The 136960-nt window shown below is 40.8% G+C and overlaps 4 protein-coding genes across 10 annotated transcripts; 1 reads left to right on the top strand and 3 right to left on the bottom strand.

Moving 5' to 3' along the window:
- Nucleotides 1–2081: 2081 nt before the first annotated feature.
- On the bottom strand, nt 2082–43511 carry sin3aa (SIN3 transcription regulator family member Aa). Of its 5 annotated transcripts, XM_034236134.1 has the most exons (22): nt 40848–41087; nt 38947–39163; nt 36946–37143; nt 36398–36504; nt 34832–35141; nt 33920–34168; nt 32207–32359; nt 31878–32033; nt 31671–31760; nt 28274–28392; nt 27974–28184; nt 27615–27731; nt 25199–25437; nt 23298–23481; nt 20935–21517; nt 19039–19208; nt 18334–18504; nt 15878–15970; nt 14381–14475; nt 14272–14293; nt 13897–14089; nt 2082–3930 (listed from the first exon to the last, which is right to left on the bottom strand). In XM_034236134.1, exons 2-21 carry the CDS (start codon nt 39130–39132, stop codon nt 13946–13948), a joined length of 3597 nt encoding a protein of 1198 aa, XP_034092025.1. In that variant the 5' UTR covers nt 39133–39163; nt 40848–41087; the 3' UTR covers nt 2082–3930; nt 13897–13945. The 5 variants fall into 5 exon arrangements, with proteins under 5 accessions (XP_034092025.1, XP_034092023.1, XP_034092022.1 ...); XM_034236132.1 differs by lacking the exons at nt 14272–14293; nt 40848–41087 and adding an exon at nt 43468–43511; XM_034236131.1 differs by lacking the exon at nt 14272–14293.
- Nucleotides 43512–46149: 2638 nt separating this feature from the next.
- On the bottom strand, nt 46150–69916 carry ptpn9a (protein tyrosine phosphatase non-receptor type 9a). The gene is made up of 13 exons (XM_034236153.1): nt 69393–69916; nt 62341–62484; nt 57962–58051; nt 56200–56324; nt 55609–55714; nt 54580–54690; nt 52981–53297; nt 51779–51866; nt 51364–51433; nt 50007–50085; nt 49702–49852; nt 48968–49175; nt 46150–48396 (listed from the first exon to the last, which is right to left on the bottom strand). Exons 1-13 carry the CDS (start codon nt 69423–69425, stop codon nt 48206–48208), a joined length of 1713 nt encoding a protein of 570 aa, XP_034092044.1. The 5' UTR covers nt 69426–69916; the 3' UTR covers nt 46150–48205.
- A 5277-nt stretch (nt 69917–75193) lies between these two features.
- snupn (snurportin 1) lies at nt 75194–86786 on the bottom strand. Of its 2 annotated transcripts, none has more exons than XM_034236068.1 (9): nt 86730–86786; nt 84976–85140; nt 83369–83546; nt 82894–82998; nt 79087–79183; nt 77344–77441; nt 77110–77187; nt 76562–76642; nt 75194–76179 (listed from the first exon to the last, which is right to left on the bottom strand). In XM_034236068.1, the coding sequence occupies exons 2-9, from the start codon at nt 85131–85133 to the stop codon at nt 75859–75861; spliced, it is 1116 nt and encodes a 371-aa protein (XP_034091959.1). In that variant the 5' UTR covers nt 85134–85140; nt 86730–86786; the 3' UTR covers nt 75194–75858. The 2 variants fall into 2 exon arrangements, with proteins under 2 accessions (XP_034091959.1, XP_034091958.1); XM_034236067.1 differs by lacking the exon at nt 86730–86786 and adding an exon at nt 86478–86724.
- An 840-nt stretch (nt 86787–87626) lies between these two features.
- Nucleotides 87627–107945, top strand: snx33 (sorting nexin 33). 2 transcript variants are annotated; one of them, XM_034236151.1, is made up of 2 exons: nt 87627–89947; nt 104532–107945. In XM_034236151.1, the coding sequence occupies exons 1-2, from the start codon at nt 88507–88509 to the stop codon at nt 104783–104785; spliced, it is 1695 nt and encodes a 564-aa protein (XP_034092042.1). In that variant the 5' UTR covers nt 87627–88506; the 3' UTR covers nt 104786–107945. The 2 variants fall into 2 exon arrangements, with proteins under 2 accessions (XP_034092042.1, XP_034092040.1); XM_034236149.1 differs by lacking the exon at nt 104532–107945 and adding an exon at nt 94687–97163.
- Nucleotides 107946–136960: the final 29015 nt, after the last annotated feature.

Below are 136960 nucleotides of genomic sequence, written 5' to 3' on the forward strand. Positions count from 1 at the left end.
ATATTCCATTATACTTTTTGAATTTGCTGAGGGCCGATTCAAAATGGTCCGGAGTTTGGACACCCTGGGGTAAAGAGTGTGTGTCTTTGAGAGTTTGGATAAGGGGCTGAAAGCTGCAGGTACTGGAAGGGGGAGTGTATGAGAGGGAGGTGAAGTTTGGGTGAGGGGACATGTCCAGCCTCTCTCTGTACAGTATGCTGGACCACCCGTGGAGCTCCCTTTGGACCCGGGCCAGATTCCCATCACAGAGCGGATTGTCCCACACAAAGAGAGATCTGCCTCTTCCATCTGCGGCAAATCATTTTCAGAGCTTTAGCACACACGTATTGTTAACAGAGGAGTGGTGAGTTAACGTGATGACAACAATGTGGTTCCAAATTCAAATACTACCCAATGTGCTTTTGCCATATTCTTATGACTAAATCACATTTTGGGTAACGCTGTTAGTCACATATTGCATAGAAAACCTTTCCAAATGCTAGCATTATATTACAAATCGAATCAGAAAATCTTAAATATGTTTTGATGAAACTCTTTGATTATCAAGCCAAAATGTAAAAAAAACTGAACTTGTTGATACTCTGCTTTTTCTCAGGTTAATTTAATTCATTTGGTCGTCCATAGATTTCTGGATATCACGATGGACTGTAACTTTTAATGTTCATATTTTACAGACTACCTAATAAAGTAGTGTCCAGGGTATTATAAGAGTATAGCGCTCTACATGCCTAAAAGTGAAAAATGTGTTGTTTTTACACCTCGTGATTTGAATCCTCCCGAAAATGATGGTATGTTTGTGTTTGTATCATGTTGCTTTTACCGCTTAGAATAGTTAACAAATTGTACGGTGTCCTTGGGTGTCATGAAAGGCGCCTTACATAAAATGTATTATTAATCAAATGTAACAGGTCCTTCCTTGGGTCATGTTGCACCCTTCGACCACCTTTCAGTAATCCTGCTGACAAACAAACCAAACTAAAAAACACAACCTCTTTGGCAGAGGGAATACATCCATTTAGACTCATGTAAAGAAAACTGAAATTAGTATAATTGCGGATGCCATTTTCCCACTTCTGCCTGGAGTGTACTGCTTCTGGTGTGATGAGACACTGATCCAATAATCATGGAGGGAAGAGACCAGAGAATCAGAAATGATGAAAGTCGAAATATTACACATAAACATTATCAGCCCATAACCTGTGTAAATACAGACCATACAGCTGCCATGGATTTAAGTCAACAAGTGTTTTCAATTCATGTTCAAATAAACTTAAAATTCAGCATAACAAAAACACAGTATGTGGAAGGTGCTCTTTGTGTTGGTGGACAGTTCAATGACTCCCTCTACAGGGCTTAAAGGGAATCGATCATTTCATTGCAGGGTTCACCAAGTTACATTTAAGACTTTTTTTAAAACCACATCTCAAAATTCATTTAAATACCTATTGTATGCTCAACCAAAAGCATCATGGAAAACCACAAGGTAAACTAAAGCTAAGAATTGCTCATTATTAGATTACATGTCACTTGTTAGACGCTTTTATCCAAAGTGACTTGCATACTCAATACTGTGGGCAATCCCCACAGGAGCAACTTGGGGAGAAGTGTCTTGCCCAGGGACACAACGACATGCTGACTGCAGTGGGGTTTGAACCTGTGACCCCCTGATCCCAACACCAACTCACAACCCACTGCACCACACGCCTCCGTATTATTAATCGTTTCACTACTTCCGGCAGTGGCTCAGTCAGTAGGGGCTTGGACTGGGAGCTGTAGGGTCGCCGGTTCAAGTCCCCGACCAGACCTAAAACATGGAGTGTGGACTGCTACTTGGAGAGGTCCCAGTTCACCTCCTGCCGTGGTGCCCTTGAGCAAGGCACCGGACATCCCCCTCACTCCCATTGCTCCCCGGGCGCTGTACACTAGCTGCCCACTGCTCCTAGTACTAGACTCCTGGTACTAGGATGGGTTAAAAGCAGAGAACATGTGCGACCATTAAAGAGGGTTTCATCCCTCCCAATATTATATTACATGAATAACTATGAACAAATAAATCACTCAACAACTCCACCAAGGCTCCGTAGGCTACAAATGTCGTTTTTATTATTACTTTAAATAATGTCTAAATAAAGGGACTAAAGACATGCTCGTGAGACTTCTTCCATTATCAAAAATATGGTGTGGGGTGAAGTTTGCAGCAGAAATCTATCCAGGAGGGAAGCGTGCGTCACAAGGTGAGACCGTTGTGGAGTCCACTCATCCGGAGGAAAGTAAAGAGTCCCACCATCACCACGGACGGTGTCGGTTGTCAGAAATGGAGGCAGTGATTTTTTTTTTAAACCAACCAGTTGTCACATTCAGCAGAAACAGAAAAGTTATTTCTCATATATAAAAAAACCAAAAGACCTGGATACACTTCTACTTTTCCACATGTTTTTACTACAGAAATTAAAAAGAAAAGACATAAATGGAACACACAAAGGGGGGAAAACAGCTATTTTTATAATCAACTCCCTTTGGTAAAAACTGTAATAAATGGTCTTGCATTTGTCTTTTTCATATACATACTAACTTTAGCCATTTATCACTAAAGTCCACAGTAAGCTTGGAAAGTATTACTAGCACAACACAGATCTGTCATAAAAAGTCTGAGACTATATACAGTGTATTTACAACGTGAGCGGCATGTGGACAGTCCTCGCAGAATGAGACAAGTGTGTGTGAGTGTGTGTGTAGCTGGTGTATTGGCAGAGGGCGTTTTTAAAAAAGGTTGACTCCCAGGGCGGCGAGGATTATTTGTGTTAATAGAACTATATATAATATATATACACAACACATACACTGGAATACATGTCAGTATCTGACATTCACAAGCTATACCATTTTACAGTCTGAGAGCAAACAGTGTTGTGAGGCAAATTTTTCTTTTTTCATTTTCTTTTTTTGTATAAACGCAACAGTGCTTTTTGAAGTCAACCCGACAATACTGTTTGGGGCTCAGGCACAGTTTCCAATAATGCTGCCGTGTGTTTAGGAAAGTAACCCTCTTTCCGTCTAGTGATACGTACATAATTGTGATTTGGCCGTAACGCAGGAATGTCAGAAATATCTCGTCGTGCTCCCTCCAGACCTTCAATCTGGGAAACAAAACTTTCTGAAACATATTCTTCTTTCTAAATAAGTGCACTTGTCTACCGTTTATTATTCCGTGGATACTGTGGAATAACACTATCGTAAAGAAATCCCTGTATGATTGATGGACTTCGATGCTTTTACTCTGATGGCCTCAGTGGAAAATCTGTGGAAAATCGAAACTGAAGCTCAGTTATGATAAAGTACAAAAAGCACCACTCTATCTCTCCCAGGCTCACCGTTAACGTCTCTAAGCCCCGTGGGAAAAGGCTCAGGGAAGTTTGAGAAGTGGCTCCGAGTGCTGGTAAGAGCTCAGGTCTGGACCGGATCGTGACGATTCCTAAGTTTTGAAACCAAAGGCCCTGCGAAAAAATGGGCCCAGCTAAAAACGCTGGTAAAATCAGTAATCCTGCCGCCCCGGGTGCAACACACGGTCGCTAGCTTAATAGTGCTCCCATGTCGGCCTTAAAAACACATTAAGAAGCCCTCGACCCTACCTCTACTCCTGACCTGTTTGACTTGAGACCCAACACCCCCAGAAATCAGTGTCTCTTAGTTTCCCCGCGGCTAAGGCGACTTGCTGCGAGGGCCGTATTTGACGCGGTACTTGTTGATGTTCACATAGTGCAGGATCTCCGGCTGGCGGCTGGTGGTGCAGGGTAAGAGGCCCTCGCGAGCTTCGCCCATCAGCCACTTACTGGTCTCGGCACCCATGTCGCGGGTCACGTGTTCTTTGGCCCACACATCCACCCAGTCCTGGAAGCGCTGGTGCAGCCGAGTGCTCACCCGCTCGTGGGACTGCGGAGAGACCAGAGGATGTTAAACACTCAGAGGGTAGACAACTGGACTGCGCTGCTATGGACAGTCTTGCACTAATGCACATTTCTACAAGTTATTGAAGTGACTGTTATTTTGTATGTATTGATTGTTGTGCTTTTATTTATGTCTTAATGTGTGCATATGTATACATCAGGGTTTCCGTTTAGCTGGTAAAATGTATTAAAAAAACCGGTAAATTCAAAACCCGCCAGTCAAAAATGTCCGGTAATAATTACGGATGCTCCGATCGATTGCCACCGATCATTAACGGGCGATATTCACTCTTAATAGTTTGATCGGGGCTCTCTATAAACAGGATTCATACACTTTTTCATCAATGATTTTCAATGACTTTTCCATGAACTTTACCTAATTGTCCATGACCAAAAACATTACTCTCTCTTAGTGGTACCACTGAAAATGGTTTATTTTAACATGGAACAGGAAAATAAGGTCTGCATATGAAACATGTCGTGCCTATCTAAAACAAATAGTACGCTTACTAGCTTCTACACGCTAAAGCAACTCAAATCTCTCACCAGCAAAATATCTCGCAAGTTAAATGCCATTTTACGTTTCATTACTATACAGTATGTATTATCATTATAGTATTACTATTTCGGCGATTAGATAAAATATAAATTATATTTGATGCAACTTTAGTTATATTTCCATGACTTTTCCAAAACTTTGGGAAAAATATTGTTTTCCATAACTTTTCCAGGGCCTGGAATTAGCATTTTGAATTTCCATGACTTTTCCAGGTTTTTAATGACTGTAAGAACCCTCTATAAAGGCCGATCAGGAGAGCTGGATCTGATCGATATGGACATAAACGCGGGTGAAGTATAACCGGACACGAGAGAGAGATCAGAGATCAGCTGCTGAGTCTGACGGAGACACGCAGCTCTGCATGATCACCTGAAGCGAGCTTTAGCGAGCAGCATGAGAAACTGATGGGCTGTCAGGAGAGAGGGAGGGGGGGGGGGGGAGAGAGAGAGAGAGAGAGAGAGAGAGAGAGAGAGAGAGAGAGAGAGAGAGAGAGAGAGAGAATCCGTTTCTCCCGTGTTGTTATCCAAAGTTAATGTAAACTTTTGAATAATGTACTTCATCGACTACAAGTAGTTTGTTTGAATGTAATATTGATGTTGTTTGTGGAATCATTTATTGAAAAATGAATCTGATCTTTTCGATCTGTTACGATTATAAACTGAAGCGATATAAAAATGACTCCCATTAACTGAGTTTTAAACATCAGCATATCCGGTCATAGTCCGGGAATTACCTGCTAACGGAAACTCTGCTACACAATTATTATTATTATTGAAACATGACGAATTTGTCCGGTAAAATAAATTATTTCCGGACACTTGACCGGCAAGAAAGAAATCCTAGCGGAAACCCTGGTATACATGCGTCTGTTGATTGTGTATATTTATATATATATATATATATATATATATATATATATATATATATATATATATATATAGGATATACATATTTGTATATATTTCTGTATTCGGGATTGTAGGAAGCGGTATTTGTGTTCTCCTGCTGTATATCTCTCAGGTAGTCCACCAGCAGAGCGGAGCAAGGCAACGAAACTTAAAATAAGAAGCAGCATTTTATGGCACGCTATGCATGGGGCCACCTTGAGGGGGTTTCCCGACATGTTGTTTCAGTAAATTAAAGCGTGTTTCATGTTGTCGTTGCTGTGGACCTTCTTAATACCTTGGAAAATGCCGTTTAATACTTTTTAATAGCCTTCATTTTCGCTAAATTGATTTATCAACTTTTAATCCTTTTTAAGACCCTGCGGACACCCTGTAAATGCACTATAACACAGGGGTATCTCCTCTTGCACGTTATGTATCTCTTGTATCCAGTACTCGAGTTGAGGGGGGATGGCATCCCCCCTGAAATAAAAACGGTCAAAATCATCCCCCTTCTAAAACTGCCATTCCCCCTTTCTATCCCTTATGTCATGTTATCAATGAACGTGGCACTGGTATTACTGCTATTTCAACATTAATTTTGCGCATTTTGAGTAAAATACTGTGGGCGAGGGAGCACGCACACATGCAATGACATTTTTACCAAGTCACTGATGCTATACTATGCGAGTGCCCTAGAGGGCGCCAGAGCGCCGTGATGCGCCTGTTTGATCGATGCCAGAAGCGCAGGTAAAGGTCATCACAATGGCCAAGCAACCAGGAGGACAACGCGATCTGAGGGACTTCATATTTAAAAATACTAAAAATAACATTTCAGGTAAGTCAAGAGTCAGTAATCTTAGTCATTACGCACTACTTTAGTCACCAAAGGTGGAATCTATGGACATAAGCAGCAATAACAACTTAGTTTGGAGTTTAGCTACGTTTTTCTCTCGTGTTAGCTAGCTGGTAAGACTCAAAACTGTTGATGAAATGATACCACCAGCACCAGAAGAGCTGAAACCCCTCCTTCAAGCAGTGAACACTCTGGTCATATCCACAGCTGAGTGTGAACGTGGGTTTAGTCAGATGAACATTTTAACCACAACTAGAAGCTCCCTAGTGGTAAAAAGCATGTCAGCCTTGCTTTTCATCAAGTGTGTTGGCCCTCCACTGAACAAGTTGAGACCAGAGGTATATGTCAAGACTTGGCTTCAAAGCCATTGCTTAGCTAACAATCCGAAAGCAAGAGCCAGAAAAATTGAGACCAAAAAACATCCATCCATCCATCCATCCATCCATCCATCCATCCATCCATCCATCCATCCATCCATCCATCCATCTTCTCCCGCTTATCCGTGGTCGGGTCGCGGGGGTAGCAGTTCCAGCAGAGAGCCCCAAACTTTCTTTTCCCTGGCGACATCAACCAGCTCTGACTGGGGGATCCCAAGGCACTCCCAGGCCAGCGAAGAGATATAATCCCTCCACCTGGTCCTAGGTCTACCCCTTGGTCTCTTCCCAGCTGGACGTGCCTGGAACACCTCCCTAGGGAGGCGCCCAGGTGGCATCCTAACTAGGTGCCCGAACCACCTCAACTGGCTCCTTTCGACGCGAAGGAGGAGCGGCTCAAATCCGAGTCCCACCCTGATGACCGAACTTCTCACCTTATCCCTAAGGGAGACACCAGCCACCCTGCGGAGAAAACCCATCTCGGCCGCTTGTATCCGCGATCTCGTTCTTTCGGTCATGACCCATCCTTCATGACCATAGGTGAGGGTAGGAACGAAAATGGCCCGGTAGACAGAGAGCTTTGCCTTCTGGCTCAGCTCCCTTTTCGTCACAACGGTGCGGTAAAGCGACTGCAGTACCGCTCCCGCTGCTCTGATTCTCCGGCCCATCTCACGCTCCATTGTTCCCTCACTCGAGAACAAGACCCCGAGATACTTGAACTCCTTCACTTGGGGTAAGGACTCATTCCCTACTTGGAGTGGACAGTCCATCGGTTTCCTGCTGAGAACCATGGCCTCAGATTTGGAGGTGCTGATCCTCATCCCAGCCGCTTCACACTCGGTTGCGAACCAATCCAGTGAGTGCTGAAGGTCGCAGACCGATGAAGCCATTAGAACCACATCATCTGCAAAAAGCAGTGGTGCAATCCTTAGTCCACCGAACTGCAGACCCCCTCCCCCATGACTACGCCTCGAAATCCGATCCATGTATATTACAAACAGGATTGGTGACAAAGCGCAGCCCTGGCGGAGGCCAACCCTCACCGGAAATGGGTCCGACTTACTGCAGAGGACCCGGACACAGCTCTCGCGAGAGTAAAAAGCTGATCCGTCGTTCCACGACCAGGACGGAATCCGCATTGTTCCTCCTCAATCTGAGGTTCGACAATCGGCCTGACCCTCCTTTCGAGTACCTTAGAGTAAACTTTCCCGGGGAGGCTGAGTAGTGTGATGCCTCTGTAATTGGCACACACCCTCTGATTCCCCTTTTTAAAAAGGGGAACCACCACGCCGGTCTGCCACTCCTTCGGTACTGTTTCCGACTTCCACGCAACGTTGATGAGACGTGTCAAACATGACAGTCCCTCAACACCCAGAGCCTTCAGCATTTCCAGGCGGATCTCAGTGTGCAACTCGATTTTGACAGGAAAGCAACTGGAGACTTCTAGAATTGTGTGAGTAACATTCTGTTTTTAGACTTCTCTGTTTCAGTGTGTGTACTCTGTATCAATGCTCTGTAGTTGATCTGACTGAAATTGTGATTTTAAATCTCAAAACCGCTACAGTATCTGTCAGGCAGAAACTTGGGACAAGTAATTTGACTGAAACCTTAAAACTGAACTAACTGACTGCTAGGGTTAACTTTGATTGAAACATTTGTAGAATACTAAGAGCTTTATTGAGTAGGTGTAACTGTATTAAGGGTTAAACTCATAACTTTATAACTTAGGGTTTAATGTAATTGTAAAACCATTGGGCCACTTAAAAGACAATAACAAATCAGGAGGAAGCCAGTCTCGATTTCCTTTTGAGGGTCACCAGCTGTGAGAACTCAGCAATCAGGTGTCCATTTTAGGTAGCACTTTCCTGGAGCGTCAGCTTCAGCGTCAGACAGGCTAAGACTGACAAAGTCCTGCGGGAGTCACGAGGGAGGCAAAGAGGAGGCAAATCCTACTCTGATTGAGCTAAGTATCGCTGGTGTTTTATTTTTCTTTGGTTGTTTAGCCCCTCATGCTATAATCATGTGTATTTTCTCCATTCCTGTTTATGTGTCTTCTCGCAATTATCACTGGCCCCGTGTATCTCGTAATCGATATAACCGGCCTGCTCTCGTCTATCCCACATGCTCCACTGAGATCCAACATCTAGTTTCAGGCGGCCTGTGGAACTGCCAGTCAGCTGTTCCTAAGACTGACTTAATCTCTGGCTACGCCTCCCTGCAGTCTCTGGATTTCCTTGCTCTCACTGAGACGTGGATTACTCCATCCAACACATCCACCCCAGCAGCTCTCTCCACTACATATTCCTTCTCCCATACACCCAGACCCACTGGCAGAGGAGGTGGCACTGGTCTCCTGCTCTCTCCCAAATGGAGCTTTTCCCTCTTCAAGCTACCTAACTTCACTCCTTCCACCTTTGAATTCCATGCCGTCACAGTAACCCATCCTATACAATTAGCCATTGTTGTTCTCTACCGTCCACCAGGCGCCTTGGGGGACTTCTTGGAGGAATTAGATCATCTCCTCTCACACATCCCTGAAACTGGCCCTCCTGCTGTACTTCTCGGAGACTTCAACCTCCAGACAGGGAAGATAGACAAACCAACATCTCTGTTAACCGCCTTTGCTTTCTCACTGTCTCCGTCCCCACCAACTCATAAAGCTGGCAATGTCCTTGATCTCATATTCTCAAGGAACTGCACTACTTCTAACCTCTCTGTAAACCCGCTCCACACATCCGATCACTTCTTCATTTCATTCTCTCTACCCCTTTCCAAACATAACCAACTAATCTCTTCTCATCCTGCACCTGTCCGCCGTAACCTTCGTTCCCTCTCCCCCTCTACCTTTGCCTCATCGGTGCTCTCAGCCCTCTCTTCCTCTGACTCGTTCCAACTCCTACCTCCAAACTCTGCTGCAGAAACTCTCCTCTCTACTCCTCTCTGGACTCTCTCTGTCCTCTCACATCTCGGCAGGCTCGTCAGTCCCCTCCTGCTCCCTGGCTAAATGATGCACTGCGTGCTAATAGAACCGTCCTTCGGGCAGCAGAGCGGAAATGGTGGAAATCCAAACACCGTGACGACCTCCTAACCTATCAGGCTCTACTCTCCTCTTTCTCTGCTTCGATCTCTCAGGCAAAAAGCACTTTCTTTCAAGATAAGATCCAATCTTCCTATTCCAATCCCAAAAAACTATTTTCCATCTTCTCCTCCCTCCTGGACCCTCCCAAAGCCCCTCCCCCCTCCTCACTTCTGTCAAGCGACTTTGTTAACCACTTTGAAAAAAGGTTGATGATATTCGCTCTTCTTTTTCTGACTCCCCTTTACTCACCGCTGGGTCACCAGACCCTCCTTTCACCCACACACTGACCTCCTTTTCCCCTCTCTCTCCAAGTGAGGTTCTTACCCTCATTACCTCTGCCCGTCCTACCACCTGTCCTCTGGACCCTATCCCTTCAAACCTCCTTCAGACTATCGCTCCTGATATTCTACCGTTTCTCACCCATTTCATCAACACTTCTCTAACTTCTGGTCACTTTCCAAACAGTCTCAAGGAGGCAAGAGTAAACCCTCTCCTAAAGAAACCCACTCTCAACCCGTCAGATGTTATAAACTACAGGCCTGTCTCTCTCCTCCCGTTCCTGTCTAAAATACTTGAACGCGCTGTCTTTAGACAACTCTCCTGCTATCTCCATCAGAACAACCTTCTGGATCCGCACCAGTCTGGTTTCAAGGCAGGTCACTCCACAGAAACTGCCCTCCTTGCTGTCACTGAGGAACTGCACACTGCCAAAGCAGCCTCCCTCTCCTCTGTCATCATCCTGTTGGACCTGTCTGCTGCATTCGACACGGTGAATCATCAGATCCTCCTTCGCACTCTCCAAGCACTTGGAGTTTCAGGCTCTGCACTTTCCCTCCTCACCTCATACCTCAAAGACCGCACCTACAGGGTTACTTGGAGAGGGTCCGAGTCCGACCCTTGTCAATTAACTACAGGGGTCCCTCAGGGCTCTGTTCTTGGTCCCCTCCTCTTCACCTTGTACACAAACTCGCTCGGATCAGTCATTAGCCCGCATGGTTTTTCATACCACTGCTACGCTGACGACACCCAATTAATTCTGTCCTTTCCCCGCTCAGAGACCCAGGTCGTCGCACGCATCTCTGCTTGTCTAGCTGACATCTCTCAGTGGATGTCTGATCATCACCTCAAGCCAACCTTGACAAGACTGAACTGCTTTTCCTTCCGGGAAAAGATTGTCCCACTCTTGACCTAACAATCAACATTGGCACCTCTGTTGTTTCCCCGACTCAGACTGCAAGGAATCTGGATGTGACCCTAGATAACAATCTGTCCTTCACTGCAAACATCGCTGCTACAACCCGTTGCTGCAGATACACGCTTTACAACATCAGGAGGATGCGTCCCCAGCTGACCCAGAAAGCGACGCAGGTTCTGGTCCAGGCTCTCGTCATCTCACGCCTAGACTACTGCAACTCCCTCCTGGCTGGTCTACCTGCATGTGCCATCCGACCTCTGCAGCTCATCCAGAATGCAGCGGCTCGTCTGGTCTTCAACCTTCCTAAATTCTCCCACACCACGCCGCTCCTCCGCTGCCTTCACTGGCTTCCGATAACGGCTAGAATCCACTTCAAGACAATGGTACTTGCGTACCATGCTGCGAATGGATCTGGCCCTTCCTACATCCAGGACATGGTTAAACCGTACACCCCAGCACGTGCACTCCGCTCTGCATCAACCAAACGGCTCGCTGCACCCTCGCTGCGAAGGGGACTCAAGTTCCCATCAGCAAAAACACGTGGGTTTGCTATCCTGGCTCCTAAATGGTGGAATGAGCTCCCCATTGACATCAGGACAGCAGATAGCTTACACACCTTCCGGCGCAGACTGAAAACTCATCTCTTTCGACTCCACTTCGAGCGATAGAACTATTAACAAAGCACTTATATACTAATAAAGGGCTGGCTTATCTAAAGCCAGTTGAGTAGCACTTGAAATGTTTTTGCTCTATGAAGCCTGATGTACTTATATGATTCTGTTTTCTTCAAGTTTGTATTTTGTTGGTCGAACGCACTTATTGTAAGTCGCTTTGGATAAAAGCGTCAGCTAAATGCAATGTAATGTAATCTCATCCACCCCCGGGGCTTTGCCACTGTGGAGTTGTTTGACGACCTCAGTGACCTCCCCCCGGGAGATTGGTGTTGATCCCCCGTCATACTCCAGCTCTGCCTCTAACATAGAGGGCGGAGTTGTCGGGTTCAGGAGTTCCTCAAAGTGTTCCTTCCAATGCCCTAACACTCCATCAGTTGAGGTCAACAACGTCCCATTCTTACTGTACACAGCTTGGATGGTTCCCTGCTTCCCCCTCCTGAGGTGTCGGACAGTTTTCCAGAACAACTTTGGTGCCGTGAAAAAAACATGATTATGACAACATTGGTCCTATTTTGTATTATCTGTATAATCTTTTAATATATTTTCATATTCTGTAAACAATTTCAATTTGCACTTAATGCCCTGTTAAAAAAAGTAACATTGGGAATGTTAACATAAAATATTTATATTTGAACTGCAAGAAAAAGGTTACCAATCAATATTTTTCTAATTTTTTCCCTCAAATTTTTCATGAAGAATTTACATAATGATTTAATTAATTACCATACAAATGTAACCCTTTAGATACCAGTTTTGATCTTATACCAGTAACTGCTTTTTTGAAAAAATACACTATAATTCAATATTCTAAAAACTATTTTGACTTTATTATTAGTATAATCAGTTGATCCATCTGAATAATAAATGAGGGACTGTTAACCTACAAGATTTGTACCATAGACTTCCATTATAACCACATTTTTGTATCCCCCCCCCCCCCCCCCTTTAAATTAAAGTGAAAAAAAGATTTTGCACTAATTGTCCTCTGCATTTGACCCTAAATGTTAGTGGTGCCATGGCAGCCCGGGGACCCACTCTAATTCTGAGGTGCCTTGGTCAAGAGCAATGAAAGGAGTATCTGAACATCCATAACATGCATGTTGTTTTAGGAGTATAATAATTATCTTTATGCTGGTTGGTCTCCCACCCTCTGCGGGTTATCAGCACAAATTATGTCCCCATAGGATAAAATCCACCATCCCCCCTTTTTTTTTTTTTACAACTTGAGTACTGCTTGTATCTCCTTGTAACGGAGGTGATCTCTGGGCCCATAGATCACGGCCTCCGTTACGGGTAATATAGCACTAAAAACATTGCACAGGAAGCATGGGAATATATGTAATTTATGTAAGTTTGTCTGTCTCTGTTTCCTGGTTTCATGTTAAAAGTGTTCCCCTTCCCCCATGTCTGTGGCTGTTGATTGTGTGCACCTGGTGCCCTGTGTTGTCTCCTCCCCCCCACCTGTGTCGAATTGCTGATTAGTGTGTGTATTTAGGGTCTGTTGCCCTGTCTGTTTGGAGGCTGGTAGTGTGTGTGAGATCCTGGTGGCTGCAGGCTGTGCCCACGTGAACAGCAGCAGCAGGATTGAGGCTGTGTGTATTGTGTTCATGCTGTAATAAATGCCCACACCGGGTTATATTTGGGACGTGCTGCCTCTGCCTCCTTGCTTGGTCTGGGCCGCTCAATTGTCAGCTTCACACTCCTCTTGCACTTTATATATCGTAGCTCCTACATTGTACTGCGTGCCATGTGCTTGTATGCTGCTCATGCTCTTTCTGCATATCATGTATTTATTTTGGCCATGTATATAAATGTCATGTTCATAAATGTTGTATGTGACAGGACTACGGATGGAAATTAAAAAACCTAAACCTAAAATCTGGCTCATTTACATTTGAAAGCATTATTTTGTTTAAAATGTTCATCAATGTGCATTGTCCCAGTTCAAATAAACGATTAAATGAAATGAAAGTGTCAAACTATTACTTGAACTTATCAGTTTAAATAGGCAACAGCTAGATTTACCTTAAAACACCGTAAACAGCTAATAAGGAACGTTGGGGAAATGCTAAATGTTACGTTCAAATACTCTTCGATTGTTATATTTCAAAAATATAAAAAAACGTTTGACTATCTTATTATCTGATGGGTTCATAATCATAACTTTGTTGCAAAAATCTCCATTATTATGCACTTTTTCCTATTGTTTCATCAATCGTTATCAATTAACACAAACTCAAAGACACTGCTTCCCTTACAACTTATAAACAGAGTCAGGGAGTAAAGCAGAAATCCATTTAGCAGAGTAACTGAGTCGTTGAAAGGTAGTACCTGGTGAGCTCTCAGCAGCGCAGTGCGTCGGTACATATAATCCTCCGACTTAAAGACGTACACCATCTTGTAGGAGTTGAGCTTGAACATGCACTCCATCTTCTCCTTCTCCATGGACTTCTTGCCTCCCTCGCAGGCCTCCTTGTCCAGCTGCTCCCGGCCCTTCTGGTACTTCCTGATCCGCCTCAGATTCCTGATCACGAGCGCAAAACACAGATGTGATGAGAGTGACTAATGAGAGCCAGCGGAGAGTCAGAACAAATCCATTTGAGGTCATTTTATCAAAAGGACAAGTGTTTTGCATTTGACTTTCATTAGGGCTGTGTTCAGATTTCTGAGCAAGATGTTATGGAGTAAAAAAGAAAGGTTCCTTACCATTAACATCACCCTATTTGTTCTGAGTCAAAAGAAATAAAACTGCATTCACAATTCAAACAGTTATTTGCAATTTGGACAAATCACATGTTGTAAAGTGAAAACTCACCTGGTGAGAAACACGGGCTTCTGAGCGAGGTGCTCCCTCAGCTCAGGGGTGGTGGAGTCTGGGTTTAAGTAGCGGCCGACATAATCAGACCAACGCTGCGAACAGAGGACATTCAAAACTAAATTTACAGTACAGATCAGATTTAAAAACACTTACACCAGTATTACCAAAAGGTTGGCAATAGGCGCTTTCACACCAAGTACTTTGCCGTACTTAGTTAATCAGAACTTAGTTCATCAGAACTCTTTAGTTCTGATGAACTAAAGAGCAGATCGCGTTCACACCGGAGTCCCCGAGGGAGGATTAGGCAAATGAAGCCGCTGACGTCTCTTCTTCTGCTTTGGGTTTACTGTCAGGCCGCAAACCACTTCACGGCGTGTACTGCCACCCGAAGTCCCCGGCCGGAAGTCCCCGGAGTTGGGGACTGGCTTCAGCAGAAGCTGCTGGGACTCCCAGCAGCTTCTGCTGAAGCCTTCCGAGTAAATCGCCAGAACGCCGACACCTCCTCATCTCCACCACTCCCATGTTTTCTTTTGTGTTGCCATAAGTTATTCTCTCTGCATTTGTGCGCTGGGCTAATGCTAATGCTAATAATGTTAATGCGAGCAAATAAAATGGCGGCTTCACAATCTTTTTTGGAGTTTTACGGGGCGTGGTTTGTAATCCGCCCAACCAATCAGAAATGGGAACCTTTTTCTCCCATGAAAGTCCCTGCTCTCTAGCAGGGACTGAAAAGGTTCTCATTAACTAATTTCTAGTTCCGGATTTTTTTGGTGTGAACACAACATTTTCTGAACTATACTGGGAAAAGTACTCCGGTGTGAAAGCGCCTAATAGGTGGTAATATTTTTCCAAATGGCTTCCAATGGAGCTTTCCTAGATGGTTTGGTGAAACAAACCATCTGAGTCAGGTTAGTAATGCTCCATCACATGTTTCTATTACAGGGTGAATCTTAAACTGAAGCTTGACTTTAAAGCAACCCAACAGAAGTTTCATGTAAGTTTAGTTCTTTCACTCGTAGCTCGGGCTGCGGGGCTGCTAGAGACGGGAGCATGTTGATGCGACCTTCCTAGCCGGAGATATGGCCGCATTTTACAATAAACTTCCGCTGGGTCGCTTAAAAACAAATATCGCAAATCGAATCGCAATATCTGTCAGAAAAATCGCAATTAGATTATTTCCCAAAATTGTGCGGCCCTAGTTAAAAGATATGACTGATTTTGATATTGAGAGCCAAATAAGAATCACTCACTCACTAAATATCAGTTTTAATGTAAAACCAAATTAAAAGGAAAAAAAAAGATTCTAAGTTTTCCTTATTCGGCAGATCACTGACCAGCCGTCAGATTTGTAAATAAAATAAAATAAATATGTAAAAACATAAATGGTGTGTGGGTGGAGAGTAAAGGAGTCATTTCTTTTTATTCAAACATTTTGCTCACAAGCCAAGCCCTTGAACTGAAAGTCTCCTAGCGGGATTAAAACGTTTTTGTTACCTCAGCCTCCATGGGCTCGTCTGAGTTGTCCTCCTCCGTGTCGAGCAGCTCCACCATCAGCTGCACCTGCCCTCTATTCTTCAAAAACATCACCTGAGAGAGGGACGGAGAACAAGACAGTGTAAGACAACATGTAAGGGATAATGTGCAGCGAGGCAGTCATTATCCCGCTTATTACATGGCCACATTCTCAACAAAGTAACGATATGACTCCCAATATTAATTGAAATGCTTTTTATAGATTTAGAAAATGTTTTTATTGATTAAAAAAATAGTAGGCTATTATTTATTTAAAATGACATGCATCCGCTAAGATTAATTGTCCGTTGTTACCGTTTGAATTACGTAGCAACGGCAGGAACTGCTTCGATAGCGTTTTTTGAGGACCTTTTTGATTACAGATTTGAGAACATTGTTGCTTGCTTTAAAAGTAGCACAATTTATTATTATTGATTGTATTATTGTACTCTTAACTGTTTATTGTACCCTAACTGTATTTGTGTCATTGTGTTATGTTCCTTTTTCACATTGATCTTGTAAGATACGTTTGTTGTTTTTACATTGTTTTACATATTGCCAATTGTGTTGACTTGTGAAGCCCTCTGAGACAAATATGATTTGTGATTTTGGGCTATATAAATAAACTTGAATTGAATTGAATGATGTCAAACCTTGGAAAGTATCTAGATATCCCTGCCCTAATGCCAAAGTAACTGGCAACTGAATATGTGTCGCCGTTTGATGCCTATGTCTGGGCCGTTGCGTAAAAAGGAGGGTTTCTGCCCCGTTACTTCTCCGCTGTTTTCTTGTCCCTCTTGTCTTGTCGGTTTGAAAAGCATTTCCGGCCAAACTGTATACAGTTAAATCGACCGAACTTCTTTGTGCAGATGTGAGCGTCCTTAACGGTCAATAAATCCTTGACAGCGGTCTGTCTGTTCTGGATTAACAACGTGTCGCGTGTTCTGAATTGACCAATCAGAATCGAGTATTCAATTAGACATTTCTCCAGTTAATTACTTACAATAAGGCAATTGTTTTTTGTATTACAAGTTTTCTGAAATAGCATGTTTAAATATGCAAATTACCCATTATTTCATTAAATATGCACATATTTTAACACATTTCAGGAATCGAAATCTGAACTTTGGATAAAGCCAGGTTCAAAATTCTCGTTTCATTTTGTAGTCATATTAGTATCTAAGGCTTTTACAGAAGGGATTTTGGATATCTCTTTTTATCACTCCATAAATCAGAAAATACTGTCAACAGCCCTAAAATATCCATGTTCGCCATGTTTTTAGGTATACAACGTTGTATAATTCAGGCTATGAATTATATATGAACAAACCCTTCTGTAAAAGCCTTCATAATATTGATAGGAATATAACTGGAAGGTTTGGTGTATGTACGTGCTACTGAAGTTGAAATTTCGAACTCAGAGTAGGAGAAAAAACTCATTTTGAGAAAACGACCTTTAAAGATTGCAGTGAGGCGCTAGCTAAACCCTCCTGTTCTTTGGATGACAGCTTGCGCATCGACGCACTCCGTGAAGGTATTTCATATTCGGGGTCATTTGTTTTTTGTATAATCTTGCTTCGTGCAAGTGACAATTGTTGTCGTCTTCTCTGTGAACGTTTTTTTCGCAGTTCTTTTGCCATTTTGAGATTTCAATTTCTAGCGGAAAGCTAACCAGGAAGTGTTTTAGCACATCACATGACGCATCTGAACGAATCACGTTGTCAGAAATTGACACCAGCCAATGAGATTTCGTTTCTTGGTTTAACACCCCTTTGTGCTTTCACGATTGGTTGCTGATACAAAGGAAATGACCATATTTGGACCCGATGAGATTGTGCAGGAGAGACACAGCTTTCCAGCGATACCTCTGTTGACATGGTGCACACAGCGGTCGCGGTACTTTATGTTACGTTAGAATGCTAACTTTTGGTGAATTTAGGAAAAATCTACAGACGCAAATAGACAAACTATAGTAAAATAAACACTTAAATGTGTATTTTGTACGTTTTCCTTCCAAAAGCCTGAAAGAAAACATGTTATAGAATCAAAATAGCACAAAATCTCAAAATTGACCAGTACTTGAAAAACGATGTTTTTGCCTTCCGTGTCTCGCCTTAAGCCATGTAATAAGTATGTATTTAACGTTCAACATCATTGGTGTTTTTATATATTTTGTATTGACATTTGGCAGCAGACAATTACACAGTGTTTTTTTTCAAGACATAGTAATTGTACATCTTAAGTTTGTCTGTCCGAAATGCCTTTTTATTTTTTCACCCAAAGATAAAAGAAAAACAGTAAACAATACGAACATTAGGGAGCGATCAGGACTTCACAGTAAAGACATAATCTGACCTATGAGGTTTCAAAAGTCGTTTTTCAAATCATTCTTCAAGTGGAAACATGCAATCTCCCCAGTTTAAAAAACGGTAGTTCACCTTGAAGCAGTTCTCGTCGGACATCTGCTCGGCTCTCCGCTGGTACAGGGTCTCTGCAGAGCTCCTTGAAGCCTGAGTGGAGACCGTTCCTCCGTTGGCGCTGTTAGTGCTCTCTGAGAGGTAGAGGTCCGTTACTTGGACACAGATCTCATCACTGACGATGTGCTGGAGCTGGATGGAGAGAGGGAATTGTTTTAAAAAGTGCCAGAATAATCTTACTGTACTAACGGAGGCTTAATGTGACCTAGAAATGACACACAAAAGGCGCTTTCACACCAAGTACTTTTCCCAGGAATAGTTCCCCAGAACTTTTATTTCCCCGGAACTTTCTAGTAAATCGCGTTCACACCGGAATAAATCGGCAGAAGCGCCGACACCTCCTCATCACTCCACCGATCACACGTTTTATTTTGTGTTGCCATAAGTTAATCTTTCTCCGTTGGTGCGCGGGTCTAATGCTAATAATGCTAATGCGAGGAAATAAAATGGGGGCTTCACAAAACCTTTTCAGAGTTTTACTGGGCGTGGTTTGCAATTCGCCCAGACAATCAGAAATTGGAACCTTTTTCTCCCCTTTTTAGTCCCTGCTCTCTAGCAGGGAGAAAAGGTTCCCGAAAAATCTTTTTGGTGTGAACGTAACATCCCAGGAACTATGGGATGGGAAAAGTACTCCGGTGTGAAAGCGCCTAAAGGCTGAAAACTCACCTGCCGGACGATGCTTTGGATGAGCTTATCCATAGTGAAGGCGATGTAAGCGTGAATGGTGAACATTTCCCTCAGAGAGTCCTCGTACTGAGAAGCCTCCATGTTTCCATCCAGCAAATTCTTCACCATCTCCAGGAAGGCCGAGTAGTAATCTTCCACCTCAATGTCCACTGCAGAGAAGAAACAATATTTAAAGGTCACCTATCATGCTATTTTTAGGCAATAGCATAGGTCTCAGATATATAAAAAACACGTCTATGAAGTGTTTTGCTCATAGATCACCCATTCTAGCCATGCCTCATATCCCTCTATTTCACTTCCTGTTTGAAAAGTGCTGATTTGGGGTATAAAGCTTTAAAAAAAAAGAAAAGAAGAGAACATTTTTTAAAAGGAGGGGGCTGAGCTCATGCGGGAGATTCTACCGGCAGATGCTGCGGTGATGAAACGCCATATCATGCATTATCAAGGATTCTTTCTGAAACAGTACGGAGCTCAAAGGCTTTCTCTCTTGCCGGTTATACCACAAGGTGAGTTCCTTTTTATTTCCTGCTTCTTCACACACATGCTCTCCAGTACAGGTTAGCTCTGAGTGTTAGCGATGCTAATGTGAACACCGACCATATTACGTCCAAAATAGTCGGGCATTGTTTCTGATAGCAACGTTTCTGATTGGGCCGTGGGTGTAAAGCCAGCCTACATTTCCGATATTACGTCATATCGGACGCAAATCTGGATCAGCTCCGTTGTAGCCCCGTTTTTAGAGATTTGGGTACGGAGGAAAAGAGAGAGGGTTTTATTTTCTGACGCTGCGTGAGTTCCCCGACGCACCGGAGACACATTTATGTATAAAAGACATCAAAAAGTGCATTTTGCATGATAGGTCCCCTTTAAAAAAAGTCAAAAATCTGGGTGAATCTATCTGGAAATGAAAAAGACTAATGGCAATTGACATCAATTATCTACATTTAACTTAATTTTTTATCTGGATTAATACAAAGTACATTCTTGAATATTCGTCCCGCGCGGGCGGGGGGGGGGTGCGTAGTAATCAGCAGCGAACCGCTTAGACACGTGTATTTCGGTTTTTTCTAGGGTTGCCAGAAACTGACCATGATCAAAATCGATTATTCGGCAGCACTGGCGAATAATAATCGATTATTCGACCGACCCCCCCCCCAAGTTTATTTATAATAATAAAAAAATATATAAATAAAATCGATTAAAAAAAAAAAATATTCGATTATGGAGACTGTAACGATTATTCGAATAATCGAATAATCACTGGCATCCCTAGTTTATTCGCGGCATTCTTTTTCTTATTCTACAGCATTGTTGTTTTATAGTTATTTGTTAATGTATCGCATTGTGTGTGTTACTTTCGTTGCAGTTGTATATATGTCTTAAGTGTAATTTGGCTTGGCTTCCTATTTTGTATGGACATGTTTTTATTTTGAAGGAGAGTTAGCGCTGTTGACAGGAAGTTGTTGTTGCTATGGAAACAACGTGACGGAGATTAATGGAGAAAAAGTAATATCTACATATAAAGACGGAGAAAGTAAACGATAACGTTTATGGTTAAGTGTTAGCACCCCCCGAAGAGGCACAAGCTCTTACGTTGATATTGGAGATTTCAATAAATAACCATTTTTTTAAAAGCAAAAAATGAATAACGAAATTGAAACATGAATAGTACTCCAACAAACAAATATTCGGGTACAGCCCTAATAGCCTGCACACATTTTATTCATCCAGGGTAAAAGGGATAGGAATGATGTGATGGAGAGAAAAAATGCAGGCCAAATGTAAAACAAACAAATGCTTTTCTCCTGAATTAAACCATACAGTATTGTGTTTATTTCCTTCCCTATGAAGAACTGTGTGTGTGTTGTGACTCACTGGGCTCCTTCAGTCTGAGCTGGATGGCAGGGTTGTCGTTCTTCTCCTTCTTCAGTCCCAGCACCTCCTTCTCCCAGTCTCGTTCTCGCAGCTCGTCCTCGATCTGCCGCTCCGCCTGTCCGTAGAGTTTGAGGAGCCGCGAGCAGAGCGTCTGGTGCAGCCGCAGGAAGATGTACCAGTTGTTGTTGACGTAGAAAAGGTTGTAGGCGTCGTCGGAGCTGCGTAGCTTCTGTGCCGCCGTGTTGCTGAACAGCAGCTTGGACTTCGACGGGCTCCGGCTGCCGGGGACGCCGTTGTGCTTTTTAGAGGCGCCTTCCTCTAGATCCATCTCCTCTTCCTCCTCCTCCTCTTCCTCCTCCACCTCGGAGAGCTCGCCCCTCTGAGAGAACACCATGTCGGGGACGAAGTGGTAGATGATCTGCTTGATCTTGTATTTGTCCTCCTTCTGGATGCCGGCCTGCCTCTTGACATGGTGGATGATGAGCGCCGCCGCGTCCTCCAGGATCTGACTGTCCTCGTAGGCCAGGGTCAGCTGAGGGCCCGTGGGGGGGGTCACGTTCTCCTCAGACGCCTGCTCCTGTCGCTGCAGAGCAACAAAAAAAAGTGAGGAAAATGTTTTGTTTACATATAGATCTTCATTTTTCATTTAATTGTTTATTTGGCAGGGACAATGCACAGTGATGAACACTTAAAACATTAAAATGTATCAAGCGTAACAGTGCCAGATTTAGCAATACAATTGTAATCGAAGATCTGATCCAGGGTATGTGCAGGAATCCTGAAGTCAGGTGTAATACCTTTTAAGACCTTTTTTAAGACCCTTTCCATACATTTTAAGACCTCATCGCCACTTCGAGTTTTAACCGGTTACCTTGGCGACACACTTTACCTCACATTTACTATATACAGTATTGATTGTCCTTCCTCCTTATCTTCCAACCATTTGGACGCAGACTTGCATTTCCCCATAACGATGTTGTTAACAACCGGCGTAAACGGAGCTTCGCGCGCTATCAAGCAGTGAGCGTGCGATGTCCTGTTCAGATGACGTCAAACCCAACGGGATGCCATAAATAAACTACACAGAATCACACTACACACCTACGCAATGATTACATTCAGGCAGACTGTAGAATGCAACCTCTTTGGACAATTTATATACTTATTGAAAACAAGCTACAAAATGTAATACCTTGGAAAATGCAGTTTAAAGGTCCCATGTCATGCTTTTCCGGTTATTACCGTGTTATGAAGGTTTTTATGCATGTAAACGGTCTGCAGAGTCAAAAACCCTCAAAGTACACCCTGTAGCGAGTAAAACTCTAATACAGTCTACCTTCCCAAAACGCCTCGTTGGAGATTTCTCGTTTTCTTCCTGAGTATCGCTACGTAGGGAAACCCAGTAGCCACGCCCAGAGCTATGGGCGCACCCTCTGCCAGCCTTTCACAAAACAAAGCTTCCCAAACCTTTCATTCATGCCGGATATGTACAGCGTAGGGCACTGAAGAACGATGCTGTTCCTACTTAGTTTGGACCAGCGGGAGATTCGGATACACAACCTGTAAGTATTCATTGTTGTTTGTGTATTTATGATGTTTAAAACAAACAAGGAATCTACCACGACTGTTTAAATGGGTAAACGTTTTTCGGGCTACTACGTTGGGATGGCGGAGAAATGCTCTCCGCAGACCCATTCTCACAGCGTTATAAACCTTCTTCTTACCCAATATCAAGCCACACTTATTGTTTTTACTTCGGCTGTGAGTGTTTGTGTGTGCTCAGGATGAGTTTAGCTTGTTCTCGCTGTATCGCCGACCCGGAAACCTGTCCGCTCCTCGCAGCAACGAGCCTCGCAACGTCCCGACCAATCAGAGCTCACTGGGCTCACAGGGAGGGAGGGGGCTGGAGCTCCAACAAGCCGTTTAGGACAGAGAGTGAATACACATACTATACAGAGATGCTGTATGAGAAACCAATGTGATTTTGGAAAATTGCACAGTATAAATCTATTTTTAGTAGACCTCAAAAATGGAATTATGATCAGTAGAAATGGCCATGACATGGGATATTTAATACTTTTTAATAGCCTTCATGTTCGCTAAATTGATTGATCAACTTTTAATACTTTTTAAGACCCCGCGGACACCCTGTGATCCTAGATAAGCCGGTTGAATCCGCACTTTAGACGCAGAGAACATATGATTTTTGGTGATGCTGAACTCTCCTGTTTATCATTATTTGAGATAGTTTGTGGAAGTTGTTTGTGTTATATAAAAACATGACATTATAAACAAAATGCTGACAAATCTGTTTCTATTTCATTTTTTTGTAATGCTCTGAGGTATAGTAGAAAGAAACGCACCTCATCATAAATGCTTTCGATTTCATTCAGCATGGACTTGGATCGAAGCACTTTGGTGTCGTTCTGTTTGAAGTTGACGCCCTGATGGTCGAGAGACTTGAGGTAATACTTCTCGTTCTGCTCCCTCCAGATCTTGTTGAAGCCTCGCTGGGCTTCCCGCCACTCCTCCTCCTTAGTCTTTAACCTGGTCAGAAGAGAAAGTGAAGTTATTAACTCACAATGTTTGAATTCATATTTTAAAGAAAACATTTAGTATGAGTGCAGCTCCTTCAGCATCCCCGCTGTCTCACGGAGAGATACCGCATGTCTTTCCTTCCTACAGCAGTCAGACGATACAACCAGCACAGCCCCTAGTTGACCCCCCCCCCCCACACACACCACAACACTCACCCCTTGCTGTTAAATACCAACCACCTATGTGCAATATGTGCTAGATGTGCAATATATATAGATTCCGTTAATAACTGTGTAATATATACCTGGCTGCTAAATCCTAAGAACTGTTACAGTATGTGTATTTTTTTAATTCCTGCTATTCATGCTATCTGCACAAACTATATCATATGAAAAGCTGAGAGTCCACAGATTCTATTGGTATAAGTTTCATCCCTGTGCGATCGAAACTCACTGTTCTGTATGATAAATAAAAGAACATTGTACCTTGAAAATCAATAGCGGGTACATTTGACCCGTCTGGTGGTTCTAGTGTTAAAGAACATTCGGTCCCACTTTACAATAAGACTACCCTTATAAAGGGTTTACGAATAGTTTGTAATTCATTTATTAATTAGGTTGTGAACACTTTACAAATCATTAATAAGCTTTAATAAGACATGAGATAAACAGGGAGACTGTGACCGGTTGCTTGCCAAATAGAGAGCCCACATTTATCTGTACTGCTAAGCCTTATTAGAAATGGTAGTAACTCATTAATGAATGGGAATGTGTTTTACACATTACAATAAGTGTGAAACAAGTTCTCACCTCTCTCACCTCCCTCACCTCTCTCCCCTCTCTCACCTCCCTCACCTCCCTCACCTCTCTCACCTCTCTCACCTCTCCACCTCTCTCCACCTCTCTCACCTCTCTCACCTCTCCACCTCTCCTCACCTCTCTCACCTCTCCACCTGTCTCACCTCTCTCACCGCTCTCACCTCTCTCCACCTCTCTCACCTCTCTCACCTCTCTCACCTCTCTCACCTCTCTCACCTCTCTCACCTCTCTCACCTCTCTCACCTCTCTCACCTCTCTCACCTCCCTCACCTCTCTCACCTCTCTCACCCCTCACCTCTCTCCACCTCTCTCACCTCTCTCACCTCTCTCACCTCTCTCACCTCTCTCACCTCTCTCACCTCTCTCACCCTCTCTCACCTCTCTCACCTCTCTCACCTCCCTCACCTTCCACTTTACAATAAGGCTCCCTTTTGGCAACTATAAATATTAGTAACTCATAAATAAATGGTCATAAAGAGATGCCAAGAAACATCAAGATGGATGGGGGGGAATCAACTCAGCGAACAACAGATACCAAGGATGCTGGCTGATGAAGAAGACGAAGTAGTAGTCAATATAAGGCTTAGTCATCTTGCCAAATAAAGTGTGTAGCGTGCTGCAGCAGCAGTCTGCTCTGCACGCAGGCTTCCTCCAAGTTTACAGTAAAACAAACTGGTGGTGTGACCAATGGCCATTTACAATTATTAATACTATTACTATTATTAGCATTAGTCTATATTTTGGTTGAAACTAAGCCAGAAAAAAAAAAAAAATACATAAATAACAATAAAAAAAGATATAAATAAAATCGATTTTTAAAAATAATATTCGATTATGGAGACTGTAACGAATATTCGAATAATCGAATCATCACTGGGATCCCTAGTCAGGATAAGGTTCCCCCCCACCTCTTTAGCACGATGGGCACAGACACAGCTGGGTTCTTCTTCAGGCCATCCAGGATGTCAGGCGCTTTGTCTCCGTATATCCTCTGGATGGCTTTACGGTGCACGACCTCCGAGGAGCCGCCCAACGTGTTGTCCAATCGGAACTTGGCCTGCTCTTCCGCCGACATGCGGGACAACTTCCTCTGCACCGCCTCCAGCACTTTGATGGTGGCCAGGTTGGTCTCCAGCACTACGTCCAACTGTGGGGGAGAAAACACAGGGGTTTTAATATCCATTGCTGTGTGTTGCAGAGTGTGTTGAAAATCTAAATCTCTTCGGTCCAAAATAATTTCCCCTTAGCACAATACCGCATCAGTTGCGCCACTTATGTGACATACAAGAATAGTATGTGACATACAAGAATAGTATGTGACAGACAAGAAGAGTATGTGACAGACAAGAAGAGTATGTGACAGACAAGAAGAGTATATGACAGACAAGAAGAGTATGTGACAGACAAGAAGAGTATATGACAGACAAGAAGAATATGTGACAGACAAGAATAGTCCATTCTAATGTCTAACACTTAATTTGGAGAAAGATATGTCCTGTATGGGTTGATTGTGCGTTGATCTGTTGGTAATGCCTCGGGGTTCCGGTGGGCATGTAAATAAATGCATAATGCTGCGCTATACTTTGCGGCCTCGCCCGGTTACATAGCGACGCTTATTGTTTAGGTGTCTTTTGATAAGCAGGTAGTCATATCATTAGCTAGAACTAGCTGGATCTGATCGATATGGACATAAACGCGAGTGAAGTCTAATCTGACGGGAGAGAGAGATCAGCTGCTGCTGACGAGTCGACACGCAGCTCTGCATGATCACATGCAGCGGTGAGCGGAACAAAACACACACTTCAGGTTAGAATATCACACGTAGCTATTTTAATGACCTCTCAAACTACCGTAACTAGTTATAGACAGGGGTGCACATAACTAGTACGCAGGTACGCATGCAGGGCAACAATCTGAAATGCGTACCGTCACTTGTGTCACAAAGCGCATTTGCGTACCGACGTACTTGTGAAGCTTTTCCAGAATGCGGTTAGATCACCGGACGACAGTCGGTCTCCGTGTGCACAGACAGGGCTGCTGTTAACGTCGGTCTGTACAACGGAATTGTGCCAAAACTACGCCAACCGGCTGCGGAGGGAGACTCCCCCCCCTTCACTGGAGAACTGCGCTAAAACAGCTGATCACAACGTTCACGCTCTGTGGTCACGAAGTACTCCACTAGCCCCTAGCCCCAAACCCCCACCCCCCGTTGACGTTCGCGATACAGAGGGCTTCATCAAATAACTTTGAGTGGAGCCAGAAGTTGGAGTACCAAACACTGACTCCAGGTACTCATCTGAGTACCTCACTGAGAAAGTTATCTCTTTATAACCTCTAGTTATAGATATGTTTAGTTTTACTGTCGGGTCACTCATTACTGGATCCGCCGTGTTATAAGTTACTGTACACTTTTGAACAATGTAGTTAATCTACTATGATTAGTTTGTTTAATATCGAATCATATCAATTTGTTTAAAGCTCAATAAATAACAAAGAAGACCTTTGACCGGCACTTTTCTAATTTTTCAACTTTAACGGACATGTTGACCGGCAAACAAAAATGTGTTGATGTGCAGTCAGGAGTTTTTGAATTCAAATGAAGTTACTAAAATGTTCCAACCATGTCTAAATTACCCTATCAAATAAAAAACAGAAACATACATTTCCCTTTCATCTCAACAACATTTAATGTCAATTTTAGAGCAGAATACTTTTTATATAGACACATAAAACTCGTATGGGTCACAAATAGATTTAAGAAACTATAATAAAAAACAATTGAATAATTGTTTTTGTTTAATATCGATTGCTATGTGTTTTGAATTGCAGTCAGGAGTTTTCCAATTCAAATCAAGTTACTTAAATGTTCCCACCATGTCTAAATGTTGTCTTATTGCCTTCCCCTATGTCTATCAAATAAAAACAGAAACATACAGTACATCTCCGTTTCATTTCAACAACATTTATAGTCCATTTTTAGAGCCGAATACTCGTATGAGTCACAAATACTAAGAGATTTAAGAAACTATAATAAATAATAGTAATAATTGAATTTTAAAATGTTGTTTTAGCTCAATGAATGAAAGTAGATAATCTTTATCTTTTAGAAAAGCTACAAACAGACCTTTTGCCAGTTAATTAGTTCTTATTCGCTTTATAATACTTTTGCAATGTTCTACTTTCTTTCCTAGAGACAGATACGTCTGTGACTGCATTGCTAGTACTGTTGTTTGAATCTTTTGATATTTGCAATGTTTTGCCATTTCCCCCCCACCTGTGGTGAGATCAACCGACAAGGTGTAAATATTTTATGTCCCAGCTCACCTCAAAGCGCTCGTCCTCACATCTGTAGATATTCTCCTCGTACTGAGTCTTCTTGGAGCTGACAAACGTGGAGTCCTCAGACCAGGAGGGGAAGGAGACCCAGGTGTCATTTAAGACCTGGACACGGCAGAAACAAACACTGTGTCATCTTAAAGGCTCTTTATCATACGTGGGATTTGTTCAATTGTTTAATCACTATGTTGGATAAGATTGATCAAGAAAAGACCATGGGAGTTTCAGTTTACCTGTCATAGAAGTAATAACAAAACGTGAGTCGTTATACAAAAATATGGCATTAATAAATGTTCCATATTTAACTCTTAACTATAAGTTTCCCTATCAACTGTTGCCGCTCTTACCTCTTTACAAAGTGGAGTTCTGCCGGTGCATTTGGGCTGCTGGTAGCTTTTGGGCAGAGCTCTGTAACTGGAGCCTAGTCTCTTACAGGAAGCATAATCGATCTCCATGGCGATGCCCTCGGTGGCCCGTTCCTTAGGGTACGCTTCGATGTGGGACATTTCCCGATATCCCAGGAAGTTTTTAAACCAGTTGAACAGCTCTGGGAATTTTCTGCACAATATAAAAAGGGAAAAAAACAATGTATGATATATACTGTTGCAAAAAATATTTTAAAGTAATTTTCCAGGACTGATAATCACCCTAAAAAAGGCAGCACCAGCTGCACCAGTTCAGCCCTGGAGATCACCTCCTGGTTGAAGATGACCAGGCACCGCAGGAAGTTGTCGTAAGCCTCTGCACTTCGCAAGGCTTTGCGCACCTGAAGAGACAATTAAATATAACAACAGCATGTAATAGAGCCGAGGGTCTATAACAAAAGCAAAATAACTTAGCAAAGCTTAACTGTTGTCATATTGAAAGGTTTTACTTAACCTGTTAAGCCCCAAGCCTGTTTTTCAGGCCTCAGGCTCGAAAATGACATTCCCAGATCAAAATGACCATAACTTCACTTCTAAAAAGGGGTAAATTAATAATCTTTTTTCTCAAAGCAATGAAAAACCTGTGAGTTGGATGTAGAAAAGTCAGAATCAATATATAATTGTTTTATTGTAAAGTAAATTCCGATTGAACACAGTAAAACAATTTAAATTACAGTGTCCGTCCAAAAAAAAACATTACTTATAGTGAAAACCACCCTTAAATGATGGGATAGTAGACTAAAAGCTTTAGGAATCCAAACTATAACATATACTAATTACCCTGTATCAAGATTGATGCAAAACAAGTGCAATTTGACCTTTTTAGAGAGATTTAGAAGAAGAAAAAACACGTCTGGGGTCATTTGGGTGGATTTCACCTATCTCTGGCCCCCCTTGGTCGATTTTGATGATTGACATCTCCTTTTAACCGTTAGAGCCAATAGAATCGAGGGGAAGTTCCACATACACACACATGTTACCAAATAAGGAGTGAGAGTGACGCGTAGCATCAACACAACTTTTGATCAGGCAAAAAGCACTTTCTTTCAAGATAAGATCCAATCTTCCTATTCCAATCCCAAAAAACTATTTTCCATCTTCTCCTCCCTCTTGGACCCTCCCAAAGCCCCCTCCTCCCTTCTGTCAAGCGACTTTGTTAACTACTTCGAAAAAAAGGTTGATGATATTCGCTCTTCTTTTTCTGACTCACCTTTACTCACCGCTGGGTCACCAGACCCTCCTCTCACCCACACACTGACCTCCTTTTCCCCTCTCTCTCCAAGTGAGGTTCTTACCCTCATTACCTCTGCCCGCCCTACCACCTGTCCTCTGGACCCCATCCCTTCAAACCTCCTTCAGACTATCGCTCCTGATATTCTACCGTTTCTCACCCATTTCATCAACACTTCTCTAACTTCTGGTCACTTTCCAAACAGTCTCAAGGAGGCAAGAGTAAACCCTCTCCTAAAGAAACCCACTCTCAACCCGTCTGATGTTATAAACTACAGGCCTGTCTCTCTCCTCCCGTTCCTGTCTAAATCACTTGAACGCGCTGTCTTTAAACAACTCTCCTGTTATCTCCATCAGAACAACCTTCTGGATCCGCACCAGTCTGGTTTCAAGGCAGGTCACTCCACAGAAACTGCTCTCATTGCTGTTACTGAGGAACTGCACACTGCCAAAACTGCATCCCTCTCCTCTGTCATCATCCTTTTGGACCTGTCTGCTGCATTCGACACGGTGAACCATCAGATCCTCCTTCGCACTCTCCAAAAACTTGGAGTTTCAAGCTCTGCTCTTTCCCTCCTCACCTCATACCTCAAAGACCGTACCTACAGGGTAACTTGGAGAGGGTCCGAGTCCGACCCTTGTCAATTAACTACAGGGGTCCCTCAGGGCTCTGTTCTTGGTCCCCTCCTCTTCTCCTTGTACACAAACTCGCTCGGATCTGTCATTAGCCCGCATGGTTTTTCATACCACTGCTACGCTGATGACACCCAATTAATTCTGTCCTTTCCCCGCTCAGAGACACAGGTCTAGCTGACATCTCTCAGTGGATGTCTGCTCATCACCTCAAGCTCAACAAGACCGAACTGCTTTTCCTTCCGGGAAAAGATTGTCCCACTCTTGACCTAACAATCAACATCGGCACCTCTGTTGTTTCCTCGACTCAGACTGCAAGGAATCTGGGTGTGATCCTAGATAACAACCTGTCCTTCACTGCAAACATCGCTGCTACAACCCGCTGCTGCAGATACACGCTTTACAACATCAGGAGGATACGTCCCCAGCTGACCCAGAAAGCAACGCAGGTTCTGGTCCAGGCTCTCGTCATCTCATGCCTAGACTACTGCAACTCCCTCCTGGCTGGTCTACCTGCATGTGCCATCTGACCTCTGCAGCTCATCCAGAATGCAGCGGCTCGTCCGGTCTTCAACCTTCCAACATTTTCCCACACCACTCCGCTCCTCCGCTCACTTCACTGGCTTCCGGTAACCGCTAGAATCCACTTCAAAACAATGGTACTTGCATACCATGCTGCGAATGATCTGGCCCTTCCTACATCCAGGACATGGTTAAACTGTACACCCCAGCGCGTGCACTTCGCTCTGCATCAGCCAAACGGCTCGCTGCACCCGCACTGCGAGGGGGACCCAAGTTCCCATCAGCAAAAACACGTGGGTTTGCTATCCTGGCTCCAAGATGGTGGAATGAGCTCCCCATTGACATCAGGACAGCAGATAGCTTGCACATCTTCCGGCGCAAACTGAAAACTCATCTCTTTCGACTCCACTTCGAGCGATAGAACTATTAACAAAGCACTTATATACTAATAAAGGACTGGCTTACCTAAAGCCAGTTGAGTAGCACTTGAAATGTTTGGCTCTATGAAACCTGATGCACGTATATGATTCTGTTTTCTTCAAGGTTGTATCTTCCTGGTCGAATGTACTTATTGTAAGTCACTTTGGATAAAAGCGTCAGCTAAATGCAATGTAATGTAATGTAATGATCAGAAGAACAGCTAAGGTGAGCATATCTCCGTGTTTTGCTACCTAAAGCTACGTTGTGTGTTGTCTGGTTTTGCTTCCCCTGTCGCGAGTTCTGATCGCTCAGTGATGTGGAATCTCTAGCAAAGCTTGTTTTTGCAGATCCGATAAGTATATCGATCGATTTATACCTAGAGTTCTGTGCTAAGTGCGTTAGCATTTTTTCGCTCAGGGCTTATTTAGACGCTTCTTGTGAGACTTGTGTTTTGATTCAGTAAAAATGGTTCATACCGTCAGTTAGCTGAGTTTCTCCCCGTTTAGTGAGTATGACACATTAATAGTTTATTACATTTTAAGAAGGCATGAGACACAGTTTCGTGAAAACAACGGGGGGAAAAGCCATTATAGGGCTTAATGGGTTAAATCTATAATAGTAAACTGTCAATTCTTGCCAATAGAAAACACCTCTCCGTCTCGCTTTTTCAAGCTTGTGCTTTATGTAAAATGCCATCTGCTCAACTTGTGATTTGCTTCCTTCCTTTACAACCTGAGTCAATATCCTATCATTTCATGACTGTTTGCTTCACATAGACAAAATGATGAAACGCAGCAAACACAAAAAAGCTCACCTTCTCAAAGAACAGAGATTCTGTCCCGACTCCATGCTTGCTGGCCTCTGCCACCGAGGAATCTTTCAAGTTCAGTAACTTGGGCTTTTTCTGTAGCGTTAGCAAAACAAAAAGCAAGAGGACATCAGTACAATCATTACAAAAACAAAAAGGAAATAAAAAAGCAATAGAAGTGCACTATAGCTTCAGCCGGAGTTGAGGATGTACCTTGATAGGGGGGGTGGCCCCTGGAGTTGGATGCCGGCGGATCGGGCAGCCGTTCTGATTGGGCCGCTGTTTGTTGTTGAGCTGCAGCTTCTTAGCAGTACCGCCATGGTCGTTCCGTACAGCCTCCGCCTTCTCAGCTGTAGTCTTACTTAACAGCTAGGGGGAATAATACACAACACTGTTAAAGACCAAGGTGCATGTACATGCTCTCTTACACTCTGAAAAATGTATCTGAGGTGGAATATGGAGAGTTCGGGTACAAAAGCTCCAAGTAGGACACCAGTGCCAGCACATCTTCAGTGAAGTAAGAGGTAAAGTTCTCCGCTCACCACTGAGCTGTTGGCGTCGGGCAGGAATTGGCCAAACTCTGAGAGCAGGTCTTCCTGGTTCTTGAAGAGCCGTGCCACCTGAGCGTACACCTCCTGCTCCGTCAGAGCCGGGGTGTAGTTCCCACCGGCCTCCTTAGCGTTACGCTGCTCCTTCTGTAGTGGAGGAAGACAGGTTTAGTGGGATTGATTTACTCTTACTTTTGTAAGAACTGTTTGTTTGTGTGAAAGGTCCTGTGTTAATAAAGTTGATCTCTAGAACTATGTGAACGTTTACAGATGACTTCTCTCTAAGTTTACAAACGCACTTCCCTATTACCTATATCAGGACTGCATCTACAGTGGGTTGAAAAAGGTAACATTTCGGAGATTTGCCATCATGTCACTGATCCAGCAAGGCCAAACAAAGCTAAAGAGGAAACTTAGGAAAAGTTGAAGTTAATTAAACAGCAACATTTTAAGTTTCACAAATAAGAGCAGTGTTGAGGGCAGCCCTTCTATATTGAGAGCTCTGCATTTCAAGCCCTGAGGAACAGAAACTATAACCATATGAAAACAACACGGTCACAGCTGACACTTCTCTACCAAGCGTGTGAGAACCTCTCTTAGTCACAACCACAAGTCTGCAGCTCTCCTAATCACTATTGCACCCTTTCATATGAGCAACAATATCATTAGCCGTGTTCACACAGAGTACTTTTCATCCGTACTTTTCGCGTTTAGTTCCGTTAGTACCCCTGATGTCGCGTTGACACCAAAAAAATAACTAAGTGCCGGGAACTTTTCACCCCATTTTTCCAGTACCACAGTTCTGATTGGCTGGGCGATTGCAAACCACGCCCCGTAAAACTCAATGTTTTGTAGAGCCGCCATTTTATTATCCTTGCATTAGCATTATTAGCATTCGCCCAGCACACAAACGCAGAGAGACTAACTTATGGCAACACAAAAGAAAACATGGGAGCGGTGGAGATGAGGAGGTGTCGGCGTTCTGGCGATTTACTCGGAAGGCTTCAGTAGAAGCTGCTGGGAGTCCCAGCAGCTTCGACTGAAGCCAGTACCCAACTCCGGGGACTTCCGACCGGAGACTTCCGACCGGGGACTTCGGGCGGCAGTATACGCCGTGAAGTTGTTTGCGGCCTGCCAGTAAACCCAAAGCAGAAGAAGACGAAGTGACGTCAGCGGCTCATTTGCGTAATCTTCCCTCAGGGAACTTATTCCGGTGTGAACGCGATCGGCTCTTAGTTCCATAGGGAAGTGCTGGGAACTAAGTACGGCAAAGTACTTGGTGTGAACTAGGGATGGGAACGATTAATCGAATATTCGAAATTATTCAGGTATTCGAATAATTATTCATGTATTCAAATATGAGTTATGAATATTTTTATAATTTTCTTTTTGGGAGTGATGCCTAAGTTGATTACATATTATCAAATTGAATAATTCAATGTATATATATACGACAGTGCCATAGCTAAATGTGTTAGGTGACGTCTAAAGGTGTGCTTTGCTCCGCTCACCGGTCCCTCACAGCGGACAGAGCTGCAGGTGCTGATCTCTCTCTCTCGTGTCAATACATTTGACAAATTCGACTTAGTTTCTACACTTATTTGAACATGTATGTATTTCTAAAAAATTCTTGAAAAAAAATTGGGTAAAGTATCTTTTAAAAAAAAGGGACAAAACACTTTATTCAGTTTCAGTTCAGCCCCTGACCTGGTACGTGTGGAGGATCTCCAGGAAGGCTTTGTAGATGTCGGGCTGGCCCTGAAAGCGGTTCTTGATCTTGTTGACGTAGTTGATGGCGTGGTTGAACTCCACGGGCTGGTTGTTCTGCATGGGGGGCCCGGTGGGGGTCCCGCTGAGTGGAGGGTGGAGCTGCATGGGCGGGGAGCGAGGAGAGGGGAAGGCCGGGATGGACGGATTGCTCTGACTGCTCGGTGTCAGCGCCTGGGGCTGAAGAGGCTGGAAGGACACAACAGTGAAGGTTAGAGTGGTGCAGGAATGAATCCTAAAACCAGGGAACAAGTTAGCATTTTAGCTATCATGAATGCTTGTCTCAAAGTCAACATATTTTTGATTGTTTTTTGGTAAGATGCCTGATATAGGGTTAACACAGGTCTATGAGTTTTCATGTTTGGTTTTACAACATGAAGTATGTCAGTAAACACCGCACTCGTGAATGTCTAACGCGTCATAAAACGGTGGTTGTTAACTTGTGAATAAATGGGACTTCTAAATGTCCTCACGCTGGCACGAGTTCGACCTTTAGCTTAGTGCTGGTGAATTGAAGTCATGGGACCTAGCTGTAGTTTGTTTATAGCGTTATACCCTCTGGCTTTTGCAGTTACGCTTTGACTTGAATGTGGAAATGATCCTGCCAAACAAAATGTGTAATTATCATAAACGTTTGTCTGTCATTGAACTCATTCCAAAAGCCAATGAAAAATTCCCATTGCTTTTTGTCAAGAGACCCTTGAGATGCTAACACGTCATGCCTGTGAACTGCAAAACATCTGATTTGTATTTGTTTTCAAACAAGATAGTGGAGAAGGGAATAACAATTGATATTTTGGGATTTTTGGCTATTGTTTGTACAAGTCTGCAGGTGTCCACTCAGTTTCTTACCTTGCTCATCTTGGCGGGGGTGGGTTGCGTCAGAAGGGGCGGAGCGGTGGTGGTGGTGGTGGTGGTGGCAGCAGCAGACGGGAGCTGGGGCGTATGGAGGGGCGCTGCTCCTGTTAGTGGGATGTTTGAGACTGAAATGCCATGCGGGGTGATGTGGTGGATCTGACCAGGCGTGGTCACGTTGACCAGGTCGTTGCTCTGGACCTCGATCTTGTAGCCCGGCGGCAGGAAGGTGTTGAAGCCCATGATGAGGTCAGGGTGACCTTTGAAGAGCTGTGACACTCTGCTGATGACCCCCGGGGTGTCAATACTGGAACAACAGCAACACAAAAGACAGAATGAATTTATATCCACCATATCTGGTATCCTGTAAATCAAGTATTTAACTGAAGCTCCTATGTTTAATTTTTAATTTTAAATACTGCGACATCTTGAATACATGAATCCTAATAACCCTGACTCAACAAAAGTAAGTTTGCAAGTTAAGTTTTGTTGGTTAAGGATCAGATTGTAACTACTAAAAAGTTGAAAGAAACCTGGCCCAATCTTACTACAGTGTAGGACAGTTTTTAATGATTTAACCAGTAGGTTGTTGGAGTGTCCATAATCTGTCATTCACTTTTTCCGTTATCAATCTTTTTAACTGATGCATGTGGGATAAAACACAAGTCATTAAAACTCAAATAAATGGTTACATTTTTCAGGAAGTGCAAGTGACAACCTAGCAGCTATGGAACCTCTGCATGTGAATGTTTGTACACACTCAAATAAGCAAAATGGTGCCTTTAGATCCTTCCATATCTTCTAGTTATCAAGCGCTCTTAGCAAAAAATGGCCCCGTATTAATGTGCATTCACAAATGGCTAAATATTGCTATTAGCTCATAAATAGCAAATTACCAAAATAACAGTTTTTGATCAATTGTTAGTTAGAGAAAATAGAGAAGTTGTTTCAAAGCGAAACCAATGCTGTCGGGGGTTCTGACTTACAAGTTGTTTTGAAAAATAATGATGTTATATTTAGTCAAAATCTCATCATAGTGTATTTTCCTAATCTGACAGATGCAGCAGCGACAGTCATCCTAATGTACTTGGGATGTGACTCGGGGTGCATTCAAAGGCTGCCAACATCGAGGGGCATTGAGAGTTTTACCAAACAAAGAGCAGAGCATACCCTTTGAACTTCAGATTGTTTTTAAACAAATGCCAGCTTTACCTACCACCTGTGACAGGGACAACAGACCGGCCGTTCTCAGCAATGAGGTCAGCGAAAACATACTAATGGTCTTTGTGGAGGCCACAAAGATGGAAAGATTGAAAGGCTAGAAATTGACGTCACGTTTTTTTGGGGGAATGGTTCTGGTAAAATTGCTATTATGCAAAAAAAAACTAGTCTATTTCAGATGTATGGCCCTTTCCTTTGGCTTCTACATTTAAAAGACCTGTTCTATTAGGTGCCATGACCCTGTAGTTAAAAAGGTAGGACAGAAAAAGTAAGGACACTTAAAATATAGATTCTGGCTTAATTCCCACTACATTTTTCTCTATATTCAAACATTGGCCTCACCTTTGAGACTTGAACTCTTTCATTATGTCCAGAAAGTCATTGTAGACCTGAGGATGGTTCCCAAACTGCAGTTTCACTTGATCCAAGTAAGACAGAGCATCTTCCACCTGAGGGAAGAGGGAAAGTCAATTTCACCAACATCTGCCAATCTGTTTCCTTCTAGATTCACTGATTGTGATATATAACCCAATATTCAAGAAGTAAAAGAGCTATTAGATCATACAACAAATCAACAGTGACAATTAACCACAGCATTGCATTTTGAAATCTTGAGTAAATAGACTAATATTATAACCCAGGTCTTAAAGTGTTCATTATTAGCTCCACTAACTATTTCAAACAGGGGTAAAGAGTAAACCAGCCTTTTTTACCAACCATAACATTGGTCCAAAGTAGTAGAATCTAACAAATCAACATTTTTTTATGGTGTATTTTTAATACACAACTTACGCTAACTTCCTTGACATGAAAACTCAGTGACATTTGCTGGGTTTTACATGGGACGTGACAAGTGTGAGAATCTGTCAAAATGAAACGGGCTGACTGACCTTGAGCCTCTGGAACTGCTGGCCCTGTGCCGAGGCCAGGGGAGCAGCTGTGTGGCTGTGCCCTGACATCACTGAGGGCCCGTGGGACTGGACTGCTGGGCTGTGGTGGTGGGACCCCCCGTGGACCACTGGGCTCGGAGCATGCCCATGCCCGCCACTGTTCTGGGGCACGGTGGGAACCTGGGAGAGCAGAGATACCTATGACAGCAATGGCAAGAAGTTAACTTCAGTATATCAGGTGGGTTAAATGATGGATAGCAATGTGACATGGTTGTAATAGGAATAATCACAACAAAAACAAGCATGTAAATCAGGGGTGTCCAAACTACGGCCCGGGGGCCAAATGCGGCCCATTATGAACCTTCCCTCAGCAAATTCAAAAGGTATAATGGAATATGGCCCACAAATGAAACTTTAGCTTTTTTTATATTGTAATTCTTAAATACAAATGTACAAATAAATTACACAGTAGTATTCATGTGTTAATAAGCCCACTTTTCAAATAAATTCAGTAAATTAAGTTAACATATCTTAGTTGATAAGAAAAAAGACAAATTACTTATTTACATAATGAAATGAAATACACCCTTCCTATTTCTCCTTATTATAATCAATCTGAGGCTTCTGTTTTTAAAAAGGTCCCATGTCATGGCCATTTCCACTGATCATAATTTCATTGTTGAGGTTTATTATTTAAAATAGATTTAAATTGTGCAATTTTCCAAACTCACATTGGTTTCTCAGACAGCATCTCTGTAAACTACGTGTATTCACTGAATTTCACTCTCTGCCTTTAACGGCTCGTTGTAGCTCCAATAGCTCCAATAGCTCCAGCCCCACCCTCCCTGCCGTGGAGGTGTGGTTTCCTTGTTTAGCGATACACATCGAAACACAGCCAAACTCATCCTGAGCACACACAAAGTCACAGCCGAAGTAAAAACAATAAGTGTGGCTTGATATTGAGTAAGAAAAGGGTTGATAAACGCTGTGAGAATGGGTCTGCAGAGAGAATGGGTCCTGCAGAGAGAATGGGTCTGCAGAGAAGATGGGTCTAGAGATGGTTCAGGAGAATGGGTGCTGTAGAAGAATGGGTCTGCAGAGAGAATGGGTCTGCAGTGAGAATGGGTCTGCAGAGAGAATGGGTCTGCAGAGAGAATGGGTCTGCAGTGAGAATGGGTCTGTAGAGAGAATGGGTCTGCAGTGAGAATGGGTCTGCAGAGAGAATTTCGCCGCGATCCCAACTGTCTGTTATCAGCCTGCAGCCAGGGAGGAGAAATCAGCAGAGCTGCCTGCACTGAGTGTGTGTGTGAGGAAGTCCGTGGATTGGTCAATTTGGACCAATCAGCGGAGGCTTAACGTAACGGCTCCGCGGACGTAACATAGCGGCTCCACGGATTGGTCCATTTGGTTCCGGGTAACGCATGACCGTATCACGTCATAGCTCTGGACGCGGCTACTGGCCATTCCTCCGTCACAATACCCAGGAAGTAAACCATGGACAATGACGTATCTTCTACGAGGCGTTTTACTCGCTACAGGGTGTACTTTGAGGGTTTTGACTCTGCACACCGTTTACATGCATACAAACCTTCATAACACACAAGGAGACGGTAATAACCGGAAAAGCATGACATGGGACCTTTAAGGGATCAGCTGCCAACACTCACAAGAATACTTTACCTACATTTGATTGATTTTGCTAACTTATAACTGAACTTATGAGGCAATATACCTCTAGTGAGTGGCCCAGCCCTTCGTATATTTTTCTGTATGTGGCCCTCGGTGAAAAAAGTTTGGACACCCCTGATGTAAATCAATAAAAAGGGAGCCATGCTGGAAGATTACAGAAAGAAACATCTGCTTTAGTCTCTAACAGGCAGCACAAACTGATCTAAACTAATCTATGAGCCAAAAAATGACTTAAAACTGCTGTTTGACCTAGTTTTGAACTCTTAAGTCAGTAAGCTTAAAACAGATCTGCAGTGGACGAGCAGAGCCAACCTGGTATCCCTGGGGGACGGAGTACTGGACGCCTGCTGTAGGCTGCATGTTGTCGGGCACGGCCTCATACACAGCCGGGGCAGGGGCAGGTGCCAGGACCCGATGCTGGAAAGCCTCCGCGTTGCCAGCGAGGCGCCGCTGCTGGGACGCAAAAACCGTTTCCTGATCCTCCAGTCGCCGCTTCATTATGAACTCATACTCGTAAGAGCTGAGAGACCTGCGGATAAAAAGCATATGGAGATCATTTAATGCGGGAATCCATTAAATCAACCACTTGATTTCATTTATTGCTTTTTTGTGGAGCATATGGCAGTTCTTTTTTTACTTCAAAAGTGAATTTATGGATACATACAGTTAGAGGCTTCTGTTGTTAAGCTTGGGAAGACAAATATTACATAGTCTATTACCATAAATCCGATGAAACACCCAATGCTTTTAGTGGCCTGAGGGTAAACAGAGGTCAACTACATGGGAGTGTATTGATTGACTAACATGTTATAGCCCATGTCGATTTTGGTGTCGTACTTTCTTTTTGAAAATAGGTGTATGTGTGTTGTCACTGATTACATTTTTGAATAAGCTAACAGACGCCACATGTTACTCAAAAAGCGTACAGAGTGCTGATCAGCTCCAGCCTTGAACTGCATTACGTAAGAAAATGATTGTGGCACAGATATAAACAGTACACTCAAATTGTTGACATTTTTTATGAGATCATCATTTTATTTTTACAAGTTGACCTACTTTGTCATCTTTTTAAGTTCCTCCTGTCAACTGCAGATATCCCTGACGTACAACTCTTGGTTATCCAAGTAATAAATAATGATACTATTCTGCATGACACACATATTAAACACCATGCAACTTCATCCCCAAGGTCTTTCATGTACTGTACAAAAAGTGAGGTGATCACCACACCGAGGGATAACGCAATGATTAAATGCCTCTAAATGTTACCATGCCTTGAATGTAAAGCTTGCAGTCTCCGTAGCCAATGAAACACAAGACAGCCTACGTCACCGATGCAACAAACAGGTGCTCGCTGTGGGAACGTGGGGGAGCCAGCCTGCCATTCACAACTTCCTCAAGACAGCAACAACTGCATAAACACGTCAATGAATTGCGTTAAAACAAAGAGAAAGCTCAGAAACCCGACGGGGAAGAAAATAAAGTACGTTTCAAACCCCCAACGTCGAGAAAAAGTGACACTGTCAAGCTAAAGTGGACTCGACAACTATAGAGTCTCGCTCTGAACAGCCGCGGCCAACGAAAACGAGGCTGTGGTGCTCGTAGATACTTCATTTTAACTTGATTTAATATCGTTAGTCACAAAAAGGCAAATGCATATATGATTGCTAGACACATGCTAACAACAGCGCTTCACCATCCCCTTTATGGCCTGGCATCACAAGCACCGACCTCGAGTTACAGCCACGACGCTTTCTTGACGCCCGCCATTTAGAGCGTGGCGCAGGACAGCAGCAAATTACACTCCATTTCAAACAGGTAAGCATGAAAAGTAGCTGAATTGCTCGCCTCCTGGCTGCCTTTCTACGTTGAAGTATACGAAAGCAGTTTTTGTATTAACTACAAGGATAACTTGTTTTGTCGACAGTGGCTGTGAGCTGCCAGTTAGCTAGCTGGCTAATGTAAACAACATGAGTACCCCAGACACCGAGCACCTAGCAGGGAAGCACATGCAGCTAACCATTAGCGGCTGGTTCGCTGTTACTGTAACATCTAAAGCCAGCATTAGTTATCGATTTATTAGAGAACTCATGTCGGGTCTAGTTTGAGGTAATAGAGATTAAAAGCAACATTGATTTCCCATGTGGGGTACTTAAAACGGCTACTAACGGTAGATATAGCTAAAGCTGTGTTAGCTTGCTGAATGAACTCACCCCTCTCCCAAATAGCGAGCTGAAGAACGCAAATGATGCTTTGATTATCCGTTCTTTTTCTGGTTACCTGCTTACTCCTCAGGCCGGGGAAGATACCACAGTGATGTATATGCTAAAAGCAACTTATCATCGGCGTGTGCTTTAAAATAAACAGTTCAAGCTGCAAAGTGAAAATCTCCCCGAGAGAGGAAAACAACCGTTCGGTTGGCTCTGGGAGGAGGCGGGGTTTCCGTGTGTAGCCCCGCCCCGACACTCGCTATTGGTCGGTTTGTTCAGAGGCTCCACGGAAGGGCGGAGTGATGTCCCCGGATTTGACAGCTTGAACTGTCAATCAAGGATTTCCTCGCACAGTATCCATGCACGCCCATTTTGACTTGAAGCGCGACAATATCAGCAGGAGTCCCGCTTGTATGGTGTGTCCACACAACTACAAGCTTGTTAATGAAAATAAGTCCTCGTATCTTACTTTTTGTGTTTTTTATGACAAGCCTGTCTCTTTGTCCTGCAGGACTTTATTATCCTGCACAATATCTGCACACCGGTATTCCTACATGACTCTTCCAAGACTGCAAGTATTCATGATGGACTTGTTGTATTTGTATAATATTGTTAATAAAAAGAATCAGAGGTTGCATTAAGCAATTGTTTTTGAAATGCACATGTTTTAATAAACTTGACTGGAAAAATGATCTTGCATTGCTTGCCCATGTATACACAAGCACACACTCAGTATCACTCTCCATAAATACAAATACTAATAGCTTAGAATTGTTGTCAAGGAGTATTTAGAACATTTATATTGTACATTTTCGGAAATTGTTTATATCCATTCGTCAGTTAATATTTATGTGTATGTATTTGTATTTTGGAGCATCTCCTTTCATAAAGTAGTCCACGATGCTTTATTTTTGCACAAAACAAGTAGTACTCCTTTACTAGGATATTATCTAGCCCCAGAGTTTCTGTGTCCGTTGGTTTGTGGTAAATTGATAAAACATGTGAGTATAATTAAACAAAATAAATAATAAAGGTCTCAATACTCCGTTTTTACACATGACCCCTCTGCAGGACAGAGACAGAACATGTTTACCTTGTGTGACCCTTGGTAACCCAGCCTTAAAGTGTATCTTACTATATGTAAATATAGATTCAACATCTTGCTTTATATCTAAAATACAAAATATCTAGTATTAAAATAACCTGGTAGGACACAAACATTTCATTTTATTATGTATTATTATATTCTGCATAGTGAGTCCTTTCTACATATCTAGCAAGCCTACTTCCTGGACTTTGGTAACACGTGACTCTGTATGAGGGAGTTTGCTTTTGCACTCGGGTCCCGCCTCTTTTAAACACTTCAGCCAATCACTGCATTCAACCGTCATTACAAATCCCAAAAAGGTGGAACTTCCAAAATAAACCATCGCCCACGACAGGCGGAGCTGCAACACCAGCCCGGGATTCCTCATTCCAGCCTGGCAGGCAGAGGAGTCAGCAGCACCATCTAGGCTACACGCACGCACGCACGCACGCACACACACACACACACACACACACACACACACACACACACACACACACACACACACACACACACACACACACACACACACACACACACACCACACACACACACACACACACACACACACACACACACTCCCGACTGGCTTTCCCCACATTACTGCTAGCCTCTTTTGCAAAACGTATGCTCCAGACCGAGAGCAGTTTTGACCACAAACATATTTTTGAAAATTTTAATTTAAATGCACTATTCGAGTATTCTTTGGCAGCTTAGCAAGTATTTTTAAGTTTTGTGCAAAAGCATGCAAGGCTGTGGAGATCCCTCTCCGAACAACACGGTGCCCACGGAGGAGGATCAGCCCCCCTGCATGCACTCCGCGTCAGTCGACGTGCGTATTTACAGTCTGCACTCTCAAAACAAAAGGCACTAATATAATGCATCATCTGGTAATTGACGCTTTTGCATGTACGCTGGTGGGCACTCACGGTGAAGTAGGGCCTATAGGCGACCCGACACTGCATATTTTCAGGGCGGCAAAGATCCGATCCAGTTGCCCTTACTAAACAATGCCAAAGTCAAACGGAACGGGAACTACGGCGTCGCTGCCTGTGTCGAAACATCGGCCATTCTCCGCAATCCCAAATAACACGCAGACACATTTCTCTGCAGAGAAATAGGGCGACCGAGCACCAAACAAATCCTATTCTTTGTTTACTTCAATAGTGGGGAGTAAAATGTCTAACCTGCCTCACCACAACAACTCCCTCCCCCCTACGGATCCATTAGCGTATGCTCACACATCGCTGCAGACAAAATGTTTCCAGACAGCGAGATGCCTCACATTTACAACACAGCCCGGAAAGAGTGTTTACAAGCCCACAAAACGACGTCCTGCAGATTTGGCCATCTATCGTGTTATGTTCCTGGCTATTTTGTTGTCGTTCACGACCGTAAAAAGCCCCCTTCAATTCATTTAAAGACACAACGAGGCGCGACTGACCCCAAGACACTTTCCGTCTCGACATAAACATCGTTCACTTGTAATAGCAGCAATAACAATGGTATTATTTAGTTTAACCAGCTGTTACATACCCAGGAAAAAGACTCCTTACTCCGGATTCGTGTTTGTAACAAAATAGTTGGAGACGCCCCCCTCCGCTTGCATTGGCGCATACTGCCATCCACGTCACTTTATTTTGAATATCACCCGCTAAAAGTGAAGCAGCAGCAGGGAAACAACAGAGTCTCCATGGCTATCATCTAACCTCACCATCTCCACAGTGAAGAGAACCCACTGGGAACTGTGGCCTTATGTTGTTAGGCTCATCTAATAAACTGATATAGGTATACTTTATTACTAGTATGCCCTCTTTATTTAGTTTTTAATACTTTACTCCACTAAAGGCTACTTCTTACTCCACTGCATTTTTGACAGAGCAAGATAGTTGACTACATATTTGGCAGATTCAGCTTTCGTTAACGTATGACTTATCTTTACAATCAAAGAAAGAAAAGAAAAGATACACAGTCATGGTTACAAGTGACAATAACGAGGGGCCTATACATTTTCAGCATTATTTTTGCCATAAATTGTCATTTCTTTCCCCAATTAAGTAACATTTCCTCTCATCATAAACCTAATTCAATGAAGCCCTAACAGAACCAGCTACACTATTAACATAGTGCTAATATGTAAATGATCCGTAATGTTAAAGCTAGATAAAATAATACAACAATTTGAAACGGCTTGTATCTGCTTTTTTTTTTTAAAGCTTTCACTTTAGATACTTCGAATTTCTGTACATTTATTGCACCAGTCAAATATTATATAAATGAAAATACACTGTCAACTTTGCTTTGAATCCTCTTTTCCCAAGGCCTCTAATAAGGTAACAATGCTGTGATTATAAAAAGTATAATGTCAATTGTTTACCTTTTTCTTCTGAAGATTGAAGTTAAGGAAACAACTCAAATTACACTATTGCCAGAAGGGAATACTATCATTTCAAACTTGCAGCAGCTCCATTCATGTATTGAAGGCTGAGTTGTATGCAACAATGTGACACTTTCTGAAAAACCCACAATATATTCACACAAAACAAGTACATTATATCTCACATGGTTTACATTTGTAGTTTGTAAGATGTACTCTGCCCTACATTGACAAATACAGAAAAAGTCATTATTTCTACATCTTAGCTTTAGGCTTTAAATGGGATGATTAGAGGTCTTTGATCTAAACGTTTATTATTTGTAGTATATCTCCAGGTGTAGGATTAAGGGCCTGTGATTCAGTGACATTGTAAATTACTGGCATACCATTTAAAAGTAACTGAAAACTGACAGTGATCTTTAAAAAGGTGTTCCATCTATACAAAAGGGTTATAGCATCTGAATGTTGTTAAGACGTGAACACGGCAACAACAAGCCAAATGAAACATCGACTCAGCTTCAGGGTAAATTAGATCAATACTAAACAAAAGGTTTCTGCTTACACTGAATACTGATCTCCGACAGCTTAACTGCTCTGTTATACTGAGCAGAGAGCGGTAATTCTGCCCAGAGGACGTCATACCACACCCAAAAATAAGCATTGTTGAGAGAGAAATACCCACACACTGCTCCCAGCATGCTTCACGGCTGCAGTGTTACACAGTACTGGGAGTAGTACACGTTATTTTGTGGGTATTCTTTTTTCAACGCTGATGCTTACACTGCTCACTTTGGTGTGGTTTGAAAGGCCCACTGTCTAGCTAAATTCACTGTATTTATTGAGTGTTTGCAGCAGTGTAGGAGTCTTACTGCAACCCCCAGCCCTATGTTTCAAAAGAAAAGAGGTGTTTGTCCTTCAGCTGTCAGCTCAAATGAATGGTAATCTTTACCTTGTAATGAAAGAAGACTTTGGTTTAGGTTTGATTCTAGGAAGTTTAGAAATCTTCAAAACCTACACCCATTACCTAATTATTTAAACCTGTAGCTATTGATTCCTTTGTTTGGGAGCAGCTATAATCTCGACATTATGACTTTATAAAGTTGTTGCTGAGGTCAGTTGCCTTTTCATTCGACAAGCAGCAACATTAGCATTCATTACGGTTTTGTTTCTAAAGGCTTGTGAAATGTATGAACTCCTTTTTTGCTGTTTTGATCTCCACTAACTCTGAAGGGAAATACGAGGCTCGCTAGTGGATATGCTTCTTCTTTCCTCGCAAACACTACGTGGTTTTCCACCGTTTATTGCCGGGCCGGTTGAGAGCAATTTTGTGAAAGGCAAAACTGAAACAACAACCAGCTGATAGACGCTAACATGCTGCGTTGAGCTGAGGGGAACTGTCGTTATTCTGCATGTTTGTCATACGAGCGGTGTCTTTCACTTTACACTGCGTCACGATTGTTGATATAAAAATATACATTTGTGCAGCATTAATGTTACTTTTCAACATTTTGTCCACTTTTGAAGTGGTTTCAATTTTTTTATTTCCTCGATATCTGTGCATGTTTTGTTTTTCTTATCTTCTTTACCAGTAAAAACTTTTTTTTTTTTACTAAATCTTAATAATTGTGACTGCCAAATTGTAAATACCTATCGCAATATAAAATAAAAATATATTTTGTGTACTCGTGATTCAGATCAGCTCTAAATTGTATGGGTTCTTCCTTGGACCTTGCTATGCTTTCCCACAGTAATCCGTCTATAATCCTGCTGACAAACAAACAAAACCTTGATGGAGTAAATAATCAACCTTGAAAACACAAAAATCACACATTTTACGAATGTTTACGTTGACATAGTTTGTATTTAATACAGTATAGCTTGATTCAATAGTCATACGAATGGTAAAGTAATAGGTTATAATAGAACAAATATAAAATTAATGTAGATAACTGTATATCCTGGGTAATCGTATGAAAACAGTTGTTGAATACAATAGAAAAATAAAATAGGGCACATTTTGCGTCCATCATTGAAAGGAAAAATAATTCTAAAACAAGAGTGCATGAGGATGGCAGACTTAAAAAGGCTTCACTACAAGCAAATTCAATATGAATTCTGTAGCAAAGAACAGTTTTTTTTTTCACCCAGCAATGACATAATGCAGCGTATGAAACAGTCAGTTTTTGTACATGTACTCTATAATAATGGCAAGATACTGGGACCAAATGAAAGCACCGATTACAACCACAGTCTGTAGAACTTAAAATAACACAAGAATAATGAAATATACTTCAGACAAAACTCAAGAAGGACTCTGTAGGGCGTAGGCACATATTAGTGCATGCTTATTCAGTTCTATCATTATTTTCTGGCTTCCCTGTAACAATTATTTTTGATTCGTCCCAATAAAGCTCTATGCAGACGATTACAGTAAGTCCAAAATGTCACTAAATGTTTTATATTTCAGCATTACTAAGATTAACTATCCCAGCATCACACGTAGAGCTACAGAACTAAGTTGTACGTGTCATCACATCCTATCTCCACGATGACTATTCTCAGAGCACATTGGGAACAGTTATTTGAAAGTGCTAAGACATGATTTGTGAGAAGAAAAAAAAAAGAAGTATTGCACTACTCATGAGGTCTTAACTGATGACTTTGATGGCATAGTCACTGCAGACTGCTCTAAATGTGTGCGTGTGCATGTGCGTGGGCACTTAGCGATACATTCCCACAGTCACTGAAGCATGATGGCACTGCTAGTGAGCGAAGGCGGCCACAGACACTGGTCTCACCTATGGAAATCTCATAGGTGAGATGGAAGGTCAGTGGATACATTTAGAAAAAAAGGCATTTAACAAGTGATCACAGGAGGGGGTGTAACGGCCATTTAGGAGTTTACAGCCCGGTCATTTTGGATGTGCTTACCCCTCTTTACTGCTGCTTTTTTCTTTACTAAGGCAAAGGAGAATGCATCATGTAACCTCAAAGGAATACAACGACTTCTTGGAAAAAGACTAAATCGTTTTTTAAGTTGAGCAGTTTCACCTCCTTGTGTTCAGTGTGACACTCCTGAGACTGGCTCGTACCGTCTATGTGACAAATACCATGTGCTGAAAATGCACTACGCAATATTTCCTGGACATAGGAGGTGTAACAGGTGGTGACAGTGGAGCTCAAGCTCCATCATTTGGAATAGAAAATGGTTTACTTAGTTAAAGAATAGTTTCACCCCAAAATGAAAATTGGACTTTCTCCATGTCAATGAGCAAAGTATTTCAGTCTCAGCTTACCTTATCACAATGATATTTTATGTATAAATTAATTATGCCGATGTAAAAAAAGGCTTTGGATCAAAATTAAATGACTCTTGGCACACAATGGCCATGTTTACTTTAAAGGTCATGTATTGTTAGCATTGTCTAACAAACTTCTGCGGAGCTTTAACTGATATGGGATGAGAGACTGAAACATTTTGGGGTGAACTACTCCTTTAAAAAAGGTCCCCTAAACCATTGGTTTTAAATGGCAGATAAATAAAAAAAAAGGGTGAATGGACATTACCTCAATTACGTCACCCACTATGCCGACCACAGACCACAAAACTGCACAAAACAGGAGCAGTTTGTTCACGCTGCCACGTATTGTCTGAGATATGTTGGGCATAAACAAAATGTCACATTGTTATCACATTGAAACATCATAATGTCAACACTCAGGACCTTCTCTTATCACCGTCTTGTCTTGGTCTGGCTTGAAGAATGACCTAGTTACAGAAGACGGATTCTGCGAGGAAGTTAACTTTCCTGGGCTCACAAATTGGTCACACAACACAGCATGGGGTTAACAGACTGACTGGCTCGTGGATTAATTTTGGGAAGTCACGGCTGAAGCTCACTGATTGGCTGGGAGCAGGCCCTGTCTTTGGGCGTGCTCCAGAATGGCATTGTAGCAGAAGTAGTACTGGTCCGGGGTTTGGATGCTGAAGGCTCTCTGTGTTCTCATGCGTCGCACCGTCTGGCAAACATTCAGCGAGCCGACGTCCTGTAACTGGGACAGACAGATGTCCAGGGCACAGAAGGTACCTGCAAACAACAGGGCAGGTTAGCAGTGACACTTTTTAGGAGTGGGGTTATTGGTGTTGAAACACAATTGTTATTAATATATATGAAAAAAAAGGAAGCAGATTTTAGTTTTTTAGATTTAGTGTTACCCTTAATGGTATTTTCCACACCTTTTACCTAGGCCTTAAAGATGGGGCCGCAAGTAATGATTAATTGTATTTTCTAGACTAATCGTTTAGTCTTAAAACACTAAGAAAAAGTTTGTACCGGTTTATTTCTGACTATCTTGTTTAGTCAGTCCATACCCCAAGACATTCAATGTAATAAGATAATCAAAGGGAAAAGCAGTACATCTGCACATTTAAGAGAATATTCTGCATTTTTGCATTAAGTATTACTTAAACATGAAACGAACATCAAAAATAAATGTGATCAATTAATCATTGCGTCTCTTTTTTAAGGCCATAATATCATTCCAAAACGTTGTGTCTTAACATTTTAAAGTCCTGGAAATGTGTTTTATTGGAAAACAGTCTGTTAAGGACAGAAAAAAATTAAATAAAATCAGGCATGACGTTTTTGAGGATCTCACCTGTTCTCCCGATGCCTGCGCTGCAGTGGACCACCATCGGGGGTCCCTGAGGGTGGCCCGCCCACTGAAGTCCCAAAGCGGTCACCATTTTCCTCTGTTGTCTCTTCACAGCTCCCAGGAAGTCAATGAGAGTCACTGCTGAGGTGGGAACGCCGTAATCAGGCCAGCTGAGGTACTGGAAGTGACTCACTTGTCTCTGTTCACACGTCTGAATGGATACAAAATGAGGAACACTTAAATATTTTGAGAAATATGCTTACTTGCCATGAGTATATCAATGCCTCACTATCTTCTGTAAGCTATATAAGAAGGTAACGTTTGGTTGCAGTTAGCTCACCAAATGTAAAGACTGGAAATAAGCTTGACTATGTACAAAGTAAAAAAAAATGTAATTGTTACTATTCAACACTGTATCTACTTTGTCTTAAAAAAGGGACATATAAGATACATTCTTTATACTATTTCCATCTGACCCTGTTGAAGAGGAGAAGACGGACCTTACTATAGAATTTTGTAGGCCATACTTTAATATCACTGACTCTACGATGCACGTTTGCTACTACTGTATAATTTGTTTATTGCTTTCCTGTTGCAATACATATTATTGATTACTGATATTTGTCTATGTTGATGGACAGTTGATGGAGCTGCTGTGATGAAAGTCAAATTTTAGACTTGATCTGACCATTAAAGTAATATTTTATTGATCGTATCGCATTAGTCCATGTCTGTACCTCAGTGTTGTGCAGTTCGAGGGTGGTGTGGTTGTAGTGGGTGTGGTTGTCCACCCTTTGGTTAACCACTGCCATGTGGCAATAGACCTCCTGCCCCCCTTCATCCAGAGGCCAATACTGTCCACACTTCCTCCGACTGCCCTCATCTGTCCTGCAGCACAGACACGACACACTCGATTAAATCTATTCTGTTGTAATCCTGACCTACTTCGAAAAAGGAGAACCTAGTACATTTTCTGACTAAACAAATGAGCATGAATTTGAATTGTCATTACAATAACTAAATAACAAACAAGTGAAATTACCTGGTAGTCATGACGATTACAAGCACGTTTTGTTCCCAGACCATTCTCCAGAAATCACTGTAGGTCTTTTCCAGCGGTCCTTCACAAGTTCAAAAGGAGATTCAAAGCAAATTAAAAAGACTTCTTTGTAATGGAGAATGTCTATTTGATTTCATGGAATGGAAGCTTAAGGAGCTTCACTCCACCCAAACACTAATGAAGACAATCATTACCCTTTTTCTACGGTAGTAAAAAAAACCTTTCCGTGCTCTAAATCGTCATTTACTGCTAATTTAAAGCTGGTAATTTCTATGCACACCCAGTACCTGTAAGTGCCATGTTATTTAGTCAGTTTGAGAAAGATCTTAGGAAAATGTGTGTTTATAACATATAAACATCCTGTCTATTTGACCTGCTAGTTAAAAAAAAAAAAAAAAATCCACTTTTTTTTTCTCCCCACGTTTAATCTTGTGCTGATAAATATTCAGTTTTCAAAGCAATGCCTCGAACATCGTAACCAGCCCCAACACTCCCATAGCAAATTACGTTTTTGAATAATTTACACTATTGTTTTCCAAATTACCGAATGTACTGTAATGCAACTAGGGTTGGGAACCGAAACTCGGTTCCAGGTGAGAACCGATAAGAAAATACCGGGTATCGGGTACCCATACAAAATACACAATTTCGGTTCTGCTTAACGGTTCCTAAACGCGGTAGACCCTGTATTCCACCGGGTCCGTCTGTGCCGCGGCGACCCGGTGGAATACAGGGAAAGGGCGGGCTGGCCATCTGTGTGTTCTGGAGAATCACAGAACGCTGACGGCCGGCTCCGTACGCTGACGGCCGGCACCGCCCTTAATTTTTTCAAACGGCATCATGTAAGTTGTGCTGACAGGCGACAGAGGTCCACAGTTGCCCCGCAGCGAGGCTCCCCCCGCCCTCCCGTAGACATTTCACGAGCTCAGTCACTTCATGACACCAAAGATGGATCGCGGTAAACGCTCTAAAGTGAGGCTCCACTACACTAAGAAAGAAAAATACAAGGCACAGTGTAAAGTGTAAATAAAGCACAGTTATTGTGCAATACATTTGTATTGCATGTATATTTTTTATTTGTACAAATGTCAGTTAAAGCTTAAAAGAATAAAGATATTTTTGTTATCTAAACGTTTGACCTCTTTCTTTGACAATTTTGGAATCGAAAGGGGGAATCGATAAGAACCGGAATCGATAAGAACCGGAATCGATACATTTCAAACGATACCCATCCCTAAATGCAACTGTGTCGCCCTTATGCAATAATGATTAGGGAATTGTATATTAAAACACTAGCCATCCAGAAAGCATTAAAAAAGATATGTAACAGTTGTTATACCTTGAGTACCAATGTATGCATTCCTCTGTTTGTAGCCGTCCATGAAGCTTGCATTGATGTAGTCTGTTCGCTGTGGGAACAGAGTTGTGTTATTAAGACAGAGATAACCCTGAAAAATCAGTTTAAGAAAACACTAAAATGTGAATAGTAGTGTTCTGACATTCATGTGACAGCAAAGCCTAGTTGTCTACATAAGGCTGAAGGAGTATTCACACAAGTAAACACAACAGAAAAAGAATACCCTGATTACACTTTCTGGATAAACACCAGAGGCAGCGTGGCAGCCTTTCAAAACGTTAAAGCTTGGCACGTTTCTTGGCAGCTGAGAGATATCATGAATGGGACTGGCAGTGTTTCTCTTTTCGCATGAATGACAACTATGATATGCATATTTGAAAAGAATAGAAGCACCAACCTCATTCCTTCTGGGTTTCAAACGAACTCTGGTTTGATCAAGGCACAGCACGTCGCCGTAGCGATTCCTCTCCTGGTTGTAGGCTGATCTGTAGACACATGATAACAAAATGTATTAACACACATCAATAATACTGGAGCAGCTCACCATCTGGGTTGCTAATTTGTATACAGCAGACTGTACAAAATCCAAATATATGTTATTTATTTATTATCATGAATGAAAAAGATTACATTCTCATATTTGAGAAGCTGAAATTATTAGCAAATGAGTTATACATTTTCTGTTAATTGAATTATGAATGAATGGTTTTAGCTCCAACAAAATGGATTATCATTGTGTGTTTAAGCTAGTTATGTGAGCTTAGGGCAACAATAATGATTCACTCAATGAACACATGTAGCCTAAACTAGGAGAATCGCAATTAATCCCAGAGATAAAGGACATTAATTATTATTTGTTTTATGTTTGTAATGAAACTCTGATGCTCCAGATATTATCACTTGAGTCTAAACAACTCTAAATGGGAACCGTATCACTATTATCTAAATAGCTTTTAAATTATAGAGTTTTAAAAAGTTCGGTTTTAGCATAAATGCAGGTGTTTTGGAAATAGTAAGTAAAACATTTAATTTGGATATGGTTTGCCACTCCTTATTTACTTCAATTCATCAAAGCTTAAATTCCTTTTATGATTCTTTGTTCACCTTTGAGGCATGCGAGAAAAACAAAGTATTCTTCACAAATTCAAGGTCACACAGGGTTGAGTAGTTCCCTTAAGCAGTTTGTCTGCTACTGTCAACTTAATACTAGTTGAACATGGCATTTTGACATTTATATATGTTTCTAGTTATTTAAGCTTTTTAATTATTGTTCTATAATTGTACTCCTATTGTGTTATTCTATATTGTATTTGTTTCCTGTACAGCACTTTGGTCAACTGAGCTTGCTATATGAAATGTTACGTCCCCTCCTAAACTAGGGGTACAAAGGGAAGTAACAAAATATAAAAATAACCAGGAGAGAAATAAAAAGAGAGAGGAAACTGATTTGTGAAGCCACAAGATGATGTTTTAATTAGTCAAAAAATAAGAGGGCTCACCAGCCAATTCGCAAAGTAAACTAATGACAAACAAAAACAACTTTCTTGTTAAAGAGAGCGACAACCATACACCATAAATAAAGACTGAGATTGAACTCACTGCGCGCAGTTGAAGGTCCCGGGCGGCGGTTCTTTGCGGACCTCCTCGTACTCCAGATGGATGCCGGTGCGCTGAAGCCTGCCGAGGTGCGTCAGCAGCTCCTGCGGGCGCATGGCCTCGGCTCCGGGGACGTGGATTGAAGCTTCTTCCACGGGGATTCCCACCAGCTCGTCCACTGGGTCCACTCGGCCGTTCTGACCCGCCAGGAGCTGCTGGTTCCAGCTGAAGGACTCCAGAGGCAGCAGGCCGCCCAGGTGCTGCGGGAGGCAGTCTCTGGGGAGGTGTTGGCGCAGCTCCTCCATTCTCACCATCTGGACCTGAAGGAAGGAGAGAAACAGACCTACAGATGTGAATAAGTTCACATGGTAGTCAACTGATTGTGATGTGCTATATGTGACATGTATGTAGCAACGTGTGTTGTTTGCATTTTATTGTTCTCTTTTATCCTTTCGCCTGTATCTACCATAGGTATCTACTTGTCTTTCATCCTGGAAATTAGCCATGTTTGCTAAAGCTGCCCCATTTACTGTTTTTAGTAACAGTTGATCAATGGGGGCTGTCCACGACACCATAAACAAATAAACTGAACTCTGGTAATCCTCAGGAATTGCTGACAACAATATATTTCATTTTGGAATTTATAATTGTTGTTACTGGCTGCTACTTCTTCAGAGTGTAACACAACTGTTGATAGTAACATAACTATGTGCAGCATATACTAATACATATATAATCTTCTCTGCCCTGAGGCCATGTCTGAGCATACTGGAATTCCTCAACAGAGTGAAGTGGGACTCTGGGGTATTTCATGTAAGAGAGATAAAAGGAAAACATGTTTTTTTTTAAATTGCACAGCCATTTCAAAAGTGCCTGTAAGTCTACATTGACATCTGAAATGTGCTGACACACAAGTCTACAGCCATGCTAGCAGCACAGTGATGCTGTACTTTGAATTGAATGCTAATATCAGAATGCTAATATGCTAAAGTTTAGCAGGTATAATGCTAAAACAATGTGCACCATTTCTACAATTATAATACATGATGTAACTGGTGGCTGCTTAGCTTCAATGTAGTTATAATCCTGCTTCTAAGTTTTATTCTTCTAATAATTACAATTTCGTTTTATCACCGTATTCTTGCCGTATTTTAGTCAACTCATCTTATTTAAGCCTTTTATCTGCACCGTCTCTGATTGACAATTAAAATGTCCCCGCTGTGGGACGAATAAAGGATACCCGACTCTGAACTAGTATTCAACATTATTTTTCTCTTTTTACGTCAAACTGTATTTGTTTGCATATTATTGATTAAATGAATAATCTTGAAACCCAATTTACCGTGACTCTGAATAAATCCATACTAATGAAATTCTTCAGGGCGGTAATGTAGGCAGGGTGATTGACTCCTGTGATTCAAGCATTAACATTTCAGGGATCTATGTGCGGTAAGAGAGAAGCCCCCTAATCAAATGATCACTTGCAGCATCCAATAACACTGAAGTGCTCACTCATTGAACGCCTTAACAGGATTTCCCAAAACTCGTAGCTAAGTATCATAAACATGGTGCAAGAATTACAAAAAGAGCGCCTCTATTTACCCTCTCCCTAAGTTTGTCCTTGAGAAGCAGGCTGAGCAGATTGTAGGGCACTCGAAACCAAACGGGGGCCCCGACAATCAGCACCTTCTTCAGCCTGGCAGGGAACGCCCCCTAGTGGAGAGAGAAAGCACAAAAAACACAATTAATATCAGCTTCAACGGGAAGTATTTAGAAATCTTTAATTTGTCTAACCACAAGCAAAATGGCGTTGCTGTAGTAAGGGGGACAGTGCAGATAATAAAGGCAAACACAATAAGTATATTTAACATTAAATGTAATCCTAAAAACAGATTAATAGGATAGATAAGTAAACATGCATAGTAGGATTTAGCAGCAATATATGTGTAAGCAAAGATTTAGACAATAATGTGCTAGTTAGTTTATCCTTAAAACATGACTTTGAAAGATTTACTATGAGAGTGCCCTCACTGCCCTGTCTGTCTATTTTCTCTGAATGTTTTAGCTGAATTGGATGAGGCCAACAGTCCCTTTTTAGATCAATATGTGGGCACAAAATACATGCCTTTGATGCAGATGTGGCCACACAAGTGTCTCTGTTATTGACTCAAGATGACATACTACTAGATCACAAATCACTTCGAGTGGTGCTTCATTTGTCAGGCCTCTGCAAGTCTGCCTACAGCCGAGCACTGCACAGTCACGGTCTGTGGATTCAATCATTCCTTTGCTTGTAAACCCAGGCTGTGAGACATTGATTTTGCCCTTTGGATGAACACTAAATTCACCAACCCTGCTTTAATCAATCCGCTTCTCAATCGGATGAAGGACACAACTTTACAGTTATGCGTTAACTCGACCCTGGAGAGGAGTGATTAATGTTCAACAACGACAGATTGTTCAACCTACCTTCTTTTACTAAAGGTAGAAGTCTTTCAATCTTATCCTGTGAATGTTACACTGTCTATTTCTCAGAATCAAGCATCGTGTTTTCTCAGATATTTGTCTTTTTTTGGCATTTACTCTAAACATTTGATGTGTTTATGTAAACAACAGCACTGTAAGTCAAACCTTGAGCAGGTTGAGGATCTTCTTGCTCAGGTCCAGCTCGAAGTTTGTGTAGTTGGAGCCCGCCATGTCGTAGATGAACACCAAGCCGTTCCTCTGGGTCTCAAAGCTGAGGGCAAAAAGAGGTTAAGACATCACCGTTAAGATATCTAAAACATTAACCAACAGGTCAGGTAACAACTAACTTATGCAGGAACATTTAACAAAGTGTTTTCCATCATAGTAAATAGAGAAAAAAACCTAAAATATATAAAAAAGATACTGTACTTTACTTTGTAATTTAAGATGTTGCCATTTACATGCACAACAACCTATACAACACACATAACATAATCAGGCCTCTTTAATGAAACGTTTAGTATCACATGTAAAGGATTCCCTAAATTAAAAAACTAACACTTGCCAATAAATAAGGTTATATATCGAGTAAGGTTTTTAGATGAAGTACAAATGCTTAAATAGTAATTATTTTTCTAGGGAAAGATGGATCCACCATTGATCAGATTTTCAATAATAATTCAAAGTGAAATGTAGCCATTATATGACTTTTTTTAAAAATTATTTATGCAGGGTATCCCAAACCACAGTCCTCACCTTTCCACGGCTCGATCCAGGAGGTAGAAGAGAGCCTGAAGCACCACATGGTTGCCCGTTTTGTTTGGGTGATGGAGCTTGGCAGTGTACAAGGCAATGGACGCCCCCGAAGGATCCCGTACACTCTGGAATACAAACATTTAGAAACAAACTAAGCATTTGCTTTGATTTCTGGAAGTCTTATCGTCCTCACTTGTCCTGTATCTTCAATAAATACCACCTGATTTCTCATAAGATGCATGTTGTTCCGTTGTTTATGAGAAAATGTTAAAAGATGTATTTTCCCTAGAAACCATGTGTTTTAAGGTGTGACTACAAGGCAGACAAACGGTCGCTCTGCTAAAGTGAAGGCTGAACAATGACCACAGGGGGGCACTTAAGTTCATATGCTGCTTTCTGGCACTCTGCCAAAAAAAAAGGTCTGTCAACAATTCTTGTTAATAATGATGTAGGTCTCACAGCCCCCCCCCCCCCACCGACCAATCAGAGTGACACAGAACATATTTTTCACGTCAAACCTGATGAGTGTTAAGGCTGCTGGTGTCAAGAGAACTGGAGGTCTCTCACTTGAAGGAAGCCACAGGAGAAAGATTACAGGGAGCCGTCCTTTGTAAGCAAATAAGACCGTGTTCCCGGGCATGGCGGCTAAAAATACCCTCAGGCAGGATATGAAGCCCGCTGCTGAGCAGGAGACTTCCGACGTCACACAGGAGGATGTGCAGCATCAATGCCACTGTGGCACGTCAGCGGGGAAGGAAGAAGGGAAACGCAGGAGTGTGTGTGTGTGTGTGTGTGTGTGTGTGTGTGTGGAAAGGGGGCATCATTTACGGTTTTCATTTGGCTGACAAAAGGCTAAATATATCGGACACAGGAAATGCACTTGGCAAATCACTCAACCAATATCTTGCACCCCAAAATACCTCTTAATTTCCCATTATGAGAACTTCAGCTTTCATACTCTGATACACCTTTTTTGGTGAATGGAAAATAGGCTCATAACATTCGGGAACCTTTAAGGTGCCAGTTATTGATCGATTGACCTTCGAGCTTAGCTATTTCATTGACAAGTTTAGAAGAGCTTACATTTCTAAAAAGGTAACACATAAGAAAGAAAGAAGACTACAAGGTGAGACCATGCAACTAAGGGTACTTCTTTTATTAGCTATTTCTAAACCTGAACTATGTTATTCAATACAGAACCAAAGCATGGTTTACTATTATAAGCATGCAACATCTTCATTTGAACATCAAATTGTAAAGCTTTGTGTTTTTCCTTTATTTGTTCTTATCAAAAAAATTCCATAAAAATACCAAAACCAGCCATGTATGTCTTTTCATTTCTCACTCTATTCCTACTAGAGATGTAAATCCTTTAAAGCAGATCACAAGTATCCTTTAAGTTTGAATAGAGGCCTCATTACTTCCACTATATCACTACAACATGTACATTTGTTGAGGACTATTTTCAACTGCGGAGTAACACACATTTGGTGCTCTAGTAAGCGTATATAACACCAAGACGGTGTGTGTGGGATCAAGAGGAAAATAACTAAAGAAGCCAGTCAACATAATAATGACAGAACATGTGACAGAGCAGTAATCCGTCTCATTGGTTATGTGTTTTCAATCGTTTTTGAACAACAATGGATGATCATGGGAGGGAGGATACACAGACAGTACTTTTACTTGTAGGATACATTGTTTCTGTTATGATCTGTTTCTCTCAGGGATGCAAAGTAGAGGAGATTTAAATGACTCTTACCAACACTGTGAACTTTCCACTGAGCAGCTCCGAGCGCAGAGGTTCTTCCTGAGGCTGGAGTCGGACGATTCCTTCTTTAAGACGCGTTTCCTGAAGAAAACAGATCACAGCAGGTGAAGTCAGGCTGTATAATAGGCCGTCACTTTGAGGTAAATTCCTCTGCTTGAACAATGGAGCGCTACCCGCCTGACTTTCCTGCAGGAGGATCCTTCTCCACAAGGTTTCCATTCCTTTTTTCCATCCCCCGAGGAGGCTGTGTGGGAGTTTTTTTCAACTTATTCTTACCGGCCAAGAATGGGAGGTGCCATTTTCATTCACCATTTCCTTCTTTTATAAATGATGTGGGCCAGTAAATTAGTTATTAAGAAGTATATAAATACGTTTTTACTAGTGAACTGTTATAAATATTGGATTAACTAACTCAATTTAATAAACATTGGATTAACTCAATTTAATAAATTCCCTATCATTTCACTGAATAGATATTAACAGAGGGTTTGGTTTTTAAAGAGGCTTTCTTATTTAAAATCAAAATAACTATTGATTATTTAGGAATGGCATCTCTTGTATTTCTAAGATTATAATTGTTTTCATCAATCATTTGTAATTGTTAAATGGTAGATAATTCACTTTTTTGTTTACAGTATCAAGTATTTCTTTTATTGTAAAATATTTAATTATAGTATTCTTTCTTATTCACAGATTTTATTTGCAGCATTATATCGCTTTTACTATTTTATGAAATTGTATTTTCTTTCCCAAAGACGACCATCCCTTGTTTGACTGTTTCTATACACCGGTTGAATGTAATGTATGGACACATGTATGTGTATTGTATGTATGTTGATATGTATGCATATGTACATGTGTAGACATTTGCCATTTCAAACAACCCCTTTGTACTTTTTCGTTTTTATTTTAGACACATTTTGTTTGCCATTTCATTTGTCATTTTCGGGTCTCTAAAAATATATGATTTGAAAAACTGTACTTTTAATATAATGTGACCCCAAATAAATAAATTGTATTTTCTTGACTTTGAACAACTTTGCATGCCTACTGTATGTTGGACTTAATATTTTCAATGCAAAAATGACAATGAAGCTTGTGATTGAATCTTGAAAGATAAACTAACATGAATAGATATAAGCAGATTAAAAACCTCAAGGATATATAAGAGCTTATTGTACTTTATGCAAATTAGAAAGTAAAAATCCCCATTTGTGGCATTTTCCTTGTTTATCTTACGGCTACGATTGATTTAAATACAGCAAATCTGAGCTAATGCTTCTCCCGCGGCAGTTAAAATAGATGCTAAAATAAAAATACCCTGATGTTTCGTGCCAGGCCTGACGACCAGCCTCTTCAGTCTGAATGCCAGCTTGGTCTGTTTGCCCCCCCCCCCTTCCCAAACAAACACTTCACTGGAAAGTTTCCCCCTTAGTTTGTTCTGACAAATGACTTGTCCCCAGCTTCTGTCCCGGTGCTGACGCAGCATTAAGCCGAGTTAAATGAACTGTGGCGTGGCGGGGGAGACTAATCCTTCTCAGAGTCACAGTCAAGGCATTCATAAACGAGTCGCGTTCCCGCACGACAACTATTCATTGCAGGAACAAGAACCCTGGGTGATTGAAGCGACGTTACTGAAAAGGTAGGAGGTAAAACCCTGCCACGTCTCGAAGCTATGCAGAGTCTGTGCGAGACGTTTGAGAACTTTCCGTTTGCTGCGGGGGATAAAAACGGATTTGAGCAGATAAACCCCTTTTTACATGTTCAAATTTGGCCAGAATTAAACTTACAGCAGTAAAGACCATTTAGGGACAAAACGAGACATTATCCTCAACTCTCTGGTATTTATTACGTGCCTCAGATGAGAAAGGTTATTATCTAGATGTTATTTTCAGATCATAAAGTGAATGAGACGTGCAGTTTGAGCCCTAGAGGTTTCATCTTCATCATCATTTTCCAGCTTGATGGTAATAATATCACCAAGGTCACCAACTGCTATTTCAGTGACAGATTGTTTCTAGAAACAAAGCTAGCTAATAAAGTCCATATATACTCCACCGCGTGGTCGTTGAAGCCATAGCAGTATATATACATGCATAGTTCTTATGCTTCAAACATTTTTTTAAATATAAAAAATAATTAAATTGACCCATTACACACATCACAAATATTCAAGTCTATTATTGTGTCTAATATTGTTTTGCATGCTGACACGACACCCTTTCCTGGAAAACATGTTGTTCCTCATTTCATTGAACCTCATAACCTCAGCTGTAGCAACCAACACGCTTTTTCTGATGACAGTGCAACCCTTCTTTTCAGATGGGCTCAAAGCTCTCAGTAAAGTTGAATAAGCCTTCATGCTGCGTCTTGATCCCCCCCGGTGTATAATTCAGTGTAAGGGTGTGTGTTTCTGGCTCCGGTTTTTGGTGCATCTGTTTAGGCGATCCCTTGCTTGGCTAGAGCTTCTGAAGACATTCATTTAATGAAAAGGGGATTTTGTTACTGGGTTTGGTGAAGATGCTCTACAATATGACCTCCACCCTTCTACCTTTGTGTCAATCTGTGCGTTGTTCGACTGATATCCATCGTCTTGAAAAGGCCTTTTAAAGGGGGCCTATTCTGCTCATTTTCAGGTTCAGATTTGTATGTAGTGCCTCTACTGGGACATGTCTCCATGCTTTAATGTTTAAAAAGCTCTTTATTTTTCTCATACTGCCTGTGCTGCAGCACCTTTTCTCACCCTCTGTCTGAAACCAGAGCCCAGTCTGCTCTGATTGGTTGGTTGCCTCTGTTGCGATTGGTCAACGGCTCAAATATGTCCCGCCCCTATATAGTGCAATGTGTTGGAGCGCTAGCCAATAGAAGCGCATGTGCTACAAAGGGATGTCACTAAGAAAAAAGAAACCTATATAAAAACACACTAAAGCAAAAGGAAACCCCAGACAAAATCAAATCTGAAATGATCACGAAAGTTAGCAAACTGAATGAGAAGCAACATGTACTCTAGTAACTAAAACAACTTTTCAAGACACAAGCCGAAACGAGTTGATCTAACAATAAAGTGGTTCTGTGTTCACTCCAATCTTTGAACTCTTTCCCTTCTCCATGACCCCAGGCGGTTGGAGAAGTGCTTCCCACACCCACTCTGCTTCTTCTGAGACGACTCGTTACAGACTTTGCAGTTGTGCCTCAAAAAGGTTAATATGTAGTTCCAGTGTGGGTGTAGAATCGTTCGATTATTTTGAAACCGAAAGCTGAAAATTAAGGTTTTATCAAAACAAGTTAGAGCTTGAGATGACTCAACATCTTATCTAAAACTATTTACTTCAGGACATTTGCTTTTTCTGGCTCTGTTATGGTTTTGTAATTTGTCAACGATTGGCGCAGTTTAGAGTGATAACACAAGCTAATGTATTTATTTTCTTGCTTTGACTTTAGTATGACAATGGAACTTTATTTCTTAATGGGTGGCCAAGAGGTCTTGGTTACATTGGTATATGTACCATTGTGTGTGTACCATATTTATGCAATTCAGAGGAATTCAAAAGTAGTTCAAATTGGTAAATTCACACTAGGGCTGCACGATATATCGTGTCGTGACGATAATCGCGATATGCACATGCGCGATATTCACATCGCATAAAAAAAAATATATATATAATTTTTTAATAATTTTTTTTAGGACTTGCGATATTAAGTAGGCAAATTAACTCAAACACGTCATGTTACAATTATTTTGCTGCTTGCTACAAAAGGAAAACTTACGCAGCTCTCGTGTCAGGGGTACTTGAGTGAGTGACAGCAAACCACCAATCACAATCAAATCTCCAAAGCTAACGGACCCGGTGATTAAAAGGTAAAAACACTGAATAAAGTAGTTGCATGTGTTTCTCCAGGGCAGTGCGGCGCTGCTAACCGAGCTAGCTCAGCTTGTTGCTCTGATAACTTAAGATCCAGACGTCCGTGACTACAATCCTTCATCCGGTTAACTATAGTTAAAAAAATACCAATTGTATAGCATTAAAGTTGAAGAAAGGATGGTTTGCGGAAGAAAAAAAATCGTGCAGCCCTAATTCACACTGAAGAAGTCCAAAAATAGACGCAAACTAAATACTTTCTGACTAAATTGTGTGCATTTCAAAGGGATGTTATATGCTGCCCACTTGGTTAGCTAATTATATGCTGACATTCAATATTAATTACAAAATAAACAGTATTATTTGTAGTGAAATACACCCTGTGTCTACTGGATTGTATTAAAATGGACATGTCCAGCTGTTCATAGCCACTGTAATAAGGGTGCTACGTCAGCGCTGCTCCAAAAATAAAACAGTTTTAATCCAAACAATTCTCTCCAGTCTTCTTACCCTGTAGCTGTGGAAAAGCTCGATGGCTCGCAGGACGTCAAACTTTCGAGCCATGAGGAACTTGACGGCCAATTCCCTGGACAGCGGTGACACTCCATGCTGACTGGTCCACTTGTTGATTTCCTCCAGAAACTGCCTGGTAGCCTGAACACAAACAGATGTGGTCACAAACGTTGCACTCCCATAATCGAAAGGGTCAAAGAGAAAAGGAAGTGAAACGGCGCTTTAAACTTGATACATCCTCACAGGAAGTGCTATCTACAGTCTCGCAGAAGACACAATCTTTATGGCTATGATAATGATCCATAGCTGTTGTATAATCTGCTCACTGTGAGTTTACAGAATGTATATACACAGGGCGGTACAAAGCGAAATGTGTGAAGTGAACTGCAATTTGTGCAGCCAACCAAAGAGATTGGTTTTACACTAAAATGTTTCTGAGTTTTGCCGTCCTTCCGGTGTGTTAACCACAGCTATCTTGGGGAAAGCTTTGGCACTTTGTGAAATCCATTAATGGACAAACATTTTTTTTTAAATCCAGTCACGGATGAGTTCAAGATAAGAGCTTACAATATCAAAATAGTTTTTATCAAGTGAGTGCAAGAGCATGAGAGGAGAGGACGCTGGAATCTTGCTGAACTGGTGTTTATGACATGAAGCTGCAATAATGACAGGGTGACACACTTAATAATACTTGGAAGTAAAGCCAGTCATATGTAGTCGTTGAGTGCTGGAAAATCAGTCATCCTTGATAACACTACACTGCCTGATAGGTTTGATTAGTCTTCCAAACTAGGTTTATATTTGTCTCCTACAGGAAGAAGATGATGAATGAACTCAATGACAGTAAAGCTTACACATGTGCATCTAACATTTTCAGGATGGAGATGCTAATTGGTTTCTTGTGAAATCTGGCTTCTACTAAAGTAAAGAACCCCAAGAGAGGAGTGGAAAAAAGCTAACAACTGAAGTTATGATGGATTACCGTGATTACGTCCCATTAATTACAACCCCATAATATATTCAGGGGAAACTTGGTGAGACAACTGAGTGTTTTGTTTCATGTTAAGTATTAGTAAGATTGAGTAAATGCTATATTTTGTTTTTAAGCTCTTTAGGGTTTCCACAAATTCAAGTGCAATGTATATTAAACTACATTAAGCAGATTTTGAGACAAGTCGAATATTCACTGGTCTTTTAGCTCGTTCTTTGTCCCCACCACCTCTCCAAATCTTGCTCTGCAGCCACTTAATGTCCCTCCATGTTAAACAGCTAGTTGCTAACTGTGTCTTTCTGCCAGGAAGGTAACATAAAGTGGGTTTTTAAAATGTCATCTGCTGAAAACAGATGTCTTCTATGGCCAAATATGCACCCTTAGAGCAAAAGGTGAACGACAAAACAGTTACCCTGACATCTTTGGCAAAAGACTAGTCGTTTGAGACATTTTTAAGATAAAAGTGATTTTAAGTAATCGCACGGTTCTAAAAGAGCTAGCTAACAAAGCAAAGTGGTTATTTTGTTTAATCAGACACTGGTTCAAATCTAAAAACATCCAATGAAATGTGTATCATACACTGCGCTTGTATTTTGGAAAATGTGTTTACCATAAAGGCCTTCCACCCATCTTGCAAATAACTTATGCGTTTAGCCCGCAGTCTTTCGGGGGCTTCCTGTCCTCCCCCTGCTCTTATTATACACTCCCTCAGGAACCTCCTCCCCCCCTCCTCCACCACCCGCAGAGTGAGCGAGTCAGCACCCAGTGAATCGTCAAAAGGCGACACAGGAGGCAATGAAAGCTCACACTTTAAACACAGGCTCCCACTTCTCTGGTGTGGCACAGCGGCGGTGGGGCATGCATGGGAGACAGGAAGTCAAGTTGTGGGAGTCCTCGGCTCTTCAGGAATACAAAACGATCACTGAGGAGCGCCGAGCCCAGAGACAGGACGCCACTGTCTCTCCTCAGGAAAGCCAGTGCTTTCACACACAGGAGGGCCTGCAGCTTCTGCTCTGTTCGGGGGTCTTAACATGCAAGGGATGAGGGACGATTGCACCTGACAGCGCAGAGGTCGCTTCATATCCGATTCTCATGGGGAGGGGTGGTATTCTGAGCTTTTCAGTGGAATAGAGAACGGATATCTGATCATCCGGAGCCATTTCTCTATTATTGGTATGCAATACTGACAATTTTGACATAAATTGACTATGTTTCAGACCTCACAATGTAACTATAAACTAGACATTGTGGCCCTGCAATGAGTTATTTGACTGGGTGCATTGCCCTTACAAAAATAGTTCTTATTAGAAAACTCTACCAATATTTGATTGTGTTTAGAGGTTTAAATGTTTTCAGTCCAATTAACTAACATTGACATCATTATGTGCACAGTTCAACTTCATCGAACTGTCTTTTTGACCAAAAAGGCATTATTACACCACTCATCAGTGTACGAATCACCAAATCCAGTCAGAGCATGTAATGGGAAAGAGCCTTTGAACAGAAGCTAGTTAACAGAGATGAAGAAGGATCAAGGAGGTCAACCACATCCTTTCCCAGAAACCATCTTTAAACATTTCAGCATGTGTTCAATGTCCATCCTGTAGCTGAGCCATCTCCTTCCACTAAAGTAAACAATAGTGGTGATGAATTTCACAAAATGTATTTAAACACATCTCCCTTTTATTGCATTTTCCCTTGGTCACTGGGTGTTTCGCTATTGTAAAAAGTGTATGGAGTTAGGTTAATGGGCGTGTAATTAGTTGGTGCCATTGATCTGGTGAGAATCACAAAGAAGATGATGAGTCAGACAATTGACAATAGTGGCTGACTTCCTGTCTTAAATCTTTGTCCTCTAAAAGTAGGTTTGATTCAAGCTAGTCTGGGGCAAAATCAATCTGTTTAATTGGTAAACAAAACAAATTGAAAAAGAACTAAGAGGGAAGAAACTGTATAATTATCTTAGAGAGAAAGAGAGAAAACTGCAGACAGATATATGACGTATTAAAGGTAGGGTAGGTAAGAATGGAAAACCAGCTCGAGTGCGCTAGAATTTGAAAGTACGCAGCCGAAAAAAATCTGCCTCTTCCTTCAGACTTCCTCACAGAGCCCCTCCTCCAACACACACGAACGCGCACATGACCAATGAGGGCACGAGATGAGTTTGTGCCCAGATGGAAGGCTGACAGGCAGGTAGGCCATCCTCGTGTCGTGCTTTTCACAGCGCCACGGCTTCCACAGATGACATTTTTGTATGTATTTATTGTCAAAGAATTTCATGTATTCATTGCCATCGGGATGTTAAGAGCATTCCATGGAATATAACAAAAAGTGTTTCTGAAGTGAATTACCTACTCCACCTTTAAGAAAATGAATTTGCAAAATAAGTTAACAAGTATTCCCATCAGTATTCCCATCTTTGTTACAATTTCACTGTTGGTAGTTGTGATTCAAATGTGTTGGACTGCGCAGATTAAAATATGTTATGTTTGCAGTCCTTCAACACGAGGTCCACGAGTTCCTAATAATATGGTGCAATCTGCTCTTGGTTGTTCCATTGTTAAACGGTAATCCTTCGATGTAGGCCAAAGACAACTTCCTGTCAGATTGCTGTCAGGTACACTCGGCTTTCCAAGATTTCTAATGTTCTGACAGCTGCTCTTTCTCTCTTAGCCTTTTAAGGATAGCTTGCCAACTCCATGCAGTTGACCCTCTGTTCCTGGAGAAGCCAGTATTGTTTGGTTTTTCTGCACTAGGGGCCATATCCGCCAGAGTGGAATTTGAGGACGAACCAGTTTGTTTTCATGAAAGCACAGCAGACTGCACTGGAAGACTGACTGCGGAGGAGTCACTTTCTCAAGTCCTGGAAGATGCATAAATATTTGCTTGACTTGCTCCGGGTCTGATAGGGCAGGAGATACTTCCTCAAAGTTCTTGAAACACTTAATTCTAGCTTAAACTGCCTGACATAAATCTAAACAAACTAAGAAGAAGGTGCAAGTGCAGGAATAGTCTGTTTCTGGTCACAAATGTTCCAATCTTCACTTTAGCGGTCTTTATGTGTCCAGTTAGTCTTTCTCAAATGCTGAGTTATGAATTTTAAACAATAAACAGCTGACCAGTTTGCTGTCAGGGGGTTGTTCATTGGCAGAGTTGATAATGACTGTCGATAACTAATTGATTAGGTTCACTGTGGTAGGAACACGATGTGCTGCGAGTTCGTGGAGGAAGTTATAGTTGGTTATTTGCCAAACAGGCATAAAAACAAGTCCATGGGTCCAAAAAGGTTGGAGACACTGACCCAGGGAACTATGACATCAGAGGAAAATTGCTGCCAGAGGGAGACGGCGGCTGAGTCTGTTTTGACGTCCAATAATAAAAAACAAGAACTGCAATGATGGGTTACTTGCTTTGTATCCTCTTAAACTTAACGTATTTGGGTTTTGGACATCGACTTGGACGTAGAGGTCCAAGGCCGGGAAGACATTTTCTTTGCAATCCTTTGTCAAGACCAAACAATCAATTGATTAATCCAAAAATGACTAAATATCTTTGGGTTTTAAGTAGGGCTGCAACTATACAACTATTAGACAAACTATGGAAACCAGCACTTATTAGTGTTCAAGGTGTTAAGACCAGTCATATTTGACAAATCATTTCAACTCTACAAGCTTTGTCAAATATTGAAACCACTTTATTGGCAAAAAACTGCCTAGGAAGACTGTTGTTGCCAACCACTAACACAACCCTATAAACCATTCTCACTATATTGTGAGTAGTGAAATGTAAGCATGAAGTATTTTTATAATAGCTGTATCTCATTGAGATGTGTCACAGCCAGGGCAATGTATTACACATGCTGGATAACTGGCAACCCCTTTTTTATTGTTTTACTTGATATCAGGATGATGCTTTGTTACTGGAATTGGTCATTACTATCCCAGTATTGACCTACCGCCACATTCCTGCCAGAAGGAGTCATATTGTACATAGTGACTGTACTAATGTTTCGCCAGAGGAAACTCTATTGAAGGGTTTTGAAGTAGAGAGGGTTACTGCAGCTTCCTGATCACACCTTGATCCTACAGACAGAACTAATGCATCTCTTCATTGTTGGATTTCAAATGGATTCATGGCTGCCCTGACATTGCCCTTCCTGAATCTATACAATCACAGATGCCCTGCTAACCTATTTACAAATGTAGGACTGCTGTTGCCAAGCAGCTTTGCTTCACTTCAGTGAGTCCCATTTGGCACGAGTCAATACCAAAACAGGAAGTCAATGACGTCACTCTCTCCCTATTCCCCAATTTCTCTCACTCCACTGCTTCCTGGGAGTAGACTCAACACACAAACACACACACAACACACATTTTCTCTCGAGCACATGATAGACACACACAAACGCACTCTGTAACTCATAAACTCCCCCTTCCCCCGAGTCTAGTGGAAATGCTTTTAACAGCTGCCTTCAGAATGAAGTTCCACTACACCCGTGCATGCTCCCGAGAGAGCCGCACACGCACACAAAACACACACAATCCAACCAAACACCCCCCACAAGGCTGGGGATGTAATGAGGGCCTCCGGTACCCTAGCGGGGGCCCGGGCTCACACAGGAAATGGAGTAGCCAGATAAGGCTTTCTGCTGGCCAGATGATGAGAGGAATCAGGAGGAAGAAAAGGCACGCGCGTGACCTGAGCACTAAAGGAAAAGACTAAATTCATCAGATTCAAAATCTTCATACTGCAAATGATTAATTAATCCTCCATGGCTACGTTTGATTTTCTTAGTAAAATGATCAATGTGCAAAAACAGTCTTTAGTGCGCATGTTGTTTATATATGGCTTGGTATGGTTTATGCCACTATTGCTTTGAGTGGTTATACTTAAACTACAAATCCATAAATGCTTTAATTTACAATACGTTTATTAGGTACATGTATAACATATACAATAAGAAGGTTCATGTTCAGTTCACAAATGTCCTTATAGATGGGTTGATTCGAATTTAAGTCCACCCATTGATATAAAAGGAGTGGCACAACATATCGGAGACACCTCAGTCAACGATACATTTGAACTACTTCCAAAGCAGCTACAACAATTATAATTTCCATGGAGGTAGGATTTGCTGCAGGGTTGTTTTACGTCAAACAAACAACCCTGCAGCAAATCCATCCCAGTCTAAAAAATGATTAGACTGCATTACTGTTAGCTATGGGCTACCTAATACATGTTTAACTGTACAATGTGAGCTTTGATCTTTAAAATCCAAAGAGTCTAAAGTCATGTCTCCAGGGCCTGAATCCACGAAGCATAACACAAGCCTACATAATATAAGAGTTTAAATTATTTATGACTTAAATTGGTTCATCTGCAGCAACACTGCATAATCAAGGAATCATTTATATATTTGGTGGTTCTTGAATTGACTGATAGTAAACTAATGATGGAAAATGTGTCATAACTAAGCTTTAGTGGCGAACATAAACATTGTACACTATAGAAAGTAGTGTGAAACTCATATGCTTTGATATTATCAAAACAAATGAAGGAAAACACATTTCCTATCCTTGAAATGAGATCAAATGAGTGAATGTATGCCAGTTTATCAAAGTCACATTGCTAGCCTGTCAATATAAACCAAGTCTCTACTGTAAACACTGCTGAAATAGCCAAGTGTTGAACTAGACGGAGAGTCCAACGCTCTCCAAAAACATTCCCCGGTTTAATATCACACTCTGCCCCCACCAATGAACCCCTAAACACCCGGAATCAGTATTTTACATCTGTGGAGAGCGACTGATAAAGGCGAGCTCGGCCTGTTTCGCATCACATGAGCTCAGCCGCTGGAGAGAGGATCTGACAGTGATGCAACGAGAGCAATAAAGCGCAAGAAATCGATACAATATTTCCGCTTTCACGACCATTTCCCAACAAATGCATTGCGCACTCGCTGCGGTGGGCACACGCAAAGGCCAAAATACCTCCAGGTAGAGCCGAGACTGGAGCGTTTAGGTTAAAGAAACACAGATAGGAGAAGCATAAGGCCTACCTGTTCTTCCTCCGCCGATAGAGTAGCTGCCATCGTCAGTTCTGTAATCACCTTTCACCGAGACGCGTCCTTTTCATGAAGTGGAAGATGACGGAGATGTGTCTGTCCCTCGTGTAAAAAACGGGCTTTAGGGGTTGTCCCTCTTGCTCAAAGTTGAAAGCATCTGCTGTAGTAGGAGCTCCTTTCCTCTTTGCGAAACAAGCAGGCTAATTAGCCCACCAAACTACATAGAAAACGCGCTGGTGTTCTATCAAAATTCGTCTAAGAGAAGAAAAGGAGGACAGTGAGAAGGAAAAAAGAGGAAAACACTCGACCAGCTAGACGAGGCTTGACTTCGGCTCGGTAATAAGTGGGTTCAGAGCCCGCTGCTCCACCACCTCCTCACCTCTCACAGATCATAGGGCTGCTGCTGCCGCGCCGCCTCCTCCATGCCATGAATTGCAAGTTTTTAGCCGTGAACGTCGCCTTTATGTTGTGGGGGAAACACACACCCATACTCACACACACAGCTCTGAAAAGTGAGAGAGTTGAGGCTTTTTCTTTCTGCATGTTGCTCTACCCCCTGGTGGTAAACACTAGAAAATGACAAAAGCTCACGACCTCCGCCTTCATTCATAAAAATAGGAAACCAAACAGGAAAATCACCATTTTGAGTGTCAGTCTGAATCTAGAGGCGCGAGGAGGACTCACAGCCAGACGCTATCATTACTGTGGAAAATACGCTATTCGCATATACGAAAATAAAGGACATTAAAGTCCTCTCACTAAAAATGTGTTTTGTTTATGTAAACGTTTCTTTACCTAACCTAAATTACGAATGGCTGTTATGTGGAAATGTGTAATAAGAAGTAGGAAATGTCAACGGTTTATTTCCATGAAATGCAAATGCAAATGAAATTCTCCATGAGAAGATTAATACATCTTCAATATTGTGCATTTATATAAGCTATTTTCCGTTTTGGAAGAAGTACTCAGATCCTTTACTTATGTAAAAGAAGAATGGTCTTAAAGTACTCCATTACAAGTAAACGTCCTGATTTCAACATTTGACTTAAATAAAAGTACAAACGTATCAGCTTCAAATTAGACTACTAAAAGTAAAAGTACTCATTCTGACCAATTTCATAATAATGTAAAGTACTGAAGTATTATCAGGTAATTGTACTTCAAGTATCAAAAGTAAAAGTACTTTCTTTTAACAGTATTATATTAATATGTTTATTATATCATCCTGTTTTATAGCAAGAGCATTTTATTGTTGTAGCTTTTCAATGTGGAGCAGTTTAGATACATGCAATACTAGATTATTAGTACAGTAGGCTACTGCATTATACCATATATTATTTGTATGTACAAAGTAACTGTGTTAGTTTTAGTGTGGTAAAGTACAAATACTACATAAAAAAAGTACTTGGTGGGGTATGTAATTTATTTCAGAAACACTTTTTGTTATATTCCATGGAATGTTCTTAACGTCCCGATAGCAATGAATATATTAAATGCTTTGACAATAAATCCATAATAAATTCTCATCTGTGGAAGCCGTGGCGCTGTAAAAAGCACGACCAATCATCTGAGCCGGCCCGGCTAAAGTAACTGGATGGCCTACCTGCCTGTCAGCCTTCCATCTCGTGCACACATTTATCTCGTGCCCTCATTGGTCATGTGCGCGTTCGTGTGTGTTGGAGGAGGGGCTCTGTGAGGAAGTCTGAAGGAAGTGGCAGATTTTTTCCGGTTGTGTATTTTCAAATTCAAGCGCACTCGAGCTGGTTTCTCCATTCCTTAATATAATAATTGCTTATATGCTGTAGCTTCTATTCTTTTCTGAGAGTAGTACATTCCTGTAGTCTATTTTAGACTTTTTTTTCTTAATTAAACCAACAATACCTAATTTATTTATTAGAGAGCTTCTTGTGTACAGATTATGTTACCTTTGGAAAGAACTACATGATTCCCCATTTACAATCTCTATGCTAAGCTAAGCTAACCACCTTCAGCCACTGCAGTCTATATTGAGGTTATTTATCTTTTTGTGCACATCCAGGCATTAGCTATACATCACAAGGGCTGTCTCCAAAACCATCAATGCATTAAGATACTGCTGCATTAAATAAAGTAAGAGGAAATAACTAATAATAGTAGCAGGTATTTCCGCACTAGTTGCAAGATTAGCAATTTAATTAGTGTACCTCTGGACTCCCTCAGGCTACATTATGATCCAGTACACTTTACAGGAATTGCATGACATCATAGGAAGCAGAAAATACCCCACCATACGATAAAGTCAATGTAATGACCCCCGAAGAAACCTCAGGCCTCCACAGAAACATAATATTCTGCTGATATTTCTCATCAGGATAGTTAAATAGTGCAGTTAGGAGATTGTATTTCCTGTAAGCCTATTGATGGCCTTCATTTCATACTTTGATGAGATTGTAATGAGGTTGTAAAAGTAATCTGATGCAAAACAGGCACACAGTGTGAGAAGTTCCTAAGATTTGTCAATGCTGTGTTAACATCATAGACACATTGTTAGGCCTGTGGTTGAATAAGGGAAAGCCTTTTGAGACAAGTGATTCATTTCTTCGACTTCATGTGTTGTTGTAAGAAAATAAGCTAGAAGTTATAGGTACAATCACATGCTGTTTATATTTTTCTTTCCACAAAAAACAATCCCACAATAGGCAAACTGTAAATAATAAGCCGTGAGAAAGTCTGGCTTGAAAACCGAAGGGAAAAGGGAGTAGACAACAATAGACTTCCTATCAAACTAGCTGACATTTGGGGAAATGTGATTGGTAAACTCTTAACCCTGCCCTTGTAATGTACACCCTGACATAAAAACTCTTAAAGGCCCATTTTCACACACTGGTTAGCAGAGGGTGAAATAAAGGCATTCACAGTCTAAATGTATCTGTTTACTCCAAGATGTTGTCTAAAGTACAGTGTGGCGATGCCAAGCACCATGTTACAAGTCTGGAGTGACTGCTTTTTATGTAAAGGCTGCTTGAAAATCACATTTAACTGGATTTTTCTAAGAATCACAAATTAACTGAGCAATCCGTTGAGGACTCAGGGCCTTAATGCTACTAAATTGATCTGACATTTGGGAATTTACATCAAACCACACACACATTACTGACCCAGATTACACATAGAAGATTGATTCTGATGCATTGATTCTGAATCATTTTAAATAGTTTTTTGTTTTGCACAAAATATTAATTTAAAATGTTATATAATATGGTTGCCAATTTAAGAAGTATGCTTATGCACTTTCTTGCCAAGAGTTAGATGAGAAAATCAATACAAGTCTCATATGCGCACTTTAAATATTGAGCTACATTTCACCAGTATTTTCTTTTTGTATGTGGCTAGTCCAAATGTGTTCATATGTTGGATTGCAGCTTCTTGGAATTTGGGTTCAGTTTGGAAAAGAACAAGACTATTCATCATGTCTGAGAGTTGCAAGAGAAACACAAATCTGCCTCTTTAAAAGGCATGTGACAGGGTTTTCGTAGTAATCAGAGAAGCCTAAGTAACCACGTGTGTGTGTGTGTGTGTGTGTGTGTGTGTGTGTGTGTGTGTGTGTGTGTGTGTGTGTGTGTGTGTGTGTGTGTGTGTGTGTGTGTGTGTGTGTGTAAGGAACTAAGCACACTTTAATAAGTGCAACTGTGTACTTACAGGTGCTCAGTTCCTGGAAAGTGATCTGCGCTGCTGACTAATAGCTGAATTCTTGCAGTATACCACATGCCTGACTTTGCTCTCTTTGACAGGCGTCTAGGTGTAGTGGTGACTGAATGTGGAAGACAAAAACATCCGATTGTACCCGATGAAAAGCATTTCGTCAAAGATATTGTTCTTAAACACTGAGTCAGAAGGAGTCAAATGCTTTGGACCCTTCTGCAGAAATATGTATTTGCACACTTTTTGACCACATACAAAAATCAAAGGGAGATCAAACATTATTTATAGTTTTTCAATCTGATTTGTCACAAACCACATCAACTCTGTTTCATATACTGTTTAAATGTTCCTTGTCTACATTTAGGTAGAACTCATTTAAAAGCAGATAACCAAGAACCTTCTACTACTAAATACTGTTATCTGCTTTGACTTTTCAGATCAGTCAGTGATGTTTAATGCTTTCCAGGAGCAATCACCTGATCAGATTTTGAAATGTGGTATTTAGTTCTTTCAGCTGCATTGTGCACTTTCCTCTACTTAAGTCAGTGATCTCCTATTTCCCAGAATGAGATATATAACAACCCCCCCACACAAGGGTGGTGAACGTGTTATTTTCACCTGTAAATGTTCCGTGTAGGTGGTGAGAGCAAAAGCGATACCATCATAAGAACGAGAAGAAAGAAGAAAACAATTTTTTTTTCTCCAGAGTAGAACAAGTGAGTAGTTGTTCGAACACAAGACGAAACATTTCTTCTAAAAATTATTAAAATAACTGCCTTTCTCCAAATGGAAAAATAAGTCCAAAAAGTATGTGTTAAAATGTTTTGAAATTAGATATAGAGTCTACAGCCAAAGTAGTAGTTCTTTGAGGTTGTTCTCTGGGACAACATTGCTAAAATGTCACCATCTAAGTACCATTAGCATGCTATCATTTGCCTCAGTGTTAAATAAAAGGAAAGCTGAGGTTCAAGTGTGAGAGCATGTGACACAATTGTTTAACATTTGAAAGTGATCACTAAAGTCATTGCAGTTCATTCTGAGGGGGAAATTAATGTCTATAACGTCCATCATATTGTGGAGATATTTCACCTTCATGTTAAACTCATGGTAGGCTAGTGCTTGAGGAAAATCCCAAATATATAGGGTCACCAAAGCATATTTGGTTTATCCTCTGTAGACCATGAATGTACTTTGGAGATATCTCAGTCTTGACCAACGTGTTGGACTGACCGACGACACTATTAGCTGTCGAGCTAACGCTAACTAAATAGAATAATTTGTACAGATAATTCCTTTATGTTACCACTACTACATCAACCACCTGTGAAGTCAAAGTTCAAACTTTGCAGTGGAAACAAATTAAACAAGTTTTAAAACAGTCCACAAACAATTTAACTGTAACTATTCTCACCAAAAACAAGGCAACGAAAAGGAAACGGAGAACCAGGCTGCTTCTGATCCTCAGATATTGTAAACTAGTTCATGCAGCACAGATCTCGTAACCTGAGGCGATGATATTAGGTGTTTTTATGTCAAAGGATATGCTGGCACAGGTCGACGAAAACTAAGTTCACGACCCTGCCAGACACTTTCTCGATTCTCGTCTTTTCCTGTTGACAAGTTCCTTCTAGCTCTTCAGTCACGCAAATGGCCTTGTGAGCTCACTCAGTGCAGAGAGAAAGAGATGCTCTCGATGAGCTCTCAGCACGATGACTCACATCCTATCATATCCTGGAACATCAGACACTCGCAGGTTTATTGACAGTGCAAGTGCAGTCAAGTCAGAGGTGTGTTTGCAGAGGATTTGAAAACCCAATTCAAAGGATTTTCTTAACTTAACATCCACTTCACTTTATTGTTGAAATAAGTTAGGTATATATACACACACAACTGTTTAAAAGTATTTGATTTTATATAGGGATCTTTGCTTTGTCACAGAGTAACCATTCAGTTATAAGCCTGATACATGTAAAAAAGTCCAAATAACCAGAATCTAATTAAATGAGCATATGAACAGTTTTCTAATGAAAAAAAACAAACCTTAAATGTAATGTCTCTCCCCAAGAACTAACCTGATCCGATAAAAATACCTTTAAAGAAATAAGTGGGAACACTGTAGGTTGAGAAACAAACAACATTTTATTAAGAAACGTACTCTTTAAAACATATTTTTTAACATTGTAAAAACCCATGTCACTGCTGCCGTCTGACTGTCGGCAAAACCTCATCTAAGAAAACTCTGAGTGCAGCTCTCTATTTCTGTGTTGCACAAAGTAATGATCTGTTTACCAGTTCTGTATTGTTTGGAGGGTAGTCGTTTTAGAAAGTGTGCAAACTTACAGCGGTAATGATGTTTGTAATGCGAAACCAAAGCAATCAAGCCATAACATTTACCATGCATTATATCTCGCAGACAAAACATATTTTTTGGCATATGCAACTACCCATGGTGTTATGAAAGGGAGTTGCATATCAAACCATCACTTAGTAGTTATGGTGGGTAAATACTGCCCAATTACTCTCAAAGAAACTAATCTGTTCTAGAGTTCTGCAGCAGGTACAATATGTGAATGTCAGAGTTTTATCCATTTAAAAACACATATATAACATAGCTCAACTGATCTGCACTCTGAAGGCGTCCTGAGCAGTGCCGGATTAGAATTAGCCATGCAATGCAATTGGTCAGATCTGGAAAAAGCATTCAGCAGACCTTCTAAAAGGAACATATGGAGGCCGCTCAGAAACACTGAGTTAGCAATCCGCTTGTTTAGCTTAACTCTCAGACCTCCATGTGCGCTTCCTGTATTGGCTTCGTATTTAAAAAGTTCAGAGGGTCCTCACTGTCCCGTAGAGGGGTGGACAGGTACTCTAACTCGTAGCCCCCGCTCCTGTTGGCGGGGCGGACTTCAGTCGATGGTTTTTTGTGCTCCAGGATCTGCTGCAGCTGCTGGCTGGCGTACTCAGGCTTGGTGGTGAGGGGGCACTCGGGCACCTCGATGCCCAGGATGTCAGTGACCATGTAGGGCCGCAGCCAGCCCACCAGAGGGGTGCTGCCGGGGGTGTAGTGGGTCTGCCGGTGGTAGAAGAGAAGACCATCCACCTGCAGCCAGAAAATTAGATATCGAAGTGACTGTTATTTTGTATATATTGATTGTTGTGCTTTTATTTAGGTCTTAATGTGTGCATATGTATAAATGTGTAAATATATATAGGTATATATACATATTTTGATATATATTTGTTTTTGTACTCTAGATTGTGGGTATTTCGATCTCTCTGTCTGTACACACAAACTGAAAGATTGACAATAAAGTTGACTTTGACTTGGGAATGAAAGCCTAATGAAGTTCCTCTATTTGTGTTTCATAACCAAATGATGTATAATCCCACAAATACACCTAGTGTTTTAAGCAGCTATTTGACTCTACATGCAATGTGCAGCAGATATGTTTTGAATTGAAGGAAGAGAGATATTTTCTTACGCTGAAGCTGTACTCGGCAGCCAGGGCTTTCTGGATCAGCTCTGCAGTGCAGGCTGCACTTTGAAGGCTCACAAACCGGAACTGTAGGACCAAACAAAACCAGAGCACACCACGTTGTTAGTTCAAACACAATTTGTCCTCGTGTCAAATGTGAGAAATTACTTTCCGATGGAGAGTTTACTCTACAAGGACTAAGCCTGATTTAGCTCCTACTGGGCTGTACCACAGGAAGGCTGCAGATTAAAAGGGGAATAGAAATTCAAAGTTCACCCAGGCTTCATCTAAGCCCCGTAATTATCGAGATTTGTGTGCAATAAACACTTTAGTGCACAATTAGTACCAAAGACGGTAATGGGAGTTCGCTTTTGATTTCCTTTGTCTCCTCTTTCCCTGAGGAGGTTCACATTAAGGACTCATATGTGGAAACGAGGTGCAGCAAGGCACAACGTGATTGGATAAACATGTAACAGTGTCTCAAATAACAACACTGAAAACTAGACGGGACAAAATGGAGCTTGAAGTGAAGATGCTCTTTTCCTGTTACTCACAGGGTTGCGTTTGGCGATTTCTGAAAGGCCGTCCGTCTCCTCGACTTTGGACTGGAGCCAGAAGAAACGGAACTCGGTCTGTTGATGAGAAAACAAGAACTGTAAACAAAAACCTCCTTCTTCAAAATGCAGAGCCAATGAGAGGGGCAAACGTGGCAAAGAAGCACATCTGTGGCCCAGACTCGGCTACTTAAGCAATTAGACGAGCATTCCTGGATTAGAAGTCCGTCTTACCGGGCAGTCGTAGACCGGGTGGCCTCGCCAGCACATGACGTCCAGGATGTAGAACGTTCTGTCCACCTCGCTGTAGATGCAGTCCAGGATCGTGTAGTCTGCTCAAGGCACAGAAAAAAGGGGCAACATGATGAGACATACAGAATCCACTATTATACCAAAAAATACTTTCACAACTTTATAGAACAAAATGATTCCAACATCTGTATATGCAAAGAGTTTAAAAGCATTATTGACCAATATAGGAGTACAAAAGTTACTAGTTCTGATTTATTTGGTTGTTTCTTTTAGGACCCGTTTGATAAGATCTAAATCATAAGATGCTAATAAAAGACAGAACTGTATGCTTGCAACAATATCTAGTAATCGTTAGATCACTGCTCTCATTGACCCCATCCACATCTAGTTTTAAACTATTATTTCCCTTTTCATTCAAATCCTCTGTTTTCATGTTTCATTGTATACACATTTACAGAATGTTCTTTCTTATTATCTACCTTTGGAAAATGCTTTGTCTATAAATATCACATTAAAAGCCGCAGGCGGAGCTTCTTTAAATGTTGTTGCACTGCATTTCACTTTTGTGCATATCAACACCTTCTTGTAGACAGCATCATCCATCAGCCCCCAATCAGTCTCACATTTCTTATCAATTACATCCAGGATCGAATAGAATCATATTTTGTGTGATATGTATTAGGGCTGCACGATATTGGAAAAAACTGACATTGTGATATTTTCTTCCCCTACGATATGAAAAAATACAGGAATTGAAGAAACCATCCGCAAACCATCCTTTCTTGAACTTTAATGCTATACAATTCGTATTTTTTTAACGATATTTAACCAGATGAAGAATTTTAGTCACGGACTTCTGGATCTTAAGTTATCAGAGCAACAAGCTGAGCTAGCTCGGTTATCCTGCTGTGATCTGATCAAGAATGATTGTGATTGGTGGCTTGCTGTGCATGCAGAGCCTGCATGTCACTCACTCACGAGCCCCTGACATGAGAGCCGCGCAAGTTTTCCTTTTGTAGCAAGCAGCAAAATAATTGTAACATGACGTGTTTCAGTTCATTTGCCTACTTAAAGGTGGGGTAGGTCATTTTGGAGAAACCAGCTCGAGTGCGCTAGAATTTGAAAATACACAGCCGGAACAAATCTGCCACTTCCTCACAGAGCCCCTCCTCCAACACACACGAACGCGCACATGACCAATGAGGGCACGAGATAAGTTTGTGCCCAGATGGAAGGCTGACAGGCAGGTAGGCCATCCTCGTGTCGTGCTTTTTACAGCGCTACAGCTTCCACAGATGACATTTTATTATGTATTTATTGTCAAAGCATTTCATGTATTCATTGCTATCGGGATGTTAAGAGCATTCCATGGAATATAACAAAAAGTGTTTCTGAAGTGAATTACATACCCCACCTTTAATATTGCACGTCCTAAAAAATACAAAATAAATTAAAAAATGCGATGTGAATATCGCGATTATCGTCGCGACACGATATATCGTGCAGCCCTAATATGTATAAAGATACAATTACATTTTACATTGAAGAAAAGAAAGAAATATGTTCGTGTATGCCGTCAATTACAGTTCATTTGAGAACCGATGTAAAAATTGCATTCGATTTTGAATATTGCCCTCATTATATCTCCATTTTCTTGTGCTTCATTAATTGCCTAAGTGGTCTCCTATAGTTAACCACTGCACCACATTCAGCAGGCCCACCTACCTTTTCCCATGGCCGAGTTGTGGCGGTTCCCCCCGGGCAGCAGGGAGGGGAAACGGTTCACACAGTATCCGCTTTTAGTGTACGCTGCAGTGGAGCCCTTCAGGAGAGAAAAGACAGAGAGGATACATGAAGGAAGAGTTACCACAACATTATAACTGAGTACAGAAGTATTGTGACTAATGAGAAAAGGAACAAGGCGATCAGAACACTGGATCATTCAATTTCTTCTATCACTTTGCTTTATTTACACACTTCTTAGTGTTTGACTTTGTGACACATGCTTCAGAAAGCTGACAGATGTGCAATTAGCTCAAACCAAAAGTCACATTATATCAGCTCAACTGTTGTTGCCCTATTTTGCATTACATGACACATTTGTAAATTAAGACTAACAATGTGTATTCATTTTTTAATGACAATGAACTTTGAATAATTTATTTAAACAACATAAATCAGTAAAAACGTTAACAGTACAATCATATTGTAGAAAGAGCGATTCGATTAGTTAATCGTCACATCGTTATTGTGAGGAGCTTACTACCTGCACATACAAATACAAATGTGTGCCTTAAATACTCAAGAAAGGTGGATGATAGTGGTCGATGAGGAGAGGGGAAATATGGGCCAAACAGTGGGGTCTCAGATGCCAGAAAGTTTACATAGTTACTGCAGAGGACATAAAAGTGACTACCGATGAGACATGTTCAAGTTTCCTCAAGCGACAAACACCATCTGTTTCGTAATGGCCTCTGTATCGCGGCGTCTCAGATATTTGGCGTCAATGAGGTCAAGTTCTGAAATACTGAATAAGGAAGCAGGTGACAGTCATTCTGATAATATAAGCGGTTGCATCACAGGGTGTGATCGGAGGGAAACTGTAGCCTCGGGCCAGTGCGACAGGACAGACATGTTGTACGAGAGTTACCAGAGAAATGCTGACACATGTTTTTATTACTCATAAACCACACAACTGAATACGTGGTAGATGAGGCTATTGTTTTACCTTCACCACTACTGAAGACACATGCAATTGCGTAAGAAAGTCAAGTGGAAAAACACTACAGATTGTTTTAACATGAAGTTATTGATAGCTAATTTTGTTTCTTATAAGTTATGGTTAATGATGATTACGAAACGAGAGGAAGTCGGCAAGAGGAGACTGTTTTTCTGAATTCACAACATTGTTTTTCCGGGTTGTTTGGGGGACATGAACAAAGTAATACAAGTCACATTTTTAAAAAGGAACTCTAAAGCAATATTACCGTTTGTCAACATTTTATGCATGTTAAAAAAGGTACAATATAATAGTGTAATACATACATAACTCAGGCAGGTTGAGCTAAGAAGGTGAAGCTGATCTAAAATCAGTATCCTTTCAGCTGCCATCATTAGTCGACTGACTGAAAATTAATCGGCACATTTTCATAATCATTTAAAATAAAAACGTCAATTATTCTATGTTTTAGTTTCTCAGATATGAGAATTTCCCCCCCAAACATTTAATTGACTAAACAATAACATTAAATCAATAAAATAAAACAATGATGTCCCTGTGTTGGGCTTGGCAGATCACCACGAGGAACGTTTCAGAGCAGACAAAGCATGCATAGTTCAAATCAATTACAACCCACACTCTTTTCACCATTGACCTTTACTATCCGTCTCTTCTCTGATGGGATCACTTTGTGCACCTGCATTGTAATCTAATGACTGAATGCACATTGACGTCGGCATGATGAGGACTTCTCTTATTTCCAAATGAATGGTGAGACACAACGTGGCTCAATACCACAGCTTCTGGTACTTCCTGTTTTGCAGAATTTCTCATGACTTCTTTGGCGTGAAAGCCAATCCCTTTATCTTTTTGCATTACATTCTTGTAGTCATGAACATGCAGCTGTATTATATTTTATTTTATAAAAACTGCCTTACATTGCAACTCATTAATATGGTATAATAAACCTACATCTTTACAGTATCATAACGAAATCAATTCTAGTTTACAGGAAAAGTATTCCTAACAGTTCCCCTATATTGTTTATTGTGTGTAGGATTTCTAAAATAATTGGTCTCATCTTGCTCACAGACATAACTCACCTCAGGCTGTATAATAAACCCCCACACACAAACAATGAAGACTATGAAACGGACAAGTCAAATCAAGCAATCTGATTGGTTCTTACCCGTGATATAATGAGTGTTTATCACGGGTAGAATTGTAGTTACTTTTCACAACAAGTCAGTATCCCTCCGCGTCTGAGAAAAGCTACAACCGTTACATTACGTCCATTACGAAACTAACTAACTAACTTATGGCGCGTTTCCACTGCAGGCCTCGCTCGGCCTTGTTCGGTTTGGTTAGGCCTTATTAGGCCCGGCTCACTTTAATGCTGCGCTTCCATTACAGTTTAGGAACTGGGGCAGTTACTATAGTAACGCAGTGTAGGCGGAGCCGTGACGTCATCTTCAATGAGAGCCCCAGAAAAACAACACAGCCATTAGCTCTTAGCACTCAGAGCTCACAGCTCCTCATATCTGTTCAGAAACTAGACAAAAGTTAAACAAGTACAAACCACAGACTGTCTGTGTCATGGAGAATACAGTCGCTGGTTTATTTATGTCTGTATAGGCCGTTGTTGTGACTGTGGACGGTCGGAGCATATATAACGTTAGCTTAGCCAAGCTCCATTTAGAAAACACGCATTTTAAAAAGGGTTTTTCGCCTGCCGTCTGTCTGCAGACTTGTCAAAGCATTAATTCATGGTTCTTACTAACCGGTATCAGTATGTTGTTACTTCGGCATCATTTTGAAACGTGTATTACAATTAAATCACGGTCAAATATATTCATTTTGTTGTAGTTGTAGCCCCCTTGCCAGCGATTCTCTCTCTAGTTTAGCATACTCAGCCCGACTCAGCCTGGTTGTTCCTGGCCCTAGAACCACGATTTTATGGGGCCAGAAAAACTGTGAATTAGGACCCGCTAGCCGGTACTAGGCCAAGTGGAAACGCAACCAAAAACGGGCCCCGCACGGCTCGGCACGCTTAAAGCGAGCTACCCGCTGCAGTGGAAACGCGCCATAACAAAGCTTAAGATGGAAACATGTAAGGGATAATGTGCAGCAAGGACTTATTGATCGTTGTTAAGGACTCTCACATCTGCTTCGCGTCGGGCCGAACCACGCCCCTTAACTGTGATATAATGACCATATACCACGGCCTGTCGTGAGCTATTGCTTAACTATAACCCCCCATTTGTGTAATACTACTAATGTGCCATCTCAAAACTCTACTGGATGTGTTTTGTGTCATTTGTAAATTGTGTAATTTTCCCTTTTTATTTGTAATATTTCTATGAATGCTTCTTCATTATATTAAGCTATCTTTGGCTCTCTACTTGCTGTAACAATGTACATGTATCCTCTGTGGGACAAATACAGGTATTCTGATACTGATAAAGGGAATGCAGTGTTAAATGTACAATAAATGCACAGTAGGATAATCCTCTCAAAACATTGACTGGGTAGACACATGACATTGCATTTAAACTAGAAGAGTTTCCTGCTGTTGTTTATCTTGATAAAAGGTTGAAGGATAGGCTTAGAATTAGGACCGGAAGATGACTCATTAAAAATAGAAGAGATGGAAAGTAGTTGAAAGCAAATAATAAGCAGCCTGCAGGATTTAAATTGAATTTGATTGACAGTTCTACATATGGTGAATGATCAATGTGGTGCCTTAAAACATGTACCTTGTTCCTGTAGGAAAGGATCATGTGCAACACTAGAAAGCATTGACAGGTTTTTACCTTGGAGGCAACAATGAGGGATCTTTTCCCCACAGGACAGACGACCATCAGCCAATCAGTGTCCAGCTCTGATGGCACATCCACCAGCCACTCCGACAGCATTATCTGAGGAGGAAGAGGAACTTTGTAACGTTTCATATCACTTAGCTGATGCTTTCTGTCAAAGCGGTTTACAATAAGTGCAATCAACCATCAAGATACAAACTCAAAACAGCAGGAATCCTGTAAATACATTAGCTTCAAATAAGCCAAACCTTTCTAAGTATTGCATAAAGAACTGGTGTTTTTCTATTGGCTAAGGAGCCGTTGTTAACAGTCATTTTAAAGAAGAACAAAATGATCAAATGTCAAATCTGATAGCTTCAACAAACTTATGATTCTATGAACTCAAGCGCCCTCTGCTGATCGAGATGGTTCATCGGTTTTATTTATTTAGCTTTGGCATAGAAAATCTTAAGTTAGGGTTACAACTGACCTGGTTTGCATAATGTTTTGGCAGCTTCCTCTTCTCAATGTCCATCCCCTCCTCCTCTTCCTCCTGCTCCCGTTCCCCCTCCTCTTTCTTCTCCATGTCCTCCCCTTCATCGCTGTCTGCCCCGGTCCAATCCCCATCAGCCAGGCGCCGAGCATGGTTGACGTAGTTTAACCTTTTACTGAGATTAGCGATAAGGGGAAAAAACATTAAACATTAAAACATGCATTTAAATGACGGCCAGAACAGGAACCAGTTCATCTGCAAACCTGCAATCTTAAAGAGACCAATTCTGGCAAGCTGGGAGAAAATCTGGAAAGGGTTTTCTAGGACTGCGTCCAGGATGTAGATGACAAGTGTTTCTGTAGTCATAAGTATGCAGCTGGAATAAGGCGGTGTTTACACGAGAACGAAACGGGTTGTATCGGCTACTTTTCTCTCGCATATAGCCCGTTCGTTCACACGAGACCGTAACGGAACCACGGAAACGCACCCCAAGGTGGATAGATCTGCAAACGGAACGCTCTGGGGGGCCAAACGGCTCCGTCTGTACGTCCTATACGATAATTTCCTGATAACGATGAAGCCATAGCCCCACCTCTCCTGCTCACTGCTGTAGCATGGTCAGTAGCAGTACAGATGTTATTGCAAAATCTACAGCTCTTCTACCACAACCATAAGCAACAAATGGAGAATTACATGAACTTCATGTTGCTAAATCTACCGCGGGGCATAAACAGAAGGGCAACCATGGCAACCATGCTCGGGGGTCTTCTTCGCTGCTTTTGGTGTATTTTGTGGCGAAAGTACAGCATCACTTACAGGCCCGGCATATGTACTACAGCGTCTCCAGCGCTTACGAGCGGTCTCGAGCGGAACTACAGCGCCACTTACAGGCCCGGCATATGTACTACAGCGTCTCCAGTGGTCTTGTGTGAACGGACACGTTAAATGAGCCGAATGCGTGTGAACGGAATACTTTTTTGAAAACGAATTCGGTGAGTAAACGCAAACTTTCCCGTGTAAATGAGGTCTTAGTAGAAGCAGAAGCTAATGCTAAACGGGCTCTGGTGCATTGGCTTTCCCTGTTTAGCAGCAATGGTATTACAAATGTGTTCATGTTGCAATAATGAAACAAGAAAGGCAAATAACATTATTTTAAGTACTAAAACTAAATATAAGTGTGGAGTAGTGACTCTAGTTTGGAGAAAATCCTACCAAGAAGGGACAGGGTCCGTACTGGGAACTTGTAATAACAGGATCTTATCACCTTCGCTCTGAGGACTTGTTTCTTCTAACTGTACCAAAAGTCCGTACTGAACTGGGGAAAAGGGCGTTCAGTTACGCTGCTCCTGTGGCTTGGAACCAGCTGCAAATTGATCTGAAACTCAGAGAGCTGGTCTCTTTAAACAAACTCAAAGCTACTTTAACTGACCTTGAATCAGCCGCTGTGTCTGTAAATGCTTTGGCTAAACTTGTTGTATGACTGTGTTGTGATTGTGTGTTTTAAAGATTGTCTGTAACTGTGCTGTTACCATTCTTGGGCCAGGACGTAAAACATATATAATTAGAAACTCCAGGGTTAAATACTGATAAAGAAGAGCGTTTACCTTTTCTGCAGCTCAAGGAAGCGCCGCCGCCTCTCGCTCTGCTCCAGAACGCTGAACTTGCTCTTGTACTGGGCCAGCCGAGGGTGAGCGGTGGCGGTGCTGTTGGGCTCCTTGGACACAGCAAAGCTGGCCGAGAGGGCTTGGGTCAGGTCATCCATGGGGACTCTGGAAAGGTGGTTAACACATTCAGTTTAGTAACAATATATCATTCAAAGAAAAAGAAAATAGTGGCCACCAATTATTAATAATCTTTGGGAGCCGCAATGACACTTCTTGTGTGCTTCAAACCCTTGTAAACCTATAAGAATTATGTGAAATCAACAATATATGATAAAATATACTATGTGGGAAGGAACCATTACATGGCACTTCCATAGTGGAGAGATCATTGAGTGTGTGATTGAAGCATGCGGATTTGAGAATCATTTGTGATTTTGAGGCAAAATTGTATCTATCAGTTACTGCTAAAATATTCTTTATTTTGGTAGTTCAGCCTGTTGCCAGTTAACCTCTGTTTGACATTTGCATAATGGCACACATGTTCCTGTTGTAGTGTGATTACATATTTTCCAAAGTCCAAGTTGATGTCTTGTACTTTACAACCCAACTGCATTCACTATTACTATAAGATTAAGCAGCGAAAAGTGATTTAAGATTTTAAAATCACAAACGCTCTCTAAAACTTATATCCATTAATCATAATCAAAATAGTTGTCATAGTTTAGTTTTCTGTTATTAATCTCTCCAGCATTAATACATCATCACATTGTGACACACAGCTTCAGATAGCATTAACAACAGTCATTGTAAACATCAAATTATGTGCTAATATACAGTGTTGGAAGAAGTACTCAGATCCTTAACTTAAGTAAAAGTACAAATACTAAGGTCTTAAAATACTCCATAACAAGTTAAACTCCTGCTTTCATAATTCGTCAAATAAATCATATTGTAGAGAAGTGTAATCTGATAAATATACTTCAAGTATCAACAGTGAAAGTACTCATTACGCAGAAGGGACCGTTAACAGTATTGTATTACTATGGATATTATATTATCCTGTTTTGATACATGTTAAGAGCATGTTAGTGCTGTAGTGGGCCACATTTAGATACCGTGTATTTCAGCATATGTGTACAAAGTAACTAGTGACTGTGAGTGATGAAACAAATGCTGTGGAGTAAAAAGTACATATTCATCTCTAAAATAGCATTACATGGAAATACTAAAGTAAAGTACAAATATGTCTACTTAAGTAAATGTACTTAGTTACTTTCCATCAATGTTAACATATCCATTAAGTCTGTACCCTCAACCTTTAAAATGCAGTTCATGCTCCTCAGAAGAAGTGTTGAGGAGTTCACATGGTTAGTTAGTTTTGATACTAAATTCGATACATCAAAACTAATAATACGAAAGCATGTAGAGTTATGTCCGTTTAAAATAACTTTTTAACCACATTACTGTTATCTTCGAATATGCAATCTACAAGGAAGACAAACCTCTAAACAAACGAGTGATACAACGTGAAAAAAAGCCCGGGGATCTTTTTTAAAAACCCACTGCTACAACATTCGTCATGTTAGCAGTTAGCATCGAGCTAAACATGCTGCTGCAAAACAGTCTTTAGCAACACTGATTATACAGCGTTACGTGACTGTTTTAAGTGCACACTATCTACACATACTTATTAGACCCAAAGTAACCATTTGACAAGATAATAGCATGACAAATATCACTAGCTCAGGAGGTACCTTGGAGATGCAGGGAGGAAGCTGCTGTGACGTCACTCTACCATCGTTCCCTTTTAGTTGGCCGACAATATACAGAAAACTAACCCGGAGTTTTACAGAGCAAACTTCAAGATAGATAGATAGATAGATAGATAGATAGATAGATAGATAGATAGATAGATAGATAGATAGATAGATAGATAGATAGATAGATAGATAGATAGATAGATAGATAGATAGATATATAGATAGATAGATAGATAGATAGATAGATAGATAGATAGATAGATAGATAGATAGATAGATAGATAGATAGATAGATAGATAGATAGATAGATAGATAGATAGATAGATTATTGATCCCAAATTGGGAAATTCTTGTGTCCATGCAATAAAATATGGAATAAGGTATAGACATAAGAAAATAAACAGTGTAACTGGTGCACATCAGGTTTTTTTAATGCATTTTTGTTGTTCGAACCCAGCATTCAGTAATAAGTCATGCATTCAAAATGCACTTAGGCCTGAGAAAAACATATTTAAATATTAGCATCAACATGTTCTTAAAATAAAAGTATTCATCATGCAAAATGGACCATTTTAGAATAATATAGGCCTACATTATATAATTGGATTTATTATTATCAGATAATTTCAATGCTGCAGCTGATAGGGCTTATTTAAATTAACTAGTGTACTAGTATCTTAAAAATATGAACGTAAGAAATTATTCCAATACTGCTTTTACTACTTAATCACCAGCTTTATCATATTTTTCTGAAAACTGTGTGTCGTTGTTTGTAGTAGTCTTTTAGTTTGTAATGTGTGTTGCGAGTTGTAAGTAATGTGTTCCTCCTGTAGGGGGCGATGTTGAGCCAGTTTCTCCTCTACAAAGAATATAAAGGATCTGATGAAAAAAAAGAGAACTTGCCTTCAATTGTCCAAGCCTATCGTCATGGAAAGAGTTACTTTGTTGCGGCTCGCACAGGAATAAACCCCAAGAAACAACACTGGCCAGAGATGTGTGTTGATACTTTTTAGCAGGACATTGGTTGGTTTCTGATGTTGCTTTATTTTCCAATTTAAAGCATCGACTGAAGATGCGCAGGAACCTGTTTACAAGGGAAACGCTGCAAGTATTAGTCTGAGGGACTGCGGAGCAGGCTCACAATGCACCGGGATACCATTACTCATCCCTCTGTTTTTCTCCACGCCGGGGCACTTTGTTTCCCGGATGTTTTCATCAAGGAACGTTTTAGGATCTGTAATGGCAAACAAGGGTCCGACAAGTGAACAAAGCGAGGCTGCAGTACCGTTTCTGAAGGATTAAAACAACCCACGGTGCTTATGGAGGAGCTCTTCGGTGAAACCAGTTTTGTACCTGTTGTATTTGTGATGTAAAGAGAGGAAGAGAGGAATGTTATGAGGAAGTTATTGAGTTATAACACATTTACAGCCTGACGTTGTTGTTAGACTTTTAAGCACAGGACAATAGAGCCTCAATGGGCTGAGGATGCTAGTGGTCACAGTAGGTATATTTTAGACTTTTTTGGCGGATAGAAGTAATAGTTTTACACAACTGTTGTCTTCTCCTGTTTATTCTAAGTGTCAGATTATTCAATTTACTAAAGTCATAGACTACTGTGACACCTGATCCAACAGCTGCCATGTAATTTGAGACGAGTTTAATTATTAAAGTGAGCTAGTGTCAGATGTTTCCAAAACAGTAGCATAATTATACTCTAGGCACTATGTGCATGTAGGTTTTTCTTGCTGTTGGACCCACTGGAGAATCAAGATGTCAGCGAAAGCCAAAGCACTCTACACTTTCCAAAGTGAAAACAAAGAGGAGATCAGTATCCAGGAGAATGAGGAGCTGGTTATCTTCGACGAGAACTCGGTGGACGGATGGTTTCAAGGGGAGAACAGCCGAGGGGAGAAGGGTCTCTTCCCAGCATCCTATGTGGAAGTTATTCGCACTCGCTCAAACTCTAACGTGACAAACTGCTCCATCAGCCCAGCAGGGTCTTTGGGAAATGACTCCTCCTTTTTATCATCATCAACCCCAAACACCTCTTTGACTTTGCAATCGAATATCTACGACAATGATGAAGATGATGATGATGACTGGGACGACTGGGATGACAGGTCGACGGTTGTGGACGATGGTGACCACAGGAGCCCTGGGGCCAATGGACACCCCCATCACAGCCCACTGTCAAACAATCCCAATGTGCACTACCGGGCCAAACCACACATGGAGAGACAGGACAGCATCTCCGGCTCGAGGAAAGGCAGCGTGGTGGGCAGGAACTTGAACAGGTTTTCCAGCTTTGTCCGCTCAGGGGTGGAAGCGTTTGTGTTGGGGGATGTACCCATGATGGCGAAGATAGCTGAGTCATACACCATTGAGATGGGTCAATTGGGGCCAGTTTGGCAGGCGAGCCCAAAGCCTTTCTCCTGTTCCGTCGAAGACCCCACAAAACAGACAAAGTTCAAGGGTATCAAGACGTACATTTCCTACCGTGTCACGCCGAGCCACATAGGGCGTGCCGTGTACAGACGCTACAAACATTTTGACTGGCTGTACAACCGCTTACTGCACAAGTTCACTGTGATCTCCGTGCCTCACCTGCCTGAGAAGCAGGCCACGGGGCGATTTGAGGAAGACTTCATCGAGAAGCGCAAAAGGCGACTGATACTGTGGATGAACCACATGACCAGTCACCCAGTACTCTCCCAGTATGAAGGCTTAGAGCACTTTCTAATGTGTACTGATGACAAGCAGTGGAAATTGGGCAAGAGGCGGCAAGAAAAGGACGAGATGGTTGGTGCCCATTTCATGCTGACCCTTCAGATCCCCAACGAGCACCAGGACCTTCAGGATGTAGAGGAGCGCATCGACACCTTCAAGGCCTTTGCTAAGAAAATGGATGACAGCGTTTTGCAGCTCACACATGTTGCTTCGGAGCTGGTTCGTAAACACCTGGGTGGGTTCAGGAAGGAGTTCCAGCGGCTGGGAAATTCTTTCCAATCTATCAGCCATGCGTTCACGCTGGACCCTCCCAACAGCTCAGAGAATCTCAACAAAGCCATCTCCCATACGGGCCGCACCTACGAGAACATTGGAGAGCTGTTCGCAGAGCAACCTAAGAATGACCTCTTCCTTATGCTGGACAAGCTGTCCCTCTACCAAGGCCTGCTCGCCAACTTCCCGGACATTATTCATCTACAGAAAGGTAAAATCATATATGAGAAGTTTCAGTGTGTGAGAAATGTATTTTATGTCCTTCTGTATTTCATTACATTACATTACAGGGAAACTACAACATGTGAATGGTGATTACTTTCATAATCCACACAGATGTTTGGATGAGTCCTCAGCCTTCCATCTGATTTGATTTCCTGCAGCTTCATTCATGTTTTACTGTCCAAAGGCAGATATTTTTCCAGCCATCAGGACCCATAATTACATAATTTCATAGCACAGCAATTAGCATTTATCAAAAGGTGTAAGTTGATTATCATGAACTCTCAGTCACACACACCAATTATAACTCTGTAACAGGCGACGAATCACTTTTAAATTGAGACAAGCAGCAGCAAGAAGTGTTGCAAAAGCTTTAGTAATATATCAGTATGTCTGCTAAGTAGCAATGACCTTATGGCCAGTGATCACATTTTTCTCTCAAACTGTCCTATATTTTGTTACGGATGACAGGTTAGGTCATCTCCCCTTCTCACAGACAAACACATGCAGAGACAAGTGACATTTGAACCCAGGAATGGAACATATTGTCGGATGTGTTGCAGTCAGTCTGGGATGAATATGAGGTCAACTGTTCCACCTCATTGACCCCAACCCAACCAGAACAAAACACACACATACGACCAAATTCTCTCGGTTCAACAAATACTTTCATAATAATGACTGACTTAAACAACCTGGGCAAAGTATTAGAACAAATAATCACTAATTTTCTCCATTATGGAATCACACCTCAAGTGTAATAGTCATAGTGACTTTATTAGTTTCAATAGCTCTTTATAATACTGACATAATTCAGCGTGGTTCTAGGAGATTGAAGTGATATTGACAATTTACCTTGTGTTTAAATTGTGTGCATTTCTTTTGGAAGCTCAACTTAGACTCCTCTTGGCTCTGTCTAAAAATGTACGAGATAAATGGGCAAGAGGTTTTTTGTGGTGTTATTTTACAACTAACTGTCATGATGAGACAACGGCACCTGAGTGTAATCGGCAGGGAGTGGCTCATTGATATGTGATGTCATTTTAACTCATGTGACTACTTTTCAAGAAGTGGTTCAGCTTGTTTCCAGTTGTCAGCACTCACAACTGTGTGTAAGCATAAATGCCCACATTGAGAACTGGTACTCGTAGCAGCTAATGTTGGAGTTATACTGTTTATATGTGTTCAAAATGGCCACGCCATCACTGGAATCAATGGCTTGTTGTTTGACTGTCAGGAATTAGCATAACGCTGGTTAGTCAGTAACCTGCAAACCATAAAGCTAGCATTTTCCTGTAATAGTAATATAGCAGATTTGAATACTCTGCAACGGTGTTTATGACAGCTGATTTTCATAAACCTCGTGGTGAAATATGCTGCACTGTCATGCCTCTCCTCTCGTGAGCCTGTTAGACGTGGTCCAAGACAGTGAGAGCTTTGACGTATCAGCGCTCTGTATCAGTTCTCAAACAAATAACTGTATCAGCTGTTGGCGTTAGTTACAGAGGAAGGAAAGGGATGCTGCCAGGAGTGTACAGTAAATATTATTATCCTACTTCAAACAGCTGGCGATCATTATCCCAGAGGTCATCTGTGATACCATTCAGATTAGTGACATGTAGCCACTCCACCCACGGATACATGAGAAAAACAAAGCCTTCTGATATATCATATTAAAGGGTCAGTCCACTCAACTCACAAACTCAGCAATGATATCATTCAACCTTGGTGGGGCAGATCGTTTTCTGTGCAAAAGTCTTTATAGGTCTGGCTCTAAAATATTCGAAATACTATAAAACCACAGAGGACATTTGATTCACACTTATTTTATCGGGATGACAAAGGTGGATATCCCTAATATCCATAATCTGCTTGTCTACATACCACCAGGGTCAGGAAGAACAATCTGTCCCCCTGTAATTTGTCAAATTGATCATTTAAAAATCACTTTCTTTTTAGGGAGAAACAACATGTTTACCCTCTTCGAAATGAAATGTTTAGCGCATAAACAATAACAAGCACGCACGCACGCACGCACGCACACACACACACGCTGAAATGTAGCATTCAATCATTCATTTGGTTCTTTTTTTGGAAGAAAATATGACAACAAATGCCCCCTCTTCTGGCGTACTTACTCTTTAAACAAGTTTTTCTTAATTTAAATCAAACATGTGCAAAGTTTAGACTATTTGACATAGGCAAATATCTTGTACCCTGGCTTTATTTAGACAAACTTGGCTTATTTTTTAAAAATAATTTGTATAAAATGGTTATACTCCAAAGCAACAGTTTTTTCTTTTTAAGTAAAAGGTGAACTAAAATTAGGTTTGGTATAGGGCTGCTCAATTAATCGTATTTTAATCGCAATTACGATTATGGCTTGCAACGATTACGAAAACAACGTAATCGAAATAAAACGATTATTTTTTTATTATTATTACTGTTTTTCTTTTTATTACTTTTTTAAAAATTGTTTTTTCAGTTGAGTTATACTTAAAGTTCAGGGTAATCAACTGTTAAAAACATACCGTTCACATTTCTTTTCTCCAATAAATTGATGTTTTCAAAGTAAATGGATAATCGCTTTTAATAATCGTGATATCAATTATTGACCCAAACAATCGAGATTATGATTTTTGCCATAATCGAGCAGCCCTAGTTTGGTATTGGAAACAGTGTTTTTAATTTTTTGTACCCAACCTTGACGCGAGACAACACATACTGTCCTCGAGGAGGTTGTGTAGCAGCGTGTTTTTGAAGGCAGGGACCTTTTCCGGGTCTTCCTCCAGATGAATCCCCTTGATGTGACTTGTTCTGCTGAACCACATACAGCTGTGGCAACACTCAGATCCCACAGAACTGAGGTCAAGCTTTTCCGGTGATCTCCTCCTCCTCCTCAGGTCCTCATTGCTGCTTTTTTTGCCTCACCGAGTTCTATAATAGTTGTTTCTAACTGTGATCCTGTTGAGCATGTGAACTACAGGAATGTTAACTCTCTATGAGATGTGATGCGGGGTAGCGACTGCATGTGGCCTTGATAAAAAGGATACAGGGAGAAGATTTAGGGGATTGGCGTCAACATGTCAGGGAGTGCTGCAAACATCTCTTTCTCCACTTTTCTCAGTTCTGTCCTGACTTACTTCTCTGTTGGTCTCGGCTTTTGCTCAATCTAGAAGTCATTCTGTCACTGTTTCGTTATCCACTTCATGTCTGTTTTATTTTCTTTCTCAAAAGAAAGTACCCATATCAGCTGTCTGGGCAGCTGCCCTGGTTTCAATAATGGAGAAAGTAAATCTAGTCTGGTCTCAAGGCGTGGACTCCTAACAGTGCTCTGCTGCACTTTGAAACCCTGCCAAAATGAATCCCAAAGACTTTGATCTCTTTTGAACACAATCGAACATCTTGATCTATAGGATTAAATACATTCCATTCTTATAGAATAGAGGGCCTACGAGGCTTCATTGTGAGGGCCAGATGTGAGCAGGGGTTCATTTATTATTTGGTAACCCATGGAAATACAATATGCTGTCTCTATTGAATTATTGTACATAACCATAAACTAAGCTTGTCTTGAATCAATCATAGACTTTATGTAAGACGTGGACATAGTCAGCGTAACGTCACCCATTGCTTTGTGGACTACAGTTTTGGGGCCTTGGTCGTTTGACTGTTTTCATCTTGGTTTTTTGGACCCAGAATGGACACAATAGAGTAGAGCAATGTACAGCCAAATAATGAACAGTCATTTTTAGGTCACTCAATTGTGAAAATTAACCTTAATAAACATACAGCATGCTTTGATGGGCTCATGGACGATAACACAGAAAACACGCAGATTGCTTAGTTCCAAAGTAGGGCCACATCATCACAAGGTAGACCCAACCTAAAGCATACCCTGCTTTATTGTATATCTTACTCTAAAGGGGTCATCATTTACCAAATGAACATCATGCTGTGTTGAAAAATACTTTACACTGGTGATTGCAAACATAAAGTCATCAGTAAAAGGTTTTCTAAAGTAATAAATCAAGAAGGAAGTAGGGTCATTTCCTTATAGACTTCCATTCAAATCGGACTTCTTCTTGCTACTAGCTTATTTGCTTCCTGCTGGATATTAGAGGAAATGCTACTGTAGTCACTTCACTATTGGCTTCACTTTTCAGGCCATCAAACTGGTCTTCAATATGACATTTTCTTCAGCAATTGTAACGTGTAAGGTATTTGTGCAAGAATATCAGTTATCATGTTCTGTAGGTTTTGTTACCTGGCAAAAAACGGAGGTACTTATCTGAGACAAACCACCTCACGAAGGCTTTGAATAAACACAAAAGGGTTCACAATAGAGTGAAACCAACCCGCCCCACGGTGAGGGTATCAGTCCGATCTGATCACATGTGTTTGAAGATGAAATCTGAGGCGTTGGATCTGGATCTGCGTCACCTGTGTCCCTAGAATGACTTGTTGAGGAAAGAAAGGCAAAGTTACAGTTCAATTCCTGTGGATAACAACAAAAGCGGTGATGAATACATTTGACTTTGTGGGCTGGCTTGGAAACGCCACTTTGGAATTATGGCCTCACACCAAAGCAAAAGCCATGACAAATGTGATGTGGGAATATGCAGCACATACACCAGACCTAAGCTGTTCTCATTTTATCTTGACACATTTTTCGGACATTTGGATTGTTCTTAAGAAAATAATGAGTGGTGTTTGTGTGATCCACAGCAGTGCAGACAATTATTCAGTTTGAGAATGAGCCAGATCCCCTGGGACGCATCCAGCAAGCCAGCAAGCCAGCAAGCCAGCAAGCCAGCAAGCCAGCAAGCCAGCAAGCCAGCAAGCCAGCAAGCCAGCAAGCCAGCAAGCCAGCAAGCCAGCAAGCCAGCAAGCCAGCAAGCCAGCAAGCCAGCAAGCCAGCAAGCCAGCAAGCCAGCAAGCCAGCAAGCAAGCCAGACTTTAATCTGGACAAGAGTTTAGTTGTCCTCCATATGGCAACACATTACACCACATGCAGGCTCTATCAGTTTCCCCCTTCATCTGCAACAGGGGGTTGTCTTAACTTTGGGATTCTGCCTGCTTTTAAATGCATTTTTATCTGAACAGTATTCAATCAATGTTGTTTAGTTTCCAAAGTGCTAACTCATGCCGTGTTTATATTTTCTGACAAACATGTTACCGATTAACATTCAAGAAAACACACCAGAAAAGAATGCTCTGTCAGCAGGTAGAACCCCAGGCTAGGGTTTCAGGAACGTGCCATGGCCCAGTTATTGCACCTGTTTAAACATTGATTGTATGTTGTTTTGTTGGCTACAGTTCACATAGCTGTCTGTGGTGACTATGGAGAGCAAATGTTTTCTCTCTCCTATTTGCTAACTCATAAATCTTGACAAAGGCTTTCGTCTTCACACATACTGTCTATCCACATGCTTCTGCATTCCTGCCCGTGTTGGCCCAGTGCACTGCTGTTTCACACTGAAGGAGATTACAGATGTCTCCAAGAACTCAGTCTTTACCACCGCCGCCTCCCTCTTCTCACATTGTGTGGTTAGGTGTCATAAGACTGAAAAAGACATGAAGTAAGAGAGTAAGCTTATATTGAATGACTAGTGCTATAGCTGCTCCACATAACTTTTTTTATATATTCTGTCCCACTCATAAAAACAGCAGTAATTTGATAACACATTTTTACCTTTCAGAGTACAATGCGGTCTAATACAACACCACCAATATTCAAAACCTCAATTATAAAAGAGTTGAGACGATGCTTCACAAAGGAGAATAAATGATAGCTTTCTATCGTAGCTAGCTTCTGTCGTTTCCAGTAGCTATTAAGGCCATGATCAGACAAACAATAGCCCTTGGTTGAGATCAAATGCAGCCTCCTGATTCATTTCAATGGGACCACTGTTTGGCATAAGCAGTGAGGTTATGCCAATGTCAACCTTTGTCCGACATTTGCCTTAAAACAATGCAACATCATTGAATTGGACACATAATTAGCGAAAACAATGCATGTAATTGTGTGGCAATATATTGATATTATATCGATATCTTGTAATGAAACTATATCAATTTAGATTGTGTATATCGTAATATAGCATATCCTGGTTTTAAAGTATGTCTTAGGAAAGTAACTGCTGTTCGGGTTAATCCAAAAAGCATGTAGATATGGATGTGTTTGTCTTTCTGTATGTTTTAGCCTTGTGATTGACTGGCAACCTGTCAAGATTGTACCAAGTTTCTTGCTCAATGCGTGCTGAGAAGGGCTTGAATCTCCATCAACCCTTAAAGGGACAGTTCACCCCAAAATCAAAAGTACATATTTATTTTGACCTGTATTTATCAGTCTTGATTTAGGGAAATCAGCCACAGAGTTGTCTATCTTCTCTCAAAAATAATGGAAGTAAAGAAAAATAGAAAAGGAAACCAGATGGTGCTCAGCTTTTGGTGCTCATAGGGCTCACATTTTCTTCCAGATATCATGACCTGATTATTCAAGATAATTCACAGACGTTGTTGTCAGCATTTCAATTGAGAAACAGCACGGAAGGGTTATTAATTTCTGATTTTGGGTGACCTGTCCCTTATTCAATAACAATGGTTTTGGAGATAGAGTGCTTGTATTGTTGTGAATAAATGGAAAATAGAGGTAATGTTAGACATCTGTATCTGTTTATGCTATGATCAATTCATTCTTTGGCATCACATCCACTAGTTAGGTCATACTTTCACTGTGTATCTGCCCTTTGAGCTTCAGTGCAGCTAAAGTAACCAAAAACTAAAACGTTATATTCTTTGTCTCTGTTTTGCTACAAGTGTTCAGCTAAAAGGGAGCATTTACCCCAAAAGTATCCTTATATGTTACCTCCACTGACAGCAATACAGCTTTAAAGGGGCCCTATTATGCTTTTCAGGGTTTTCACTTTTCCTAAGTGTGTTATATAGGTTTTGTGCCTCTAAATCTGCCTGAAATGCATTGATTGGACTCTATTATTTACTTCCGCAACATAGTAACATCACTACGTACGTAGCAGTTACGCTTCTATTAGCTAGGGGCGAGACATCTCTAAGCAGTTGACCAATCACGACAGAGCCAGCCAACTAACCAATCAGAGTAGACTGGGCTCTGGCCCTGCTGCAGCACAGGAAGTAGGAGTTAAATAAAGCGCTTTCTGGACATTAAAGCATGTAAACATGTCACTGTAGAGGCACTAAATACATATGAACCTGAAAATGAGTATAATAGGGCCCCTTTAAGCGTCAGAGAGATTTATCTGCTCAGAGCTGTTGTCATGGTAGCACTGACATGGTAACGATGCCTGTGGTTCACATGGCGACACCATCCCTCAGAGGACAGCATTGTTAGCTATTGCATTCTCTGGTCTTTTCTTGTGTTACGCAAAAAAGCATCATAAAATATAGGACAATGGAAAACTTTTGTCATCAGATCAAGTATTTAATTTCATATGGTATGTCATTTGAGGCTGGATATCCTGATGCTGGAAATAATTTATTGCATTTGAAAGCCCAATTTATTTACATTGTGATCATCCAATTGTCTTTCATCACAGGGATAACTTTGTCTCTCTCTCAAGTAATTGCAACACTACGCAGTGAACAATAGTTCCATGGTAGACTCAAAGCAATACAAGAAAGACATCTGTTCTTTGACAAAGGTAATGAAACTGTTATAAATTAATTGCACCATCAGAAAAGGAACAGAAAGCCTTAAGACTTTAAGGAATTTAAGGAATCATTACTCTTGTCTCTCAAAGATTAGAGTAAAAGTGATAAGTTATACCAAGGAGTACTGATGTCCCAGTTAATGTTGACACCTTTGTAGTAATTTATTAGTTCATGTTAACTCATAATATAGTTATTTTTTGTTCCCGGTCGCAGCTTAAAATCCCATAACATTTCCATATCAAGTCCAACTTTTGATTTCACTGTGACAGCATACAAATAGCTGAAAAATAATGACATAAATCCCTTTGCTGAGTTATGTTATATAATACTGGGGACTATTAACAGCAGTGATGAATTATATTACCCTTCAAGATCAGTGATGAGCATTTCTCTCTTTAAAATCAAATCCATCTTGATAGGAACATGTCTGACATCGGCCTAGATTTAAAAGAGCATCTGTGTGGAAGTGTAGTACACTATAGTGTTTTAGATCAGATTCTCTGAGCGAAATAAGTACAGAACATCTGTTGCTATGCATGGATTCAATTAAGAACTTCAATTGGAGCCATTGGAATCTCACCGTCTTATTTATGTAAGCACCGTTGCAGTCACGGTAAAAAAACTAGATGTGCCAAAAGTTATATCATGTGTGCAGAATAAATTGACTGATCACAGATTAAGCATTTCTGGTAAGTAATTCCCCCTTGCAGGCCATAGAGGGTGGTTGTGTCTCCACATCCCTCGGAGTGATACAAAAAATCAAACGATTGGAAGCATTTGTTTCAGTGTCCCATAGCAAATTACCCCCAAAGATAAATTGACAAAGGGTAGCCTATACTTGAGATGGCTAAAAGCAGTTGGAAGCAGATTCCAGCTGGGGACATGAACGCTCTCTGTTTTGATCTGTATCTGATTTGGTGGGATAAACACTATAAGCAGTGGGGTTTTCTCATGTTTGTGTATCCGTGAGGCTTTTAAGGCCCACATTAAACGCTGGCTGTACTTTTGACCCTGTCATGCATTCTTGAAGCTGTGTTTCAGTTTCTCTTCTCTTCTAAAGACTCCCTTTCCAGATTTTCTGCACTTTTGCAATCTTTTGTCCTGTATTTTTTACTTCCCTTCCTTCTGTACTTAAATTATTCTGTCCCTTTTAATTTCAGTATTTACTTAGTTTGCTTTTTTTAAATGGAAACATCGCCAGTGATTTCACCCATGAGACAGTTCTGACCGCAATATGTGTGTTAGCTAGTTAGCTTTCTTAGCTTAGCTTTTTTCTCCCACTTTCATTACCCTACTTATTATTTTCACCCATAAGAAGTAAACAGCTATGTGTTTTACCTTCGGAATAACCTTATTGAAATGAATATTGTAAAACTATAAGAGGAACAAAGCCACAGAGTACAGATCAAACCGAAATAAGGTTAAAGAGCTAATGCAACTGGTTAGCGTTAGCATGTGTTTACTTGCAGATCACCCTACAAGTTCTTTGTCAGTAAGCCGTTTGCCCCTATTTCACATGGATTCACCTATAGTTTGCAAATGTATGCTGTTACTTTAGCTAAGAAAACATTGTGTAACAGCAATATTTTAGTAAGAAGCCTTTTTGTTGGGGTTTTCCTTGACTGAGAACAAACGCCTTAGTTATCAGTCCTCTGTGGTGCTTGACTCAGACGTCACACACACACACACACACACACACACACACACACACACACACACACACACACACACACACACACACACACACACACACACACACACACACACACACACACACACACACACACACCACACACACACCACACACACACACACACACACACACACACACACACACACACACACACACACACACACACACACACACAACACAACACACACACACACAACACACACACACACACACACACACACACACACACACACACACACACACACTCAGTGTTTTGTGGTGACAAGCCTCATTTGTCCTCTGTTGAATTCTTTTTCTGTTTACTCAACTTTCCATTGTGAATAACATCCACTAATCTTAGTCAGTCACGTTAGGTCTTCCTGTGTTTGATATCTTTGGTCCAAAATCACAGATTTGTTTATTTTACATTACAGAGAGTCCTGGCAGTATTTGGAAATGAAAGAAGATAAAGGGTTTTAGTAAGCAATGTTTTCATAATTGGTGATTGTATCCAACTTAACCTCTTAAAGGAAGGTACAACCTTTGAAGGAGTGTATCTTGAATTTTAAATTCCATTTTCCTAATGGCCAAGTCTTTTGGACGAACAGGTTATAAGTCATTCTATAATTGGTGGCACCGTTGACATAAACACAATAGTAAATAAGTAATGGCTTTGTACATAAAGCAAACCATAGAAACCAACGCAAAGCTTTAAGAATTTGGGTATTTTAAGGGAAACGATATTTACCCAGTGATCCAAGTAGGGTCACATCAACTTGGCCGTACTTTGGGAAACTTAGTTAAACAGGTAAGATAGTTGACATCTTCCCTATTTTAGCCCATTTCAATGCATGGCATTGTTCGATTTATATTCTCCTTGACAATACACTATTAAAGATAACATGTTTAAAAAAACGAGAGGACACTAACTAGTATGCATTGAAAATGGCTGCCACTGAGATCCATCATGTGACGCAGGTCATATGGTTTCGGAACAAACCATTTTTTTGTTGCAAGGGGATATTCTTTTTGATTTTTTCTGACAACAAATAGGAACGCCATGTTTTTTTATTGCAATGTGTGCAAACATTTTGATTTAAACTTTTTTCAGTTTACTAGCTGATCTGATGACTCAAGAGAGCCATTTCAATAATATCGCAAAAGTTAATTCTACGACACCACCTATCAACCAATGTTATTTTTATCCTGTCTGATTAAATACAAATTAAAAGGGGAATGATCATTTATACTAACAAGCCTCAACTTAAACGGCTCCACTTCAGTTTAATGACACCTTTATTTTTAAACAGGAAGAATTATTTAAATAGCTGTGACTGGAAATCATGGTCCCAGATGAGAAGGAGTTCAGATTAAACACATTTAAAGAACTTGAAACTGCTTTCTGCAAATGTTTGGATCTTAGAAGAGCCTTCAGTCTGTGGAGAAAAGTCATGCTTAAGAGAAGGGATTGGGACATTTCGACAGACATAAAAGAACCCAAGCAACACACATAAACAAATACAAATATCTTAAAGAGAGACTTCCGTTCTTAGTTTATTGTTTGTGTAAAACGGACAGAAGGTAGATGAAGTGCTGAACTTCCTGAATTCACTCTGCAGTGACCTCGGGCTGTGGGAATGGGGAATTTAGCAGATGCCTGAGTTCAATTCCCCACAGGGTTGTGGCCGTAATGAATCTCCACCGTCCTCATTCTTCTTCTTCTATACACATACTGTATGACTTAATAAACTAGACAGGGTATCTGCAGGTCTTATGAAGGACAATCTTCTTCTAAAAAGGCATTTCCTTTTCAAAATGTGTAAATATTATAGGCATATGCGGTCATGTTGTATAACAGGCCTGTAGCTAACACTGTTAATACAGCCCGCTCGTTATAAAGCAATTATGTAATGAAGGGCTAGTGTTGAGTTTGGCAGAAAACTTTATTTTGAATTGGTCAATCATCCATTCACGTTTACTGCCACTTTCGCAATTCCAGGTTGCATTTATTTAAATAATTATATCATCAGGGCCTGCTTTATGCACTGTTGGTAAGTAGTAAAATAAAGTTTATCATAATAAATAGTTCTAGGCCATTTTGTCCTCTCTGGTTTAAAAGACACTTTGGAAAGTATGATCATGACATTGAATATTCACTCATGGTGACATTTAACTAAGTGAACCCTGCAGAAACCATGCTAGAAAGCCTTATTTATGTTGTTTCAGCTCACACTGTTCGTGTCTTTCTTAATCCCCCGCTGAGCACTAATATCTAGCTGGCACAGACCCATGAAGCTGTCACATGTGAAATAGTGCAATCCTCTCTTTGGCCACCACAGCCATAAAGCATGCGGTCGCCAGTCTGGTTGGGCAAGATAAACAAATCTGGTGACTTTCTAGACCACTGGTCATGTATCATAGAGCACAGTGGCGAGCCGTGACTTTTATACCTAGGCCCTCTGGCAGCCTGGGAGAGAAGGATTGGATTTTAGAAAAGAAGGAAACTTAAACAGCTTTGGTTTTTTCTATAATTATTTTCTTTAAGTATGGTTTTTGGGCTTTAATTGTGTTAATTGCATCGAGTTAGAGAGCAGATTTAGCTGCAAGGAAGCATTATCTGATCCGAACATGTTGAAATAATTGGGTTTAAGAATAGAAGCAAACCAAAACAGCCTGGTTTTAAATCCAACCATATTTTTTGGTGACTTGTGTCATGTAACTCAGTTTTGCAATATAGAGAGCAGATTTAGCTGCGAGGAAGAATGCATCTTTGTGATGAGATTGTGCAATAGCTGATCCAAAGATCCACCCCCCATAAATCCCCGCTGCACACACAACCATGAGCTCCTTTCCTTTATGTCCCACAGACATGCTCTCTGGTGATGCACATTCTCCTCTCATGTGGAAAACTGAATTCATGAATGTAGGTCAATGCCACTGACTACTCCACACGCCTCCTCGCTGGAACAGACTGAAGGTGCTGTTCATGCTTTCCCAGACTTCTGCCATGAATTCCATACAAAATCTAAGGCATGAACTGACATATAGAGTTAATGCATACAACGTGCAGTGGATACATTAAAGACAGAACAACTAGCCTGTCCAAACTAGTACTGCTAGCTAGCTTATACATGTCTAAAGTCAGTATTCTTCCTGGTATGGAGATTACATTACATTACATTACATTGCATTGCATTTAGCTGACGCTTTTATCCAAAGCGACTTACAATAAGTACATTCGACCAGGAAGACATAACCTTGAAGAAAACAGAATCATATAAGTACATCAGGTTTCATAGAGCCAAACATTTCAAGTGCTACTCAACTGGCTTTAGATAAGCCAGTCCTTTATTAGTATATAAGTGCTTTGTTAATAAATCTATCGCTCGAAGTGGAGTCGAAAGAGATGAGTTTTCAGTTTGCGCCGGAAGATGTGCAAGCTATCTGCTGTCCTGATGTCAATGGGGAGCTCATTCCACCATCTTGGAGCCAGGACAGCAAACCCACGTGTTTTTGCTGATGGGAACTTGGGTCCCCCTCGCAGCGAGGGTGCAGCGAGTCGTTTGGCTGATGCAGAGCGTAGTGCACGCGCTGGGGTGTACGGTTTAACCATGTCCTGGATATACGAAGGGCCAGATCCATTCGCAGCATGGTACGCAAGTACCAGTGTCTTGAAGTGGATTCTAGCAGTTACCGGAAGCCAGTGAAGGGAGCGGAGGAGCGGAGTGGTGTGGGAACATTTAGGAAGGTTGAAGACCAGACGAGCCGCTGCATTCTGGGTGAGCTGCAGAGGTCGGATGGCACATGCAGGTAGACCAGCCAGGAGGGAGTTGCAGTAGTCTAGGCGTGAGATGACGAGAGCCTGGACCAGAACCTGCGTTGCTTTCTGTGTCAGCTGGGGACGTATCTTCCTGATGTTGTAAAGCGTGTATCTGCAGCAACGGGTTGTAGCAGCGATGTTTGCAGTGAAGGTTGTTATCTAGGGTCACACCCAGATTCCTTGCAGTCTGAGTCGGGGAAACAACTGAGGTGCCGATGTTGATTGAGAGATCAGCTCGTATGAGACAGACTCTCTAATCTGGTGGGAAATGCAGCAGAGCGACATGCCATTAGGCTGCTATGTACGTCATTCAGTCTGTGTGAATGTGGTTACAACTTTTTCTGCATCAAACTGAAACTAAACATTTAAGTATGCAATGAAACAAAAAGTAATTGTGTGGTTTGTTCCCTGCTTTACCTATAAAGTGTACAGCTTCACTGGAGTATAGGGGAAAAGTTATTTTTTACTGCTGACTTCCATGACGGAGATATTTGTATAGCATTACTGTAGCATTTTATTTCCCTTCCATATAGCTAGCACAACGTAAAGTAATCCAGACTCACCCAAAGCCAGAAGAGCAATCAAAATCTGAGACGGTTTTTAACTATAGTTATCTTTTATGACAAAATGTGCTTTACGGTTTTTATTTTTATAGTTTAATCAGAAGCACATTTTACAGCTTTTCACTGCCTCTATCATCGCTGCATTTTATTGGTACAAATGCATTTTTAGATTGTCTGAAAATAGTTTTTGGTGACTCTAAAGGCCAGTCCAACCCAAACACAACTAACCCGCTAAAAATGCCAGTAGCCAGATTGCAATAGTCACAATCCAGGACGTACAATGTCATAATAGGCACATTCACATGTATAGGATTTCTGCTGGTTACAAAAGGAAAGCATTTTCCATAACTAAGTTGAAAGAAAAGTCTGTCGGTAGTCATAATCTACTCCAAATGAAGGGTTGATAAATGTGTTGCCAGTGATTGACGCTGCATAAAGAGGACAAACCACCAATCTCAGTCATTCATGATCAATTTAACAAACAACTCAAGCAGGATATAAAAGCAAAACGAGCTGCATATCGAGGACACAATATTTGTCTGTGGGTGGAGGCAGACATCTAAGAGATGGATATCTCAAAAAGTTAAACAGAAAGTGAATCACCACATACCACCTACGATAACCTTTTCTGTTATTAACATTACGATGGCCTTAGCCTATATTCAATGCAATATGTGATGCAAGTCAAATTTCAGACTCGATCTGACCAATAAAGTATTATCGTTATCGTATCGTACTATACATCTACCAATATTGACACATAAGTGTTTTGTTTATAATATAAAATACTGTTTTTAAATTATATAACCTTTTAACCTTATCCCAGGTGCCTTCGCCAAGGTGAAGGAGAGCCAGCGGATGAGTGACGAGGGGAAGATGGACCAGGGCGAGGCCGATGGCATCAGGAAACGCTGCCGGACAGTTGGCTTTGCCCTGCAGGCGGAGATGAGCCACTTCCACCAGCAGCGAGAGGTGGACTTCAAACAGATGATGCAGGCCTACCTCACGGAGCAGATAGCCTTTTACCAGCGCGTTGTGCAGCAACTGGAGCGCACCCTGCGCATGTACGACGGTCTGTAGAGACACCAAACTGCTGCCTGGTTCAAGATGCCAAAAACTAGAGAAGAGAAGGAAAAAGGAAGATTTCGACTCTTATCAAGGCGGTTTGAGTGGTATTGGAAGAGTTGGAAAAGACTTGCAGATACATTAAGCAATAATTACTGGAATGACGTACTAAGCCAGTCTTTCACTTTGACGGATATAAAGTCAAAACATTTTGAGACCTACTGTACCTTTATATTTCTGAAATACACATCACATAGGCAATGTTGCAACATATTGTTTATTTTACATAATTTAAGGTGATTGTAACATTAAAATATGAATATAGGTTACAGATTTATACCTAATCTGTATTTTATTGTACAGTGTAACACCATGAAACGGGTTCTGTTTGTCCCCTTCTCTCCAACATCATGCACTTTGGATTCTCCTGGGACTGATTCATAGCTTCCAAAATGTACAATTATCAAGGAAAACTACTATAATATTCTGGTTCATTAACCACCATCAGAAAAACATTCCAGATGCTCTTCAATATAGCATTTTAGGATTTTATTGCAGTCACTGGCAATGAAAATATATCATTTTTGGCAAAATTACAATTACATTGGGAATGCACCTTCATCTCGCTCAGATGTTCACTGCAATTAAATGCATATAATTTTGTCTGGTATCTCGAGAAGTCACAAATATATATCTTAACTTTGCACCATGTGGAAGACTTACTGATATGATATTCAGTTTAATAGTTACAGGTTTAGTAATGTCATTTTTCTACGATTTTCATGCAGAAAGTGCCTTTACTTTATCCAAGGCATTCTGATGGAATATTTTTAAATGGACCATTTGTCTGTAGTATGGCTTGTGTTTTATAGGGGGAATTATTTCGAATGAGTTGCATTTAGTAAAACGTTTGCACATGTTTTTATACAGTAGTGGGTTATACTGTGGGGTGTGTGTTTATGTGTGGGTGAGTGAGTGAAATGAAATGAACTACTGTGCTGATCAATTGCCTTTTCCATCGTGTAACACAAAATGTTTGATATGTAGCAGAAGGTTTGCCTAGCCTACAAGTATGAACATTATCAGACAGTTGAGGTGAATGAACTGGTTGTGTGACGCAGACGATGGACTTAGCATTTAATTGCAATTTCCTGAGTTGTGTAGTCACAATATATCAGAGAACAGTGTTCCAACAATTATTTTAATTTGTCTGTCAACGAGTGAGGTTAACACACTGGTTATGCAGTCTATGGTCCGACTGATTGCCTTTGCATTTCCACTATTAAGAAACTGGGTGCGTGACATTTCACTGTTTGCTATTACTCAGCAGTGTTTGATATGCCAGAGGTTATAGGCAGAGCTAACACACCAAACACATTTTTCAACTCACCTGTGTGCGTGTGTACCAGCGTTGTGCTTTCCCCCGACTAGTGTGGCGGGTAGACGGTTAATATGGCTTAACAAACAGTCATGACAAAAAAAATGAAGCCCAAATAGTTACTTTATCAATAGTTTTACACAGTTTTGCAATAAATTACATGCGAAGATTGATACCACTCAAATGAATGGGCTATAAAGGTTTCAACTAGCAGGGGATTAGCTTAGTTTAGCTTATCATGAGGACTGGAAACAGGCTAGCAGCTAGACTGGCTGTGTCCAAAACTTGTCTCACTATTTAAAAAGGTCATATTTTGTATTTATTTAATATGTACGAAACCAAAGTGTAAAGCTTTAATTGGTTGTGTTATGTGTTAAACCACATTCTGGTTTCTGGTAGGCAGAATGAGTCAGCTGTTTCCAGTCTTTATGCTAAGCTAAGCTAACTAGCCACTGACTATAGCATTAAGTTGATCCTGCAGATATCAGGCAAAGTGCTTTCAATCTTTTCATCTTTCAGCAAGGAAAATAACACACATATTACCAACATTTTTGAGATATTCTTTTAATTATAGGCTATAGATAATATATCTTACTTCACTTCTTACAGCTACGATCATGTTGAAGTGTCACACTTTACATTTAGTTTTCCACACAGGATGAGTTATAAGTGACAGTAAGGATTCATTTTCTACTGTTTGTGTTTATTTCTTAATAACAGTTGTTCCACTAACATTACTCATCCTCTTTAACAAGAAAGAAAACAAATCATGGCAACTTTTGGGTTGACGAGACTATGTCAACCTAAGAGTTTAATGTGGAGTCTGCGTTGCATAATCAGCATTACCTCGAGAAGTGAAGGAAGTGTTTTCTTGTGAGCTTAACACGCTTCTCCAAGAGCAATTTCCAGTGTTTATTCCTCAGCTGATTATTCATTTTGATGGAAGAGGGTTGGATCTGTCAGTGGTGTGGATGAAAGGTGAAATGAAAAAGGATTTTCTGACATCTCTGCCTGGTGTTTATGAGTGTCAGAATGTGAGTTTCAAGCCTTATTATGGTTCTGCCACAACAAAGAAGTGCTGATCAGTGCAGGTTTCAGTAAACAAATGTGCCTGTGTGTGAGAGTGTGTGCGTGACTCAGATATGAGTGTCTCAGTTACTGGTACTGTTCAGCCCACATCTGCAGCCTTTAACGCTTTGCTGTCTGAATCGGGTGTTGTTTATGTCTATTTTTGAACAAACATTTCCTTTTCTTACTTCAGCATTTCTATTTTATTTCTGTCAGCAATTGCGCTCAATTGCAGTTTCTCCGAGACCAAAGAAGTCAGACATGTTCTGCTTCCTTTTTTACTTTGTTAGGTTAAAGTAAAATCTAATGTGCTGTCTGGTTTTGTAATTGAATCCGTTCTACTCTGAGGAAAATGTGAAGAGAGAATTTGGAATATCTAACAAAAACACATTCCATGAAGAAACTTTAGGACAGCGCAGAAAAAGACAGATTTTGGGCAAAAGAAAGAAATGCAAGGTGAAAAAGGAAAAGGGTGAAAATCATTAAAGAAGTGCTTGAAACCCTAATGAGACTTTTCTCTCATGTTCTAGAGCTGCATGATAAGTTAAATGCTAGGTATTTCACAGAGGGGACTGTTTCTTAACATGAATGTGTGAGCGGGTGAGGTGCAGGAACTCTATGCTTCAGCTTCAATCTCTGAAATAACAGATGGTGTTTTTCCGTAAGTAATTTGTCCCTTGATTTAAGGGAAGGGGACCGAAAAATGTTAATAAAAGCAATGAGGCTGAACTCTCTCTCTTCTTTGTGGATTTGTGCAGCAATGTTGTGAGTTGGTTTCCATGCATACATTATATAGACTACTCAAGTATTCTGGTTTATATATGAACATGTGAACATCATATTTTATTAACACCCATATAATGCATTTCTTAAGTAGTAATTTACAAAGAGAACATTGAGGAAAAACTGGGACACTAATCCTTGTAGTCACTTAATCCAATGATTCGTTATTTTCTCTGTTGTGGTGTTTTTTCATGCAGTTTTTCCACCCATGCTCAGGATGTGATGACACACACACACAAACAGTTTGTCCTGAATATAACCAAAGCAAGGAACCCAGGAGCTGTTATCCAAATTTCTGTTTAAACGTAAACACACTGACGCAGTCATGTTATACTAAAATAATTGAGACACAAAGAAATATGCTCAGGTTTTGCTGGAAATGTGAATACTTAAGATTAAATTCAAGTTCAAGAGTCGGCAATCTGTTAGGTCTATTATCTGCAGCAGAAAGTGTTACCGTGTTTTTAACCATGGCAACACTGTGGCTGGCATCATTTTTTCAGACTAATATCTCAACAACTGTTAGATGGATTGCCATACAGTTTTGTGCAGACATTCATGATCCCCACTGGCAGAAGCAGACTGATGCTAAGTGATCGTCTGGCTTTTCCTACAGTGCCACCAGAGAGGTTACTAGACTAGAAAACTACTGGTGGGATTTTTGTGACTTGAGCTTATATATTACAAATATTTAAATGGATGAATTAGACTCACTTTGAACTCTCAACTACTCCCTCACAGATATGCGAGTATGACTGTCATGTTTCATATTTATGCTGTTTTAGGCATTTGTGCTAAAAAAATATTTTTGATGAAAAAATGCCACACTTGTCAGATTGGTATGGACATAGTTTGGGCAACTGGTTCAACTCTGCAGGAAAATCGCTCACATTATTTTAATTGTTCAATAATTGAAACCATTTTTTCTTTTTTGAATTCCACATTTTTGGGGTAACTTACGAGAAAGCATCTTCTAAAAAAGACACAATCCCTGTTGTTTAGCTGAATGTCTCTGAATAAGGCCAGTCTGATATTAACTTTTAGTCTAAGAACATTTAATTGGAAGTTTCCTAATATAAGTGAGGCCTTCCTGCTGGGTTAATGCTTGGAGACAGTCAGCTGATGAATGCCAAACTGGAGCCATGTACATAAAGAGAAACTCCGACCTTCCCCTTTAATGTGATCCAGATGTTTCGGAGGCAAACATTTCATTTGGACAGCTCAAATCATCAGCGATGTTGTTAAAGTGAATTAGGTGTGTTGGCATAAATCTTAATTATATTGAGCTCCTACTATTTTAACATTGTGTTCCTTTAAAGTGATAGTTCCTCTCTTGTGTTGACATGAAATAGATGCTTAATGAGGACACATTTGCTCCACTCTTTGTCAAGAACAAAGTACCCAAACCCACTTTCAATCTTTTCAACGGAAAAAAACTAAATGTCCAGATGTTTCTATTAGAGCCCAATGCTGGCGTCTGATGGTAATGTTTCAGACTGTTTAAGGTTTTGGTATGCAACTGGAGTGGCGGGGTGATGTCACCTTCGTGATATGTGCCAGAAGTTGGAGAAGGTGTCATCGAGTTTTCTTAGAAACTCAAGACTGACAGAGGAGTGTACATCTACATTCAGGGCATAAATCACGACACTACTTAGAGTGGTGAAAGCAGATTTAAACTGTGTTTGCAGACTTATTAGGTTTGCCTGCCATACACTTCTATGATGTACACCACAGGATATTAGAGAAGCAAAAAGGCCTCAATGGCAGTAAAATGACACCTTGGAAAAAGTTTCAAAAGCTTGAGGTATTGCCAAAGTAATGCTAACAGTGCAATTCTCCACACAAGAATTTGTGTGAGCCAAGGAAGTGGAGGAGATGAAAAACGGTCAACTCTGCCTCCTTTCAAGCTTTTCCATCAGACACAGCTGAGTGAGCTAACTACCTTTTTTTCTTGAGAAGGGAACAGTTATTGAAACGGCTCCAGCGTGGTACAAAATGTCTCCCATAAAAACTCAAAAATGTCCTGTTGCTACTGGTCTGGTCATGCTCAGGTGTCATGTTACGAGTCACTTTCACATTACTCAGCACATCCTTAATTTCTCATGGTATAAACTTCTGAAGTAACTCACCTGGCTACTCTAAAGGGAACGTGTGGATTTCTTCAGTGCTGCTGCAGGGGCACATGGTAAAAGCGTTAAGGCCTAAAGTGCCAGCAGATGTCTATAAAAGAACAAAACCACAAGATACTGAAAGAAAGAAAAGAGCATTTCATGTCTGCATAGGAGGAGAAGTGCACCTCCAGGATACCAGGACGCACCCAGAGTCCTCATTTTATTCCCTTAATGAAAAATCAGTCTGCACTCCCAGCACAGCATCTAATGTGTTTGGTTACCAGCTGTCTGCAACTGTTTGACATGAAGCACACATTACTTTTCCAAACATGTCAAGACTCCAAGTTTTAAACCTCAAATTTCCCAGTCATTTGTAAGTTAAACTCCCTGAAATATGTGGTCTGTACGTCGAGCAGTAAACGGGATGTGTGTGTTAAGAAAATGTCATTGCTCTCACATTCACGGGTGACCAGAAAGGATTGTTGTCCCACTCCAGGAGTGACATCATGACATGACATGTCACTTGTTAGACGCTTTTATCCAAAGCGACTTACATACTCAATACTGTGGACAATCCCCAGAGGAGCAATTTGGGGTGAAGTGTCTTGCCCAGGGACATGGACTTGACCTCAAGAGTGCAGGGGATTACAGCGTCTTCCTCGAGCATTTGCAGGAAACAAAGGCAACAGATGGTCGTATCAACACACATGGTGGGTTTGGTAATCCCTCCTCCTCTCGCTCATGCTGCTGGCAGGGCCAAAAGCCAAAATTCAGACCAGATTTGTGTTAGTTTGGGAGAGGATTCCTGGCACTGACTGTCTTTGGGAGCAGTTATTGTCCTTTCATGGGTTTACAGAAATGAGCGAACGAAAGTTTTTGTTGACCCTCAGAGAGTTGATTAAGTATTTCTCTCATTGAAGTCATGCAAAAACACATGCTATTATCCACATACCTCCACATTGCAATGTTCCAAATTAAGTGTGAGACCCATATACTGTATTTAGGGTGTAACCCCCTAAAATGAAGTAATATTATGACCGTTAAACCCAAGTTATGAGGCATGTTAACAGTTCACCAAATGTTTTCCTCATCTTTTTGAATCACATGAAGGATTCAAAGGCCTTTAGAGATAGAAATCTATCACAAGAAAAAACCATCAAACTACATTTCAATAAAAAAAACGATTTTAATGCAAAATGTAATCTTTCTTACCATGAATGTTTGTTCTCTTTCCTACTGGGGGATTTTTTTGAAATAAGAAACGCTTATTAAATGCCAACTCGTCACTTACTGAAACAAATCTGAATCCACTCAATTACATTTATTTATAAACCGGGGAAAGTACATCTCTCAGCAAATGATGAGTCATGTTTCTTCCTAACATGAACATCTATTCTTCATCCCGAATCAAAGCCTCTAATAAACAGCCCAGAGTACACAGATGTATTCAGTAAATCTCTCCCTCAACACACTCAGTGTTTGAAATGTCATCTAAAAGTTTTATTAATAGACAACAATAACAAGTAGACGGAAGCAAACTGGATTTGAAGCGTCTGATGAAAACATGGCTACTGTAGAGCTTAGTTGAGGTTTACATCAATTGCATGTTATCTATAAAGTCAAATATCAGATTTTAAGGATTGTACTGCATACAACAGGGTCCTTAAAGACCCTCACAGTTCACAATGAAAAATGTCCGTTGTAACAATACCTTTCACTGGAGTATTGTAAATGATGTCATGTTATTTAAGTAGTTGCAGTTTCCTATATGTCTTTTTGTCTGTCTGTCCTCCTTCCCATCCCTGTCCCCCACTCATCCTTAGGGGGAGGGGGGACCGAGACGTCAGACTGACTGGTACCAGATGCATCTTTTTGTCCATCAGAAAAGTGCATTTCTGGATGATGAAGTGCTTTCTTCGACCTAGGTGGAAATCCCCATTGAGGTTTTATTTTCTAAATGTAAGATATGGGACTTTTTCAACTTGGCTGTGCCATTTAACCTGTTAACCCCTGAGCCTGTTTTTCAGGACTCAGGCTCGAAAATGACATTCCCAGAACAAATGACTATATCTTCACTTCTAAAAGGGGTAAATTAATAATCTTTTCTCTCAAAGCAATGAAAAACCTGTGAGTTGGATGTAGAAAAGTAAGAATCAATATAGAATTTTTTTATTTGAAAGTAAATTCAGATTGAACATAGTAAAGTCCGTCCAAAAAACCCCCATTACTTATAGTGAAAACCAGTGGTGTAGTGGGGATTTCTTTACTGGGCGGACGCTATTTTAATTAGGTCATCCCAAACAATACAGGTACAGGTTGTACAGGTTGTACCTTTCTTCTCGTGAATGATATTCTTTTTAGAAAATAAGTCAAATAACGTTGTTTTGCCTGCCATTATAGAGTTGTTTCGTTTGCCTGCCATTATAGAGCTGTTTTGTTTCGTTCAAATACACACTTGCAACTGATAACACTGGCAATGGTTTTATATTTATTAGACTATTCCAAAAAAATCATGCTTCAAAAACGTGGGGGCTCCAAATATGTGGGGGAACGGCGATCCCCCGCGTCCAACGACCACCCTTGAATGATGGGATTGGAGACTAAAAGCTTTAGGAATATATATATATATAACATATAATAAGTACCCTGTATCAAGATTATATGCAAAACAAGTGACATTTGACCTTTTTAGAGAGGTTTAGCTAAAAAAACCCACCTCTGGGTCATTTGGGTGGATTTGGGTGGATTTGCCGTTTCTCTGGAAACCATTGGTCGATTTTGATGATTGACACCTCTTTTTAACCGTTAGAGCCAATAGAATCGAGGGGGAAGTTCCTAAATCCATCTACACGTTACCATGAGGAGTGAGAGTGATGCGCACCCAGTTTTCCCAAACCGAAAGCTATGTCACGCTCTGAAAACTGAAAACTACACTTTTTGCCATAAATACGAAGATGGATTATCAGTAATAATTTCAAAGTGACACAGAGACATTGGATTAACCTTCGGCAGCGTTTTATGCGTTTTGATGCCATTGAACACAACTTTTGATCAGAAAACAGCAACGGTAAGATTTATTTTCCGTTTTGGTCCCGTAAAGCTATGTTGTGTGATGTCTGGGTTTGCTTCCCCTGCCGCGAGTTTTGATCGCTCAGTGATGATACTTATACCCCTAGAATCTGTGGAATCTCATCTTGCTAGATGATATCGTGTTTGTGCAGATCCGATAAGTAATAAAGTATTTCTACCGTGAGTTCTGTGCTAAGTGCGTTAGCATTCTTTCGCTTTGTGCTAATTCAGAGGCTTAGCGTTAGAGTTGTGTTTTGTTTGGCTAAAAATGGTTCATATCGTCAGTTAGCTGAGTTTCTTCCCGTTAAATGGGTATGACCATAGGCGGCGCGTGAGGCTCAGGTTTGGGAAGGCTAAATAACTTTTTTTACCTGACGCTGCCCGCTTCCGGCATCTATAGAAAAGAGATCAACTCAGTGAAAGCACCGCCTGCTGACCAATCAGGATCAGAGCTCAGTGTGCGGAGTTTAAATCTATCAAGTCATATTACAGGAGAAAGGAAATACAGTTTAAACTGCCGTAGCCTATGCAGAGAAGACGCCGACGTGTCGCACTTATCATTCATATCACATCATCAATCAGATCATCGATCATATAATATCACAATATTTCCTTATCTGAGCCAGCTTCTCGAGCCGTAGCTATCTGGCCGTGCAACACTTACATTGTCACATATACTGTATAGGCTATGCAGAAGTATTATTTTAAGCAACACATTAAGTTGACTCAAATGTAATTAAAGTCAGATCCACTCGTGTCTTAGATGGGGCAGTGATATCATAAAACTGTTGTACGCATTCAAACACTCTAGTTTATTTATTTTTTAACCAGTTGTTCTGTATTCACCTTGCAGGTGCAACTCTGTGGCTTGTATCCTGGATTATATGTTTAAGTCATGGATGTTTAAAGTTCATATTTGTCTAATATTAGTTTACTTTTCATTAATGAAGTATGACGCTGTCAGTACACTTGTCCCTGTTTGTGATTGGTCAAATGTTGCTAACCCCGCCCCTTTCACGTGAACGCGCTCTCAGCTGGAGAGAGAAACCCTGGCTTGATTTACCGAGTTGATATTAACCAGCGTCGTAGGACCGCTTAGCGAGATCTCGTTTGTTAGGGTTAGTTTAGATAACTCAAACATATCCAGGGTCTGTTGAACTGGCTTCGTAGTACAGGGCACAGGTGGCTAGCAGCGCTAATGTCAAAGACACAAACATTATACATTATATTTTTATTTTACCAGGATGCAGTGACACATATTTGGGAAGGCTTAGCCTTCCCTAGCCTACAGCACCCGCCACCCCTGGGTATGACACATTAATAGGTTGTTAAATGTTAAGAAGCCATGAGACACAGTTTCGGGAAAAAAACACCGGTTAAGGTTAAGCTGCACATAACTCTTAATAATGTGACTTTTTGTTTAGTAAAAAATACTATCAATATCCATTTGTTCTGAGCATATCAAAGGTGCCAGCACTCTGAGGTCAAAGGTCACATGTCCACTGGCTCGACTGTTAACATTTGTGTTTGATCTGATGGTACTGGAGGGCATGTTTAAAAAAAGAAATGGGTCTCAGGTTCATATTAACACTTTTCTTATACAAATACCAAAAACATCCCAAAGACAGGCTGGTCTCTAACTTTTTCCTGGCTATAAGTGATGCATTTCAATGGGTTGACCAAAAGGCTTTCACATTCTTCACAGAACCAATAAAACATGGTCAGGTTTTTTTGTGTCCTGACAAGTTAATCAGGCCACACAAGCTTCATCATGGTTGTCAACGGACAGTATGTATCATAAACAACATTATCCTCTCTTCTGCAGGATAAAAACAGACATTTATATGGTGACACATCCATTTTGTCTTAGCATAGTCCGCTCACCATCAACATAAACAGTTATTTGGCAAAAATTAAAAAGGCAGACTGAGGTAAAGCCTTGAGGGGCTTCTCAGAAATTGATAGGAAACTGAATTTATGAACTTATTTACCAAATTCATAAGCCAGCATCATAATGTACCTCTGCCGAAGGTCTAAAGCTTGAATCACAGATCACCCCTTGTGAGAAAGTATCTTAACGTGACACCCAGTGGTGAAAAATAACTAAGTAAATAAAGTAAGATACTGCATCTAAGTACGATTTTGATTAACTTTTTTTGAGTTTTTCTACTACTTTATAGTTATATTACTCTCGTATTATTGTATAATTGTCTTATTTATTGGTTTACTTGAGTTACTAATCACTATGCAGCTTCAGATTGATAATAATTTAGTTTAATTTATTTGTTTATAGTGTCGTGGACAGTCCCCATTGATCAACTGTCACAAAAAACAGTAAATGGGGCAGCTTTAGCCAACATTGCTAATTTCCAGCTGTTGTCCCCTGGGCAGCCTTAAAATCACAATATATCAACAGCAATAGTTATAAAAAAAGGATGAAAGACAAGTAGATACAGGCGAAACGATAAAAGAGAAAAATAAAATGCAAACAACCAACGTTACTACATGTCACATATAGCAATCACATAACATACAAATCACAATCAACAAATACATGATGATTAAGTATTATTTTAGGAGATAAGGTGTTATTTGGCTCCGGTTGATCAATTCTGAAATGAATGAGTACTTTTACTCTTGATAGTTGATGCTAATTCACATGTTCTTTAACTTGAGTAACATGTTAAATGCCCAACAAGTTGCCTCTGTGATGCCCCTGTGGGTTCATCTAGAGAGGGTGTGGCTGTGCTGTCTTGATTGCCTTGATTGCAGTAACTCAGGGCACCTGGGTCTGGTGCCCTGCAGCTATTCCTCTGTGTCTGCCCTCTGCTTTCTCCTACAGGCACCTGGGGGGTATACTACGAAGCAGGATTTTCGCTTAGCCGGCTAAATTCAGGGAAAACTCCGGCTTTCCGGTCCTACGAAGCTGGTTATCTTTTTAGCAGGCTAGATCTCCATGGTAACTTATGCTTAGCGGCTAACCTGGTCGGGACCAGGTTAGGTTGCAGGCTAAGAGCTCAACTCAGTGAAAGCACTGTCTGCTGACCAATCAGAGCTCAGTGTGCGGAGTTTAAAGCGATCAAGTCATATTACAGGAGAAAGGAAATACAGAAAAGCTGCCGTCGCAGGAAAGACGGCCGGCAAAAATCACCGACTGTGTGAACGTGAACATTAATAGAATATCACCTCCATCTTCAGAGCAATCTGACTATTATAAGATTAGCGTTAAGAATACTTACCACATATCTACCACAACATAAGTAACCGGATCAGAGTAACATTAAGTACAGTCCGCGGCATATCACTTAATGTAGCCTATCATATATTTTCTTATCTGAGTCAGCTGAGCCGTATCTGGCCGTGCAACACTCACAGTATCACATTCACATACTGTATGCAGAAGTATTATTTTAAGCAACACATTAAGTTGACGAAACACTCGAGACAAATGTAATTAAAGTCAGATCGTGTTTTAGACGGGGCAGTGATATCATAAACCTGTTAATGTACGCATTCAAACACTTTTTCCTTTGCCAGCTGTATTCACCTTGCAGGTGCAGCTCTGTGGCTTTGATCCTGGATAAAGTGTTTAAGTCATGGATGTTTAAAGTTTAACTTCTTCATTTTTGACTAGTATTAAAGTTCACTTTTCATTCAGGAAGTATGACGCTGCGCTGTTAGTACGCTTCTCCATGTTTGTGATTGGTCGAATGCTCCAGATACCACCCCTTTCATGTGAACGCGCACCTAACTAGATAGGACACGGCTGGCTTGAGCGATCCACTTGATAACCAGCGTCGTAGTACTGTCGTAGTAGTGTTTTGGATTAGGCCAACCGGCTAACTCAAACATATCCAGGTTAGGTTGAACCAGCTTCGTAGTATAGGCCCCTGGTTTTCTGTTGAGTATGTTATGAGTTTTCTCAGTTGCTTCACTTCAACACTCTCACACTCATACATGTCCATGCAATCCTCACCCTGCATTTACACTACTGAGACCACTGACATCCACACCTCATGCTTTACTTGTTTTGCACTTAATTAATTTGGCCAATTTGAATCACTTGCTTTAATAAACATCTTTTGTTAAACCGTTGATATGGTGTGTCTCCTCTTTGTTGTGGCCTTTTGAGCTAGGTCATAACACTCTCCATCCATCCATCCATCCATCCATCCATCCATCCATCCATCCATCCATCCATCCATCAATCAATCAATCAATCAATCAATCAATCAATCAATCAATCAATCAATCAATGCTTATTTATATAGCCCAATATCACAAATGTTACATTTGTCTCAGTGGACTTCACAGTGTGTACAGAATATCAGTATGACAATACGACACCCTCTGTCCTTAGACCCTCACATCGTACAAGGAAAAACTTCCAGAGAAAACCCACAGTTTAAAGGGAACATGGGAGAAACCTCAGGGAGAGCAACAGAGGAGGGATCCCTCTCCCAGGACGGACAGACGTGCAATAGATGCCGTGTGTAAATTGAAGAGATAATACATTTACGACATAGGTAGTCCAAATGTTTGGAAATGCATGTGTCTGTAATAAGAAGATGAATCCACGAGGATGTCAGCAATCTTGTGGGAGCCATCAGGGAAGTAGTATGATGAGAGTCTGGCAGGACCGCAGAGACAGGTTCAGCCACGACTCGAAGTCCAGGACTCAGATCCAGTGCTCAGGATAGAGGATCCAGGACACACGACCACAGCTACATGATTAGCCTCGACTCAGGATCCCGGCGTATATATGGACACAAAAAAGAGATTTGGGGAAGCTGGGTTAATCGGAACATGAGAGTACACAGGTACAAACAGCCAGAAAGACGGAGTAAGGTGCCCCCCCCAACAGTCCAAGCCTAGCAAACTAACGTGTCTACATACATGCACTCCCTTAGGATAGGTTGAGGGTAAAGGGTAGCAAGTAAGAAGTAGGAAACAGAGGTGGAGAGGCACACACAGGGAGAAAGGTCCCCACTGGAACCTGAATTGGTTAGAGGTAAGGAGTAGGTCTGTGGCTACGTTCCACACTCCCGGGCCGGGCTAGGCCTTCTCTGCAACCTGTTACCCTCTATTAGAACCTCGAGAGGTCATAGAGGGGAAAGGTTTGGATAACGTTTTAAATATAAGATCTAAGTCATCAATGCTGACATCAGAATACCGAGTATGACTAACTCCTCTGACCGGTTTCTGACAGGAAATAATGAACACCCATTACTTCTTGAGTCTCAGTGCTGTCAGTGATTTTGAAGTGCTGAGAAGATATCAAGTCAGAACAAGTGATACTATAATCCTGGTACTTACCGATGTCTTAATCAGTTGTGAACGTACAGTAAACGTGTGTGGGAAATCTTTTCCCTGCCACAGGCCCGGACAGGTAATTCATTTTTCGCGCCCGACTGGTTTCTCTTCTGAGCATTTACAGGACATCACATGCCAACGTCTTGTTCCCACAGAAGTGAAGAGATTATGAAACTGAAAGATCTCGGGATAGCAGGCGAGTTAAACGTGAGGTAGCTGTAAATTGCAGTGGCTGCTGGGTAAATACAGACAATAGCTTAGGCTTAGATCAGACAAATACAAAGCCTGTTAACTATTATGCCAGGAAACGAAATGCTGCATCCGGATCACAGTCTCTAATTGAGAAAGAACAAAGTATTGCTGTGTCAATACATGGAAAATACAGTGGTGGTACTTCTAATCTTAACAATTCTGTTTCCCTATAAATGTTGGCAGTGACTGGGTTATATGTCCAAGTCATTTCATAGAGAAACATCTTGGACCATCTCTGTCTTGTAAGCAGTGGCACCGTAAGGGGGTGAAAAGTTAGGACGATTCTAAGGGCCCGTGACTGACAGGGGCCCAAACTATTTTAGAACGTTAAGAAAAAAAATGTTAAGTAACCAATGTGATTATCTTTTCATGGGGCCCAAAATCCCTGGCGGCGCCCCTGCTTGTAAGTGTTTTCGAATATTTAACTCAATCTCAACCCTTGGTCCCAGCTTTAAGAGTCTTTAGACTTGACTGATTTCCTTTGGTTTGGCTGATGAACTGTTGTCCGCATCAATTCATTTATTGAATGCTTATTTTCCTTGTGTTCTAAATGTCCTCTTTTCTGCCTCAAAGTTTTAATGGAACATAATATTGTTTTTCTAACATAATAGTTTTTGTAATGCCAATTCTATCTAATTGTGGAAAAAAATAGGTACATTGCTAAACTCTACTGTAAACTTAGATGAACTCAAAGATAGAAGTGAACAAATCTGAATGGACACTGTTTTCATTTTTCAATCTTGTTGTTGGCTATTTGGACTCATCTTACATGCTCATAAATTTGTCTTGGACATGACTTTGACTAAAGCCCTACTAAATGTAAAAATGTTTGTGAATGATGTATCTTCCTGTTCTTTCCATTCCTTCAGAGAGATCTACTTGTGGTACTCAAGCATATAGAAGTGTTTTCATGTTGATTTCAGATGTTGTAGTAAAGGGTTTCAACATATAAGAGTAGGAAAAGTTGTTTTTTGTGACAAAAGAAAATATTTCAACTTTTGGAAATTTCAGATCACATCCAAACTTCCACTTCAGAGCGGCTGCCAGGAATGGGCCGTGGAAGTGATGAAGTGTAGCACGATGCCACGTGACTGCCAAACTGAGCTTAAAGTGGCTAAGGATGACCTGGCAAAGAGAACCCAGAAATAAAAATAACATATAAGGACAGATATTTGTAAGGATCAAATGGACTACAAGAGGCAAATGTGAGATAAGGGCCAAAGGAGAATGACGCATGACACATCTGGTACAGCAGGGAGGGACCGTTATTAATTTTGACTGGAGATAAAGGGTAATTTCACTGTTTCTGAGCCAAGAAGATATCATAAGTAATATCCTGCTTCATAAAAGTAACATGCAATGTTAGAGTGATGTCTAATAAATGGGCTGTAGGTGCTGTTTACCAAATAAAGTCAAGATGGAAAAGACACACTACTGAAAAGAACATTTCAAAATTGCTACAGGGTGTTTTTGGTGGCAACTGGCACATACAAAAAGCACAATAAAACCAACCAAAATTAGATCTGGAACAAATAAAAGCATCCTGTTTGAAAGTAGACCTCAATAAAGGGCATCAAGACAACAAGCTTTGTGAGTTTTGGATTGCTTTAAAACGTCTGTATACTTGCAGAGTGAAAGAGAATTCCGATCAGTGAAAAGGACGCCCCCTCACTGTCTTTAGAAAGGTCATATTACGGTCATTTTCAGTTTCATATTTGTATTTTGTGCCTCTACTTTGACTTGTTTCCATGCAAAAAGGTCTTTATTTTTGAATTTCGAACCCCTTTTATTCTCTGTGATTCAGAATTATGATATGAAGCAGCAAACAGGTCTCTCATCCATCAACACAGTGATTTGTAAGGATCCTCAAGAGGAGCTTGTTGAAATGTGAGCCCATTACTTCCACCACAGAAGCTGGTAGACCACTTCTCACTTCAGATTATTCTGACATAATTCAGGCTGAGCAACTCATGATTGACAGTTTTCTTCTTCACTTACAAATAAACAAAAACTACGCTGCTTCAATTTTTCAGGCTGTGAAAACATGTCGCTGGAAATTCCTCGAAACTATCCAGCAAAATCAGTTTCTTATTAGAAATTGTGCTCACATGTTGCTTTAAAGATGATGTTTGCCATTTCTAAGAGACAACAAGTAATTGTACTATTTCAAGATTCTCCATGGATAGCTAATCTGCTTTGTATCAGAACCGAATTACTCCAAGAGGATATTTCCCAAACATACAGTTCATAATGAAACTTGAAGTTGTATTCTGGCTGCGTGAGGCAATAAACAGGTTTGTTTTATCATCACATTATCAGAAATAAATAGTTCAACATGCTCCCTGTGCTACACATAAAACATCCCTGTCGTCCTCTCCCCTCCGGGGGTGTAAGTTCCCTCTGGAGACAACAACCATTTCCTCAGAACTCTGCATTCCTGAGTCGCTGGCCGATCCTTGTAAACAACATTCCTGCTTTGGGAAACAAAAGCCACGAAAAACATTATCTCACTGTCCGATCCGAAAGCCTCCTCTCTGTCCTTTCTCCCTGACAATAATTAATGTTTCAAACACTTTATTGTCAGGCCAGGTTCATGACAATGACTGTGGAGTGTAGACAACATTCAAAACATTTGCATCCTCTTTGTTTTTGACACAGAAAAAATAACCTTAACCCTAACCCTAATGTTTCTGTTTCCCCAACAACATAAAAACAGTACACTTATGACAATATCACAACAGAGACAAGAAGCCTAATGGATAATTTCCTGTACTTTTCAATCTGTTTTATTCTTATACTGTTCGGTATCCAATCTGACAATCGATCCTGACATTTTACTCTTTACCTTGAAATCCCTGTAGATGTTGTCGAGCAATAAGTCAAATTGGAGTGTCTTTTTAGAAGATGATAACAGCATTGTGCGTCTCTTGGTATTCTTTGTATAGTCCTATTTATCTAGCATGCACCAAAACTCAAATTGAAACTGACAACTTTACCAAAGGAGTGTTGAGACTTGATACAAAGTGAATTTCAGATGCAGAATGAAAGCATATAAAGTCAGTGGAAAGACTTTTACCAAACATATACAAATTAGCTCAAAGCAGCGAAAACTGAAGGCTTGAAAGTTGAGTTTTTCCAACGTTTTCAGGCTTTGTCTTCAGGTATTTATGTGTTCAATGGCTAGTTCGGAGTAATTAGCGTCAGGTGTGCTGGCAGGTGAAGCTCAGGTGACTTTTAGCTACACAGGCATTTTGACTTGTCATCCCAGGTGTAACTGATCAATTTAAAGATGGCTCTGTTCCATTTATTTGTCCCAGGAAGAAAAACCAGGGTGTCAGCATATGGCAATCATAAATGTTATTAATTATACCTGTGCTGTCAAAATGTCCGCTGTGATAAAGGACTATGGCGGAGATCGACTGATGTTCTGCCAAGTTTGGATGTCTCCCCCTGAGGCCCTTAGAGAGTTTGCCGCATGTTCCCGCTAAACATGTGAGGGTTCAGAGATGTCCCACTGTGAAATCTGCAAAGCTTTTAAAAGCTTTCTGGTTGCACACTTTCTGTACATCCATAATTCTGCAGACTTTGCTTAAGGGCATCCCCAACAATGCATAGAGTGGTGGAGTCAAACGAGCAATGACAGTTAGATTGCACATTTAAAAGAGAAAAGTAAACAAAACCTGCAGGAGTCCTTTTAGACATCCATTTAACTATAGACAAACATGTCGCTAACCACCCTTAGTACAGTGTTGGTACAGTATATGTAGTTGTTTGTCTCATGATGGCAGGACTGTGAGGAGACAAACTTTGCTTAGAGATGTCTCTATCTAAATGATTTCACATGTTCAGGGCTAACGGTTTTTGGGAATACATTTGAACTGGGCCATGAACAATTCTGGACAGGCAGGGCAATGACAGGCTCAGAAAGCAATGTTATAATAAAGCTGTCATTATGAAAGTATGAGATCACATTCAAAGAAATCATTATAATAACAAAAGTGAGTGTCTACTAACTATGCATTGTCAGTAGAATGGTGTGCATTAAATTGCCTGCCTCTAACAATCTGTTTTGCAACTTCTAGTACTTTAAGTGGGAAGAATGTTTTGCTTCGAATCCGAGAAGAGGCCCAAAGAAAAGAGTTTGAAATACCAAAGCCTAAGAAACTGGCCAACAAAACCATCATGATCAACACACCCAACAATGTTATGGTTGCCCAGGCCAGTCATAATTATCCCCTTTGGTCAAAGAGGGAAACGGCAGTTATGAAACAGACAAGGGAATGACTGTCATCCATCCATACACATGTGGGACACACTGTACACACCAAACACCCAACATCCATCTCATCTCCACTGGGACTGTGTAATCGGTGCGTGAAATGGACAGAAACAAGAAAAAAAACACATCAGAATGTAGAAAGCATACAGCCAAGCGTGATTATTCCTAAAAACACTGACATCCATCCGCAATGATTCAACGTTCCCTGTTGTGTTTACTGAGTGTGTTGCTTCATGTTTCCAGAAAATAGGTGATTTCGAGCAGTTTTTCTAACTTTGTTCGACCACAGTGTTTTGATAAGAGTCTGACTCAGTTTTGAAAATGTTGGATGGAAGATCTGCTTAGCCCGAGAGAGAAAACTGCAGAGCTCTGATTGTTAGTTTTTTTCTGACAATGCACTCACTTTAAAGTGCACCTATCATGCTATTTTAAGGCATACATTATGGCTCTCAGATATATACAAATATATAAAAACATGTCGACAGATCATGCATTTTAGATATCCCTCATATCCCTCTATTCCAGCCCATGGATGTAAAATAAGAACTGGATACAGCATGGGAGGCGGGGTCTATTTCTTTCCTATGAGAGCTGCTCATTGGCGCATGAAGGCAAAATGGCCCAACTTTTGAGAGAGCGAAACATCACAGATTACCAGTCATGCCTGGCTAGAGCATGCGCAGTTGAGTTGCCCCTTAAGCCCCGCCCCCCGAGCTCCCACTCTCGGCTCACTAGAATGAATGGAGAGAGAAAATAAATCTAGATTCGGCTTTTAGTGCATTTTAAAACTTTAAGGACTTAATAATTCTAATAAGGGCTATAAAATAGTTCATACTGGGTAGTTTATTTAGTTGAAAAAATATTATCCGCTGATTTACAGACGTCTCTTTCCCAATGTTAGTCATTGGGAAAAAGTTGTTTGGGGCCGGGTGACGTCACGGACTGATACGGAAGATGCAGTACCGCCGTTTGGACACAACGAATGTTAGGCACAGAGTCCGGCGCACTTCCTGGGGGCTTGTTCCAGCCCTGTTAGAGAAACGCGGATTTTGGGTTCTTAGCTTTAAAAAAAAAAAAAGAGGAGGCGGAGCTAATGCCTGATCAGAATTCTACAGGAGATAAAGTTAAATTCGGTTGTGATAAAACGCCATCCTGTTCTAAACCACATCACAGATTATTTCTGAAACATTATGGAGCTCACATGCGGGTTTATCACAAGATGAGTTCCTTTTTTTATGTCCTGCTTTTTCAACACATGCTCTCTCCAGTACAGGTTAGCTCTGAGTGTTAGCGAGGCTTGCTAATGTAAACAAAAACGAGATTACGTCCAAAACACGTCAGGCATTGTTTCTGATAGCAACTTTCTGTGGGTCCGCTGATGATTTTACGTCATATCAGCAGCAAATCTGTATCCGCTTGTTGTACCCCCGTTTTAAAAAAAAGATTTGGGTACGGAGGAAAAGAGAAAGGGTTTTATTTTCTGACGCTGAGTTCCCCGACACATATTTATGAAAAGACATAAAAAAAGTGCATTTCGCATGATAGGTCCCCTTTAAGGTCATTCTCCTCAAACAAAGTCAAATACTCCATTATAAATGTTACCATAAAAAAGTGACACCCAGACAGGGGTAAAATGTAACATTAGGTTATGCATTTTGATATTATTTTGACATACTTGTATTTGACTTGAGTATTTCCATTTTATACTACTTTATCCTTCTACTCCACTATATTTCATAAGCAACTTTTGTATGCTTTACTCCTCTACATTTACTTAACACTCATATTTCCTGTTACTACGACACATTACTATCAAATTATATATCATTTTACTGATATGATGTGATGCATGACTGTCCTATTAATATAAAGAGTATTTTAAAAAGTCACTTAAACTGTCCCCACATTGACAAACTCAAAAAAATAAAATGATATGACATGTATTTAAAAAACAAACAAAAGTATTACACATAGAGTTGGACAGCAGCTCAGAAATGCAATACCTCTTTATCATTTCACAAGTCACTTCAAAGGGGACATTTAAGTAGGAAAATACAAGCCCAAGATAGGATTACTAATTATTTAACAAGTGAGAACTTGACATACAATTGTTGGGGCTGACGTGTTTAATCTGCCTTTGTCACGCCCTGTGCAAATGTCAGAGCTCAAATAGAGCAAGGAGAAAAAGATAAGAGGTTTCTGCTCCGGTCGTTAAGCTGTGGAGGCATGCCAACATTTTGCCTCCAGTCTGCAGCTCTGTGATTTTTTCTTCCTCTGACTGTGGTTTTAAGCATTCCTGCACGGTTGGAGACTAAACTGTGAACAGATATTACCAGCAATTAGACAGATCCCAGTGAATCCTTGACGCCAGCAGGGAAAACATCCACCCACTTAGCAAACAAGCGGCATTGTGACACAGATGTTGTTATGTCAAGTACAGTACGAGAAGTGTTAATGAATACTCTCTTCAGAAGAACCACTGTTTCCGTGGAAGCATTAATTAGGCAAATCCGCTGCTGGGATTTCATCATATTAGAAAGACAGGAGCCCGAGCTAGGTAAAGCAAAAATAAGCTCTTGGGCATTCCCCATAACAACAAATTGTTCTTGTCAAAACACATTGACACACTCAATATAATGGGCAAGGCATTCGTTTTTAAGGTGATGCAGAAAATACATTACACCTGATTTAGTTGAACTTAACTCAGTAATTTCACTACTTACTACAATGCAACATTGAATAAAGTTGAATTACAAGGAAGCTACTGCAAAATGTTGTGTTGTGGTGATTACTGCATGTTTAACATATTTGTATTTATGTGGTTCAATGTGGTTTAATGTGTGTTGTAAAATGTGGACCACAGGAGGAAGCTGTGATTTACGGACATAGCAAATGGGGATGCTAAACTAAACTAAAAAATGTAACCTAACCTAAAAACAATTCAACTCAACTCCACAAACCTAACCAAAACTAAACTAAACTTAAACTGATTTTGGCATTTGATAATTAACATAATCTAAACTAACTTAAATTAAACTAACCTAAACTCAATTCCACAAACTTAAACTAAACTAAACTAAAACTCAAACCGACTTTGACAAGTCATTTTGGGGGGGAACACATTTACTTTCCATCCTCTGTATGACTGGATGTTATGCGGTGGGCCTGTGCAAGGCAAGGCAAGGCAAGGCAAGGCAAGGCAAGGCAAGGCAAGGCAAGGCAAGGCAAGGCAAGGCAAGGCAAGACAAGGCAAGTTTATTTATATAGCACTTTTCAACACAAGGTAATTCAAAGTGCTTTACAAAAAATGAAAGACATTAAGAAAATGGCATTTAAAATCAGTCATTAAAAAGAAAAGCTAATAAAATAAACATTAAAAGAAAAAATACATGGATAAAAGTTACAGTGCAGTTTAAGATATGAATAGTTCAATTAAACATTAAAAGAAAAAATACATGGATAAAAGTTACAGTGCAGTCTAAGATATGAATAGTTCAATTAAACATTAAAAGAAAAAATACATGGATAAAAGTTACAGTGCAGTCTAAGATATGAATAGTTCAATTAAAAGCAGCGACAAAAAGAAAAGTCTTCAGCCTGGATTGTGCAGCAACATCTCTGATGAAAAGCAGGGAAGGCAGACAGCTCTGAGTGAATTTCCAGAAGGTCTCTCTCTTAAAATAACTTCCCGGTCAGGTCCTGCATACCACGTCTGTGTGTGTGCTGAACCCTGGCCTGCCCCCATGTGACCACCACCTCTTTATCCTGCTGCTGCACCTTCAGGACCACCACAGGGACACACTCCCTCTGGTCATGTTACAGTTTGGTGCCTCCATTTGTCCAAAATCAACAGGGAGAACTAGCTGAACTTTGAGTGAAATTGTAAAAACAGCTGCCTGCCAACATGGAGAACATCAACACTGTGTGGATGTTTTGTTGGAAAAAGACAGCAAACCTCTGCATTCTTCATGCATGTGTGCGATGAAACTAAAGCAATGTGTTTCCGATGCTTCATACAGTGACACAATAAACCCTGGGGGGAGAGCTCCACCCAATCAGCAGGACGGAGCAATGAGGGCATGACCCCCCCAGCTGTCAGGGAATGGGTCCACCCTGATGGTTTCCTGCCTATTCCAGACTCTTGGGGATTTTTGGAGGGCAATAAGACGGATGAGGGTATGGCAAGGACACAGAGTGGGTGGTGAAGCATGGGAGAAGGATAAGGTGCAGTGGAGGGAAAGATGAAAGGAGGGCAGGCGGCGATATTAGACCAGCGCTGTGTTTTTCTTGGCTCTCTCTGTAGTCTGTCCCACCCTACTGCAGGGTATTACACACGCACATGGAAAACACAACAGATATTTCCATGACAATAGTGTTCCAGCCAGTGGGAACAAAGCAGGGTGACCGCAGTGAAGTTCTCACAGAGGAGGAGAGGGTGAAAGTCTCAGCGCTGGACCCGAGGAATCATCTGCTCTGATGGGCAGGCCACAAAACCAAATAAGCCGTGCCATGACTACCAGAGGGAAGCTGGCGTCTGGGCGGCCATCGGGGGAAGGTGGCTCTCTGGTGGGGGTCTGTGGCGAGCCAAGGAAAGAATTGTGTTAATTAACTCTCATTCTGTAGAAATCAGTATAGCACGGAAGCCAAAGCCAGAGAAACGGTGCTAGAGTTACATAATTGTGTCCCAAACCACAACAACCACCAGAAACCATAAAAAGGAAAATAGAGCAAACTTAGTTATTTGACTGGAGTTATAATCATCACTCTGGGTGTCTTAGGTTTCAGAAAAGTTGGGAACCCGTATTTTAACCCCGTACCCTTTAAAAGAGAATTTCAGCTTATTATAATGTGGATCTTAAGTTCCAATCATAATAATGGCATGAAACTCACAAAGCTATTTGCTAAGATCTGGGAATTGATCTGGGGAAAGAAATATGAGCAGCAAAACCATATTGATATAGAAGAGCTTAAACAAGGGGTGTCCAAACTACGGCCCGGGGGCCAAATGCGGCCCGCGGACCATTTTTAATCGGCCCTCAGCTAATTCAAAAAGTATAATGGAGTAAGGCCCACGAATGAAACTTGTGCTTGTCTTATAATGTACTTCTTAAATGTAAAAATATATTACACAGTAGTATTCATGTGTTTAAGACCACTTTTCAAATAAATTCAGTCAATTAAAGTTGGAAAATGTTTCTAACATATCTTAGTTGATTAGAAAAAAGCCCAATTACTTATTTACATAACAAGCTTGAAATACACCCTTCCTATTTCTCTTTATTATAATCAATCTGAGGCTTCTGTTTTAAGGGTGAGCTCACAAGCATAATTTACCTATTCGAGCTAACTAATAACTGAACTTATGAGGCAATATACCTCTAGCCTAGTGAGTGGCCCAGCCCTTCGTATTTTTTTCTGTATGTGGGCCTCTGTGAAAAAAGTTTGGAAACCCCTGGCTTAGACCCCATTTACCCGCAAACGCAAAAGCATACAAAACGCAAACGAACCGAATACGATATAAAAAAAGTCTTCCGTTCATACGAGACTGCTCGGGAGCGCTGGAGACGCTGTAGTACATATGCCGGGCCTGTAAGTGGCGCTGTACTTTCGCCACAAAATACACCAAAAGCAGCGAAGAAGTCCCCCGTTGCCATGGTTGCCCTTCTGTTTATTATCCGCAGTGGATTTAGCAACATGTAGTTCATGTAGTTCTCCATGTCCACTTTTTGCTGATGGTTGTTGTGGTAGAGGAGCTGTAGATTTTGCACTAACATCTGTAGCATGGTCGAGCTGATTTATTTGTTAAATAAATCGAAAATGAATTTTTTAATTAGTTTAATGTTTTCCAGCCTTCGTTTAATGACATTATGTATTTTATTGCAAGCTAAGAGAGCTTTATGTTTAGTTAATGTTTAAGACGTCCTTAATTAAATAACACCCCTCTTTTGTTATTTCCGTCAGTGGCTAAACATGTTTCCTTAATTTGAGTGTAAGACCCTTTCTACAAAGAGTTAATGTAAACCTAATTACATGGTATAAGGACCCTGCTGTGAGTGGAATGTAGCTTGGAGACATGGTTAATGTTTTAAAAGGGGAGGCCTACAATCTACAGTATTGCCCAGTTCAGAATAACACCACATGACCTAAAGCATTTACTGTCCCATTAGCTTTGTCATATATCATCATGACCCTCCCTCCATTGTCCCTTTGTTACTTACCATGAATATGAAATATCTGCAGTTCACAAAAGATCAGTGGGATGTTGTTAAACTGTAAAATTACTGACAAAAAGTTACTTCCAGAAAGTATCATCGATACTACTACTAGACATTTATTACAGCATGCTAACCCAGGCTTAGGCAGCAGTTCAGCAGAATGAATCATGAGTCTTCATGAGGATTATCCAGATCATTTGTAATTCTACTTACTGAAATATTCAACAGGGTGCAGCTAGGTTTGGGCCTCAGTGACTGACTGTATGCAGATCTTCCAATACCTTTTTCTCTAACACTGACAGTAAACTGATACTCCTAAAAAGACATGTTGTGAGTATTATATTCTCATCATCTGCAGACTTGACAGTTGGCTGTAGGACATATTTAATTTAGACAGGCCTATGAATACCTTTGGAAAAAGTGCCCAAATAAAAGATGTCCATATGACTTGTATGTATCGTCATTAGCGATTCATGGTTAGTGCACAAATGGCTATTTAAGCTCCTGTTAGGCCCCGAGCCTGTTTTTCAGGTTTCAGGCTCGAAAATGACAGATTTATCGCCCATGGATTATCAGAAATCATTCAAAGTGACACAGACACATTGGATTAACCTATGGATTAACTTCAGCATCGTTGTTATCGTTGTAATGCCATTGAAGACCACTTTTGTCCAGACTACCACACAGGTGAGCCATTTTTAGCTAACTAGCTCCATATGTTTTGATGTACGTTTTTGTTGATAACGTCGCGAGTTTATATATTTCAGTGTTAGATTCTGTGTCTCCTTGGGATCATAACCGATGTGTTGGATGTGCACCTAGGATAAGTAATAAGGGAGCTAGGAGTGATTATCGGTGCAGTAATAGGTTAGCATTTTTCGCTCAGGGGTAATTTAGATGCTTCTTATGAGACTTGTGTTTTGTTTTGGTAAAAATGGTTTGTATCGTCAGTTAGCTGAGATTATTCCTGTTAATCTGGTATAACACATTAATAGGTTCTTAAATATTAACATCCCCTGAGACACAGTGTCGTGAGAAAAAAAACAAGGGAACCCGCCGGCGGGGACCTTGGGGCTTAACAGGTTCACATGTTATCACCATATAAAGTCGATATGGCGAACAAGCAGATGCCTATTTATACACCCAACAGGGAAAGAGCAACCTAAGCATTGATTGTGAGTCCTTTTATTATCAATCTGATGAACGCAAGTCCAATATCTTATCACCTTTGAGACCTGATGTTGGTCTCTTCTAACTGGTGGAGGAAGCTCATGCTCTTTAAATGCTAAATGACACCAGTTACTTCCCCTTTTAGTCTGCCTGTGGTTCAGTACTGCACAGGTAGCTCTTTAACTAAAACAGCTTCCTTCTGCATCTGGAAACTATGCTGATGAGATTTCACAATAGCAAACCCATTTCATAAAGTTGCCAGATGGCCGAAACTGTCACAGTCTGCTTTCTCACTCACCTATTTTCTGCATTAACATTCCTTAGTCACCTGGTAGTCACACCCTGTCTCTCTCTCTCACTCTGTTACACCCATCAGCTCCATTAGTATTTAGGCCCACTTCACTTTCACCTCAGTGCCAGATCGTACTTTGCAGCATGCCAGTCTTTCCCGCATTACCCTCCAGATTGCTCTCCCGGTTTCGACCCTGCCTGTCCCTGACCAGCCTGCCTCGCCTGCTCCCTGACCCGTTCTGTACCGGCGACTCCCGTCCTGCTTTCTCCTGGAACCCTCGCCTGTCCCCGACCAGCCCTTTGCCTACTATCTGCCGTTTTGTCTCCTACCAGCCTATTGCCTTCAATAAAGTTGGTTACCGACTATCCCTGGTTTCCCGTGTTGTGCATTTTGGTCCTCAGCTCGTTTGTGACAGAAACATTGCTAAAATTATAATTAAATGAGAATGCTGAGGCACGCACGCACGCGCTGCAAACACTAGGTTGAACGAGCGGTAATCCTATCATCAGCACAATGTACAGAGAGCAACAGGCTGTTCACACACATGTTTCTGTCTTCCAGCTGTCTGTGTGTGTCCCTCTGACTGAAAGGCCTCTTGGAGCTCAGTGACGGGCCCTGTTTGACTCTCAGCCCCAGCCCAGCACATCACACTGCTCTCCTGACCCCGACATGTGTCCCCGGGGACCCACCTCTAACCTCCTCTGACAGCTGTGTGTGACCAGAGGCCCAATGTTACATGTGGTCGAAAAATGAACCTCAGAGGATACTTTTACTCTACATTTTAAATGGAGTTACCTGTTTTTAATTTGGTGCATTTTATTCTCAAACAAAGTAACAGTGACAAGGAAAACATCAACATCTGTTATTTTACTGGTGACCGCTGCATGCAAACCCTTTCTCCTCTCAGTTTTACAATTTGCTCTAATCCAGACTCCAGGAAATAAACGTTAAGGACACGTTAATGAACACATAAAAAGTATATATACCAATATTGTCAACAACAACAATGGTAGCCAATGAGAGCTACTGAAGCAATTTGATCACAGACACGCTAACGTATATGTTTGATGTTAAAAAGTGGACATAAATAGCATCTAATTTGGTTGGATCATGGAATAAACAATATTAACTTACACAACACTGAAATACAGGTTAAAAAGTAATTTAACCAGTTCATTAAATGCAGATGGAAGATTTTGAAGCTCTGGGAAAAACCTTGTAAATTATTAAATTAATTATTTCTGAAAAAACAATGGTTAAATTGGAATGAATACATGCCACCTATAGAAAGTCACCATCTGAAAATGTAAATAATAGTACATCACAATGCTGCCCACACTATCTGGTCATCTCTAAGAATTACACAGCAGCAATTACACAGCTAAACAACAACTATGTTGACAAAACAACAACAAACAGGAACCTGTGGATAGCCGCATCAATAAGAGAGAAGTCTAGACTGGAGGATGAGATTTGACAGCAGTGATGCAACAATCACTCAAAGATTTTTCTCAGGTCATGACTTCTGCATGGACATGACATATGTGCGAGGAAGGTGGGAACAGCATGCCCCGAAACACATTCATGTTTGGAGGTTAGTCCATTTTGCATGCCACTTACTGCATGCGGAGAGTTGATGGAGGCTGAAGATAATGCAGCAGAGGAAAGTCCAAAGAAAACATTTCTCTTCCTCTGAGGCCGACTCAGAGCCTAAAGCCAACGTCAACACAACCCAGCTCAGACTATATTGAAGGTTAACAAGCAAACGGATGCTTTGAATCTTAAAGAAGCTGGAAATAATGCTAACTTAATTGCTTGATGATTTGCTTGTAAAGTAACTTGGGTTATCTGGAAGATCTTGGTGAATGTTGTGTCAGATGAGGAAAAACAGATGGTTTCAGTTTTTCTTTAAAATGCTTTGCCTAACAGTTATAGCATCTTTTGCAATTCTGACAACGTTTTTTGAACATTTACATTTGTTGTGCATGTTAATGGTCTGCAAAGGCTAAAGTTCATGCCACAGGGAGTTTCTCTCACACACTCGCCCTCCATGCCGGAAAAGCTTTGTTTACCTCTGTAACATAGTGACATCAATACGTAAGACTTGCGCTTCCATTGGCTAGCTTTCCAACACATTGTACAGGATTGGTTTAGGGGCGGGACATCTCTAAGCAGTTAACCAATCACAACAGAGCTCGCTATAGCTAACTAGTCAGAGCAGACTGGGCTCTGGTATTAGACAGAGGGTGAGAAGAGGTGCTGCAGCACAGGCGGTGTGATAAAAATAAAGAGCTTTTTGAACATTAAAGCATGGAGACATGTCACAGCCGAGGCACAACATACACATTTGAACCGGCAAATGATAATATGGCCCTTTTACAAGCAGCCTAATGATCGAACATTCAGTTGTAAACAACATTCAGATATTTTGACTGGTGTTTGATTTCAGTAGTTAAAGAGTTCACGCATCTTAAGAATGGTTCCTCCTCCCTGCCTTGTGTGTTTTCAGACCTGTTGGTCTTAAGGGATTGAGGAGGAGTCGTTTTGCACCAAACTGACGCTGGATAACATCCACCAATCAGCAGCTCAATCTTTCTAACCAGGACAAACATATAAAACAGAAGGTGCTTTGCGTTTCCTTCCAAAACTTGAATCGAAAGCAGATTTGGGGGATTCAGAGAGAGTGGGAGTGGACAGTGTCAGGAGAAGTAAATAACTTCTTCCTGAAACAGACTGTCTCTACACAGAGTTGACATTTACAACGCCACAACCACTTAAAACGCCACAACCACTTGTTCAGAACATTAAGTCCTTCTCCAAGTTGTTTTATAGGATTCTTTATCCAAGCTTTCACAAGGAATGACATGATATGATGCTATTTGCAATACTTTACTTAAAGTTTAATCTGCAGTTCAGATTTGCCAATAACTCTCTCTTGTAGATTTTTTTGATGATGAAAGCAGAAAGTTGGAGTCAGGCTATGATATACTCATTGTGTCCACATAGATATTGAGCTGAAACCTAGATCACATGTGAGATTTTTGTAATGCAATTTCAATTTCAGCTTAGTTTAAAGTTAAATTGCTAGTTTCCGCTTAGTTTCAGTTTAAATGTTGCTTAAAAGAAGGATATTGTTTGCAAATGAGACAATCAACATTGCTGTGAATAAGACTTTCATTTTTACTCTTAAGAATATTTCATTTCTTTTTTTGCGAACTGATTTGATTAGGTTTGACAGTTGACTATTTAAGCAAAGTGAAATACACTATCTTATTGTTTTCATTTCAAGAAAAACACATTGAACTTGAGACTTGACACCCACTGCTCCATGACATAAGCAGACACATGTGGAGCAACAGCTGAGCAGCTTGTGAAAGCAGCAGGATGAGCGGCTCGGAGGAAAGCAAAGCATGGGCAGCCAGTGACAGAAAGTGCACAGGAGAGCAGGAAAATATAAAAAAACGAGAGAAACACCGAAAGCAAAGGCCATTCCCTGGAAAGAATGACGGATGGAGGAAAGCTTGTTAAATGCTGACGAATGGCTGCAAGAACTGTCATGGTCTCTTTGGGCCTAACACCACCTGGTGGTCAAAAGCACTTACAGCATCAATAGAAAGCAGACAACAAAGGGTTGACAAAAATAGGTTTCCCTGAGAACGATGCAAAACTTTATTTTATTATAAAACATTGACTCTAGTGTTTCCGTGTCTGTATTAATAATACATAAAGGGAGAGGGACCCTCTCTGATTTGCCCACATTTACCCCAAGCCATCACTGTATATAACATTGTGTTTACTTTATATGTAATAATAAAATACAAATTATTTCAACAACTCTTACAGAATAGTGTCAATATGTAATGTGAAAGTAGCGAATAAATAAAATGCTTATAACTAGTACAAACAACTCAGAAAAGAGAAAATATAATGTCCTAAAGTCAATCAAATGTAATGTACAACTCTGTGCATGCTATTAATATCCACGACTATGACAAACATAAAGACAAATTAAATGAAAAGCAGACTTAAGATACATTTAAGTAAAGATTTCCTTTAGGAAAGTTAAAGCATGCTTCAAAATGAAAGCAATAAGCTTAAAATATCAAACAGACATCAGCAAAAACAGAATTAAAACAGATATAACATCAATTAAACTAGCAAGAAAGTCACTTTTTTGTCAATATATTTGTAAGGTCTAATAGTGAGAAGTGAACCAAAGTTAATAAGTAAAGACAGCAAATGCATGCTCTGGTCAGTCGACAAGAGACATGAACAAATCAGAAATATTCCTCAGTAATAACTTAGGTTTCAAATGACATTTTTCTTCAACGGAGGCTATGATTACCGGCCAAGAGCGGCTCCATGCACTTTGTCTGTGTAACAAGATAACCTCCTGCATTATATATCATCCTAAGAAGAACGCCTCTGCCCAGGAAAGAGTGTAATATATTACAGTAATTGAGGCATGAAAGCACAAAGTCATTTCTCAGCACTTTCAAGTGATAACATGATCTGATATCTGATTCATGAACATTTTAATTGGGTAAAAAGGCCAATTAAAAACTATTTAGATAATAAAATGAGCTTTGAGTACAACGAAAGAGTCACTGACTGAAAACAATTAACGCTGGTTTTGTTGCATGAACGTTTTTATTTCAATTAGTGCCGAGAACAAGCTCAGAGGCATTCTGCAGCAATAGACATTATTTGTTTTCAAAAAATCTAAACATTTCTTTGAGTTATTATCGTTTAAAGGCACCTGTTGTTACAGATTACAGTTTAATCTCTGACAAAGCACACCATTTGAGTATGACTTGATGGAGATGGTCAGAAATAATAAATAATGAAAAGAATGAGGTGTGGTGATGAAAATCTGCCATGATCTCAGCTGTAAGGAGAAAACAAAAGAGTGACAGAGTAGAGTGATGGGCACCTGCAAAGACAAACACAAAAAGAAACACCAACAAAGACACAGGCATATTTAGCAGTTGATTGATCAAATTAAATGTAGTTACATGTACAAGTACCTTCGACGACAAATACACTAAATATATGATTCAAGACATGAATTAAGCGCAAAAACCTTACTTAAAAAACTAATATTTACACATAAAACTGATAAGCTGTGGATGTGGTATCCTGTAGGAGAAACCAATACTTTTATTTAGATTTGATGTAAGCGATGTCAATGAAAATACATAGTCTCCCGAAACACATCACTTCCTGAGCTCTGTGTTGTAAAATCTCTACCTATATTTTCCGCTTGAAAACACTACAAAAATAGAAGATCAATACACGATGAGTACTGCAAAGGAATTATTGTATTTTCAGTAAATGACTAACAAAGAATAAGTCGTCATTGACATACAGTATGATACAAAGAAATGTACAGCAAATAGTCCAACAGTTTTCAAAATATAAATGTCGAGTCTTTTCTTTTTCTTTAGTGGATCCAAAATAGTTATCTGATATTTCATTAAACACTTTCTTCTTCACCGTAGTCTTCTTCTACACTTTCTAATTCACCTACTTCATTCAACATTCAAAAACAAGATAACCGTCACAAGTCAGTGACAATTAAGAATGAGAACAAGGAACAAAAAGGAGTATTTGTACAGTAATGCTCCTTTAAGCTTCAACATACAAAATAAGTCTAAGAGTAAAAAGTAAAAAAAAAAAAATCTCAGGATTTCAATAGCTTACATATGGAATGCTTAAAATCAAGAATAGCTGTGAAAAACAAACTGTCAATGTCTTCCTTTGCTTCACCAATGCAACCTAAACAGCGGAGTATTTCCTTTCATTATCCCCATCCCAGCACTAACCGTCTTTTTATCAATAAATTGTTAATTGCAGACTAGGAAACTGGAAACATCCCAGTATTAGATGACCTCACCGCTGCCTGTCAGCCATTACGGATGTGTTAAAGACCAATGCTACCAGAATAGCCTCTGCCTGCGGTCTGCTAACTGTGTACCGTGTGGTTTCGATGTCAGTGCTGTGCCAGTCCAGTGAATATTTACAAGCACTATGGAAGCATCAACAATAATATCATGTGATAGACGACGATACTTTGAGCTAAATTCAATTAAACCTATGTATGTGAATGCAACAAGCTTTTCATTAAACGATCTTCCTTACAGACAAAAGTAAAACCACTGAAATGTTCTTGTGTGATGGCATTAAAGTAATAGTTTGACATTTTAAGAGCCTAAACTTATTTGCTCTCTTACTAAGAGTTAGATAACAAGGTAAACACC

The sequence above is a fragment of the Gymnodraco acuticeps genome, unplaced genomic scaffold (assembly GCF_902827175.1).
Source record: "Gymnodraco acuticeps unplaced genomic scaffold, fGymAcu1.1, whole genome shotgun sequence".
Taxonomy (NCBI): Eukaryota; Metazoa; Chordata; class Actinopteri; order Perciformes; family Bathydraconidae; genus Gymnodraco; species Gymnodraco acuticeps.

Excerpts from the sequence above, each read along its gene's own strand:
- sin3aa (XM_034236132.1), bottom strand. The coding sequence starts at position 39,132 with ATGAAGCGGCGACTGGAGGATCAGGAAACGGTTTTTGCGTCCCAGCAG. Across the intron at positions 32,360-33,919 it reads AGATCCTCCACACGTACCAG|AAGGAGCAGCGTAACGCTAA; the intron begins GTCAGGGGCTGA and ends CCTCCACTACAG. Across the intron at positions 15,971-18,333 it reads CCGACGAGAACTGCTTCAAG|GTGATGTTTTTGAAGAATAG; the intron begins GTGAACTACCGT and ends TCCCTCTCTCAG.
- ptpn9a (XM_034236153.1), bottom strand. The coding sequence starts at position 69,425 with ATGGCAGCTACTCTATCGGCGGAGGAAGAACAG. Across the intron at positions 55,715-56,199 it reads CTGGATCGAGCCGTGGAAAG|CTTTGAGACCCAGAGGAACG; the intron begins GTGAGGACTGTG and ends TTTTGCCCTCAG. Across the intron at positions 48,397-48,967 it reads CGCAGGCATCGGGAGAACAG|GTACCTTCTGTGCCCTGGAC; the intron begins GTGAGATCCTCA and ends TGTTGTTTGCAG.
- snupn (XM_034236068.1), bottom strand. The coding sequence starts at position 85,133 with ATGGATGACCTGACCCAAGCCCTCTCGGCCAGCTTTGCTGTGTCCAAG. Across the intron at positions 76,643-77,109 it reads AAATCGCCAAACGCAACCCT|TTCCGGTTTGTGAGCCTTCA; the intron begins GTGAGTAACAGG and ends TTGGTCCTACAG. Across the intron at positions 76,180-76,561 it reads CTGCCGAGTACAGCTTCAGC|GTGGATGGTCTTCTCTTCTA; the intron begins GTAAGAAAATAT and ends TTCTGGCTGCAG.
- snx33 (XM_034236149.1), top strand. The coding sequence starts at position 88,507 with ATGTCAGCGAAAGCCAAAGCACTCTACACTTTCCAAAGTGAAAACAAA. Across the intron at positions 89,948-94,686 it reads CATTATTCATCTACAGAAAG|CAGTGCAGACAATTATTCAG; the intron begins GTAAAATCATAT and ends TGTGATCCACAG.